The sequence below is a fragment of the Ammospiza nelsoni genome, chromosome 3, assembly GCF_027579445.1.
Source record: "Ammospiza nelsoni isolate bAmmNel1 chromosome 3, bAmmNel1.pri, whole genome shotgun sequence".
NCBI classification, from domain to species: Eukaryota; Metazoa; Chordata; class Aves; order Passeriformes; family Passerellidae; genus Ammospiza; species Ammospiza nelsoni.
Genome location: NC_080635.1, coordinates 52,534,061 through 52,661,204, shown reverse-complemented (window position 1 = coordinate 52,661,204; position 127,144 = coordinate 52,534,061). Strand labels below are relative to the sequence as shown.

Genomic DNA, 127,144 nt, shown 5'->3' with positions numbered 1-127,144 from the left:
GAAATAAAGAATGTCTACTTCCCTAACTCAAAGTTAGGGCTTGACAAGTCACAGGAAAATTATACAAACAGAAAAGAACATATTTTCCATTTAAACCTGTGTGAAATGTTGGTGCTTTATTCTTACAACTATAATTTTTTTCGAGCCCTCTTTCCCCCTTCTTTCTTTTCCACCCTGCTTCCCCTCTTCCCTGCTCCTTCTCCCTGCACCTTTCCTCTACAAATAGTTGGTCTTCAATTAGAGATTCCAAAATAAATGTTATTCAACTTCACCATATATTAAGACCTATTTAAATGAAAAAATATGACATAGCTTTTAAATTATCAAAAATCTGTATTTTGCATGTGTTTTGAAAAATAGTAAGATTAATATGAGTTTGAGAGAAAAAAACCCTGAAAACACAAACTCTAAGCTTGTATTACCTAGGTATATTCAGTCATTTCCCTGAATTGTACTGAAACTTTCCAAACATCAGAGAAAGAACAAACTGTATTCCAGAACAGTCAGTCAAAGCCTCGATGTGAAAAAAAAAAAAAAAAAAAAAACGAAAGAAAAGAAAAGAAAAATAAAAGAAAACAACTTAACTCTAACTTTTTCTTATTTTTTAAGTGTTGTTTGGGAAATATGAACCAGTCCTAGCCTCAGCAGAGGTGTCTCCTGTACTCTTTTCCTGGAACCTGAGAACTGTTTACTTCCCTAACCATTGGCAGTATTAGGGATTATATGGACATACAAAAGAACCCTGCAGGCTGCAGCCCTGACTGCCAGGAGGAGTTTCAGGTGCAGCTGGCAGTGTGACCCTCCCCACACCACAGCCCTCTCCCAGCACTGAGGTTAGGAAGGCCCAGGACAGCCCTCACCAGTGAAACAAATGCAGACAGAGATGGAGGCTTTCCCAGAGCAAACTCCAGCCTGTGGAAGAAATCACCTGTTACTTACTGAAGCGAGGAGCCAGCTTTGCCCACAGACCAGGACACCAGAGGAGAGGACAAATCCCACAGCACAGGAACTGGGGATGTGTCAGCATTCCTGTGACTGCTTCGTATTTCAGATGTAACGTCTAGCTAATCATGAGAGCTGCTATTTCTTACATGCTCCGCATCTTATATTATACCACTCATTAGAGTTATTGGACTTAAAAGGTAAAAAAGAAATGAGCAAAATGTCTCTTAATAATATTAATTACTGATTACTTATATACATTTGTAATCTCTGAAATCTATTACAAGGAACAGTTTGACAGAGAGAAACCATTACATATAATGTAAATATAGGTACAAGTATAAATATTCAAGATTCACAAAGATAAAGGTGTTTGAACATCATTCCCATTTAACTTTCTTATTTTGCTATTTTAAATTATTTTCATTAGAAGTAATCAATCATGAGAATGCAGAGGGTTAAAGAACAAATTCAAAAGACATGCCTTGTATGAAACTATCTGTACTTACTTTAATAATCTTTTTTGGATAAGTCACAAAGATTAATTAAAAAACATACAGTAATTCTTTTGAAGTTCACCATTTTCATTATGATGTTGAAATGTCTTCCTGCAGCTAACCTTTGTCTAATGTATCCTGAAGGTACTTATTTATTTTTTCAAATGGAAAAGGAAATTCAGGCAGTTGGATGTTAGTGCTGCTTATTAATTTCACAATACTAGTATAGACAGTAATTTATTAATCTAGAGGTATTTGGTGAACCAGTTTGAGTTAATGACTCAGCAGCTCAAATATGTCCCTAAAGCAATGACCTCATATACAGGTTCTTTTATGTCCTCAGTTGCTGGAGTCCAGCTCTCAATGACTTGGTTTTACCATCATCACGTCATAGCTTGAAACATCTGCCTTGGGATCTCTAATGTCCCAGTGGAGAGGTGCATGGGACTGCAGTAAGTGCCAGCCTTTTTCCTATGGGAAGCGTACACCACTCACCTCAGGGACAAGAGACGTTAGCCCTATGACTGGGAAAGCACCAGTGTCTGCCCCAAACTCCTTCTATGACAAGGTCTGCAGCGCTGGAATCCCACTTTCAAATAACTCCCTTAGGATTTAAAGTAGTGTGCTAGAAATATCAATGCATTAGAAGAGTTATTCTGTGTATCACTACATGATCCTACCATAAAAGACTGCATTCAGATATTGAGAGTGGGTGTTCCTCTGGGTGCTGCCCTTCCTCTCTTCTTGTGAAACGTGCTTCCTCCCTGCCCCCTCTCTGCCCTTCCCCACGCCTTTTCAGAGGATGAAAAAGGAAGTTGCACTACATCCACAGACCACACAGAGGCTTCCCAATCATCCTTCTACCCCCTAAGCATGCAGCACTCCACCTCCACCTTCTGCTTGCTCAGCAATAGGCAACTGGTTCCACCCTGCGCTGGAATTTCCCACAGCATCTTAGCAATTAAGGCACATGTAAACAGAGGAGTGCAAACCCCTAACCACTACTGAGGAAAAAGGGTGAGTGTATGAGGTGGCACAAGAAAAACATCTGAGGGTGACAAGACACAGAAAATCTCAGGAGGTAGGAATTTCAGAGACAAGGTGCAGGGAAAATGGTAGAAGCGCTGCAAGTGAATTGGTGGAAGAAGACTGGATGGATAAAACAAATAGGTACAGAAGAAGCACAGGCAGGGCCACGTAATGGAGAGACGATATGTGGAAATACAGCTACAGGGTAATAAAAGGCAAGGGACATGGCACTGAGAAGAGGATGGAAGATGATTGAAGGAGGCACAGAAGGAAAATGATAAATTAAACTGGAAAACCATCAAAACTTGAAAAATATGAAAAAAGCATTACGTTTACTAAAATTAAAATTATGAGATCAAAATAAAATGGGTGCAAAAAAGATATGCAAAAACTTGGTCTTGAAGTTCATACACTACATGCAAGTATTTTTGGAAATATTTTAACAATATAACTGTAAATGCACTTTTCAGACCACTGTTCTTCAGTATGACACATGTTATGTGAGAATGTGTGTGTAGAGATAATGTCCAGTATAGTAACTATTGTAAAGATGAACTATCCAAATCATTAAAAGCCATGAATTTACAATCATTACATCCTTCCTTAATTTCTCATTCCTTTCTTTTTTTATGAACTTGAATACAGACATCCATTAAGCTTATGAGAAAAATGAAGCTGAATTTGCAGCAGTCTGCCTGGACTGGCTCCCAACACCTCCCAACACCACTCAGTTCAATAGTCAGCAAGACCTTAAATGGGGCTTTTTGTGGAGTTTCCATAGATAGCCAGCTCAGATTCAGAAAGGTCTGAACACCCCAAATTCATATGAAGTCAGTAAGAAGAGCATCTATTTTAGTTGCTCTCCATATTTTCCCTCTTTATCTTGTATCTGAAGAACTCCCTCTGTCATTAAAAACAATCTCCAGACAAAAAACTGAGGTTGGGATTTTTTTCCTGAGTTGTAATAACTAAATAACTTTGTATTATTGACATAGACATTTCAAAAGACAAGAAGAATCATTATGATGTCTCCAGTGATGGTTATTGATGACAGGCTCTTGAAGCTGTAACATTGTTCTTAATTTCTTTACTCTCATAAAGTAATTTATCTATTGGGGATTTTTTTTCTGGCAGCTGTTACTACTTAAGCTTCTGAAAGCACAGCTAAAAGAGCATAATAGAACCATAAGATGTCATCAGCTTAGCTGTAACGTTGGATCTCAGGACAGGTTAGTGATCTCAAACAGTACTTATATTGCAATCAGCAATGGAAATAATTTGAAACTGCTCTGCCTACACAAGCAGAATGATTCCCCCTGAGGTTAAGGGAAAGGTTCCCACTGACTTCAACAGGCTTTGGATTAAGCTGTGAATAAGGATCTGAGCAGGGTAAATACTGGTGACAGAATCTGGGGCTCTGCCAGATAAACACAGAAAGAGATGGGGAATTTCAGAATGCTTTGTTCCTGGAAGAGAGGAGACTTTCTACCCTTTGGTTTTTAGCTCTAATTATCCCCCATCCAAAAAAAGGTCAGGAGAAAAGAAACAGAAGGAAAGAATGATTTTTTTTTTTTGCTCTCAAATGTTCAACAGAATGTGAGTACACTTGTGAGAAATGTTTTGTTTTAAACACTCTTCACTAAGAGTGACAACAATCAAAATATAGGAAGGTATGATCTAGTCAGTGGTGTTAGAACCCATGGACAATTCTGATAAATAAGGTTTGGGTTAAATGTCAGAGTGTACACAGGAGAATTCCATTCCCCATCAGCATCTAGTTTGTACTTGTTTGGAAATATTCTGACAATAAGTACTGGGACAACCTCTTCAATACAATATGCAATGTTACCCCTCCCTTTTATTCAGCTTGGGAATATTAAGGGCCAAGGAATATCCCTTTACTGAATGTTCCATTTAAATGAGATTATAGTAAGACACCCTTCTAAAAGCTGATATTGTGTGGGGACACAGAAAAAAAATTTCCAATTTATATTGACTAGTGTTTCTCTTAATTTTCCACTGGTTCCATATTTTTGAATAATCTAAGTGTTAATGTTTTCTGAATCATACTAGACTTAAAAATTGTTACAAAGAGGGGGCCAGCGCCTTGAAAGGAATTTCTATACCAGACCAGAATGAAACACACTGATTTATTTTCAAAAACATGGAGATGTGGCACTTAGGGACATGGTCTAGTCATGGGCATGGCAGTGCTGGTTTAACAGCCAGACTTGATCTTAGAGATCTTTTCCAACCAAAATGATTTTTATGATTCTATAGGCTGGCTATGTATTGAAACCATCATATTAGGCACTCCAAGCTCTTAAATGTTGTATTCTTTAGACCATCACTGAATTTTTGTCTTCAACCATTTTCTGCTCAAGCCAATTTGCAGTAAAAACCAGCAAATGTGGGCACTGTGTTAAATTTAAATTTATTATATAAATGTGACATACTGGTGTTTTTAAGAAATAAAAAATAGATAATTTTTGCCAGAAAAACAGGTTTCAACAAAAATTGGTACAGGGAAGCAAGTTCTTACAGACTGTGAATTTTTGGTGCAGAGGAAGGCATTTGTCCTTTTCTGAGCCAGAAAGCACATCCATCTTTCCCAGTGTCAGCAAATACGTGCAATTTACACATTACTGTCTAAGCTTCTGAAAAAAATGTGGCCCTTGAGGCTTTCTTCTTCAGAAAATACAGTAAAGCTTCCCACTAACCTTTTCTTTTTCTTTTTTTTTTTTTTTTTTTTAATTTGGTGGGAATAACTTAAAAGCAGATAGCAAGTACAATTAGAAAATCCCTTGACTGTAATCCATTTGCCACATCCCAAGCCCAGACTTAGCAGGAAAATAACTTGGTAATACAGTAGGGTTGCCTTATAATGGCATGCCTAAAAACAGTCTCTACAATTAGATTATTAAAGAATGGGGCCAAATTCAGTTCAATTTTAGTTAATAATGCAAAAGTTGTTGCAGGTAAGTTGGATGCAAGTTTTTGTATTCTACTTGATGAAATGAGCCCTGATGACACTGAAGGTTCTCTGATTTGGGTTTCTTTTAGCACGGATTAGGTTTTTACTTTAAATGCATAGTAGATTTGAATGCCTGAGCTTTTGGGTTTATTTTCTCTTGAGGCAATAACTCCTTGGCAACTCACCAAGCCTTTTCTACTTGCTTTGCATAAGAAACAGCAAGACCGTATGAGTATTGTATGTGTGTGTGTATAGGATATATGTGAATATATTTTGGTCATAAAACACATTTTCTCTGAAGAGAAACTCCTTTGTACTAACTACTCACACAAATATATATGTATGTGTGTATTGATTAATAACTAATAATAACTACTTAATCCTTTGTCTGCATAGGGACTGAAAGAAACTGAGAATTCAGATGCACATTCTAAAAGTAGTGCTCTATTCTGATAATAATGAGGAAAAACAATCATCTTGTTAATGTGTGTTGCTCAAGTAAAATATTACCTTAATAAAGGAGTTAAGAATCCACTTGTGTCTGTAAAGATATAAATGCATTCTAGTTTATTATTTTAGTTCTAGCTTATGATGGAATTACTAATTTAAATTACAGATGTAATAAAAACGAGTCTTGCGCAGCCCAGTCAATAATATCACCAAGACAACTGTTAAGGTACAGAATCCGAGTGAGAGCAATACTGTCTAACCAATAATATATGTTCCCTCAGTTAATGCTTTATCTATGTATCTTTCCTTGTATTTCAAGATGCCTGAACCATGGAAAATGTAGCCTTTTAATCATTCTTCTCACAGCCATGAAGCACTAAAATTTCAAAACTGTCTTCTGGTTGATGGATGCAGGACTTGCTCCCCACCATGTTGATACCCAACAATGAAAGAAATGGTCTGGAAAAATTTTGATACCCACAGTATGGTCTTATCTCCAACCCTCCTCTTGACAAAACCTCTTCCGCCCGTGACCCTCACTGCGCTGTGGAGACTCCAGTCCTGCAGCCTCCTTACGCCCCAATTTACAGCACTCTTCCCTGCAGTGCCTAGGGCAACGAAACCTTATATCCTCTTTTTTTTCCCCATTCTGCTCTCCTCTTTGTGGGAGCAAATGATTTCCCATACTGTTGTTTCTTTTTTTTTCCCCCAGACCCCAGCATCTCTTTTCCTTCACACACTTTCTGTCCCAGCCTGCCTCCCTGCCTCCTCAGACTCCACAGGTAGATCTGTTAAATGCAGAAGGCAAGCTGGCAGAAAGAAAGGTAGCTGGCAGAACTTAACATATCTGTGGGCTGTTCTTAGAGAGAGCTATATTAATCTGGTTTATTAAACCCACATTGACAACCCTTCATTCTGGCTCTGAAATCTGTGGGGTAACTTATTTCACAGCAATGCAAGGGAGCACTCAGCATCCATACTCAGACATTTAAGAGCAGTAGTTGCTAGAGGAAGAAGGAACAGAGGAAAAAATAGAAGGGGATGTTACCTGGGACACGGCTGGAGATGCACTCTTGGGAGGAGGGGCTCCAACAATGAAGGAGTTATGGCTTTGAAGGATTTTAGCTATGGAAAACCCATGTCAGAGCAGGGACATCCCAGAGGGACTCACAGTGGGGCAGAGGACAGCAAGTGGAGTAGAGAAAAAAGAGTAAACAAGGAGTGTCAGAAAGTAATCATTATTCACCAATGCCAGTTTCATGCAGTACCTCCTTGTGGAGTCTGGGACAGTATCAGGTGGTGAAAATAAGGAAAATTGAAACAGGAAGAGTAGAGAAATGGTATTTGACCAAAGGTGAACATAGGAAAGGGGAAGAAAAATCAATTGTTAAATCAATTATTAGACACTTATTTTAACAAGCAATAAAAAAAATAAAATTGAATGACTGAATGGTTTGAGTCAGAAGAGACCTTAAAGAGTGTGTAGTTCCAACCCCATTGCCATGGGTAGGAACACCTTTCACTAGATCAAGTTGCTCAGAACCCCATCCAGCTTGGCCTTGAATGCTTATAGGGATGGGACATCCATATCTTCTCTGGGCAACCTGGCCCAGTGCCTCACCACTCTTACGGTAAAAAATTTCTTCCAAATATCTAACTTAAATCTACCTGCTTTCACTTTAAAGCCATCACCCCTTATCCTATGCTCTTGTAAAACTCTCCAGCTGTCTTGTAGCTCCCTTTAAGTATTTGAAGGTTTCTGTAAGGTCTCCATAGAGCCTTCTCCAGTAAATCAGCAATCAACAATCAACTGTCTCAACTCTCTCAGAGTGTCTTCATAGGAGAGGTGCTCCATCTCCTTGACTATCTTCATTATCCTCCTTGGACTTGTGTCAACAGGTCCACGTCCTGCTTGTGCTGAGGGCCCCAGAGCTGACGCAGCCCTGCAGGTGGGGTCTCACCAGAGCAGAGCAGAGGAGCAGAATCCCCTCCCTCACCCTGCTGCCCACCCTGCTTTGGATGCAGCCCAGGAGACAATTGGTTTTCTGGACTGCAAGTGCACATTGCCAGGTCACATTGAGCTTCCCATCCACCAACAAAGACCCTCTCAGAGCAGCTTTCAATCTGGCACTGTTTTGTCTGAGACAGATTTGGAGTCCCCTTGTTTTATTTATACGCCACTGTAAGCATTTTCTTCCATCTTACCCTTCTACTTATCATATGCAAGAATGCTCCTCCCTATTTCAAAATAAGCCCAAGAATTTTAAAAAAAGTTTCAGGTACAACTGTGACCTTAACTAAATCTACTAAATAGAAATTCCAGCAGTGACTAAATCACTGCTGATTTTGTTAATTGTGTGCATGCCACTGATAAATGTTGAATTTCAAAACACAGACAAAATCTTATTCCATGCAAGCTGAGGCTTATTTTCATGAAAAGCCAGTTACATTTATATGTACATACAAATAAAAGCATCTAAACCCAAATTCCTATTATGCAACTGGAATGATCATGTTTATTGGCCATTTTTCAAAATAATGAGAAGCATTTTTATCCAGTATGGCACTTTAATATAGGATGGTGAAATGTGAAGTGAATAATTAAATTCAGTACTAAAGAATTTGACACATAACTCTTGTCATACCCTGTTATGAGCTTTAAGATAGGAAAATGCAATTTCCTGGTGCAAACACTTATTTTAAGCTTAATCTAATCAGAATGATCGTAAACCAGTGATTCACAAGTTCTGTGTGTACACCCTTATTATGATATTGTTCTTAGTCACAGAGTTTATTTTTCTTAGAGTCACATAGTTCCTTTTATTTCAGGAGAAACTATTATAAAGTGGTTGATAGTCCATGGTTTGCCAGTATTTTTTCAGAAGATCCTTTCAGTAGCTAAGGGCAGTTTATGTTGTCTGCACAGAAATAAGTGACTAGATTTCCCTCAAATGGCCAGCAAATGATTGAAGGAAAACCTACTTGTAATGGTTGTCATGACCATTTATAATATTTTTTTCAGTTTCTCATCCACTTCTACTCTTTCCTTTAAAGAATTACCAAAAAAGAGACTAGACCACAACTTAATTCAACCACAGCAAGCAAAGGATGGAAACAGACCCCACACAATAGCTGTAGTTCCTTTCTCTCTTAAGAATGATACTGGCATCTACACAAAGAAAATTTGATGAGGAGAAGGAATCTGGCATTCATTTTTGGAAAGTATAATAGTACGTCTACGGAGAAAATAACATATCCATCTCCACAATGGCTTTGGCAGTCATCCTTTGGTCTCAATTTCCTATTACACAGTTTCAAAATTCAAGGTACAAATGCTCTGTCTCCCTCTTTCAATGTCCCTTCCCCTCTCCCCATCTAAACAGTGAATGAAGTCTCAGCTTCAAGAACTCTATTCCCTAAAAGAAGTTATGCATTGTTCAGACTGAGCACTTCTGGCTTCTTTCCCCTCACTGCTCCTAGGAATCTGAATGGTTTTCTGAGCTGCTTTGTCATGACCAAACCCACTTGTTTTCATGTTAGCACAGCACCAGCTCACTTTGATGCCAGGTGTGTTTTCATCCTATCCTTCATGGAATTATATCCACCTTTCTGACTAGAGTCTGCTGCTGCAATGACATGAGGCAGGGGTTGCAACTGGGCTTAACTCTTCATCTTATCTCTCTTTCTGATACTGAATCTCAAATCCTTCAGTTGGAATGCATATTGCTTAATCTTTCTCTCTACCAAATACCTTTGAAACCTGTTGGTTGTAGGTTCTTCACTGCATGCAGCAGTCCTACCACATTTACTGAAAGCTGCATGGGACATAGCTGTTGGATTCCATGATGGGATCTCAGGACAGTCCAAACTTTCATGGTGGATCTGGGAATGAGTGTATTGAATGTCCCAATAATACCTTCTACCCATAGTGGCATTTGCAAACACAATCTACAACCTGATTACTCTGAAGACAGGTTGTTGGATCTTGTAGATAAATTAGAAAAAGAATAAAGCATTTGAAAATCCTTTGCCCTTGCTAAGGTTGCTTGCTTTGAGCAATGGTGCAGTCTTCAATTTCTTCCTCCAGGTTTTCAGGCCTGAGATAGCCTGGACAAGACAAGAAGCTAAGATGCTCCCTTTTCTGCCTTCCAGCCACAGCCCCCTCAAGAAACCCCACGGCACAAAGCACTCTTGGGAAATCAGAGCATCTTTCTTTTATATATGCATCTCTATGATCAGAAATTCAGATTTTTTTATCTTTTATTTTTTTTATTTTCAGTATTTGAAAGCATTAATGGGACACTGTCTTTACTCTCCACAGGTCTTTCCAGGGGAATGGGATGGCAGGCATGTGCACACAATCTTCCACTCTGTGGTTTAAGAAATTAGAGCTATTTCTTTTCAATGAAAGTCTGTATTGCCCTTCCTTCTAGGCTAAACTATTGGTATTGTCTTTCTCTTGAGATTAATTTTCTTGACTGTTGCTCCAGTCTAGGTGACTTGCAGAAGAGCTTCTAGAACTTTTGGGCTTCCTTTCAAAATTTTTTACTTTGTCAGATGACAAATTAGCACATGGGAACAGAAAATGTACTTGACTTTATCCTGTCAGTGTAAGAAATTATGTTTGTGTTTTCTCTGTTGTGTGCCAAGATTCTGCCTTCTATCTGGATGTATATGTCAGCAGGACCCAAAGTTTACAACACAACCCTCTTCTTAGTATGAGCAACAGAATGCATTTGTACGTGGAATGGATGTGCATTTCCATCTCATCTTTTACCAGCCACATCAGCAAGAACTCTCCCTCCAACTTTAACTGGAAATAAATCAATTTATATATATTATTTATATATTTAAATCAATTTATATATGGATATAGCAGAGAAATATCTCAGGTTTCCATCATGCAAAATAAGAGCCTGTTAATAATCAGGTTTCCTGCTGAAGGATGGTGGAACCAACATGCAAACACTTAGAGACCACATTTTCCTGCTGAGCAGACATACCTCTAATAAAATGTGTGAAATACAGCAAGGATGAGATGACAAGGTTTGTCTTTGAGGCCTCTTTGAGGACTATAAACTCATAACACAAATTGTTTTCTCAGGAATAAATGTAAATACCACTGAAAGACAAGGTGAGAATATGCCAGAATAAACCTAATTGTTTTTGATAGATACTTCCAGACTGTTTCCTCTCTGCTGTGTTGTATTTCCAGCAGATTTCTGGTAAGTTGAAGTCTTCAACTACCCCTCTGTACATAAAATGCAATCAAAGATTGCCAATACATCACTGTTCAGAATTAGAATTTAAGATTTTAATTCTCCCCTAAAATGCCCAAAATGTGATGGGCCATTTTTTATTTACTGACATTACAGAGTCATGTGGAATAATTAATAAACTGCACTTCATTAGTTAAGCATCAAGCTCCTAAGGGTGACAGTATCTAACGTTGCAATAGATTCAAATATATTTGTCAAATACAACTTTTTCAAGTAAGTAGCTATCATTTTCTGTCCATGTTTGGACCCTTCCCTGACTTACTTTCTCCCTATTGCTCCAAGTCAATCCTTCTGGATTTGATGTTCTTTTCTCTATTGCACATGAGAATTTTTCCACTGTTTGGAATGCCTGGTGCAGTCTATTTCATAGATGCATGTACTGCTTGGCTTCCATTAGAAATATAATTTATGGAGGAGAGAGCAATATTTAATTATGTTATTGATTTCATTGCACTCCACAGGACACATAGGATCCATGTGCACATCTTGGTTTCCATTTAGTTCTTTGTTTCATTGTAAAAGACATTTATTTTGGCTAGATGCAACTATCAATCTATACCAGTTCATTTATTTGGTAGCTGCAAATTTAAAATACTACACAGTATTATTCATTAAGATTTGATGGAAAAAAAAAAAAAAGAGGGAAATTAAATATAAGGATGATTCCAGAGATAAAGAATACTCAAAGGAAGAAAAGAAAAAGAAAAAAAGGTTGTTCCATGTTGTCAACTGAGACAACAGGTGTATCATACACCTGCAAATGCTGAAATAGTGTACGTCCACCTGGAGGGAAGGCTCCCTCCAGATGCTAGTAAAAAAGCCTATTGATGCTCCTAAAAGGTTATTGGTGTAACTGCTTCCATAGTTTTGCCAAAACCAGTAATCATATGGATAGAACACTAAGGTGTCACTGAATGTTATTATCTAATACTCTCTCAACTACACACATCAGCTACTGGATTACTGGATTTGATGTAGCAATTAGTCAATAAAACCCAGAGCCAGGACAATAGATACAGTTTAATATTGGGAGGAACAGTGTATGTAAAGCGAGGATACTTGAAAAGAAGGCTGTGCTATTGTCTCTGGTTAACAAGGCTATGATTGTTAGAGCCCTCAGCACCAAGATTTAATTAAATGAATACAAACAGGCACTCCCACAATAGGAAGAGGCTTAAGGAGCAGCATAGAGGCAGTTTTAAGGAAGGACTTATTTTTCTTGCCTAATTTACTATTTCCAGTTATTGTTTACAAATCTTTCATGTCAGAGCACGGCCATTAATGAAAGTATTTGTGTTTACTGCTTTTTACAGTTTCCTCTGAAACTAACGTTATTAATCTTCTCTAGAACTAATAACTATAGCACTAATGCCCTGGTTTTAAAGAGATGGCTGCACTCTAGACAAAGCCAGTTTAAACTCAATTTTAGTTCCAAGGACAGCAAATAAAGGCTAACAGTGCAACTGAGAAAATCAGGTTATACTGAAAAGTAAAGCATGTCTTAACAAGTATTGCTGAGAAGTGTTACACCTAGCAGAAATATGGGCAGGCTGATTTGTTTGGTTGGTTTGTTCTGTTGGGGTTTTTATTTTGGTAAAATCTTCTATCTTCCCCATTTCTTCAGGCAACAGTCAAATTATTATTCAAATTATTATTAATTAAAATCCACCTTTTCTCACTTAAAAAAAAGAAAATAAAAATCTTTCGCACTAGAATTAATTACGTTCTATGCCTAACAGGTATTTCAGGCACCTCTTTCACACTGGATACCGCTTCAGCAAAATTTCCAGATTCAAACTTCATTCCAGGCATATTACCTGGAACTGAAGAATAGAAATGTACTTTCAGAAGTTTCACCTTTCTCAGATAAAGCTAGCTGTGACAGATATATGTTTCTACCTCTATATAGAGATGCAAATGAGACGGCAGTGAGGAAAATACAGTGCAGCTTGAGATGGGAATACATTGTGTGAAATTTGCTACATTGGCTCACTTGGCTTCAGTGATTCTGTGTGGAATTTTGACTGCACTGTGTTTGAAAATTGTGTTTGCATTTAGCTATAGTGTATCTATATGATAAAGAAATTACATTTAGTATAATTATTGGTTTAGCACAATACACAGTATTGAAACACAAAAGCTCATAAATTCTCTTCTTCCTTCAAGATACAGCTCTTTTAAAAGTACCTTATCTGAAGTGCAGGAAAATTCACAGGAAAATTTTACTTTTAAAATGCCTAATATAAAAACCCCCACTTGTTACATTTCTGCTAGAGAGATCTACCACAGAAGAATATCTGATACAGACTACTTCTCTACATATGATTTGTTAAAAATGTTTTTGCACACACTCTTTGAAAAACAGGAAACATTTGGGCAGCTAAATTGGATTTGGTATGGTTCCAAAGGTGCTTCAGTGCACATTAGTTTCAAAATTGAACAATTATTGTATAGCAGTAAAAATGCCATTTTGATCTGAGGGGAAAAAACAGAGCATGATCAGTGACTAAATTCCTTTGCTAGTAGAAAATGCAGATTTAGTGTAACTGAAATAATATTCCTAAAATAAGCTTTTCTTCAGTAAAGAGCATCACCAAAATGCTTAAAGGAGTAATTGAGGACACTGTTCCTTCACAGTTCAGAGAAACCTGTTCAATTTAATGATTTAAGCTAATCTGACTACTTAAAGAGAAACACACAGACACCAGTATTTTCATAAACCCTGGTCGAGGAAGCCCCACAAATGACTTGCTGTGACCACTTGCAGTACTGCTGGCAGCGCGGCACCCCCACACTGGCTGCTGCTGCACTACTAACACACATAACCCCAGGCCAGGAGGGATAACCAGCCATGCTGGAACCCAAGCTGCCAAAGCTGTATGTTAGAAGGATTCAAGTAACTCAGACCATGGCTACTTTTGCTGCAATAACGCCCCTTACTTGAAGCTAAACAGCCTTCAAAACACGCCCTTGCTTTGCGCATGGAAACAAGGAGCTCTCTTCTGGCTTTATCAGTTGGTCTAAATATTTGGGATTTCAACAGCATGGGGAGTGGGAAAATGATATTTACACTACCCACCTTTAAGCACTTAATGTACTTCCTTCCCCCTCCTTGTCTCCAGTGTCTGGCAGGTTTACATTTGCCGCAGCTATAGCACCTCTGTCTCCTCTGGGAACAGAACACCAGAAACGGCGTATCGCCTCTAGCTTTGTGATAAGTGGCAAGGAAACAGGATGTAAATTCACATGACAAGTACTCACTTAATAATTTTTCATAAATGATAGTCCTATTATATTTGATACTAAACAGGGAAAATATGTGTACAAACAGAGCCATTAATCTACTTCAAGTCATCTGTAGAGAAATACTGTAAGGATCAGGTTCTCATTTACTTAATTGATTTTTATTGTCTACATGCTTGTGCAAGATTATGGTGTAAGATGACATCAACACTTCTGGTGAAACAACCAAAGAGGGATATCAGAGAATATCACTATGCAAGGAATTTATCTACAAAAAGCTACCAGTGTCACCAAAACTATCACTGAGATAAGGAAGGTTAATATCAAACCTGGAGGGTACTTTTGGAATGGACAATGTTTGATCAGTAACTATAAAGATGCCAGAGTTTAGAAATACATTTCTTTCCCTAAATTCTACACACTTTTAATTCCAGTTCTCATAGACCACCATAGATGAGGCTTCCTCATGTTTTCCTAAGAACTGCAGGGGTACATGAGATTTGGTCCACAGAACAACCTGGGCAGACAGGTAATTTAAACTGAACTGGAATCTGCCTGGTATTTTGCAAACAGAGAAGCCTAAATAGTACATACCACGGAAACCCAAATGTTTTGCTTCTCTGTGGACATTTTTTAATGGATTGTGACGATTCTAAAGTTTTATTCTATATTGTATGACACTTTCATATATGCAAAAATTAACTCTTACTACTTGGATATAGGAAGAGGTGGAGATATGAACACTGACAAAAATGAGTCTTTAATTCTTGGTGAAAACGTGCCATAAATTCCATACTGTGTTCCATCACATTATGGCCTTACAATTTATCCTTTTCTTACACATGTAGTAAGTTTAATACAGTCTGACCTTATAACATGTCACTAAAGCTAATTCTCTCCAGTGCAATTAGTCATTAAATTCTCTAGTCATGGAAGAGAGAAATGCAGGACAATTAAAACTCCCACTTCTTTGGTGTGCTTTAAAGTAACTACTAAACTACCTGTTGTCATTCTCAGATTATGTTTTGTTGTATCTGTCCAGATACACCAAAATGTTCCTATTACACTCATTTACTTGTTTACATACTCTTTATTTTTCACTGTGATAATTTCCACTGTGTATGGTAGCACACAGCCTTATTTTGTATCATTGTGTTCAGCCAGGCCCAAAGCACATCTAAAATTCAAAACACAAGCATAGCCACAGTATGAAATTAGAAGAACAAACGCTAATGAAGAGTTGGTTTAGGCTTTGAGAAATAACCATATTCATGTCATTCCAGGCATTGATTGCTTTGTCTCTAATGCAGTTGTGTCAGGTTTAATAAAAAAAAAAAAAAGAGAGATATATAAAGCAACCTTTTAACTGGACACAAATCTCACGCTATGGTTGTTGCTCTAATGGTAAGGACATAGTTTAGTGATGGACAGTGCTGGGTTAATGATTCTATGGTCTATTATTCTCTTCCTCAAAGAGAATCAAATGCCATGTGGAACAATCTATGTGTGTTCTGTATAGTCCCTGAGAAATTATGAGGTTTTAGATATGTTTCTGTAAGGTTTAGTACCCATGACAGGTTATGGAAAGCAGAATTTACCCAGATATCCTGCCCTCAAATAACTTGGAGTGAATATATTGTTCCCAGTTTATTTCCCTTCTTCACCACTGACATAATTTGTGCCTAAATTACTGCTTTAGTATACTGCAGAATCAAAGGTCCTGCATTTATATAAAACATATTAGAACATAATATTTGTTCATGCTTGGTGATTCCTCTTTTTTGGAGACACATTAACATAATCTTTTGTACACCAAAGCCATGTTCCTATGGCAATACAGTAAAATATACTAGAACTTCACCATTAATAAATTTTATGATTAATCAATTGTATCAGGTGAACCAAGAAGCACTTGATTGTTGAACCTTTTATGAATTTGGTTCCCCTCAACAAAAACTTTTCTTGAAACTTACCAGTTTCATTAAGCTTGTGCTGCAGAAAATAGAAAACATGCTTAATAGATGAAGGGTCAGAAAATGAATGAGAATTTGCCAGCAAAATAAAATAAACATTTTAAGTATTATAATATGGATCTATCACAGAAACAAAATAAAGGGTAGATTTTTTCTTTTCTCCCCTTTGGCGCTAGTTCCATGTTAGTGACCATTTGTAAAGTAATCACATAAAAACGCACAGCTCTCCCTTTAGAAGTTCAGATCCTTTATGAAGGCAGGAAAGTCACAGCTCTGTCTGATCCTCTTCTCTGCATGCCTCCTAGTTTTGCCAAGGAAGCAGTACAGAATAACTGTTGACTCAAAATCGGCAAGGGTAGGAAGTCTAATTAGTCTGCAAAGGGATGGCCATTCCTTTGTAGTTTGACACTGGATACATTTCAACACATTTGTACACTCCCATTTTTAAAAAAGGGAGCTTTGTAAAATTCTGGCATGCTTACATCCTGTTTCTTTTGCAATGCATCATACTGTGGCCAGAAGTGCTGCTATTGTATATCCATCAGAGCAACTTCCAAGATTAAACTAATACGTACTCAAATCTTATTTTCTTTTCAAACAGCACTCTAGTTTGAAAGAAATTAGTCCAAACTAAAGACAAAAAAAGACCAACAAAAACCAAACCAAAAATCCCAAAACATAAAAGCAGCACATCTGTTGGATAGATAAATCCTCTAGAAAGCAGGCTGCAGTTATGTAGGGTAATAACAGCCAGAGCTATGCAAAGCTCAGTGATGCTGCTTGACACAATCGCCTGCTTTCAACTTCCTCCTTGGTTAATGGGGGTTTGTAACCTCAGGTTTTGCTGTCCAAGAATCTTCTAAAAGAAAGAAGAACCCAACCAAAATGGCATCTGCACTGCAAAATAGTGCACTGCAAAACACCAATTCTTGCCCTTTCCCCCTAAACTAGTCTTGGTTCACTGGAGTGTCATTTTGGCAAATCTAGTCAAGTTTCACATCCCAAACTGTAATTAGAGAAAATAAACAATGACATGTCCTGTTAAGAAATAATATTCTCAAAATTGTAGTGGAAGGAACAACTGAAAAAAAAGTATTGGCCAACATGGAATAAGGTTATATTAAAAAAATCATATGCAGTGCCACAATTTTCTCTTTGCAGTTTATAAATTGCCTGTTTTGTATAAGATGCCCAAGAAAAATACAGTAAAAGGAAAAAAAGAAAAATCACCTTTGGTTAGTCTGCTGACTTTTAAGCACTCCAGCAAGAGCTAGGCTGCTTTGAGTAAGAATGCCAACCGGAAACAAAAAGTGAGAAGTTATGGAAACCTGTATCCGATGAGAATAAAAATGGCAATTCTGGAGCATGCTAATGTCATGGCACAAGCAGAACACTGCACTCTCCACAAGTGCCCAAATAAGTTTATGTCAGCCCCTATCAATTGCAACTTCCAAGCAAACCTCAGAAATGGCAAATATGGGTACAGGTACAAACATGACAGAGAAAAACCTTTTTAATATATACAGTTATTTTGATACCATGTGCTACATAGATACCAAATCCTGATATTGTAAAGGAAATGGATAAAATCATGACAATCATTGACATTTGGTCTTTCTAGACTTTGAACCTGTCTTAAAAGATTTGGAAGCACAGTTTTATATCTATAGTCTTCCCAACAAATTGTCTTGAAACTCTGAACTGATATTTAAGAGTATGTTTTTATCATCTTTGCTTCCACTTAAGCCAATCCAGACAGAAGTCCTCCAGCATCCCTAAATTATATCTTCCCTGCCCCATCCCCATCCTTTTCCTCTCTTCTCTTTTACATGCTCTGCAATCATGTCACAAAAGAACATCTCTCCTCCATGAACCCACCATTCCTGTAGCAGTTACAGGGGTTCAAAGAAATCACGCTTGCAGCAACTCATAAACCAGCACACATTTGACTGTGCTCCACCTAGAGAGAACAAAGCCAGTTATTCACCAGCCAACTCACACAATTGCTACAACTCACTGTTATTAAAAATCCCCTACTGACAACTCTAAAGTACCTGCCATTCCTGTTGCACATTGTAGGGGTAGGATTTGGTTGCTTTCGAATTGTTTATGACTTGTTCATGACACATAGCAACAAACACCCTGGCTACATGCATGGAACAGTAATTGAAAGCAGTCAGATAGTGGTAAATAGAATAGGAAGAATAAATTTTATTGCACATAAATACTCATATTGCATAATCTTCTCTGCAGAGAAGTCCCCATAATTATGGAAAGTCCTAATTTTGTCCCTATGGAAGTGCTAATTTCATAATTTAAGTCAAAGATCCCTATGGCTCTAGCTTTCTCCTCCCATATGCAGAAAATTTGACACCCAGACCCTAAATTAGATATGATAGAATCAGATATTACTAAAAGAGGGACCAATGTTCATACACTGAACTTTATTAGTTTTCTTTTTTTTTAGTAGATTGGACTAAATAATTTTCTTCTCTCCCTGCCTATTTTGATGACACTAATCAAAATCTGTGGTGCCGGGGAAGGGAATCTCTGAAGAAATACTTATTTGCCTTTAACAGCTGAATGCTTGCAACAAATTCCCGTGCGATCATTGACTTGTTTGTGAATGCCATAACACAGGTTATGAACCTGCATTTGATGGCAAGTGTAGCATTTAACGAAAAGCCAGATAGAAATGGATGTACTATGTTTGAATGTTTATGAAGCAAGTAACAAATTTGCATGAACACTTTCTAAATTTTTTACTTTGCCCCTATCTAAAAATACAATTTTAAGTACAACAGTAATTAGTTGAGCACATTAACTTAGTAAAAACTGAATAAAAAGGTATGTGCAAATCTCTCATTGTGGACAATCAAATAAATCAATGGTGTAATCCACTATGAAAATTATTTGAAGAATGAGTGAATTGTGTTGATATAGTTTCCCCTCCCACTTCCAGCCCCTCTTTTAGTCTACTACTGTGAGGCTTCAAATACATAAAATTTAAGTTTCAGTTACCCCTTGACAGAGAGAAATATTAATTACATTGAAAATTCTAATTTCTTTTACACTTACAAGAATGAAGCATATATTCCCACACAGAATAAAACCAGAAGCTCACAGTATTGAAATAAACATACATGTCTCCGCAAACACTTACAGCAATAAAGATGTAGGCAGGTACTTTTTCTACATTTGTTTTATTTTAGAACGCAAGCTAATTTTTCCTTTCTTCCGTCCACTTCTGTGTGGAAATTCTTGTGTGAGATGTGCTTTCCATATAAAGCCCTTTTACTGGAAACAGCCACAGCATAGCTGGAAAAAAGGATGACTATGAGTAGTCCCCCTAAATTTTCTATCATTTCATATTTTGCATGTACTTTAAGTTTGCAATTTACATTGCATCTTCATGAACATGAAGATGTGAAAAACTGCTGTGGTTGTTTTAGTAATGACATATGATGAGCCTGTGCTTCTGTTAGCAAGTCTAACAGGGGAATGGGAGTCTCGTGGGAGGAGTTCTAGCAGACAAAGAAAAAACTGTTTCATATTTTCAAACATATCTGAGGTTACCAGGTGTCAAACACTGGAGATAAATGGCATCCAAAATGATGTTACGTTAAAGTCACAACACACAGAAAATAAACAATTTGAATTACACTCAACAAAACCATCAGATTTAGTATTTTTTAGAGTGAAGTCCTCTAGTGACAAGAAGTGTCAAGCAGCTCTCCTTATCAAAATGACCACTTCACTATACAAATGCTAAAGATTCCTCATGGCATGATAAATTTTCTTCAGGAATCAGGATGCACACAGAGTAGACATTAATGCATGTGCTCTGGTAATCTCCTGGGAAGCCAAGGAATCACATGAAATTTGCTTTATGCCAAATCCCAGAAGAAATTACTTAGTGAGTTTTCAAATGTTACCAAGTGGTTGACAGGTCCTACTATAAACAAAGCCCCTCAGTTCAGCAGTAGACATGGTATACACTGTGTTTGGTCACATGAACAAAATAAGCCTCTTCTGCACTCTTCTGTACTTTTTGTCAAAGTTCCTGGTTTTCTGAGTATTTTGAACCTAGCCACCCAGTGAGACCCGGTCAGCAGGACCTTTGCTTTGGAGTGATGATGAAGGAACCTACCAAGACACAGGCTGATAAAGCATACTACCCTTGCAAAGCACTTTTGCCACTTGATGCCAAATTTTTGAGCAACTACTTTAAATTTAAGTCTTAATAGAGAGTTTTAGAAAAATGGCTGAAAAAAAAAGTCAGTATAAAAATTATGAGATTAGAACCTCCACTCTGGAGAGCTATCAGCATACCACACTTGGATCCATTAATGCCATTGCTATTGTTCTTGTATTTTACTCAACAGCAAGCAAAGCTTTCGGAACACAGCAAACACTTATAAACATGAGCACTCTTACTGCCTCACTAAGACCATTCAAATGGATGGAGTTACTCAGGCAAGTAAGTGTAGGATGAAGGACAGTTGTGTGTGGTTTCTGTTACCAAAAGCTGTTGAGCTGAAGTGCAGCAGTTATGAGTACCTGCATGCCTGTTCTACAAACACAGATTTAGTATTGACACTGAATAAAGTATTTTTCCCAAGACTGTGCAGATACACTTGATTAACTTCAGCACAAAAGAAATACTACTGTTTTTTACAACAGAGATTTCAGCATGGGCTCATTCCTGCAAAGCTGAATTCACACCAAGAAATATGGATTCTATCTTGAGCAGTGCAATTTCTTGACAATATGCTATACATATCAATCTTTGAAAAGCTTTAAATGCCTTTCATACTGAAATTGAAAGGGTGTTTGCATTGAGAAGGATACTAACTGTGGGTATTCTTTCACAGTCACAAGCAAACGCACATGAGGTATTGAATTAATACAATCACTAAATATCTCTTCATTCTACCCCACACTGTTATTCACAAAAACGCTTATAATGTATTGTAGCAAACATTAGGCCTAATACAGACAAAATTATGTGGAAAACATTTTCCCACTGGAAAACATTGGGAGAAATCAGGTCATCATGATGTCTCAAGTTCTGCAATATCTTTTTCAAAAGTAACACCTCCAGGTATTTTGGAAGATGGAGCATTACTCAGGGTTTAGCTAAAGCCAGAAAAACCTTCCCAGAAGCCCTTGACAAATCAAAATTTTAACTCTAGAATCATTTCAGTCTTGCAATCCAATTCACAAATTTATCAAGATGTCTTAAATGTTTCATCATTAATACCTTAAGAAAGCCATTCTGTACCCATGGTTAGTATTTTTCCAATAAATAAGATTTGCATCATCTCAGTAGCCCTTCTTTGCATCTCGTACTGGTTAATGATCAGAATCAAACTAGGAAGTGACAATGTACTTTTTGTACTGATACAACCTCATCCAATGCATACTAAATGCACATTATGAACAACATTGTTTCTGTTTCCAGTATCTCAATTTTTATTAAAAAACACCATCTTGTTAGAATCTAAGTGAATTGTGTTCGCAGTTTCAGTGAATGTTGTGTTTTCAGTTTCACTCCATTCTAATCCCTCAGTTAAAATCACAGGATTTTCCCAGTTCTCTGCAGGTCTTGTAACCCTTCCCAACTTCATCTCATCCACAAATTACATCTGACTTAGATGGTGAGCTCAACCTAAGTCACTGATACAGGGTGAAACAGGATGTGTCCCTGGGCTGATGTCTCTCCATTTCCATTCTGAAAATAATATAGAATTTATCAAATCTCTTTTTCCACCAGCTTTAATCTGGTTTTCAATTCTCATCTTAATCTATTTCTATTCAAGTATTTTTAGAGTCTTATGTCAAGCATTATTTCATTTTAAGTAAATTAAATTAATTGCATTCATTTTCTAAAAACTCCAAGTCCCAAACGACTTGGGATGAAGGGAAGAATGAAAGGGCAAGGAGGAAATATGCTATATGCTACCATACCCATATTTGTACTTCCAAGGCTTTTGTTCACCATTTGAAGTAATATCTTGCTTAGTCTTGTGGTTAGAATAGCAGGTCTAAAGTGGATCACAGTTTTTTTTTATTTTTTAATACAATTACCTAATTCTATTCAAGATTCTTATTGCTGCATTTATACTTATTTCAGTATTGTAGAAGGAGGTTAATTTGGACCTCTGATAAATTCAGTATTTAAAGATTTGCATTAGATGCTACTACTTTATTTATTCCTGTCATTTACAACTACAATGTTTCTATATCTCAAATCTTCTAATTTCTGCCCATTGTTCCCTAAATTATCCTAACAAGTATTTTTCTGTTTCTTCATGTAGTGGGTTGACCTTGGCAGCACATCAGGTGCCCACCAAGCTACTCTATCACTCCCCTTCCCAGTGGGACAGGGGAGAGAAAACAAGATGGAAAACAACTAGTGGGTCAAGATAAGGCAAAAAAACCCAAAAAACCCAACCCAGAACAAAACAACAGCAACAAACCCCCCCCCCCCCCAAAAAACAAAACAAAACAAAAAACCCCCAAAAAACAAAAAACCAACCAAAAAACCACCTTCTCTGCCTCACCTACAAATTCTATTTATTTGGGGAACTTACAATGATCAGCCCTTGTCTTCTCATTACTTGTCAGAATTACAAAAATCCTGACTATATTAATAAGTGTTAAATCTAAATAATCCCATTTTATAGATAGGCTAATTGAGGCAAACGAAAGTTTACAATTGCATCAACTACTTAGCTAGAGATCTCCAAACTTCTACAGATTACTTTGTTGGGCTTTGACTTGTGAAATAGCTCTGAGTAGTTAATTTCCATATATCTTTCTTTAGATATTGTAGTCATACTGCTGCCAAAGAGACTCTGAAGCTCTTCAAAGAATGGAAGTACAATGACTACCTCTTTCTTTACAGCACATACCAGCTAAAACCCAGACCAGATAATCTTTGCAAATTACTCAAGAATGCCTAAACATGCAGGCTATCACTCAGACTTAGCATTGTATTAAACTACAGCAAACTCAGCATTGTATTAAACTACAGCAACCTCCTCCCAGCTATGGGAACACCACAGATTGAACACAGACACTGAAAATGGGGAGGGCAAATCAAAACAGGAAGGAAAGCACAAAATCAGTAGATAGCATTTTAAGGCAAACAGACCTCTGTAGTTTTTTGCAGATACTAGGCAATAACTTACGCAATCTCCCAAGTTCTCCAAAAGGGCAAAAAAAGTCAATTTTAATTACTTAATAGATATGCCATATGTAATAAGCATAGATTGTTAGGATGAGAGGATCTACTCTCCATTTTCAGAATGCTATCAACTTGCATTTTTGTGGCTTCCCTTTTATAGCTTAACATTCTGCTATTTTGTCAACTAGGTTAACTTCCTCCTGTGCTGTAACTCACATTTGCTCCAGACTGAATTAAAAAAAAGTTATGGTTTTTTTCCCCTGTCATTCTAGTGCTCCTTTCCACCTCTTCTATCCCCCTGTAATCTTCTGCCTTGAGAGCCAACATTTTTTCTCATCACTTTCAAGGTTCTAAAGAAATTAGACAACTTCATTTCAGTCATTGTCCTGTTCCCATTCCATATGGGATTTTAAGTATCTCTTCTGCAATCACTTCTGTGCCTGCTCTCATTCTGCAGAATGCAATTCCTTTTTCTCCACTGGCATATGCCTTCCCTCTTTCAAGTTTGTTTTCAATGCTCTTATAAATAAGTTTCCTATTCTGAGATCATTTAGGGCATTACAATAGTGTCTATAATCAGACTGTTCCAATACTCTTGTAAGCCATGGAGAGCTCTGCTGGCAGCACTAAATACTCTTTTCTTGATTGATAGTGAAATATCTAATGGAAATTAATGTTTTGTCCAGTTCTCTTGTTACTAGAGCTGTGCACTGAAAGGTGATGATGCAGTAAGAAAAAAGTATTGCTCCTTTTCCCAACAAACTTGGTTAAAATTCTAATGTTTAAAAATAGATACTGAGGTGTTTGTGAAAAACGGTTGCTGTCAGTACCAGGATGCTCTGGTGGTTTAGAAACTTGGCATAAAAATCTAGGTTTTCCTAGCCCAGATATCCTGGCTCAGGCTCTAATTCCATAAACCGCACGACAAAGGATACTGTAAAAGTATGCAAGAATTACACTTTATATAAGCATGGGCACTTTCCAATCTCAACCAAAACATTAGCACAAAGACTTTACAATAACAGAAACGACATTTGATCTTTTGTAAATTTAACTTCCTCTGAATTTGTGTTCTCATTCTTTTTGTATTGGGCTCGTATTTTACAGCTGACACGAAAAAGAAGAAAACCAAAGATCATTCATTGGGAATACCACATAATTAAATGCTAACTTTTGGCCCTATGCTAGTATACATCTAAAACCTCACATTAAGAACAAAATTTGTCAGCAGTATCTACATATTTGTATCTGACATTTTCCCAATACTTGTAAACAAGGTAATGATTGTTTTTGTGAAAGGCATTCCTATAGCTCACCATTGAATTTACATGCATTATATTGTACATGCACTGATATGTCTGCACACAAACCACCTCCAACCCCCAATTCTGCTTCAGGCAAGAAGTTTCTCTGCTGTTAGTTTCTCATAGGTCAGTATTATACAGTCTCAAATATTACTGTTACAATCACACTCTGGAATGTGATCATACTTAAGCTTATGCTTCCTAAACTTCACTTACAAAGGACACTCTTAAATATTCCACCTGAAATTACTTCAAAAATTTGAGAGCACTGCTTCCAGTATTAGTAAATCTGACTAATTTGAAAAAATTTTCACTGTTTCATAAAGGATGACCTCCTCTGCAATGCACTTTTTAAATACTTCTGTAGGAATCCTGAAGTATAATATGGAACTTTCCCTGGAGAGAAATGAAAATACAAAGAACTGCAAAAACATAAAGCCTTTTAAGTAACAAACACTGAATAGAGGTTGACTAAAATTCTAGCTTACATAAGTAGCAAAACTGAACGTGGTATACCTGATAAAAATCTGACAGAGGTCTCCTCCTCCCTTCTTAAGCAAGACTTAGAAGACTGAGAACTCACAATCCAAAGAATGGCCAACAAGTATGTAGGTGGCAGTCAGACTGAAAAGGAGAGTTGTTAACTGCAGCATGGAACAAAATCAGTACTCTATTCAATACTGAACTGGTGTGGGGAAGCAGTTGAGAGAAGCTGTGTTGATACTTTATCACTCAGAATGCCTGTAAAATGAATCGGTCAACACTTAAAAACTCACACTACATTTAACAATGGGGCCATAAATTTCAGTGTCTGTCACAAATTCCAATTTGGAATAGTTATGGCCTATGTACTTACATTCTCCTGACATTTTCAAATATGTACACTGTTTGAACTGTTCTGCAACAGTGGTTTGTATTTTTGGGCTATCTCCTGTATTTAAAGCGGTCCCAGAGGCTATACTTAATGGAATGGAAATGCTTTATATTTTATATGCGTTTATATTTTAAATGCGTTATAATTTACTTTATATTTTAAATGCGTTATAATTTACTTTAGGCATCAGTTTAGATGATAAATATTCAGTCTGTTACACCAAAAATTAGCAGCTTAAAGATGGGGTTTAAAACATGGTTTTATGAGCTGTTACAAAACTTCTCAGTTAAGAATAAATTATTACAGCAAAATCATTTTATGGAAAATAAATTCAATAGGTTATGTCAGGTACTGTGGTCTGAAGGTTGGTATTAGGATATGTTCCATTTTACATGAAATTTTATATAGTAAATCTTTTAACACTAATTTATTTTCAGAAAGAATGTCTTGCTAGCTTCTCTAAGAAATTCTTAAACTTTGTACTACCATTTTCATCTCCATTCCCCTCAAAAACATTTACTTTAATTTCTTTCTAGGTGGAAGAAAGATAGCAAATGTGCAAAGGATTATTCAAACAAATTGCTCGATTCAAACTAATTGTTTGATTATTCAAACAAATTGCTTTTACATTGCTTATCACTTTTTTACTGATGATTCCCTGGTTTCATAGAGGAACCAAAATGTACAATATAATCATGGCCAACAGAAAATATTTTATACACTTTAGGAAATACTTAAATTTTTCATTTTCAAGCATAGTTATGTATTCCATTTCAATTACAAAAAAACTCCAATAACTTTAATTCAAAAGCCTCAAAGTTCTTTTTATTATTTTATAAATAGAAATAGGAAAACGGATTTTTTTCCTACAACTTCTGGGGACTGAAGCCAGTTTTAAAAAACAGTAGTATGATCCTGAAATGAAAGAAACTTCTGACTATTTTATAGCAATGCTACATATACTTTATAGCAATGCTACAGTGTAAACCAATAACTATATATGCAGAAGACTTGGCAGTAATTCAGTTTGACACTGAAGTGAGAGATCTATCTTGCATGAAACACTGTACAAAATAGTCTTACTGCTCAGATCTGTACAGCATTATTGTCAAAAAAGTTTCAGATAGTTTTATTCTAAATTTCCCCAAATGATTAAAATCTAACCCAAGTCACTGTCCAGATTAGCATGCTATACCATATCAGAAAGCAACACAAAATACACCACACTTTATCTTTTAAGTCTCAATCAACTAAAGTGCTTAAGCATACATTTTTAAATTTCATATTACCCATGTGAAATCTGCTGTCAAAGACACTACACACTTTAAGGGATTCCACCAGCTAAACTTTAATGCATGCTTATGTTTAATTTTCTTTTCCTTTCTTTTTGCTTTGAATATAAGACTCATTTTAGTCACTCCAAAGCAGTGCAGCTATAAATAACATGGATTTGATCCAGCAGCTTGGAAACACAGAGAGATCAGATAAAATGTCATTAAAATTATTACATATATCAGACATGCTTTACGGTGTACTCAATTATTATGTCACGCCAGTTAAAATACAGTGTATTCTTTCCTTTAAACAGCATGGGGGATTTTTAACAATCAAGAGCTCTAAAATTGCAGTGGCAGACCTCATAAAGACTCAAAATTCAGTTTCCAAGATATTTTAATTAAATCCCAAGTCCAAAAGTCTTCACAACAAAGCAGACAGGAAAAATATTAGTTGGAAATACAAAGCTCTATGACACTAATACCAGAGACAAACCTATGAGCTTATTCCCAGCCTCTTAAAAAAATGGAACAGTTTTGTTCTTTCAGTAAGTCTTCCTGAAAGTTCAAATTATTTAGAATCTCTGCCTCCAGTTCTGGGATCATTGTTGATAAACATTAGTATTTTTTCTTAATTACCCATACAGATATATAAAATTTTAAGTGTTCACACCGAAGGAGCAAGAACCAATAATCAAGAATACATGTAGTAGTCCATACACCTGTGGGGGATTAAATTGGAACACCATCAAAATTACTCCCTCTGAAGTATCAAGAGATGTTTTTTCCAGAACATTTTCAAATGAAATACAAATGTCCTCAAAACTCCCTCAACCTAGACTTAAGTCTCAGATAATACAAATAGTGAAATAATTTACGTATCAAAAAGTCCTTCCCAGTGTGGACCTGTCAGCCTTCTCACATTCAGCCTCGCATTTCAGGAGGAAAGCACTAATCTTAGTTATCATTTTAAAGCTATTATACCTATTAAATAATTGTTTGCAATAATAAAACAGGTGTAAGAATTTTAACAAAACATCCTAATTCTCAAGTTTTTTACAGTGAGCATTTTCCAATTCTGATAATCCGAATATTGCAAAATGAATTCTAACTCGAGTGCTGTTCACAGTACTTTCGTTAATATTTTGCATACATCAAGCCACTGCATTCATGTTTCAAGCTCTACTGTCTTTAAAATGAAAACAGAGATTCCTACTGTACCATTAATTGCTAATCTGACACTGAAACAGTGGTTTCATAGTCATGAGTGATGGGATTGAGAATTTCTGTGTAACTCCACTTCCCTAATAGGTACAGCAATAAACTGTTAGTTCTTTAGGCGAAAGACATGAATCTGTTGGATTAAAGCTTCATTCTCTGCCTGTAATGAGTAACTTGAGGGCCTTCTGTAGATTTTGCACAGCAGTGCTCACATCTTCATACTGCAACGCACTGCCGGCATATTTGCAATATTTTTGAGCTCTGGCAAAGTCCTCTGGAGTCAAGCGGACTTCTCCTGCAAAAACATAAGTATTACAAAGTTACTACAAAGGAAATGTGACTTAAGCTTCCTTTCTTATATTTTTTATGTTTTACTGGTGTTTGTGGTAATATTATGAAAACCAGGCTAATATTTGTGGTAGTATTATAAAGACCAAGCTACAGCATTTCTTCTGTTCTGTTCTCTTTTCTTTCCATTCATATAAAGCTTAACTTCTTTGCTATTGAAAAATGTGAGGACCTTTCTAAACACTGGTATTTGCATGACCCAGTGCCTTTCAAAAGTAAGCCAATACCTTTGAGAAAGATCTGCTCTTCATTTAAGACAGCAAAGGAGAGCTTTTATATGACATTAAGTTAGCTGTAATCATGTTACAACCTGCAAGAAACAAGGACAGTGCTTTTTGTGTTTACAGCATAATTACTCTGCTTTCTTCAGAAATAATACATAGTTAGAAACTGTTCCTTCTCAACTGGAATAACTTCTCAGAATGTAGAAGAATTTCTCACTGGCATGTTTTCACATATGCTATGTTTCAGTTTTTCCAAATAATTTTTGTTTCCAATTTTATGTAAGATGACTGAAAACAAGATTGATGCCATGAAATGTGCCCATTTTTGCAACACTGGAGAACACTAGCAAAAAATATTCCCATAATATAGTATAAAACCATAGTAAGTTACTTCTTAATCAGAGTTCTCTTGAAGTAAGTTAAGACTTTAGGAATTCTGTTGTGCTCACATGCATTCAGTCTTGGAGAAGACATAGTAGGGACTTAAGCCCTAAATGGCAGAAGATTTTATATGTGAATAGATCACTGATGAGGCTGTAAAACAAAGCATAACTGTGTTACTGTACCTCCTTCCACCCACAAATTCACTGTGAGTTTTAAGGCTAATCCCATGCCACTCCAATAATGGACAAAAGTATATATATCCAAATACGGACAAATTATAAAATCTTTACTCAGGTTCTTTCAAAACAACTTGTAAATGATAGATTTTTATCTATCTATGATTTTATGGGTACAGATAAATAATTATATAAACCACTAAATATTACGCATATATTTAAAACCTTTCCACACAGTATGGTATAGATTTCACAGATTAAGAGAGAATGTGCTTTTAAATGCATCATACATTTTACATAAAGTTTAGTTAAACAAAGATTTAGCTCTCCAAGTACATTTTACTCTTAAGCAACTACATGAACATACTTAAAGCCATTTTTATGGCACAATTTCCATTAGCTGAATCCTTTCCTTCAAAATAGAAGTGTTGTTAGCAATACTGTGAGAATGTTTACTAAAGAATCTCTATTCTTATCAAAAAATGTCTATTATATTTGCTTTTCCTTGCCCCAGTCTTACTATTTAAGTACAGCTTTTGAACAAATAAAACAGAAAACCTGGGAACATTAAAAATTAGACTGGTCTGCTGATTTTTTAACAACCCTACCCAAATAAAATCTGAAAGGTAAGCACACTGAAGATTAATTTTATCAATTTTTAAAATATACTCTAGAACTCCACTTATTTCTCTTTCAATAAATAAATATAACCATTAAGGGACATAAAGACTTGGTGGGCTCATTATGATTGCAATGTATATTAATTTCATGCTTAGTAAGGGAAGTCACATTAAATCTCTTAAAATACATACACATGGGAGTAAATCTTTGCGAGGGAATACATAAACACAGGCACACATTTAAGGTATTCTGTAACCTCAGGAAAGTCACAGACTAAAAAGCAGCTGGGGTCAATCCGCAACCATATTTCTGAAGATCTTTAAGAAATTAAAAAGACCAAGTTTCCCTCAAAGTAGCTTTATGCTATGATGCCAAAAGAAACTACAAAATCATTCTTTAAAAACTGGCCAGGGCATCAGTCCAGTATTCAAATAATTTATTGGAAGCAAGCCTAAATTCACCCGTCTAATCTTATTTTTACAGTATGAGCTCTATTAATGTTTTGCTGGCATAAAGCCTTATTTATTATGAAATCTACCTCAGATGCTATTATGACACAACTTGAGGGAAAAAAATTAAAAGTTTTAAATTTATAAACCAAAGTTTATAGAGTAAGAGGGTTGGTCTTTTGATGTGCTTCCTACTGAAGTCGACACCTCACAATGGAAAAGCAAAATAGAAACAAACCAGCTCTGTGTTCTGAAGTTTTACAAATAATGTAAAACTTAACTGCAATGACTGTACTTACATCAAAGGTATAACCACAAAAGTTAGTAACCTACTTCAATTTACATATTCAAGCAGTTTTGGAGGAAATGCCCTGGGGGTCCTGGTGGACACAGATCTGCCCATGAGCCAATGATCCACCCTTGTGCTGGACAGTGACAATGGCATCCTGTCCTGCATTAGGAAGAGCACTGTAAGCAGGTGAATGGAAGTGATCCTGCCCCCTTCCGCCACATCCTGAGCGCCATGTCCAGTTCTGGGTTCCTCAGCACTAGAGAGATAGACTGATATCCTGGAAACAGTCCAGCAAAGGGCAACAAAGATGACTAAGGGAATGGAGCATGAGAACCGCCCAAGAAAGCTGGGATTGTTCAGCCTAGAGAAGAGAGGGCTCAGGGGGATCTTATATCAAGTACATAAACACCTGAAGGGAGAGTATTAAAAGCACAGGGACAGGCTTTTTTAGTGATGCCTAGTGACAAGACCAGAGGCTAAAACACAGGAGGGTCCTATCTGAACATCAGGAAACAGCTTTTACTCTGAGGGTGACCAAGGTCTGGGACAGGCTGCCCAGCGAGGTTGTGCTGTCTGTCTCTGGGGAGATTCAAAACCTATTTTTAGAACTAGCAGTGACATTTTTTCTCAAACTTCTTCAGTGCAGGAAATTAAACCAGAGGGAGGGTGCATGAGCAGGGGGAGACAAAAAGGATATGGTCCTGAGTGACTGGTTTTACATGACCTGTGGAAACCTAGGGCACCGGGAATATTTCCCTGTCTGCTCTGGGGTGCCCTGACCCCAGGAGAACACTGACTTTGACCCTCATTCATGGAGAAAGTTCCTAACTCCAGAATAGACTAGAATCCACTAGAGTGTGAAGTAGATTGTAGAGAGCAGTGTAGATGTATCATTTCGGTGGGAAATTCAAGCTTTGGGATTTTTAGTATGTAGTGGATGGAAGCAAGATGGAGCATCATCCTGAGCTTCTTCTTCATGCTTCTTCCTCCTTCTTCATGGGTTTGGGTGGCATTTTATAATTGGGTGGAAAAGTTTGCATTGCGGGCTTTTGGGGATCAGTTATTGGGTTAAAAGAGAAATAATCTAGGTGTCAGTTCTTAATTGGATAGTTTAGTTTTAAAAGACCTTGTAATGATAGATTGTAGCCATTTTTGCAGTGCTTGTCCAGTGCACTGAGCCTTGTGTGGACAGTGTGCAAAACTCTAGATAAGATAACAATAAACAAGAACCTGAACACCGAAAAGATCCAGTGCATCTCTCTTTCCTGACACAAGATCACTCCAAGAGTGTCTCCCCCGACAGGAGAACCCCCTGGGAGGGCCCAGCCAGAGTCCCAGAAGTTGGGGAATCAGCAACAGGTACCCCGACAATGACCCTTCCTTGAGCAGAAGGATTGGACTGACCAGACCACCTCCTGAAGTCCTTTCCAACTTCACGTATCCAGTGATTTTTGGCTCTAAAAAAGCCCAACAACACCGAGATACAAAAGGTATACTGTATTTATTCTGAAACAAACTTGCTTCCTGTGTTAATCTGAAATTATTAGGACTGTAGTTATATTACTGAAACATGACAGGAATATGGAATCTGTAACAACAAGCATGGTTCTCTTAGTTTAAGAGAAACACAAAGTGAAACTGATTTGACTAGAGCTGCTGAAATCATTTTGAGGAAAAAAAAAGTTTTAGAAAGAAAGTAATGTGCATTTTACATAAATACATCTGTTTCTCCCTGGTATCCTTTTCTATCCTTCAGATGTTTTTCCTTTTTACGATGCCCATATATAAGGCAGATGATTTAAGAACATTTCAATCATACAAATTGGTACATAAAAACAGTGATGGAAAAGGTAACAAGTGGTTTTTGAAACAAGATACTCTTTTTTCCCATTAAATCACTTGGAATATTTGAAATATAAGTACTCAAGGATTTCTTTTTAAGATCATGAAAACACACTCAATGTCAAATTATTATTTCTACTTTGTGTGTAGAATATCAAACATTATACACACAACTACAATGGACAAATGCCTTCTTTATACTATGTCACCTGTGGAAGGGACCATATGGCAACATAAGATCTTACAAAATCTGTGTAGCACAACTATGAATGCCTTTAGTGTTAGTAAAATCTAGGGGTAATAAATTTTTCAAGACAACTACACCAAAGAAGTGCACACACACATACACGAAGCTGCTGGATAATTCTACATTCTGTTGTCAGACACATTAGCCCACGCTTAAATGAAAAAGCTTTGACACTTTCAAAAGCCAGTGTTAAACTCTGAAACCTCTTCCCACAGGACAGGACAACAACTGAAAGATTTATGCTAACTAAAAATCAAAGAACACTATGCCTTTAACTTAATCTTTCTTTGATAAAATATTCTACTCCTCTCCACCAAAAGTTTTTCTCCTGTAACAGCTTTAATCAAATGACTTCTCCCATGTTACAGAAAGCAAAGAAAATATATAATTTATCTTTAAAATATACATTTGATCTTACTACAAGAAAGAGTCATGCAGGAATATGTGGAATATCCTGTTTGGCTATGCCTATACTACCACATTCAACACTGCCAAGGAAGGCGTCTCAGCACTCAAACTCGACTGTCTGCAGCATCAAACTGCTGGAACAGATTCCAGTATGGTTTTGGCCCATGAAAACTAGCACTTTCCCAAACAATTCCTGGGCATGACTTGTGGTCAGAGCAAGCTACAGATCATTCAATATGAGCAGTCTTAACAAGCTACCTTGTTTAGGTTTAGAAGTTTAATAATATGCATGTGAGAGGTTCTGTGCCAGCTGCTCTCCATGCCAAATATCTGCAAGCCTGTGTAATTTGTTAGCATGGACACAGACATCGTGTCTAAGTCATGGAACAAATGTACCTTGCACTGTGCTAGCTCTGTGGGTCTGTTGGATGGAGGGCAACACTGATCCCTCCTTCTCATGCAAAAGAAGCCTCAGTTCCACAGGAATGGTACACACCTCAATATGCAGCAAGGATCTAGCCCAGATATGTATATTGCACCTCAGGAACTGGAGAGAGCTCGTGGGTCCCACAGTTTTGTACATCCATTAACACATACAGGCATTTCTCAATCTACTGATGGGTTAGAGAACAAGGCCACTGTTGGCATAGAAAGGACTCCTCAGCAGCATGAGAAGAATGCACAAGACCATGACAGGCAAGGACAAACACTTTCCATTCCTCTCAAGCTTCTTAACTCCACGCATGCAAAGAAAACTATCAGTGTACCCCTGCTGACACATCCCCTATGCTCTCTGAGACTCCTGCATAACTGACAGTGTGTTTTCTAAGCTTTCAAACCAAGAACCTGTATGACCTTTATAATTTCTTTCATTTCTTGCCTGCACTTTTGTAGCACTCCCTCAAAAGAATGTGAGACTTTGAGCTGTTACAAGACCCAAACTTGTAGTGGCACCACAGAGATGTGCAGAGGAGGAACACAGGCATGCAAATACACAGGTTAGATCAAGTTAAGAGATTTATCATGGTGCTTAGCAGGGGTCTTAATCTTTGAATTACACAACATTACTTATTACGCATTCTCATAAACACACTTAATTCCTTCTTATTTATGTACTTATTAAACCAGGTTATCTCAGGTAGGTGGTAAAAGGGAGCAATGCAATCATACTATTCAGATATGAATAATGGAATGTCTTCAACTTAATTAAAAAATTATGTTTCAATCAAAATTATGACATTTTTGACAACCAGAAACAAACATTCAAACCAAGAAACAATGATGACTAAAATTTTTAGAGTAGTTACCAAAAAACCTGGTACAATGACTGTCTAGAAGATCATGATAAGTTAGTTAAACATGAAAGCTTTGCTTCTAAACATCACAAAATTTTCCTTCCAGCTAGCAGTCACTATAGCAAGCCTTAAGTAAAGCTTTGAACCATTTCAGTTGAGGAGCTACCAAAATCCCCACAGCAGTCCCCAAAACTCAAAAACTATCACCAAGTTTAAATGTTACCGCTACAGGTCTGAGGTGTTGTTTTCAATGAAATGAGTTACTGCCACATGAGACATCAGTGCCAGCTCAGCTGGCCAGAGCATGCTGCTAATAATGCCAAGGTTGTGGGTTTGAGCCTTGTATAGGCCATTCACTTCAGAGTTGGACTCAATCCTTCTGGGCCCCTTCCAGCTCAGACTAACCTGTGATTCTGTGATTACAGTAATATGTCAGAAAAACTGTAGCACCTACAGTACCTTTTGCTCTTCAGGAGAATACTGAAGATCAGTATGTCTCTATCAAATTTTGCTATTTTTATTTCTTCTGTAAAAATGGCTTTCTAATATATTAGAATGGAAATATCCTTAAATACTCTTTATGCCAGCAGATTAAAAACAAGTTGAACAATGAATTCCTACTATAGCATTTGATTGAAGCAAAAATGCTTTTTCTGAACAGCTATTTTAACACAGTCTTCAATAGCATAATAAAGTAACTAAATATCTCTAAGTTATAAAATACAAGAATATACTTATCTAAACTTTGTAGTCATAACAGGCAATGTTTTACTGTGGTTAGTACTAGAACTTAACATAGCAATTACATATAATATTGTATACTAATGAGAGTATATTCTGATGAGGATAAACTGTAGGCCTCCTAGACCTCCTCCTCATTCAACATCCACATTATATTGCCAAAAAAAATCTGATTATTACAAACAGATGCAATTTATGGAGGTTTTTTACACTCTTTTCTCTTTTCCATGGACAGAAAAATTCTTAGAAAAGAATTTAACACAGTTAACTCTGTGTCCATATGTACTCATGTACCATATGTACATGAGTGTTCAACTGAAAATCTAGGATGATTCCAGCTTTACTGTCAGTTACTACTCTTCCACAAGCCATGATTTCCCCAGGTTAGCCCTTATGTGTACACTTCAAAGCATGGGATATGCAAGCAGATATAAAATACATATGATATAGGTTATCAGTGATTTCAACATCAAAGACAAATGACATCCTGGAAGATAAAAGCCTTGATTAAATGGTACATCAAAATAACATCCTTAGCAGTACCTTACAAATTGATTGTTTCATTTAGCACAAGTGCTACTTCCAGTCAGGAAGCACACACTATTTTTCTGCACAAAACTGCAACTTGAATGTTTTATTAATTATTTTCTGAAATTAATAAGTAACTTACATGCTGTAGACCCTGTAGAATAAATTTTAAGTAAAGGGAATGTATATTACAAAAAATACAATTTGGCAAGGCTATTGGAAATATAGGCTTTGTAAAGCATATTAGAACCTCACCTGAGAAGCAACATAAATAATAAAAATCCTTATGCAATGCTAGCTCCTTTATTCAAAGCAGTCAGACAGACAACACTATATTGTAACAGCTTTCAGAAACTACTAAAATCTTAGCACACAATGCTTAGACTTTGTCCACTCTCTTTAAAATTCTGGAATAGCGTTCAGATAATAGTGACAATATTTCTCAAACTTCTTTCTTCAGTGCAGGGGAGACAGAGAGGACACATACAACAATACAAATGCCACAAGCTTACCTGCAGACTGAGCACTGTAAAGGGAAGGATCAACCAGAGGAATATTCTGTGGAGCAGGCTGAATGGTGTTACTTGTCACTCCTGCAAATCAATGCAAAAAAAGGACTTTGATTATTTTTACTTATTGACTTTAAAACTAAGCAAAAAATCAGAACAGATATACCTTACGATTTTCAAATTAAGCAGCTGATAGCATACGAATTCTGAAACTGTAAGAAATAATTTAAATGCTTTCACTTTGAATATTATTGTTTTACAAAATAAAACAGAAAAATGTACAGACTGTAATCCATTTCGCCAGTACAGGATTTCAAAGAAATTTAATTTCAGGCATTAAAAAAGTAAGAAAATACTAGTCCAAGAGACAGTGGTTACCTTGAAGTATTGAGGAAAACCTGCTAAATAAAAGTGTGAGTAAACTTTTATATTTGAAACTTAAATTTTACATTCTAATACCAGAGGCAGTCTATATTATTATACTTTTAAAGACCTGTGCCAGTCACCTCACATTTGCCAGTATCTCCTTCCTAATTCCTTTGAAAACAATTAATGAGGATAAAAAAAGCTAGCTACATTTAAAAGGGAAATAATGGTGCTAGAAGAAGAAACAGTACTTTATGCTGTGAAGCGTTCTTGTACCTGCGTTCCCATTTTAGGTACACTCATTTCTTTTGATCGAAAACTGTATTTTTGCAATATGTCCAGAACATACCAGACTAGCATCAAGTTATTTCTGCAACATCTGCTGTCTAGGAACATATATGTATTCTGTAAAAGTGCTCCAAACTATGATTTACATATTTCAAGAAAATATTAAAAAATATTTCCAGTAGTATTTTTACGATTTTAGCCTGGGAAGATGCTTTTGCCCCATAATAATTTATTATTGTACTTTCTATGTGATGGACTAGAATTTGGGGAAAAATTCATCTCCCACTGAAGGCATGGATTTCTCAGGTGTGATTTGGAGATACCTGTGTTATGAGGTACTTCAGCTGGAGTGTTGGCAGGTGCATGGGCACCTGGTGGTATATGTATGCCAGTGTAATTACTAGTTGGTATGTTGTTAGCTTCATATGTAGATGACGATGATGATGGAGCTGTTCCACTATGGACAGAAGATGACCCCGCTTCTTCCCTCTCAGCATCTGCTAAAACGATACAAAATAGGAATTACTGCAACTACTATGTATAAATACTTTAAATCTTTGGCTTTCCTTAACACCTCCTTTCAAATTTTTATTGCTAAAAAAATTGCCACCACAGAGTGGGACATAAAACATCAACCCAAACCACACAGGGTTGATTTGAAGAGGTAAAATGCAACATGCCATACAACAAAGATCTAGACACTCACATACTTTCAAAGATCTCTTCTCCTCAACTTGAAGAATCGTTTCCTTACTTGTCTGAATATAAGCTATCTGTCTCATTAGAACAATTTGTTATATCTTTGTATTCTGCATCCATAGAAGTGGAACAAGTTATTACAAATAGGCAGTAATCTACATTTTAACATATACATGAACCAGAATATGGAAAAACGTATTTGCCTTACAAACTCTTCATAAAAGACTAGACAGTGCCAATTCTTTTACCCAAATCAAACCACAAATAAATAAGAACCAAAAGGAACTTTGGGAAAGTAATACCAAACAAGAAACTAAATGCAGCTTAGCCAAGTCATAATTGCATCTAGAACAGTTAGAGTACATAATGATCTGCAAGAATAAGGCTCAATATATCCCACAGCATGTACAAAGACATACATATTTTTCAATCTAGTTATGTTCTTAAGGTTCTGATCTACTTTATTTAATACTGATTTAAAGGGTAAGGATCCAGTCAATTCAGAATAAATGGTTGATTCCTGCTCCTTCATTTGAATTAAGTTCAATTAAAAAAACCATGATTTTCATTTTACTGTGTATGCATTCACCTGTATCAATTATGTCAGATGGAACAAGCAGTTTTGGGAATTGCTTATTTAACAGCCAGTGCTTGAAAGGGAACAAAGAAATAAGGGAGGGAAAAACTTGTATGTCTGTAGAGCTAGCAAAAGAGATCCACATTGATCTTCAGCTACACAAGACTATGAGTTATGCAAACACTTCTGCTGCTTAATAATTAAATGGTCTGCTATTAAAAATATTACTATTATAAATATCTGAATTGTTTCCTATGTAAGTCCTTCTACCTCCCAGAAAAAAATTCACATGCTATCTTTAGGAAAAATGTTTAAATACCTTCTAATTTACAATACAATTTACTAATAAAAAGGTTATAGAGCGGAGTAAAATAAAGTATTGTTATTAGAGCATTTTTAGTGGACTTTAATAAATACACTCTGGTTTATGGCACAATTTTTAACACATGCAAATGAACACCTGACAATTTTCTGGAAGACAAAAAATATCTTAAGGTGTCAGATTTTTTTTTGCTATATTTTTTGTTAGTAACTCATACTGCAATATTGTGTGCCTAACGTGTGGAAATAAAATTAAATGTCTGAAACTGGCGAAAAGAAGATGAGATTCAAGAGTAAAGGTTGCATATGCTATCTTTTAAATAACAATGTAATGATAGGAAACTATTGTTTGAATGCTGTATTTTTCACTGGTTTTGGTGTCAACTAAAGAAATACAAAACATTTCAGAAAAAATAATGAACAAAACCAGAGGCTTACTTTACATAAAATGAATGAAATAGTTACACACAACACTCACCAGGCCTTCTGAAGGTGAGGCTGCCAAACATTACTTGCAACAGTGTTACCAATTATGGCTACAATTTGCCCAAGCTGTAAATAAAGTTGGAGTTTCCAAGCTGAGTGTCTGCTGGAAGCTAGGATTTTGGGAAAGCTGCAGTAAAAACTACTAAGCAACTGCTGAGCAAGAGGCAGTGAGAGAAAACATGTTTTCACTGTGCTTACTATCTCAGCTATGAGAAATTACCTGTAAATTCATGCCCTTATTTAAACTGTAAATGCATTTATTCCTTTATTCTGCCCCTTGCAGCTTCCTGTTGCCCTAATCTGGTTCTTGAGGCACATTCTGATTTCCTTCTCTGTACTAGGATTACATATCCCATATCTGCAGCCCGTGGCCACATACTTGTGTCCCTTTTGCAGTGCCCCAGTTTTCTCTCCAAGCCATTCCCAGTTTCAGCTTCCAACTTCCTCACTGCACAGTTCAGGGTCTCTACTCGCTCCTGAAACAGTGCAATGCTGTGGCCAACACTGGCCACAGAGGACATGAACTCAAAGGGTTAAAGTCCAGCAATGTTAAAAACAACCAGAAAAAGTGTTAGAAGTACTAACCACTAGTAATAACAGTGCCTTCAAGAGGCAAATTCACAAATGAGCAATCCACTTTTTCATCAGGTTTATGTATCAAAAGATTAAGCTCAACTGTTTGATTTACTCATTATGCAACTAGATACTGTTAAAACTGTATTAAACATAAAAGTAGTTTTGTTTAAGTTAACTCTCCTAAGTCTTTAAAGTGCCCAAATATCATAAAAGCATTGTAACTATTCTTTCAGCAAAGTAAATATTTAAAATATTCTTCATCAAAACTAAAGTATTAGAAACATTTTAAGATACCCACTCTCCGTATTTGTGAATAGTTTTTAACAGTAGTGCCAGATAGAAGTATTTCAGGTTGCTATAAAAGAACATTTAAGTCAACAGAGGTTTTAAATTCTATGGTTAGAATGTCCAAAACATAACTGAAAAAAAGTATCTTTTCCAGGGAATGAAAAAGAATGCTACAAAATTAGAAAATTATTTCCTCATGCAGCAGTAATAACCTAGAATTCAAAGTTCCTTACAATTAAAAAAATTCCTTAAAAATGCTGAAACTAGGCTGTGAAACAGTGACACAATTGTTTTACATTTCATTTCAGCTCCAGGTGAGTTTTTTGTCTTGGAACCTCATCAGCTTTTGTGCTTGAATCCCAGCATAAAGAATTCATGAGCTCTTTAAATTTTCTGCAGAGCTACAGTATACCCAGACCACCTGTCTGTGTTTTTAAAAATTATTTATTTACTGAAGGCAAGATTTTGTGAAATCATCAGTGCAGCCCCACAACAGCCGTCCAAAGATACTTTTACATAAACAGAGGATTCTCAAGGTTTAATGGCATTCCCTTTTCTAGTGTAAGCAAGCATCAAGCATGACTTAATTTCAGCAGCTCAGTGCACTAAAATATAAAATTAGCAAATTTTTTTTAAGGAGTCTAAATTCCTCCAGTTCTCTGGACTCCTGTTTTTCATGAGTTCAGAGAATTATAATAAATATAAAATTTTTTCTTTGTCTCATTTTGCTGAGTTGTTTCTCTTTTGCTTGAGATGTTGCCAAAAGATTCACAATGTAAGGTTCTATTTGAACTGCTTTTAAAAAACAAACCAATCATGTATTTTTTTCCACAACATTGAGAAAAGAACTCAAAAATCCATCAACTTTTCCCACACTGCTCTTATTACAGTTTTCTGAAATTCTGAAATGGAAATGTAGCCTACATATTATATTGCAATAAAGGTGCTAAATTGAATGTATTTACTATGGCTATAGTATGGCTATTTAGGAACTTTTTTCTATTTCCATTTTTTTTTCTATTAGTGTAAAACCTTGCTGGATGACCTAGGGGTAATGCTAAGTAACCTTTATGTGTATTCTAGGACTTGTATTCCAACTGCATTAATAAATTAAGCATGTCTTTTAAGGTTTCCATGGTGGCATCCTGACAAAAGCATCCATAAATCCAACAGCAGAACTGCATAAAGCATGCCTATGTACTGTAAAAACATCTCCAAGAGTTACAGTATGGTTTTCAAGAATCACAAAAAAAACCCCCACTTTGGAAAAAAATGGTAATTTGTCAAGCTACAGAGACCTAGTTTCACTCTGTTTAAACAGACTTTTTCCACATGCGAGGGGAGGAAGAAAATGAGCAAGCAGAAAGGAATGGGGAAGGTCCAGTCATACACTCAAACAATACTGCTTTTCTTCTTATGATGCAAAAAGAGGAACTGAAACTCTTTTGTACTGATTCTTCTCATAAAAATTAATTTGCATAAAATTTTTGTCTTATGTGAGACATTATGGACACCTACATCATGGAGCTAAATATAAAAAAGAAACACTAATATGTATTTTTCATATAATTTCTTAGAAAATTAGGAATGGGAGAAATAATCTCTCTACATGAAATACAATTCACCAACAAAATAAACGAACAAAAACCGTATTGTCAAGTTACAGATCTTGCAGGCTCCCTGTCAAAAAGGGTGTTAAAATTTTGATTTGCTCAACATTTGTGTCCCTTTTAACATGCATGTAGACACAACCTAGTAATGAAAGCAAAAGTCTTCACCAATTCCCATTACCACCTGTAATGAACTGCAACATATACCAAGGATTTGAGGAAAGCCTAAATTCTGCTTTCCTTCCTACAACAGTTTCTTTTGTAGCCTTGAGCAAGTCAGTTACTTCTGTGCATTAATAAAAATTAATAAAGAGCCTATTTGTTACTCTATTGAGAAATAATTAGCTTCTACAAGTTGCACACATGGATTTTTAGCAAAAGTTTTGTAATGTTTACTTAGAAATTCTATTTTTGCACTTATTTAAAATTCATAGTTCACTTCACATACCACACTATGAGCCAGACCACTAAAAGAGCACTTATTTAAAGGTGAAAATATTTAACTGAACTATTCATTACATTTAATATAACAAGAGATTTTTCTCTCACATGTTGCATTCTCCAGTAAATCATTACTCTGCTGTAATTTGACAAAGATGAAGTGATGTTTGCAGTTGGAGTTGCATCGTAAGTATCTCTGGCTACAGATGCATGGACAGCTAAGGAAACTGCCTTGGAAAATATTGTATGTTGAAGAAGAAATGAGTTTGCTAATGCTTCACTTCAAATACAGCTGTGCCTACATTGGAGCACATTTCAGTGGGTAAGATACCCATGCCAGTGTTTAAGTCTGTAGGGTGCCTTTAGGTTAGGAAAACATAGTAACAAGAACAAACAAGTAGCTTGGATATAAAACTATCATACTCGGTATTTGTTCACAAATATTTGAATTTACTTATGTTGCAGTGTTCCTGGAGCACTAATATATAAATAGTATTTTATCCAGGAAATTGCAAATAAATTATATTTGGCACCCAGGCTCTTAGACACTATAAAGATAATAACAAACTGAAATAGATGTTTGGTACACATTCTCCTTAAAAAAAATCATGATCATATCCTTTTTTTTTTCTTTAATGTAACACTGTCTGGGACATATAAATGACAATGTGGAGATGCATCAAAATGTGAGATTATATGATGAAAAGATTGAGAACCAGAGAAGAAACTAGTTTTAATGTTTTGACATGTTTAAAACAAAGTACTAAGTAGAAAATTACAAGCTTACTCATAACTTATTAAAAGCAATATTTATATTACTTTATATTAATTTATATTTCATATGTGTGCACAAGTATTAGTACACTGGTCATCTATATTTATATACACAATCAGAAAACTTTATGTAGCCACCCCTATAAGGTGGCTCTACAGGTCAGATAGATACTCTACAAGGTAGATCTTTCCCTTTTGCACTGTAGATTTGTTTATTGACTCATTTAATTTGGAAAAATTTGTATTACTAAATCTAAGCTTAAGAGATAAATAAGCATCAATTTAATTGACAAGCCATAAAGTCTCAAGTGCCAGCTCAGAAGAAAATTACAAACTATTTGATGGTCTCAGTTGCTCCATTAGGTATGTGAAGAATGATATACAGAGGTTGTCATTGTGCAGAATTAGTCTGTTTTAATTTGCATAGTGAAAATATCCATTCCAATTCATCTTATCTCATAAAAGATCACCCTTTGAGATTTGTATTCAATCTGCATTGAGGAGAAAAGTAAAGAAACTGGTCACTACCAAAACCAATGAAACTGATCACTATCTAAAGCAAAACAACTTGTTCTGACACACATTCAGTTTGGTTAAGTGGATGTCCTTGGAAATCATCTCCTTAACTGTTAGATAAAGTGGGAACCTCAAGGAATCCTGTACAGGGAGCTCAGGTAGCCAGGAAGCAAGGAAAGGAGGATGAATGAGAAACAGGCAGAAATCCAACTCAGTAAGAGTAGACCATAAACCTGTTTTGAAACTGACATTTTTACACAGGGAGGAAGGAGTTGTCTCACAACTCCCATCTCACAACAGGTCTTTGCTTTGAAGTTGAATTCACTTGCCATCAGTCCACTTATAACTTCTACTTAACTTCTGAGAGGGGATAAACTGGCAAAGGGATCACAACTTTACAGAACAGATTTAAAAGAGGAACTGTGGTTAATGTTAAAGAAATGTATGGTTCTGGCCCAAAGCTGACAATACCTTCTTAGAGAGTAGCTGTATTCAAAATAATAATCTCCACAACAAGGAAAAGAATATTTTATTAAATAAGTCAATCACACAGTAAGGTCCAATAAAAATAACAGCAGGAGAAGCTGAAAAGAAGGCAGCTCATTGTGAATGGAACATCAAGCTGGGAAGCTGTGCTTCCTGAGGGGTGCTCCCTGAAGAACTGTGCATACCACCAGTTCACCTTAGCACAGCCTTCCTCTCTCTTAAAAAGAAAAGGGAAACACGTACCAAAACTCTCTCCCTCCATTCCAATGGGGCCAGGCTGAGGAGTCTCTCCATTCTTTAAGCAGTTGTGAATGTAGGCTGCTTTCCACCTGGCGTACTTCCTGTGCTGGGCGTTCTGGGGGAGGGAAAAGGCCAGCCATTTTAACCACTCACTTCTGCAAATCAATGCATTCAAAACAGAAATACAAACATCTTTTCCACTTTCTCTGCTGTCATTTGATACCCTTTTAAAGATAAACATGTAAAAATTATTAGGTGAATTACAAAAAATAATAAAAATAACAGCTTTAACAAGATCTCAGCATGAAAGGAAAATGTGGAGATCTTCAATTAGCGCAGCATATCAGGAAAAGGAAATAAATGATACCAAGAAAAACTAGTATGAAAGACATAGTACTGGGTAGTAATTACTAACATGAAATAATGAAGAAAGCTTCCTATCTCCATAAACTTTGATGATTATTTACTTTAGATTTAAATACTTGAAACTTTAAATGCTACCACTGAGTATCAGAAATATGGAATTTCTTCTAATTATATTATTTAAAAATTTAAAATTTAATGTAAAAGCATTAACACAAAAAGGCTGATGTAACTGCAGATTAATGTGATTTGTTTGCAATATTATCTGACATTAAGATTTTCCATTTTGTTTTTTAAAATATACTTCACTGTTCCTAAGTACAACTTTAAGCATGTCAAAACATGAAAGGAAGATTGGCCACTTTGTATCTCCTGGGCAGTTACAATAGTGTTTAATCCAGGAAGAGCTGTCAATTGATGCAAGAAATATTAAACTGATTATGCAAATCAACTGTTTTGCCAACAGTTGCATAGGAAACAACCAGTTCTGACAGTTATGAGGTAACATAAATCAAGGATCAAGGTGAATATAAACATTAGAAATGTGGAAGGATGAGTGGAATAATTTGCCCAAATGAACAATGCAGGCTGGGAAACCACAGTTCACACCAACCCCAAAAATTTAAAAATTAAATTTTTATTTTAAAAAATTAAAAATTAATTTGAAAATTAAATCCAAAGTTTCTAAGAAATCAATAAACTGAAATGCAATACTGTACTTCACAAAGCCTATTGCACTGTCATCTAGAACAGGGTAGAGAGACACAATACAAAAGGTATCTCCAGCAAGCTCCCTTGCTCATATTTAATACATTGTATCACCCAGGATGCTTACACAACCCAAGAGAAAGATCTGGTCTTCATTTTTGAAAACAAGATGTTCTCCAGAAAAAAGCCTATTCTGATGACGTATTTATTAAAATGCATTCACGCTACCTCCAAAAGGTAAATTGCAATTGGAAAACATGGCTTTCTGTTAAACTTTGTTTTAATAATCATTTCTGGTCAGTCAGTGTTACAGAATAATTCCTTCATTTTTAACAAACACTCTAGAAGCCACAAAATACAGAAAACACATACCCAGAGTATGCTACTTTTAGAAAAGATTATTATGCAATATTTAAGAGCCTGTACATCTCTCCCCTATTCTAATATGGTGATTATTTATTGACAAAGTGTGAAGATGCAGCTGTATCAGGTGTCCATCCCAGGTGCTGGCAACTCAGCACGGCAGGCGGGGTGTCTGTGAGGACAGGCCAGGGCTGCCCCACGCTGGACAAAACAGCCCCAGTGCCCCCACCTCGGGACACAGCCGAGGCCCTCGGCCATCTGGTGGTGCCCTTGGGAGAGCATATTGAAGGACAGCCCAAGCACCCCCAACCCTGGCACCAAGATGATGGATGGAGAGAGGAGAATGGAACCAAGTGTTTGATGTCTGTCCTGCATCCCGACTGCAAAGCTTATCGTTCCAGAACTGAGAAGTGAAATGCTGTTGGTTTGGTCTGTTTTTAACACGCACTGCTGTCCCCTTTCAGAAAGATGCCCTAGTGAATGAACGCTACTCCTGAGGTAAATGAAAAGAACGCTGCTATTGCAGAGCTTCCTACTGCTCTGATCTAAGCTGTGTCTTGTAAAACCAAATCTTCCAGAAAATCCTTCTGCCTAGTTCTAACATGGAGATACAGAACAACCACTCTTCATCTGTGACAGAATCCATTCCTATTACCCAATAATCAATCACTTCCCATTTAAAAACATACATATTATGCTCAACACCCATTTTCTGATTCTAGGTGTTGAATATCTGCTTTCTGTGCCTTATGCTATTGCTTTAAAAGCCTTTTAATAGTTGATAGTCCACATATGAAGGTGATTTCAACTATCCATTGAAAAGACAGGCCGGTGGTCTGAATACAGATGTCATGTTCTATAAGCAGGTGTCAGGCTGAATTTAACTCAGGCTGAAAAAAACTTCTGCAGAAGTCTAAGACAGTCAAGTCATACTTCTCCCATCATCCCTTTACATGAGAATGGATAAATAAACTGTTGAAATGTAATGATACTATACAGAGGAGCAAATATTTTCTATATTTCTTGTACACTCTCTTTTACCATCGGTATTCACCAATTAAACAAAATGAGAGAATTCTGCTTCTTTCCAATTACAAAGCATTTCTGTCCTTTCAGCATCAACAACAAAAAAACCCCAAGACACAACAGAAAATGTACCACTGCTAGCATTCTACACTGACATTTGTAACAATTTCTTCCATCTTCAAAGCAGGATTGCGTCAGGTACTCTGAGGAGTCAACTGATCAGTGCACTGTCCTGTGCACTGGATTCCTACAGACTAGGATGGGTTTTTTTCAGTCCAATTCAATGTGCAAATATGCATTCACTCTCTGGCTCTAGGAAATGTTATTACTGGATCTAGTAAAGGATGTCAGGGCACAGGGCAGACAGTTTTAAGAGAACACATCCAAAAGGAAACTTATGTGTGCCTCTCAATAAGATGAGTATTTTGATAGTCTCAGGCTACGGAAGATGGAGAATCTCACAAGAACTCTTCACCAAGCATTTCTCTTGGGTAAGACCTATCTTTAGTATCTACACCTACATCCTATAGTATTCCAGAAGTGCATCCCTATTAAGACTATGCCTTACCGTCTTTCCAATATTTACAAATGAAAGTAGCCACAACAACTGCATTTTAAACTGAGCAAGTACAACTACACTTTAGGCACACTTACCAGATTGGGGATTTACGTACAGGATGCAAAGCCTGTGAATTTCAAACAGGACATGGAAAAAAGTAAAGGTGGACAAAGCTAGGAGCCTTGCATCATTTTTCCCCCATAAGCATTGTCACTTGCTCAATGTAAAAAGCAGACTTTGAGTTTCTAATTGATACTTGTCATGAAGCATCTTCTAACAGATGTCTAGTATTTCTATGTAAATCTACAATTTATTTGAAATACTTTGCATGATTCATTATGGCTTTCTAACAAGTATTTGGCTGCATTGTTATTTGAAATTCATATTCACGACATATAAAAGCAATGTCTGTGCTTGGAAAAGCAATCAGATAATACACTCATACGCCTGACACTTACCTCTTCAGAGAGCTCCCCAAATACTGTTAGAACATCTATCAGGAGACTTGCAGTATAAAAGGACTTTATCATGTTTCTGCAAAAAAGAAAGCATTTTGCTAACTTGGCAATGTCACTCTCTCAGAATCACATTTTACACATTGTAATCTTAGATCATACTGGCTTATTTCAAGCCAAACATTGGTTTTTTTCTCTTTTAATCTGATGTTACAGAAGCTGCTTCACAGCATTTAAATCTACCAATACTGATTAGTCTCCTAACTACTATGCAGAAAATATTCAGCATTTTTAAAAACTGGTTACGTGTTCTGAACTTAGTTTCTTGCTTGGAATTTGTAGGACACCAGAAATCCTGTATTAGCTTAGAAAAATACATGAACATGCCGTAGTAATTGCTGTAAACCAAAACACATAATGGATCATCACAACTATTCTACTATCACTGGTCAATAGAAACTATAACATGCTTGATAAAATAAAGCACAATATTAGCCTGTGGTTTTAGAAGGCATGCCAGTGGGTAAGCAACTCTTTAAGGAGCATAAGGAGGAGGATACCAGTTAATGTGTGACGCTAGAGAGCTATAAATAGTAACAAAGTGAGTTTTCCAGAAGAGAAAAGAATGTACTAAATCTCAATTCTTGCTTCCACTCAAATTAAAGAGTCTGGATATTCACATTCCCTGACCAGTATCTTCAGATAAGAAAAAAAAGATTTTCACCTACTTATGAAATTGCCCAGCTCTGTCTTCATTGTCTGCATACAAAAACATTTTCAAGGCATAATTCTCCACATGAGCAGAGCCAACAATTTCCTGAGTAATTGCTTCATTATCACCAAATTGCTTTTTCATCTGAAAAATGTTGGAAAAATACATTAATTACTTTATTAGACTGTAGCAATTCTGCAAACACAAAAAGAACCTGCCGATTTACACAAGGTCAAGTATAATTTAAAAAGAAACAACTTACACTTTGTTTTACAAATCTGCAGCTTCTAACATAACAAATGCTAAAAGCAGCATGTGAAAGAGAACGCACACTCTTGGGGAGAGAGAAATATTATGAATAAGTAGCTCTGAATCTTCAGTCACAAAATGCTTAGAAAAACCATCAACACCCCAACATCTTCTCCACCAAGGTTAAAAATAAACACAGCTACAATGCTGTGAAGGAACAGCAACAGATATTTTTCCCCTCAGCATCTTAAAAACCCAGCACTGAAGCTTGTGTCAAGATTCAACACAGTTCAACTGGTAAAGTAATGCATGCTTTAAAAAGGTGCTGTAGATCAGAGTCGTCACGTATCTCTCCTCTTGTGAGGTTATTTCACTGCAGTTCATTACATCTTTCAAAGTGTCTGAGCCCTACCTTGACCTGCCTGGTGACCTATGGATTTACTGGAATTTTCAGTGTAAGCACCGTATTTCAATTGAAAGAACTCTTTTCAAAGATGTTAGAGTACCAGAATCCTCAGGTTTCCTAATAAAAATCAGTAAAGCAAACAACCCTCTAACAGTTACAACAGGTGGATTTACAGCTTCTGAATAGGCTTACTGTTTGCACATAAGGAAATCTCAGGTTATCCTTAGAGAACAAAAACAGGAACACTGCATGATACTAACCTGCAGCCTTTATTTTGCCAAAAGATTTAAAAACAATCTCTGAATGGAAGTTATTTTTCACTGTGCGTGCGAAGAAAATTTTAATCATGCAGGCAGTATTTCCATATTTTTTAGATTGCTGCCAACTTTTCTAAGACATAGAATGTTGCCAGAAATGTTACTTCATTTCAGTAGTTAAATATAAGCTTTCCAAATAGAATTTTAAATTTAAATGCTTTACTCAAACTACTCTATGTACTTTTCAAACAGTATTTGTTTTACAAAGTGTAATTTTCTTGTAAAAGTACCAAAATTCATGTGTTCAAATGAAACATTCAAGACACTGAAGCTAACTCAGGAAAAACCTGTTTGTATACACATATATTTCCCTAACCTATCTGTATACCTCACCCTCAGAAAAGAACTGATTACTATACTTGATCTGATGCTCAATTACTTCAAACACACAACTGACACTTACATACACTTCTAAAAGTACTAAAGTTAACCAAGCTGTTTACTTCTGAAATTATGCTTCACACAATATAGCAGTACTGGTGTTTTAAACATCGATACAAAATTTCAACCTAAAACTCAATGCATTTAGGCTTAATCTTAAAAAAAATTAAACCGCACCCCTCTGCGCCCCCTGGTGGTTATGGGCAGACTCAAAACAGCAGTTCCTAAATTACAGCAGGAGCTTTCCCACAAGCCCCAATTTCCTACCCCCAAAACTACTCTATTAGACTTGACCAGGAGTGCTCTCTCCATCCTTCACCCACCTGGATACACAGAAGAATATTCAATACCTTTGCATAAGTTGTCACCCAGACAATCTTACCAGTAACCAAAAGCTGAAACTATAGATTTTTTGATGCTTTTTCACTCTTTTCAATTTTGAAACAGAAGGGGTAACTGAATGCTGCAGATAAACTGCTGCAGTACCACAAGTAACCCAGGAAATCCCAACATTTCTTAGGAAATGAACAGCAAAATCCTTTTGAGTGTTAATCTCACTTCTGCTATCTCTTTCTCCCTTTGATCACAAACCCCAGTCCTATCAAAGATGCCAAAATCTGATTAAATAACACACCAAGAAATCACTGTACACTGAATTTTCCATTGCAAAAAATCAGTGATAAAAAAGCAAAAAGTACAAGTTATGAAAAAAAAGACAAATGGCTCATGTTTCAATTTTTTTCTGAAAAATCACAGAATGGTTTGAATTGGAAAGGACCTGAAGGGTCATCTAGTTCCAACTCCCCTGCTGTGAGCAGGGATGCCATTCAATAGAAGAGGTTCCTCAGGACTTATCCAACCTGGCCTTGAATACTTCAGTGGGCAAGCGATCTTTCATAAGTGAAGGCTGTTCCTTCAATCTAGTTCCACACAATCTCTTCAGGCACTGCTGGACTTTGGATGGAATCACCAGTACTGAACAAAAAAAGAACTGCTGCTTCATTTTTCAACACCACTTTTTGCTTCCAAATGAGCACTTAGAATCAACAAACTTCTTCCTTTGAGAACACTGAAAACTACAGGGTATGAACATAAACAACTCCGGGAACTTAAACTGACCATTTGTACCACAACTTTACCTTTCTTAAACTCTCTTCTACTTAAGGCTTTCAATTAGTATCAGGTCCACTTAGAAGAGCATGGCATAGCTATCCCTTACTCACACAGAATAGACTTGTGTTTACAAGATTTTAAAAAATAAAATCTCCTATCTCTAACATAGGATACAATCAGAAGTATCGTTATCTTTTAAACAGTATTTTTAAAAACTCCCTGGATACAACAGTTCAGGTTAGAGATTTCAAAAGCATCCCAGGACTAGGCTATAAACTCCTACAGCAGTGAAAATAACTGTACAGACTTCAAGGAATCAAAGGTAAATGAATTTTAAAAAGTCTTCTAGAACACCTGCATTGACTTCCTAATGAATTAAGATTTGTCATGAGAACATGTATAAATAAATCATTTTAATTTATGCTGTCTACACAAAATCTTATGGCAAAATTCCAATTACGTTAGTGCATGCATACGCACATAGAGCTTTATCTCCTTCCAATCCTTCTGCAATTTATTACACACAACTGAAGTTCATGCAGTATGCTTGCATGCAGAATAGCTGCAGAGACAGTATTTCCAGAAATTTGAATAAAAATTAATTAATATTATGATAATTTTTGAGGAAAGCAATAAATTCTACTTACAGCTTCCAACTGATCCATAAGTTTGGATAAAAATTTACGGCATTCTGGCGTTTTACTGTCAATCTTCATCCCGGTCTGCATTGCATACAAACGACCTTGAAATGATACAAAAACACACAAAAAACACTGCAAGTCATTATCTGAAGCAGAACTCTTAAGCCAACAATGCAATGCCCCCCAATATACATGAAGGTCAAACTCATCATTTAACCATATACAGACTCCAGAAGGAGTGAGCAGTGACAGCAAAATGTAAGGTTAGGCCTTGCAGAGATACTAGGAGATAGTTTGGGGAGATTTACACTTTATTTTCCCCCAATGAATATTCCTACTCATTTTAAACTGATGTTTGTACCACTGTTATGCAATATCAAGTGCTTTTACAAACTACCACAACCTCACTTGCAACTCACCCAAACAGGAACTTTAAAGTGATTTGAGAGAGTGTACGGATATAAATGGAACTTCATGTAGCAGGAGCCAATTATCCTTAAAAGCCTTGAGCAAATGGTACTAAGTACCTACTAACTCCATGTATATGCATACATAGCATCAAACACTGATCTTTACACAAACCTGATCCTTACATCAGGCAGGACAGACTTTATCAATCTTCCCCTCCAAATAGAGTTGCCAGGTTTTAGTAAGATCTTGAAGATGAATGATTAATATCTTCTGATTAATAATTATCTTTTTACTACCAAAAACCTGTAAGTTTTAGATTTGCACATGGCAGAACTTTATAGGCTTCATAAAACTGTGAGCTAACACGAGTAAGCATTATTTGCTACGATTAACACACATGGAGAAGGGAAAATAGCCAGAAACATTCAGTAATCAAATGCAGAACATTTCCCGCAAAAAAAAAATATTCCTCTCTCACTTCTGACTCTCAAGGGAGTCCTACAAAACACTTTCAAATGCAGAGTTTAAGAATCAAAAGCTGTAACTCCACCAAATATTGTCATGAGGTAGTTATTATGGAATACCCCATGTCCCTCTTGCAAGCAATCCTAACTTGTCTCACAGCTTTAGCATCTTGCTCCTCCCAAGCACCTCTTCATACACTAGAGAGAATCTTTTCCCTTCAAATTACCTCAGTAAACATGAATATAACAAAATTGCTATCACATTGCACTTATCCTGATGTTTGCCGCAGAAGAAAACATTTTATACTCACAAGCTTGTCTGCCTTTTCCACCTATTAGCAATTTGTCTGATAAAATTCAATATCTTTCTACAAAACTTAGATTCTGCTAGTGAGTGCCATAATTTAACTAAGTTTTCTTGGATTTTTAAAGTAGTATTTCCTATTTTATATACAACTGAGTGTTCAAACCAGACTAAGCATACATTCCTAATTTGGGACTGCAAAGCTCACTTATTTTTCAATGATAAAGCTGTTGGGTTGCCTATTCATTTAAAGACACTACCCCTGAATAATAAAATACTTGTGCTCTCCAGTGCCTCTCTGTTTTTACTATTACAATGTATAGAACGATCTAGCATCTTCGTATTCAAGTTTTCAGTAAAGAACAACCAAGTGAAAGTCTTGAACAAAACTAAAGAAATTACTAAAAACTTAAGAACAACTACAATACTTAAATATAACAAATGGAAGAATTTCTATGTGGGTTTCATCAAGTGGCAACATTACTATTAAGCTAATTACTGATAAGGGTACTCTTAAATCCGCCTTATTTATCTTCAGGATGCTGACATGTTAATGTTAAACATTACAAAAATAGCACATGTAAGGCTGAAATTAGATTTCAAAGACAGTCAAACACAGAGAGAGACAGAATTGCATCTAAGGCACTAAAATTAATATTAAAAGCAGTCATCAATTAAAATACCACCATCACATGACAAGGAGTTAATTTGCAGTCTTCAATTAAATTGATTTTTAAGTACATACTTGATTGTAAGCTCCCCTGAACCCATTTCATGGTATAATTTAACAATATAAAACTTAAGAATTAACGTAAGGTTGCTAAACCTATGAAGCATCTAGATCAGCTATTTCTTTTTGATGAATGCCAAGATTAGATATTTTCAGAGGCAAATAAATTAATTTTAGACTGATATGCATTAGAGTGACAAATTCAAAATATATTTGTACATTACAGGATATAGATTTACCCTACTTGCTGAAGTATGCATCTTCAGATCTCGTCCATAATTCATTTATATAACATAAATAGAACATAAAAAGAACTTTGTTTCCATATAAATGGATCTTAAAAACGTCTTTAGCCTTGATCAGTTTAAAAATTAAAAGATCATCTACATTGTAACTGTTACTCTTGTGTTACCTGTATGTAGGTTTTTCCACTCTCATTCCAAATACACCCATTTAAATTGCGAAAGCCAGATAATTTTTCCTTCACTATATTCACTAATATCCCAAGGGTTGTATTTACTTGACTGAGACATCTGTATGCTCTGTATAAAGTCCTGAAAAAACAGCCTTCTCCCCTCTTAGGATTTCAACAGCTGAGAAAGACTTTAAGACTCCTTCAGGCACTCCAATGAACAAATGCAGAACAACTCTTGAACACACAAAAATAACATGCCAGAGAACAATAGTTACAGAAACAAGAAAAACGTTTTTCTTGTCCATACATAAATTTACACTGTGGGTGACACCAAGTAATCTTGCCCACTAACACCTTCCTCCTAACAAGATTCTAGGACCAAGGTACCCAAGGCTCCTAGGTTGTTAAAAATCCAAGTACTATTATCCAAAGCACAGACTGTCAAGAAAGAGTGAAGGTGCTCTTGCAGAAGCATCTCTAAGATGACAGGAACAGAGACATCCTAGAGACAGACTATTGATGTCACCTGAGGTAAGATTAAATGTGTTCACCTGTCACAGCAATTACACTTCTGTGCCACACAACTGACCACAGTAGAAAGTTACCACATGCAGCCATCAAGTCCCAATTTGTACCACTGCCTATAGAAATTAAGATTTCCTGAAAGATCTCATGAACTAGCAAAAGGTGAAAGCACACTTAAGTTACCCTAACACGAGAATTTACTGTGATCTTTTTGAAGTCTGGAATTTTTGCATAGTCACTTCTTCACATAGATTTATACGTTTGAAAGAAGGACTAACCTGTCCACAGACAGGCCTCTGATGAGGCCATCATTGAGATAAAGGCAAAAGCTACTCCTTTTTTGTCAGGCAAGTGGTGATCAAGAAAGAGCAGGATATCTGTGAAAACAACTATTGGCAGAGCATCACTACCTAGTAGCATGCAGAGCCAAGAGGTAGTCTTGGCTTGATGCTATTGATAAAACACTGATAAAACCTGATTGCAATGAAAGATGACACAACCTTCACATCAGGAAATGCAAAACAGACACAACCAGTCAAAATCTCCACAAACATCAGTTTCAGTTGATGAACTGAAGAAACAGAAGAAAAGTACACTCTACCAGTTTGAATCTCATCAGTGACACACAGAATGTTGATAAGTGTGTTTAGGTACACTTACTGCTTTACTCAGTGCTGCTCTAGTCAAAAGTAAAACTTTGGGATTGAAAACCTCTACCATTAAACTTACCGAACAAACAGAAGGTGAAATAGTTGAAAAACTGAATGAACTAGAGATTTCTAGGAAAAAAAAAAACAAAATAGGTAGAGGAAGAAATAAATTTGTATTTATCTTGAAAGACAATACTGAAATAAATATAATAACCTTTCAATGTTTTAAAATTTTAGTTTTGAAATTATCTGTATGAAAAGCAATATGGGAGTGAATCTGAAAGCAGTAAGCAATCCTTTGCCTTACTGCTGACAACAGGAAAAAGCATCTACTAGTTATACTTTTTCCATTTTTGAGTATTACTATATCATATTCATAAGGAAAAGAAATTAATTTATTTCCAAATGCAAGTTTTTTCACATTTGTGTCTTCTGTTGTCCTCTCTGCTCCGATTTTGAAATGTCCCATGTATTTTACAAGAAGGCTACCTGTAAGACTGTGCTGGTTTTGACACTACTACCTTTGCCAGTTAAGGTGTTCTCTTGCGTATCTTTTGTGTGTGCTTGATCACACAAGTATTACTTATTGTAAAAACACATGTTTTTACAACTGAAAAATATGTTTTCACCTAGTGAAGTAAATCTATTGTCCTTCTCCTGCCTAACTTGCAGCAAACAGACAAATGCACCTCAATACTAAATTTTCGGCAGCAAGAGCAAAACATACCTTTCCTTTGTTAATATAATCAGACAAATTTTAAACTAGCAATTAATGGTCAAAGAACTCTCCTCCACATTTACACTGACAAGTAATCTCAGTAGCAATAACTCATGAGTGAGAGGTCAAAAGTTTACCACCTCCAGGATCTCCACTAAGAAAGTCAACAGTGACATGAGTTCAGTTGCCCCTTTTCCCACATCCAAAAGAAAACAAATTATTTACATTCCATTAAATACAGCTGTTCTGATTTCTGTAATATTGCAAAAGCTATGGACAGTATTATTACTATGTTTGCTAAGTCACAAAACTTTTGCTTCAATGGAAGTGGTTCAATTTCTAATAGGTGGAAAGTAATCTCCAGAACAGTATAGATGCCACAAAAGAAATCCTCACAGTGCTATGTATTACAAATGCATTGTTTTACCTTATAGAATACGACACTTGAAAGGCCATTTTACATCAAAATCATTTTGGTTTTCTCTTCAGAACTTCTCTAAAAATTGAACAAAATGTTTAAAGTTCATGTCCCTAATGACCAGTGACACACTCTTAAAGCTAAAGAACTTGACTTAGAGGAGGCATTTGTTTAAGAACTTCTAATAAAAGAAAATCCTCTGTGAACAGCCAAGCTTCTAAAAATGTTGATGTAAATGAAAACTAAAACCATACAATGTAGCTGCAAAAATTTTAAAGTTTCAAAGCCTAAATGTATGTGAAGAATGTAGACAATCTTGGAATTAAGTGACCTGTATGTTTTATCTCTCTTCACTATTTATGATTAAGATCTGGAATATCTGGGATCAAACACATGAATGAACTTATTCCTCCTTTTTGTTTTATGCACTCAGTTTTATAATAGATACAACTGTTTTCTGCTCCTCTCTATTCAAACTAAGTAGCAAAAAAGACTTTTATGTGGCCAACAAAGTAGTACTGTATGTGCAGAAATTAAAGTACTAAGGAGGTAAAGGAGGCTAGAGAGAACTAATGTTTAAATATTAAATAACATCAGAAGTAGAGCTAAAGTCACTTGTAATTTCACATACAAAGACACAACTGTTTTGCCAATTATTAACTAAGAGAGTTTGCTCAGAGTTTGCAGACAGGACATTTATCTTCAAATTCATAAAGACTTGGCAAGTAATCATTCTCACAAAAATGTTTTGCCAAGACAACTACAAAATATACATCTTGATTTGCTGCCCTTAATCTTTGTTCAGTAAATACTAAGTGTGGGTGTGCTGGCAGGAATTATACAGTGAGCTTTACAGAAACTTCTCTGCCTTTATTTATGTCATGTAATACCATGTTATTTTTCCTTTACTAATACACAGCACAATTTCAGAGCAAGTATTTTGTCTCTAGTATGTGCCAGACATTCATTCCTCATACACAGTAAGTTACTCCAGATTTATGTTTGGATAACAACTGAAACTCCCCTCACTCCCATTTTAAACTAAATTTGTGCCAAGTGAAAAATACTGGAGAACAAAAGTTCCAGCCAGCAAGCAAGCACAATAGGTTTATTCTCTATCTTCTGAATTCTGTCCTACAACCCATCTTTCTTTATCCTGGCCTAACAGGATCAAAAGATTATACTTCTTTTTTCCTGTGTGTATTTAATTCTCTAGCATAGAAAATAAATTATTAGCAACTGAAGTGATTTTGACATTTGATAGTAAGAAACGGACATAAAATAGTAACAAATAACATTGCAATAAATTTTAGTGATATTTTGATTCTGATTAAGGGATGAAAGCTTTACCAGGCCATAATTTATCACTCATTCATATTCTACATCCCTTTGTCAAACCACTGACAGAAAAACGTTTGTTAAATGCTTGGTACAGGAATCCAACAGCTGGAATACAAATGTGGGAAGCAAAGGGCACAAAGACATTAAATCGGATTCTACTCAAATCCAAAACTACTGGAAACATTTTCACATAAAAATGCTCTTGTTCTCATAAACATTAGTGTGTCGTATTTCAATCATGTAATTTCTGCATGCAGATAATAAATATATTTTTACATGGCTAAGTCCAAGCTGCCTGAATTCAAGGACTTTTACAAATAGATTTAACATACTGACAAACAAACTTGGAAGGTCTTACACTGTCTCTTCATTATATGATGCCAAAGGAAACTTGCAAAAGACAAGACATTAGACGAGCAGCATCAACTGAAAATCTAAAACATTCCAGAGAAACCAAATTACTTTCAAATACTTATTTTCAAGTAAAATTAACTTAGGGAAACCTGTAAAAAAATATATATATAATGCAAAAGTGTAGGAAATGAAGATTAAAAAAAATATAAGAAACTCAAGAGAAGATGGCATCATGACCCTCTTGCCTCCCAGATTCTTTCACAGTATTCTAAATCTTACTGAAGAAAATGAGTGGGTAACAGTATAGTATGTTACATGCCAGACAAATTTTATTAAGCCAAAATGATCTCAAATGCCTCTTAAAACTCCTGAAAGTAAGGACTCAAGCAAGTCCCCTTACAATTCATTTTAATAATAGAATATTACAGACAAGCTAAATAGGCAAGACAAAATTTCCAAAGACAAACGTGACTGGTAACTATTAAGGTTAGATGACAAAACAAATAACAAATACCTACTAGGAATCTCAGGAAATAATTGTATTTCACATTACCACACTTCTGTCTGGTTTAAGGACTTATTTTGGTCTTGTAAAATTTGAGTAAGAGTTATATGTACAATTCATAAACTTCTTAGCTTTCCTACAATATTTAAACTACGCATATTTTTAAAAGCTGGTCTCTACAGTTAAATAAAGAAAATAAAGCAATTCCAAATAAAACAGAAAAGCTACATTAAACATAGGATTTATAGCAATTGAGATCTCTAGAATGCAAAAAGAGTAGAAGGCAGCTACTCTGGATTAGTTGCGGTCAAGTCACGAGGATAAAACAGCTTTTAGTGATTAGAGCACAAATGTGAAACACCATTTTGTTTAGTTTAAACTGGAAGAAGCATATGCCATGTGTTTGAACTACTCTGTGAGGTGAACCAAAGCACCCTAGATGACCAGGAGATAAGCTTCCAAAGCGCACTCCTGACCTTATTGGCTACCAGCACCCACAGCTGAATTAGGAGAAGCGTTGCCAGCAGCCGAGGCGAGTGATCTTTCCACTCTACTCAGCACTGGTGCGCCACACCTGCAGCCCTGGGCTCCCAGTACCAGACATGGGAAGGGCCACAAGGCTGACGAAAGGCTAGGGATGTGTCACACCAGGAGAGGCAGAGCTCACATTGTTTAACTCTCGAAAAGCAAAGAGGGTCTTAGCACTGTGGCTAAATATCTGACAAGAGGAGGGGATCAGTGGGGAGTGAAGACAAAGCCAGACCCTTCTCAGTGGTGTCCAGTAGACAGGATGAGAGGCAATGGGCTCAAAATGAAATACAAGAAAGCCCATTTAAACATAAGAAAAATCTTCTACTGTCTGGGTAATCACACACTGGAACAGGTTGCTCCCAACAGTAGAGTCACCATCCCTGGGGATGTTCAAAAACTGCCTGCAGAGAGTCCCGACCAACCTGCCCCAGTGATTATGCTCTGAGAAAGGCATTGCACAAGGTGATGTACAAAGGCCTTCAACCTCAACAGTCTTGTGATTCTGCAAATCAGAATGTTGATGTTGATGCACCCCTCCTTCAAAGGCAGCAGCATATCTCAGGCAGAAAAAGACAGTTGTTAATTCTGCTTCCAGAGAAGCAGAGTAAAAAAAGATATACAGAAAAAAAATTGAATTATATGACGGAAAAATGCAGCTTAGTATATTTACACTATACAAGTGAAGTTTAGGAGTTTAACACAAATACATGTAACTCAGAAAAGGTTTCAATCTCTGAAGCACACTTGTTCTATACGTTCTCATTCTCTGTTAGAACAGATTGTTTTAACATATTACCTACATAATCAAAGCAAAGCCCAAAATACTACACAACAGTTAATCTCATCCTAATTTTTGCCACTACCCACAGTTTGCTTTAAGGATTGTGGAGTTTATACAATTATCTTTGTTATTTCCACCACTTTTTTAGTTTTTCTGTCTCCGCAGACAAAGCAGTTTTAAAAGCACAGTCTTCCCCAGTTACAAATCTTTGAAATAATCAGAGCAAACAAACAGACTGAAAACAGAAAAAAAAAATAGAAAGCAAGGGGAAAAGTTTAAATTGAGAAAAAGTTTTAGCTTCTACTCCTAGCAGAATCAAGACTCACAGTACACTATGAAACTGGTATTTACTTAAATATCTGACTTACACATACTAGCTTAACCTGAGTAAAGAACAGATTAAATCTATTTTTCTGTATGCCAGCTCTAATAAAAGACTTTAAAACATTTGTTGTATTAGTAGCCCACAAAACAGATCTCTGCCACCAGCAATATGAGAATATGGAAAATGTACTTTTACAAATGGACTAAATCTGAATATTTAAACTGGAAAGCTCAGGGATTTGATCATATTAGATACAGAATTCTACAAGCACATTTTTTTATGCATTTGAATTCCACAATGTCCCAGTAGAAATGAGGTTACTAATACTAAGCATGTGCTGAATCTCTCCAAATACAGCAAATACCACTTACTTTTAATTTTATTAAGACTTCCTAATTACATGCATCTTCTAAATTAATCATTCAGAATGCACCAAGATACAATAATAAGTTGAATAATTTAAAAGCTCAATTAAAATATTTGACCATTATTAGTAATTCCTATTAAGAAGGACTAATTGGATAGGTAAAGGATAAGAATTGGTAAAAAATAATGGTATTTCAGTTGCAAAATTGCACAGTAACTATATTTCCCAAATTCTTAGTCTGGCCATGAACTTCACAGTCCTTTTTTTGTAACAGTAATACTAAAAATCTCTTATAATTTGTATGCAAAGAGAAGCTTGTTTCACAGGTGTCTGACTACACTTGAAAGTGACAAGTCAGTCACATTTAACAGATGGACATTTCTGTTAAAAGCTGAATGACTTTTGGTTCAAGAGGTTGGCAACTAGTGGAATAAAAGTTGTCTCTTGCTTTTCTCTCTTGCTTGATCTCACAAAATCACAATTATTAATACAAGAGTCTGGAAGCATTTCTCTGATGCTTTTCCATCTCAAGAATTAAAAACTGAAGATTTTTTTCATGCCTCTTTTATATAGATCATATCTACTGACCTTACATTATTTTTTTCTGATGTTTAGTAGACTGTAAAGCAAAAATCACCACACTTTGCTTTTTGAAAGTTACTAGAAACATAATTTCTCACATGAATTAATTGATTATCCAAACACTGTTCATGAAACATCAGTCCTTTTCTGGCAACTCACTAGCATTCTCTCAAGACTTTAGAATTAGAACATGAATGTTCAGTAAATACAGACTACCATATATTTCTGCAAAGAGATTAACAATGCAACTGGAAGGCTGAAACAACAGCCATTAATGAAAATCTTGCTTTTAACTCCAAACTTTAAGTTTTTGGAAGATACAGTTACCTCTAAAACCTTGCAATTTGTAAAAAAACCTGACAAAACAACTCATCAGTCCAACTGCTTATGCCACAGTTGGAGACAAGATTTTTTCAGTTATTACAGGCCAGAGATTTTTTTTTATCAGAGCCTGCCTCCTTGTGTCTGCAAAATAACATCTCAAAGTAGTCAAACAGTTAGACTCAAATAAGTTTTTTTAACATAAAATTTATTTTATTGACTACCCATTACATATGTGCCCTTTGCTAGGCAACCAATGTAGCATACTTTTCAGGTATTCCACTATACCTGCTAAATAAACTGACCTTTACTGAACCTGGGATAGCTACATAGTTAATGACAATGATTAACAAATAACACAAAAATGAAAAAAGTATCATATGTGGAGGAAACCATTTTAAAATAAAGTGGTAGATTACCAGAGTGCTGGACACTTACGTTAACCATTAAGTGTCTAATCTCTTTAAAAGGAGAATTATTTTGTGAGATCATGTCCTACTAAAAATTTCTAAAAAATAAACCTGATTTCTTTATTTCTCTACAGCCTGTGTTCTAGGTAGAAGAAATGTTACAACCATGTGAATTTATGGTTGCACACTGGCAGGAAAAAATATTTTAATTACTTCAATCAATTACATCCATCTACTAATAATAGATAGGGCTAAAAGGTAACAGTATACACACAGCATATAAAGCTACGGATCATAATCTGCTTTGAATCTGAATACCTAAAAAAAGAAAATTAAGAATGAAGGTTTTGTAAGGATTACACGGGATTACCAGCAACAAACCAGTTTTTAAATTTTTGCAATGTGGAAGCACCACAACAAGAAGTGTTGTGTTAGAGTGTACAAGAACATCCATGTTCAACATTTTACTTTTCATGTGGAAAATTATGTGGCAGTTGAAAAAGACAAATAATCCCTGCTGTAGCTATTTATATTGTGTAAAACAGATTAATGTTAATTAAATTACAGTTTCTGTAAATCAACATATGTCAGCAATACCAAAAAAGCAGGAGTCCTGCCTTTGCCCCCAGCCAGTGTGTCTTGTTCTTTTTCTTTGTCTGTGTGGGAACACAGCTGTTTAGGCAGCAGTGAATTGGCCTGGCTGAAAAATAGCTTATTATTGTCTTTCATCATACAATTACACCAACATTTGCTTCTAAAGCAGTCCAGGGTTGGGAAGGAGAAGCTAGAGAAAGACTACAGCATTTTCTTTAGGTGGCATTCTGATTTATGCTAGCTTACTGCTCAAAATGAATTACAACACAAGAGAAAAAAAAAAAGTCAAATAAATTATGTAATTGTCACATAAATTTCCAGCTTTAAGAGTGCACCTACAGCACCTATGATGAGAGACAAAAACATTAACAAGAGCAGTAAGGAGTTTCTCGGAAACTTTTACTGCTAAGCTATAGAAAGCAGTATTTTATGTTGCAAACACATCTTGCTAGAGTCCACTTGCATCCGATCCTCAAATTAATTTGCATTATTGTTGTTAATAACAGATTACACAGCTCTTATTATTAGACATATAAAAATGCAATTTAACTAAAATTAATATAAATTAAAACCTAGCATACATATGCCCATACTACAAACTACTGTGCCATGGCAAGATTAATAATATTGTGACTGAAGCTTTTTTCTGGGTATGACCCACTTATGGCAACATTCCAAAGCTACAAACACATCACTGTTCAGACTGATGGTTACATCCACTAGCTAACCAATGATCCTGCTCACAGAGTGGCTGCGTAAGCAGCTCTGTGATGGAACGCGGCCTTTCAACAGCACAGGGTGCGCTCTGCTGTGCCTCACCAGCCCCTGCTCTGGGACACACAGGGTGCCAGGCACAGCCCACAGCAGCTCCCGGGACACACAGGGTGCCAGGCACAGCCCACAGCAGCTCCCGGGACACACAGGGTGCCAGGCACAGCCCACAGCAGCTCCCGGGACACACAGGGTGCCAGGCACAGCCCACAGCAGCTCCCGGGACACGCAGGGTGCCAGGCACAGCCCACAGCAGCTCCCGGGACACGCAGGGTGCCAGGCACAGCCCACAGCAGCTCCAGGGACACACAGGGTGCCAGGCACAGCCCACAGCAGCTCCCGGGACACACAGGGTGCCAGGCACAGCCCACAGCAGCTCCCGGGACACGCAGGGTGCCAGGCACAGCCCACAGCAGCTCCCGGGACACACAGGGTGCCAGGCACAGCCCACAGCAGCTCCAGGGACACGCAGGGTGCCAGGCACAGCCCACAGCAGCTCCCGGGACACACAGGGTGCCAGGCACAGCCCACAGCAGCTCCAGGGACACGCAGGGTGCCAGGCACAGCCCACAGCAGCTCCAGGGACACGCAGGGTGCCAGGCACAGCCCACAGCAGCTCCCGGGACACACAGGGTGCCAGGCACAGCCCACAGCAGCTCCCGGGACACACAGGGTGCCAGGCACAGCCCACAGCAGCTCCCGGGACACACAGGGTGCCAGGCACAGCCCACAGCAGCTCCCGGGACACACAGGGTGCCAGGCACAGCCCACAGCAGCTCCAGGGACACACAGGGTGCCAGGCACAGCCCACAGCAGCTCCCGGGACACACAGGGTGCCAGGCACAGCCCACAGCAGCTCCCGGGACACACAGGGTGCCAGGCACAGCCCACAGCAGCTCCAGGGACACACAGGGTGCCAGGCACAGCCCACAGCAGCTCCCGGGACACACAGGGTGCCAGGCATGCGCCTGCAGATGAGGCTGGTGGGGAGAGAACACCACATACATCTAGCACACACAGAGTTTTCCTCACTCTATTCCTTGCACACAATACATTACATAAAATGTATAGAGCTCCTCTGAAACTCATTTCACAGGCTCCACAGAGATGCTCACTTTTTTCAGTGAAGCATCTAATGAGAAGCATTACCTTAACCCTACATAAATCCACATGCCTTTCAAAACATTATCTGAAAGGAATCCTGAAATCTTTCTGTATCCCCTGCTCTATACTTCTAAAAATCTATCTTTTTAGCAAGGCTTTTACTATTCATAGCATGCTAGGAGTATATACAATACATGTTTTTGACAGTAGCAATATTAATAATTAAAACTTTGGGATTCCATGTAATTATGCCAAACCCCTGATGTTAAAAATTAATGTTTCATAAATCTTACTTTTGCTTCAAAGCCAGAACTAAATGAAGAAAAAAACCCAACCATGGGGCACGAGTACTGCCTTTTCTGCAATCCAGACAAACTCATCTACCATGGGAGGAAGTGTCATCAGTGGAACACTGGTGAAAACACATTCTTCTCCTTCGTGTATTTAAAAAAACAAAGGATCTGAGCAAGACCTAACTTGAAAAAGAGGTCTCAGTGCTTTTTACTTTACGTAATACTGCAATGAAACAGATACCTCTAGAATACAGTCTTTGCTATATTCAGTAATGAACCAGATGTGTTGAAGTACTCAGATGAAAAAAATAAAATTTTCAGACTACTTAGGACAGACAAGGCAAATGATTTACAGAAAATAGTAATTATGCAACACAGGCTTTTTTTTTCCTTCTACACTAAGATGTAAGTTTCAGAATGCAAAACACAAAGAAAAGTAGAGATTCTACACTAAAGTATTTCTGGTTTAAAATAGACTTGTATTTTATCACCTACACTAATGCACGTCTTTTTCTTGTACAGCCAGACAGTGTGCTACATCTGGCAGAAAAATCCAAAGAAATAAAGAAAAACAAACAAAAAATCCCCCAGTGCAACCTGACCTAGCTGCTGCTTCCTACCACACAGTGTCACTTGTTCTCTGTTTTTCCAGCAAATAAAGAGTGAGTACTAGTGAGAACATCCAGTATTCTAGTAGGTGGCTGCCTCACTTTCCTGGCTGCACTTTTCCATGTTATCACACTATTCCTGTGTAACACATAAAAGGCAAAATTATTCTTCTGTCACTCAGATGAGCTATCTGAAACCTGAATTTCACTAACTCTTCTTCTAAATTAAGATCACCTTACAAAGAAAAACTACCAGTTCTACATCTATTTTTTATTTCATTTTTCTCGAAGACAAGCCAAGTAAATCCCTGGAATGACCTCCTATCTCAATAAAAATACCAACACTGTGATGACCCATCTTCCTTCCCTTTAAGGGTGGGCTGTCAACAACATAAACATTCATTTCTGGTGATCTGCTAGTGTTAGGCCCTTTACCAGTGTGGCTTAACTGTAACAGGAATTTAAGACTAACAGCACGCTTGTATTTCCTAATTCACTATACAAAGTCTTTTAGGAAGGCTCACAGTCCATGCTGACAACCATTAGCTTAGAAGCCATATCAACTTGAAAAATCTACATATTAATTTGCAAATTTTACAGTAAGGTTTTGCTGCGCTCATTTCAGTGAAAGAAGCAGAAAAAGAGCAAATCTCCCTTTGAGAACTCCGAGAAAGCGACAAAGCCTCACAGAAGAGAAAATGAAAACTTCTATCAGCACTAAAGATTCTCAAACTCAAAATACTTATTCAGAGTTACACAGGACCGAAGGGAGGTCTTTTCAGGAGAACGAAAACTCTGAAAACTTCTTGAATTGTATTTTTTGCCGTGCTTAACAGGACTGTCCCATCAGGACCGCTTGACACGGTGTCGCACAAGCCGGCGGCGGGGCTGCCGGGACGCGCTCCGGCCGCCGAGGGGCTGGAGCTCCGCAAGCACGGAGCGGGGGAGAGGCGGGCGCGGCTGCCGCGACCACCCCGCACCGCCCAGAGGTGGGGCTTCCCCCGGCCCGCGTCTCCGCGCATCCCGCGGGCCGCCCGCCCGCCCGGGCAGGGGAGGAGCGCTCCGCCCGGTGCAGCGGCGGCCGGGCCGGGCCGGGCCCGGCGGGACGGCGCCGCGGCCGCCTCCTCACTCACAGTAGTACGCCACCACGGGCTCGCGCTTGTCCAGCTCCTGCGCGGTCCGCAGATGGTGCTGGATGCTCTTGAGCTGCGGCGGCAGCGGGGGCAGCGCCGGGGCCGCCATGGCGCGGGGGGCGGCGGAGGCGGCGGCCGCGCTCGGCTCTCGCTCCCGGGGCTGGCGCGCGCCGCTTCCGCTTCCGGCTCGGGCGCCGTGGGCGGGCGGGCGGGCGGGCGGCGGCGCGCGGGGAGCGCCCCCTGCGGGCCAGGAGGGGGCGGGCGGGGCTGTCCGTCCGTCTGTCCGTCCATCCATCCGTCCGTCCGTCCGTCCACCACTCCACCACTCCACCCATTCATCCACCACTCCACCCATTCATTCGTCCGTCCTTCCGCCTGTGGGGCCCTACAGCGTAAAACGCCCCCTGCGTGGCCCCTTGGTGCTTGAAACGCGTCCCACAGCAGCCGTGAGGAAGGGCTGGGGACTTGGGGGCGGTCGGGGCTGCTCCCCGGCGCAGCCGGCCTGGCTCCGGCTGCCCAGGGCTGAGCAGTGACGCCCTCCCCGTCCCTTCTGCCTCCCTCCCTTTGGCAGGTCAGCCCAGAGAGCTGTGAACACCTGGCCTGTGCAGGTGCACCTGCAAGTAAAATCCCTTCTCAGACTGAAACTTCTCCTCCTTGGGCTGCCCCAAGGCTTGCTAAGGTCCGTGAGGCCCTTGGGGGCTGAGGTGTGCCTGTTCTTCCGGGCCTCCCCCCTTCATCCCCAAAAACTGTTGTCTGCAAAAATCGCATTAGTTACCCGGTATGCAACAAGTCAATAAATACACATTCGAGAGAGATATTGATTATTCATTTCAGAGTTGTACGAGCCTGGGTGTTTGGGGCTATTCCATAAATCAAGCGCCCCAACTATCAGCACTTTGCTATTTATACATTTCAGCACTTTGCTATTTATACATTTTAGCAAACAAGGGCTGCTTTGTTTTTTAATAAGAGAACAATAGTTCTCTTATTTAGTTTTCTGTATTCTGTTAGTTAATGATTCTCTTGCTTCTTCTGCTAATTGATGACCATGTTTATTCTTTCTTGTTTGAGTCACTGGGTTTCTTGGGTCACTTGTCCATGAGCTGGTGGTGAGGATTTCCCCCTGCCAGAATTGCGTTTTACCCAGTTGTAGCTGATTGCAGCACAGTAGCTGAGTGGCCTTATTAGTTTTTCTTTATTTTGTGAGTTCTGCCAAATGGCCCTGTGGCTTGTAAATTCTGCATTCCTTGTGTCAACTACCAGTGGGCATCCTTCTTCCCGAGCTTTGTTAACCTCCCCCACGGTCTGAGATGGATGAAGGATGTCAAGCTCTAAACCTAACAAACAAAGTAAACCTGGTAAACAAGACATTTCTACTACCAAGTAATTTGTTTTTCTAACACTTGGACATCAGTTGAGCTTGCTTGTTAGCTGCTGTCTGTTTTCACAGATTAAATCTCCCTTGTTGATTAAGCTTGAAAGTATTCGAAGATTAAACATCAAAGAAAATTCCTCCTTAAGAAAATTTAACATATTCTCCATTTTGTAATACTACCATGGCCTGACTAATAGGACTGGGCTGCTTCTTGGTGGCTATCAGAAAGTCTGTCAGCTCTGGAGCATGCATCTCAGAGGATCGCCACTTCCCAGATAACTTTTTCTCAGAAGAACTGCCAGGGATTTCTAGTTTTGCAGAGAGGGGATAAGAACAGCATGAGAAATGTGAACTGTTGAAGCAAAATTGTTTTAAATTAATCTCTCAAGTTATTGCAATATAAATTTAGTGTCTCTATACTTCATTCTGATGGCATAGTTAAAACTATTTTTGCACTTCTATTAGGTAGCCCTTTTGCCAAACCTTGATCTCAAAGTGTGTGTTTGCAAAGGAAGGGAATGTCAGCGCTCCAGGGCATGAAGAAGGGTGCATGCTGGAGGGGCACAGGGTAGGAGAGGTGGTTGCATTGTCTCATTGCTGGCATGGGAGTGTGCCAGAAAGGGAACAGAAGGGAAATGATGTCTGAACAGAAGAGAGGAATCCATGAAAGCAGAGAACAAGGAGTGGTTACAGGACTGGGATGCCGTGGTGTTGTACTAGAGCCTGGCTGGCCCAGAGTAGCTATACCTTTGATGTAAATGCAATCACGTCACAATTACGGCTCTTTGTTAAGTGAGAACTGAAATGGTCATGATGTCTGACTAGAGACAAAACTGACTGCAAACACATGAGCTGGGGATTGCTTTGAATGCTATCTGTGAAAATTAGGTGGCTAGAGTATGGTGGAAAACAATGAAAAAGTCAAAGAAGCACTTACAGTGTGAACCTGATGTAAGCAACAAAAATGCTTCCTCAGTGTTCTGGGAGACAGGACTTCATGTTCACTATGTAAAGAAATGGAATTAAATCAAAGAATCCCCAGCTGTATTATAAATTCCTTTCTTAATGGCAAAAACAGAAAAAAAGGCTTCATGATCGTCTCAAATACTTGCTAAGCCTTTGAGCAAAAATCAGCTCAACACTGAGAAATGCATGAAGGCATATCAATCTCAGAGGGAGTAAGGGTGGAAGGAAGCTGATAGAAAACATTGTAAATGAGAATCAAAGTGGTGGGAGTTTGGAAGACTAAGCAAAAGAAAAGTTTATAGACACTTGAGAATACAATGAGTGCCAGGAAAACAAATGGCAAATATAGGAAAGAGAAGTGTTGACATCCATGGGGAAATGATTTCTTTACATGGATATAATATCTCCATCAGTGTGTTCCAGAAACTAATGGCAGAATGAAGCACAGAAAAACATTTGCACTAAAAGGCAATAATGCACTTTTTTTTTTTTAATTAAGGACTGAGGAATTTGACAATTTTAATTCCACAGGAAATACAGAAAAAAACCCGGTGTATCTGATTTGGAAGAAGGGAAATTTTTAATATGTTCCAGAATGTGACCAGAAAGAAAAAGGCCATGGTGGTCAGTAACCCAGCTCCTAAATCACTCTAGGCATCCTCAGACAGTCCCATGCTAGTACTTGTTCTTCAAGGCTCTTGATGCTAACAAGGACTTAAAAAACTCCTGAGGGCTTGGGGGTTTTGGCACTCTTCTGACCCTTCTGAAGTGTTTGGAAATTTACAGAAAAACAACAAGCAATGACATATTGAACACCAGGGAAAATACTGACAAGGTTGTGATTAAGTTATTTTATTATTATACAAATAACTGATGAAGTGGGATTCCAAGTGTACCGTTGGTAACAACTGTTCCTAGCACATGAAAGTACATTCTTTTTCTTAATAGTTCTATATACTGTATGTTTTTCTAAATATTTTTTTTTTACCTGAGATTACAATTTTCAATTGGAAAGAATAATTCCAGATGGATATTGACATATACAGTGAAAAATTAGACATGTATCAACCAAAGAACATGGCATATTATGTAAACAAGAAGTTAGCACAGTGATTTTTATTTCACTTGCAATGCTTGCAAATATCAAATAACTAATTTAATATTGCATAAATCTGATAGCTTTGACTGGACATTTCTTAAAGACAACATAAAACTTATTTCCATAGGGAAAAATAATATTAATGCTTTAATATAGCACATGTATTGAAATATGTAGTTTTGTTCTTGATCAGCATATTTAAAAAACCACACATCTAGCTGTAGCCCACTTTGTTTCAGACAACTCAGATTCAATCAAATCCAAGACACCTAAAACTTGCTATTCCATTTATTTAGCAGGTTTACTTTTGTGGGTGAGAATTACAAGGCTATGATAATTCAGCTGTGCTGAATCATATTTGGACTAATTAACTAACAATTGGTGGTAAAGCAGTTGGTAAGATTTTTTCCAGAATTTTCTAAATATTTCTGAAATTACCCAGATTCTGTTATCAGGATCTCAGTTTTTTATGTTTGAAAAACAGATGGAAAATTGTTGATTGTTGTTATAGCTATTTGTAGATATTTTATACAGGAAACTACCTCCTCCTTTCTTTCTGATTCTGAAATCTGTTTTCTTTCCTTTATCTCACTTCAGCACAAGGAAATCACTTCTAAATTTAATATGTTTATTGAACCTTAAGAAGAAGCTGTTGCACACAAAACCATCTGATGCCTATAAAAAGTTTAAGACCTAACCTAACCCAATACACTTACTGCATAGAATAATTTTAATATGCAGAGTTCTTTTTCACTGTTATTCTAGCAGCTTTAGTCAGAGCAAGAAAAAGTTAGATCTGACACAAACATCAGAAAATTCTATGGGCCCAATTCTGCAGTCACACACAAGCAAAACACATTGAAATCAAATAATGATTGGGCCTAGGAAAGGCTTTTCTCTAAGATTCTGTTTTGACACTTTGAAGCTGCTTATGCAAAATTGTTAAAAAGCCCTTTTCCTCCTTCAAAATGTGATCATACTATATTGGTAAAAACCTTCTACACGGTAAGCCAAAACATAATGAGGCATTGCAGTCAGCACAAAGAATACCATGCTACTCTTTCACTTTTAAAAGGAGATTCTGAGCCAGCAGGTGACAGTAGCTGAGCCTCTGCAAAGTAAGCTGGTATCCATGGATATGTTGTCACCACAGCCTAACCAGGAGCCTCTGCCCCTGGGGGCTGAGTTGCAGGTTGCATCTCAGTGGCACTTCTTGGGAAGATGCTTGAATACTTTCTGGTACCCAGAGAGTATCCATTATTATTGTTCAATTCTCAAGCCATAAGAACATGTAAAAAATTTGCAATAATTTTTCCTAGAAGGGCAATGACCTTATTAACTCAGATAGCATGTGTTCAGAAAAGCTGTGAATAGAAGAATAAATAACCATCTCCTCACACACAGGCACTCCTCTGGAGGCCGAACTACCATAGGTGGCAGGTCATGAAAATATATTGCTCTTGGAGATCTTAGTGCCTTTGACCTTGACTTGGAAACAAATATCATTCTCATAGTGTGCAAGTTTTTAGATGAGGAGTTTATGTCAAGTGGCTATTCTGCCTCGGTAATCATGAGAGTGGTTCTCTTCTGCAGCACTGCATAGAGGACAGGAGATGATTTTCTGCTGTGGTTTGAAACCATTGTTACAAAACTGCAGGTGGACAGAGCAGTAAATGAGTGCAAGCTGACATCACTGAGTTTTTAAGATACCTAGCCTTCTACATGAGATTTCAAAAATTTCAGCAACACACAAGATCACTGTAATCACAGTAAATGTGTACATTGCAATAAGAAAGATTGTCTTTTCAAAGTGCTCTGGCACCATGCACCGGGTAATGTTAAACTTTTTATCAAGTGCTCCCACATCACACATGTAGATTGCGTTCACTTTGAAACCAAAGAGCTGAATCTGAAGCCAAAAAGCCACAACTTCAAGGACAATCCTTAAGAAAACAGAGAAGATATAAAAACCAGTGTATGATGACTTTTGGAGAATATCTTCCTGTTTGATGCTCTTACAAGCAGCATAAAGGTGAAAAAAGGCTCCAGGTACCAGTACAATCACCAGCTGTAATGCCCAGAATACCTAAAATGCAGCAGAAATGTACCTGTCAGATCATTTACAACTGCTTTGGAACAGCTAAAACACATGCATCTTGGAACATTTTGCAAGTCTGTATTTAATATATATGGAATGTAGAAAAGCTTAGATGACAATAAAGGTAAAAAGCAGTTAGGTTTTGGTTTGAAAAGTTTAGTTGGGTTCTGAAACAGTATTATTTTGAAGGACAGGAAACACAGCTCCATATTTAGTTACAGCTAAAGGGATAGTAAGAGGAAATTATTAATGAAAAAAGCTAGTGATAATTAGCCTAGTGAGTTAGTACTTATATGGAAAAATCATGCTTTAATTTTTGCAGTTAATTTGCTTTACATTGGATTTTTACCTTAAAAAAAAAAAAAAAAAAAACCAGAAAATGATAATTACCTGAGGAGTTATAGGTCTGAACTGGTTGTAACAGAAAAGATTAACCTCTCTCTTGTCTGGGTCACAGCTGAAATGCAAGGCCTCATTTCCATAAACAGCAAAGCCCAAAACACCAAGGAAAAACATTCGAATTGAGCCAAAAAAAAGAGTGTGGAATTGTCCAATTACTGTTGGCGGCCTGAGCTGCAAATCAGAGGGTTCATTGAACATAAAAAACAAAAATGAACAGTGTTATTGTTGGAGGTCTAGTTGCTCTTTTTCATTAAACAGAATATTTATTTTATTCTACTTGTTTTAAAGGAGACAGTTTGCCTATGAAGGGTGCAGTAGCTCTCTAACAAAATAATGTTCTTACAGCACTTTATTGTTCCTTCTAACTTTATATAAACGTTAATTTGTCTAGCACTTGCCAGTTCATTTGTTTCACTGCCTTTATCAGTATTCCGCTGCTGCAGAAGGCGCCAGACGGAGCTAAGCGCTTCGACCCAAAGGCTATTCGTTTTGCTGTTGTACTGATTCATTCACATGATGTCAGGTGATGGCAAAGCACGGACCGCCGTGCCACCATCAAACCTAACCATGCTTAGAACCATCCTTATTCCCGCAAATTAAAGTCCACTTTCCCCAAAGGGGCGACTGTCAGCCCGTTCCGGCCGCCTGCCCCGCCGAGCCCGGGCCGGGAGCGCAGGCGGGCGGGCGGCCCCTCGGGCCCGTGCGCGCTTTGGGGCCGGATCCCCGGCTCCGGTGGCGCCAGGGGCGCGCCCCGCGTACTCACACATCCCTCCGAGAAGCTCCGGATGTAGTTGGGGGACATGGCTGGGGAAGGTGCCCTGTGTGGGCGGCGGCGGCCGGAGCCGGAGCCCTCCCTGCCCCTGGCCCCGACCCCGGCCCCGGCTCGCTCCGCCCTTTGTCCCCGGGCGGGCCCCCGCGCTCGGGCCGGCAGCGGGCGCAGCAAAAGCGGGGCCGGCCGGCGCCCGCCGATAATCCCCGGGCAGCACCGTCAGCAGCGCCAGCCGCCACCGCCGCCCGCCGCGCACCTGCCCCTGTCCCTGCCCCTGTCCCTGCCCCTGTCCCTGCCCGTGCCCCTGCTCCTGCCCCTGTCTCTGCTCCTGCCCCTGCCCCTGTCCCTGTCCCTGTCCCTGTCCCTGCCGCTGCTCCTGCCCCTGTCGCTGCCGCTGCCCCTATCCCTGTCTCTGCTCCTGCCCCTGCCGCTGCTCCTGCCCCTATCCCTGCCCCTGCTCCTGCCCCGCCGGTTTTTCACCGCCGCGCCGGGGTACCCGCTGTAGCTAGTACGGCCCCGGAGCCGCTCCCTGCCCCGGCCTCCATCCTCGTCCCGGCTGCCGCCGGCGGGAAGAGCCGGGACCCTGCTAGCCGGAGCATCTAGAGCTTATCAACTTTATGACTAAATCCAATAGAAAAGGATGCTGCAGGACTTGGAAGCTGCCGATCCACGATTCTGAATTCAAAGAACCAGAAATTGAATGAAAACAAATAGTATTACCCACTTCAAAGTGGCTACAAATAACTTAATGGCAATAATTGCTACTAATAGTTTGCCAGCGTACTCAGTATGTGGAGTTGGAGCAGCTCCAGAAGAGCTGTGCATGCGAGTCCGTGCATGAGCCAGGCACTCCTGCTGGTAATCTGCTACTAGGAAGTACTTCAACTCAGTAGTTTGAACCCAGTGGGAGTTCTGTGGGAAGATGGAGAGTGGAAGGATGGAGATGGGAAACCAGTAAAGGGGAAATGCTAATTTGTCATTCACTCAGTGGTATGCAGTAGTTTATTTGGCGTGCGTGGGAAGGTGAAATCAGGTCACCAAATCCAGTGAGGGGCAGTTACTCTTTTGCCTCTAAACTCAAAAGAGAGCTTCCCTTGTAACTGGCTGCAGCATAACTTCAAGCTGATGTATCAAAAAGCTTTGTTCCCTCTGTCATGTATGCTCATAGGCATGGAAACATAGGCAGAAGAGGGGAAGTGATGGAAATTGGTGTTTATTTTATTTATGGATTGAGCTCTTGCATCTCTAAGAGGTATCTCAATGACCCTATTAATGATATGGTTGAAATAACTGTTGCAAGACATCAGAACACATTTTGTAAAGGGAACCTGCCCTGCATCTACTGAAAGAAGGTGAAAAGTGCTCCAATAAGTGCATGTTATTTACTGCAGCTGCTAGTTCAGGCAGTTAATTAAATGTCTGTCTCACGGAGTACTGTAGAGGTGCTGTATCGGTAGCACCCAGACTGGGTTTCCAAACGTTTTTAATGCAATCTGCTGCTCTGCTGCATAGAGAGAACGCTGAGGTTTGTGTATATCAAATGAACTAAAAGCAATAATGTCTCTCAGTGGTGTGTGATCTGCAGTAAAGTACTGTGGTTCTCAGCGTGGTGACTGACCTTGACCAAAATGCAGTGATTTTGGTTACAGTGAATAGTTTTTCAATACATATGGAACTTAATTATCGTCCAAATGCAATTCTAGTGCTCCCACAATACTATGAAATGACTAAATTAGTTCAGCATGTTTAATGTCAATAATATTTCAGTAATTTAATTATTTTAAAATGTGAAATGCCTATTGAAAATCTGCTGTTGAATGTACCTCAAAAAGTAGTTATGTATGTATTTAGTAGGATCTCTTAAAATAGAAATGTTTAAAAACACCATCGAAAAACTCAACAACTAGTTTCTAAATGGAGATAGATCTTTCAAAGCTTTTTGTCATGCTTGGTAGAGTAGAGATTATTTGCACATTAATTGATGAATGTGAACCCATAAAGTTTGGTCAGCATTTGATTCCTGTATAAATAGAAACAATATTTCAGAACACCTTTTAGGTAAAAATCTGCATGATACAAATGTTACTTTGTATCTTTTTTATTTTTAGGTGAGAATCATATGATTACTTACCTGACTGGATTGTCTAATACAAGACAATCAACAATCTACCTCAGTAACAATATAGAAACTTGAATCTCTGTCATGTGGTAAAGATGCTGAAAGAAGACTTAGCTGGCAATGCTCTGATTTTTTTATAGGAACACATAAGGAATACAGCTGCACTGAAATATAAAAAACAAATGAATTCTGGAGAGGTTGTCAGATAAACCCAATTCAAACCCCATGGGTGTCTGCAGTAAGACCCCACTGAGTGTGATGAATGGGCCCACTATAAAATTGTCACTTTCTTTGAAGTGGCTCCAGTGTCATGTGAGCTCAAGCACAGGAATCCCATTATCTTCGCACTAGGAGGAACTAATAGCAATGTTTTTCTTTTGTCATGTGTGTTCAATAATGTGCTTCTGAACACCACATTAGGAAGATAACTTAGGATGGAAGTAGAGTAAGCTGGCATTGTGCAGTCCTTTTGAGTGCAGAGGGAACTCAAGCCATTCCTTGATACTTCCTTGACAGAAAATCATTATTTGTTTTGAATGTGTAGGAGCAGCTGTCTGTTAGTTCTCTATCATGGACAATGGGATGGAAGATGTTGATATCACATTTGTTTCTGAGTGAGTATGAAGCCTGGATCTTGACTCCAGTTGGGAGCTCAGTGGTGTGCTCTTTAACCTTTTAATGAGTTGAAGTCCTACTGAATGAATACAGTAAAGTAAATGGAATGTAAATGCATGCATAAAGCTACAGTTGTGCTCAGAGGGATGACCTGTATGTTTAACATTAAGCACCCAATTAATTAATTTATTAATGTGGTTAAAAGTAATGGCACCTGTTACCCTCATGCCATAAATAAAACCAGCACCATGAAAATGGTACAAAAAATTGAATTGATATCAATAAGATAAGGTTTTGTTTCCCAAAATAGAACTTGCATGAATATTGGAGAAAGCCACTCCTGCTTGCTTTCCAGCTTTGTCTAGTACTGGAAGAACATGAACTTCCATTTTGGTTTGCAGAGTTCCCTCCATCAAAATAAGAAATCTTCTTTTGAAATAACAAGAAAAAAACCTGTGAGTTAATTTAGGTTATTGTACTTTTGACTGCCTGGAAGAAGTCACTCTCTGCTACAATGCATGCCCACTTTCCAGCTGGATCTACTGGTGTAATGAGTGATATTACAAAATTTATGGAAGGTTTGGTTCCTAATGCTAGGTGTTTAAATTCAGGTAGTATTTGTTCCTTGGTTGTTGCTTTGTTCTTTTTAAAACTTGACTGACAATCAGGCCTTCAAACATGATCACTTCTAGGGCTCCATTTGAATCTGGTTTTTATTTAATGTGCAAGTACACATACTTATTTAAAGGCTACTTACTGCAGGTAGTTTTGGTGGCAGATATGCTTGGCTCTTCACGGGACTACACATGTTGTGATGTGCAAACCCAGAACTAGCCCTAGAATTATCAAGTGCCTTGAGCTGCCTAAACGTGTGAAAAGAGTGTTTTTTCCTGTCAGACCCACTTCTCGGTAGAGGGCGTTTGTGAGGTGTGTGGAGCTCCTCATTCCTACACGAACTGATTATGAATTCCTACACTTGGGAATTACTGATGAAGTTTTCCCTCTCACATTTCCAAGTTGTTGTGGTTTCTCCCCCGTGGTGTTGCACTCCATCTGTGGTGATGCGATTCTGATTGTGCCTGTGCAGTTTCTTTCCCACTGGGGAGATTCACCTGTGGCACTGTCTCCCTCACTCTTGTGCCAAGTACTGTGTCAGAGCTCCAAAATTAAATTGTCTCTTGGCTGTAATCTGAAACGACATCTAGGCATGGGTGGACTCTTGTTTGAAATGAGAATGATGAACAGTTTGTATGTGGAGATCTGAATTCTGACTGGTTTATGTCATGGTCTGTGGATCTTCCCCACACACGCCTTTTTAGTTCTGCAGGTAATTATATTCATACTGGTTGAATATGATAGCTGGTTGAATTATATTCATACTGCAGTAGAAGCATTATCTGACTGTCTGTCTTCCCTGAGCTGGAGCCACTCACTTTCTTCAAAGCTTATTTCCTTGCTGTTAGAGTTCTAAAAAACATGGAGTAGATAGAATCAAGTACTGATAAAAATCAGGAATATGTTTCCACTGAAAATGTTTCTGATTCTTCAACCTTAGGAATTCTATCCTGTGGACTAAAGGACAGATAAAATTAACTAGGATAGAAGAAATTCTCCTGGAAGGCAGCAGTAGGAGTGGTAGTGTTGTGAAACAAAAAGCAAGGGGTCTCACCTCTCTCCATGCAAACTGCACCAAGTTTATAACAATAGAAGTTTCTAAAGGCTTCTTTTGTTGATATTCATGCAAAAAGACTCAACTTCCTCTTGTCCCAAGAAAATCAGTGTTAAAGAAAAGTTGAATTTAAACTATTCTCCCAATGGGAATCATATTGTCTGTTGATATATAAACCCATTTTCAAACAAATTAGCAAAAGGACCATACTCCCAGTGTTAAACTCACAGAGTTAAAGACTTATGTTGGATCCAGCCAATGGGAACCAAAAAGAGGGATTTGGAGTGTTAACAGAAACATGACTATAGTTGATCTTAGAAAATTTCGCATGTGTTCAACAAAATAGAGGGTCACAGTGATTTTTATGTATATGTAAGCCATCAGTAAGGCTGCCTCAGAGGGAGCATAGCTGAATTTAAAACTGTGTGGAAAGAACTTGATCAGTTACAAGAATCACCTCCAGAGGAGCTCCGTGATGTTTCTGATGAGCTGCTTGGTGGTAAAGGTGAAGCATCTAGCCTGATCCTTTCTGAGGCCTAGCACTGGTTGGGTTCAAACAAATTACTCATTTATATGAATCAGTAATTTACGCAACTTTAACACATTTATATATTCAGGGACATGAGAAGAGTCACAATGATCAATGAATAGATACATAGAAGTGTAACTTTAAAGAAACATTCCTTAATTCTTTAATTCTTTTTTTTATATAATCTTAGTAAAACTTTATTTAAGAAGAAATCACTGATTTAATTCCTATACTAGACAGCATGCCATGGACAGGCCATGCACATCTGACATGCTTTGCTTCTGATATATCAGTGCTCAGATTCTCCATAAACCTGTCATAAACTCATAGAGCTTCAAGAGAACTACTGTAGTAATATGAACAAGCTAGTTCTCTACAAGCTCATGAATCTTCTCTTTTGAGAAAAAGAAATAAAGAAATTGGTCTGCAGAGCATGTTACTGGACAATGCTCGTATTCTTCTACCTAAAAATTTTATCTTGGAAAATTCAGTCCAATGGGTCTGCCTGTCTTCCAGCATATTTACTTGACTACCTACATTCATGGCTTCTGCTGGAAACAGATGGAGCTGTTTGGAACGCCTGTACATATGCAGACACTCGGAAGTAAAAGACATTACCTCACTGAGAATCAAGAAGCATTAGAGACAAATTCTGCTCTTCAAAGAGGCAAACAAAATTCACTCTCCATTTGCAGAGTAAGTAATAGATAAAATACTTCACCTATCCCCCTTTCCATAGTCAAGACCACTGTGAAATGCAGCTTCACAAATCAAACCTTAAAACTTTAAACACAGCTGATGCCTTTCAGTAAGATCTATGCACACCCCACAGCTGGACGTCAGGAATAAAATCTCTTCTTTCTCACGCCCCTTGCTCCCTGCCACCCTGCGCTTCAAAGCACCGTGGTTTCACCTGAGTAAGACGCTGGAAGACGAGTTTCCGGAGGCGATCCTGCGTTCATGTCCGACGTGTCGGGCAGCTCTCCGGTTTGCCGGGCAGAGCCTGGCGAGGGCTGCTTCGCGGTGGGCAGCGGCGGGGAGAGCGGCTTCCCTCTCCGCTCACCACGTCGTGCCCATCGCGCTCAGCCGCTGGGGCCCGCGGGACGGCGGCGGCTCCGGGATCCGCCTCTGCCTCCCCCGCAAGATCCCCCTCGGCGGCGCGGGGCTGGGGCGAGGGCGGGGCGGGGCGGCCCCTCGCCCTACCAGGTATAAGCCGGGGCTGCCGAGTGAGTGGGGAGAGGGTTCGATCTGCGCCTCGGCCCCGGCAGCACCGGCGGCGCCGGACAGCGCTGGCGGCTCGGCGGGGGCGGCGCGGCGGCCGGAGCTCGCATTGGCAGCGGCGGCGCACCGAGGGCGCGGGCAGGGGGCGGCTGTCCCGACGGCGTCCTCTGCCCCCAGGCTCAGGATCTCCTGCCCACCGGGAGAGGCTCGTCCGAAGAGCCGAGGGACAGCGTACGGGAGTTTTTATTTCCCTCCCCGGCCACTGCTCCGGCGGACATTCCTCTGCATTTCTTAAGGGAGAAAACTCGCCAGAGAAGGGGTAGGAGGAAAGGCAGTAGAGGAGGGGGAGAAAGTTGATTGACTCGCAGAGAGGTGAAGTTTGCTGTGGCTCCCGCTGCACTTTGCACTGGAGACCTTCAGTCCGCGCAAAGCTGTAGGATGGAGCCAGAGCCCCCGCCCGAGCTCACAGCAATGCCTTTCGCGGAGAATGGGAGCGTGCGCCTGGTGCCCGACACAGCCCTGCTGTCCCCGGGGAGAGGCACGGCCGTGTTCATCATCCGCTGCGTGATCCCTTCGCTTTACCTGCTCATCATCACTGTCGGCTTGCTGGGCAACATCACCCTCATGAAGATCTTCATTTCCAACAGCGCCATGCGAAGTGTGCCCAACATCTTCATCTCCAGCCTCGCTGCTGGTGATCTGCTCCTGCTAGTGACCTGTGTGCCCGTGGATGCCTCCCGGTATTTCTCTGAAGAGTGGCTCTTTGGAGAAGTGGGCTGCAAGCTCATCCCTGTCATCCAGCTGACCTCTGTTGGTGTCTCTGTCTTCACCCTCACTGCCCTCAGTGCTGACAGGTAGGAAAGCTGGGCTGCCTCTTCAGCTCTCTGCAACTTGGGCTAAGGCTGATGAAAGGTAAAGAACCTGTCTAGATAAGGCATCCCTGGTTTGCAATCCCCTCATTCCAACCTGTGAGGTGCTTCTTCTTCTCTAGGTAGTACTAATTGAAGTTAAAGAATATCTGGAAATGGCTGTGCCTGGCCCCCAGCTTCCAGGGTGTCAGGTGCAAGAATTGAGTTTAGCCCTGTCTTCTGCATCTCTAGGATGGTCCTGTAGCAGTCCATATATTGCAATTTTATTCATTAGAGTAAAGTTTTAGATGCCAGATATTACCCTTGCCAAGTCAGTGTTGTGTCTATGGGCAGTGAGTGATTTAAACCAAGTTAGGCACAAATGTATTTTTAATCAATTTGTTTCTTTCTGCTGAGAAGCTATACTCATGTGTGCCTGTATGTGTGTCTGTGCCTTAGTAGAAGAGCAGGTTACCAGAGGTGACTGCCAGAGGTAGCTTAGCTTCTTGGAATTCAGGGACCCCAAATTGCTCTGTTTTAAATGTCAATCTTAAACCTTTGTTGAAACTATTCTTATTGTCTTCTGAACTTTTAGAAAAGAAGGAAAATAAATTAAAAAGGAAATACCCCCTAACAAATTAGAAAGTGACACTTTTATCTCCAGTACTTGTCAAATTAGGAAAAAACAAACAGCTGGATCCCCAGTTTTTCCTCCCAATTACTGTGAATGGGTACTTAAGGAATTTATAGCAACTGAGTGACTGTAGAACTATGCTTCAGGCTCTGAAAGACAAAATCTTGCAGTGTAATTGCAAACTTAAATGATATGAAATGATCTTTATTTTTTATCTGAGCAATTTTTTTGGGCCAGAAATGAAAATGTTTAATTCCTTCTCCATAAATATTCATCAATTTTCTTTTGTGGGGTTTTCAACTGAGCCACTGCATTATATTGGTGCATGATGTGAAGAGCTGAGTTTAGAAATACATCTTCACAATTAATGTTTAGGATGTTAATGTTTAAAACTTTTAATCCTTTATTTTCTGTTGATTTTTTTTTTTAGCTAATTTAATCCATTGTTTGATTTCACTTGAGGATAGTTTTCAGTGAACATTCATTTCAGCTATGTTTGAATCAGGTCCTAACATATTTGTCTATAAAAACTGTAACTTGTGAAAATGGGTTATGGTTTTGAAGAAGAGATTGCAAAACATATCTTAAAGTGAACACCTGTAGGTCTGTGATTATCTCAGTTAAATAGTATTTCAAAAATCTCTCCTAACACATCCAAGGAAACCCTGCAGTTCTCTTTCTGCTCTATTTCCACTCCTTAATATCTTGTGGTGTATATCTTGTTTGAAAAGGGAAGAAGTTAGTGGAGATCATTTCTCTAGAGAAATGTAACATGAGGGAATGCTGGTGATTTAATGTTTAAGGATTCATTAATTTGCTTTTTATATAGCTTTGGAACATTCACTGTTTGATTTTTTCCAGATAATTTTATATCCCTTTTTATATCAGGAAAGAGTCAAGAATTTATAATACTGACTCTGTTTATGCTTAATGCATCTAGAATTGCACATACAAAAAACAGTCACCGTTTGAGTGCTGAGACCAAATAAGCTCATAATAAATACATTTCTCCAGCATTTTGGACCCCACAGTATATGTCAATGTCAGAAATGGTTATACTAGGAATTTACAACATTTCTTTAACTTTTGGAGTTTTATTTTAGGTCACTGAGAACAAAAAACTTTTATTTTCCAGTCAGAAGATCTTCCACTGACTTCAGAGACCAGTGTCCTAGGGCCCAGGAAACTGCTGAGTGAAGCTGGCTGAGCTTTCAGCTGTGTCTGGGTTGGAGTCAAATCTACACTTTGTACAACACTTGGTACAACACTTGTGTTGGACTAGAGGGGAGGCACTGGTGGGGAGGGGTTTCTGTGACACCAATCTATAGCCAGATTCTAATGTGTGTAGTCACTAGATCAGTTGTGGGTGATTATGCTGGCAGATCAGAAGTGTTGGCAGCATCCTGCGCACAAGAGGTGCTGAGGAGGTGAGGCCTGGCTGTGGGCAGTGTTTTCTCCAGATATGTGAATCTAGGGTAGGATGTTAGCAGTTTGTAAGCAGTGATGCCACCAAGAAGGCTCCATTACAATCCAGTATTTGGTCTGGTGCACAGTGTCTTCTTAGTGGCCTCTTCTTTCACAGATAATGTTCAAAATACATTTTAATTAAAGCCCTTTGTGCTTTTTGCTCCTTGTAACCATGAGACTGTATAGAATGCCAGAGACTGACTATACTACAGAACAGATTTAGGAATGCTTAGGATTCTTTGGAGCATGCTTGTGTAAATTAGGATGAGGGAGGTTGTTTTGGTTTCCACAGTCAAATTAATACTTATTGTTTATGTGGAAATTTGGCATAATGATTTCCTTGTGTGTGATACATTTAACAGAAATAGCTACAGAAGCTACAAACTCTGAATGATTGTTGCCAACAAACCGAAGGAAGAAAAATTACATATGACTACTGTTAGTTTAGTAAAAGTAGTAGTATATAGTTGCATATGTATATATTTTGTAAAGCTGCTTGATTTCATACAAATTGTTTTTGTTATGGAAGTCCTTCTCAGCAGCAGTAATGCTTTCAGTGTGACAAACACACACCTTTTATTTGGAAGCTTCATTATCTTGTATTGAGGTTATTTGAGTTTTAATTTGGGGTTTTTTATGTGTGTGTACAAATGTAGTATGTGATTTTTAACACTTTCCAGACTTCCATGCAAGATGGGATTTAGCAGCATATCTGCCTGAGGTTGCCCATCCCCATCACAGGAATAGCAGCTGGTTCTTCCCAGCCCTGAGCTCCTGGAGGTGTGGCTGCCAGCTGTGGGGAGAGGTGCCCTGCTGCAGCCCCACACTGTTGGGGCAGAGAGGGATGCAGGTCAGTGGTGCAGGTGGGGATGGTGGCAGCAGAGATGATGCAGTGGTGGCACTGGTGGTACAGGGTTTTGGTGTCAGAGCAGGATGCAGTCTCCCTCTCCTACGGGATGGAGAAGGCAGCACAGATGTGCTGCTGAGCCAGCTGTCCCTTCTCACTGCCATGCAGGATATGTAGGGACAGCAATGCTGTCCTCATGGCCTCTGAGTTTCCTCTATTGTGCAGAAACCAGACCACCTCTACAGACCTTTATATTTCTCTTGTTTATAAAACCAAAGGAAAAAGAGAGGGTGGGCAACAGAAAGAGAAAACTTAATAGACTGGATGACAAATGAGGAGGAGGAAGAGGGCTGAAAGACAAAAATGTACCAAAAAAAAGAAGGGGGCTAAGGGGAGTGTAGGATAGAACACTCCCAATAGCATTCAGCACACCCTAAAAGTGCTCAGAGCTGGTGCACAGTAACCAGGGATGCACTTCCTAAAGATGTGGCGGGACAAGAATTGACAAATGGGGCCTTGATGAGCTTGTTTCTCCAGGGCCCATGGACTGCAGTTTTGGCAAGGGCTAATGGGTGTTGATGAGAACGTCTCAGGACTTGGTGTGGTCTTTGATAAGGAGGATAAAAGTAAAGAAGTGAGAAAAGTTTGCCAGAGGGACTGCAGCGTGGCACACATAAAGAAAATATGTGCCAGCATCTCCTCACTGCCAAAAGGACAGAAGCCAGGGATGAGCCTGACTTGAACCATCCAATGACTTCCTTACTGCTGCACAAAATGTTTTTCAAATTTGTGTTCATGATGGACCATACATTTAGCTCAGAAGGCAAACCAGGCCCCTAGGGATCCTTATCTTATTCTCAGGGAGAGGGCTCTTGCTGTTTTGTGCATGGGAAGGAATCTAGGTAGGGTAAGAACTTAAGCAGGGCAGTTTGGAAAGGTGTTTCCAGGATGCTTTTCCGAGTTAGAGGTCTGGATGACATTTTAACCTTGGTGTGGACAGCTCTGGGTGCAGTGAATTAAGACTGGGTGCTACAATGTGCACCTCTGGCGTTACTGCTTTATTGTGTGGTACCCACAAAATGCCAAGGCATCTGCAGTGAATAGCCTTTGGAAGAATAAACAGCAGCCCCTGCAACCAGCTTTAATTTGTCCCACACAGTCTTTTCTTTTCTCTTTAGCTGTCATTTATGCCTCATTTTTAAGTGATCTGTAAAAATAGGATTAAATTTAATTCTGTTTCTTTTCCTACACGGAATTTTATTTCTAATGAAAAATTTAAATATATTAGATCTAATGCAGTTCTGCTGCACTCTAATGGAGACAGCAAAGCTGAACTCACCCTACTACACTTGGAATAGCATTGTATTTTCTTTCTTCTTAAGTAATGCAACATAGACACCTTTGATGAGACAAATAAGTGATTAACATGTAGCAGTTTGAAAATTTAAATTCATACTTAAGTAGCTGAATATAGTGCCTGAGATACTTAAAATGTATTGTATAGATTTTCATAGCTAAACTATTTGTTCCGTTCCATCTATTTTTTTCTTTATATTTGTTTTGTTTTAGATTTGGGAGACTGCACTCTGTATCTAAAAAAAATAAAAAAATATTTTTTGCAAATTTGCACTCTGTGCTGACTTCTGATGACATCTGATAGCAAAATCTGGTTTGGTTCAGTTTGCTAGTCTATAATCTCATTTTCTTTGGGAACTTTGGAAATATTCTGAAGTGTGGAAAGCTGCCCTACTACCTTCTGCCACACACCTTCTTTGGTTTTTTCATTAGTAATATCACTTTAATGAAAACTTCTTTTTACTTTTCTCACACTTTATTTTTAGTTTCTTCTTTTATTATGGCAGATGCTGATTCAGGCTGAAATACAGTGATTGAAAAATATAAACCCCTCATTTCTTATTACATGTAGTGAAGCAGGTGAAGCAGGACAGTGGACGTGATTTCCTTTTGAGGTCTAATAGCTGATAGTCAGGAACTAAGGACTCCTTATGAATAAAATAATATTGAATGACATATTGAAAATTACTTCTAATTAATCAAATAAAAAAAATAATCAAAGGTAAAATGAAAGATTATAAATGGAAAAACTATGCCTTAGCACTATACAGTAGATGGGAAAACAAAAATATATGGACCAAGTAGAACTATGATATTCTATAAATATTTATTTAGATACCGTAATACTTGAGGTAAATGTATTGAATGAATGAATGAGCGAAGTACATTAAAATAAATGATGGTCCAGATGTTTCTCTCACTGTAGGCTATAGCAGTATGGTTATAATTATGCAATAACAGGCAATGCAAAAGAAATTTAAGACAGGTTTGGCAAGCTTTGTCTGTCACCTTTTTTAAACTTTCCTTTTAGTTCATGTATGCAAATTGACTCTCAAAATAAAGCTTCCCAGAAAACCTTTGTCAAATGAGACAATGAGGCCTGTCCCCACCCAATAATTTTCCAATTAATTTATATCTATCTTATGCAGATAAAAGGACCACAATATAAAATATTCAAGAAAAAAAGAGAGATAGCAGAACCTCCACCTCCCCAACATGTTTAGATCTAACATGTTTAGATCTAGAGATTGCAGAAAGAATTTTATGTCTGGAGTAGATTAAGGAGTTAACTATTATAGTGTAATATTGTCCAAACCAGGCAATTCAAATCAGCTGTTGGAGAAGTTCCTCTTGTGACTGTCTATGCTCAGCTAAAAATGATTTCTCAGCAAATAACATTTTCCTGCCAAGTTAGGCACTACTGTTTCTCAAACTTCATATGGACACATGCATCTGTTAAACTCCTGCCTTTGTGCATGTCCTGTGTGTACTCTCCAGCCCATAGAGAAACAGCTCAGGTTGAGGATGGTGAAGTGAGAAATGGCTGTGGTGTTTATCCCGATCAGTGATCAATGCAGTGCCTGTGTTGAGCTGGCAGAAGCCACTTTGTTTTAACTATTGCAAATGCTGGTGTTTGGATTGCCTTTTGTAGGCTGCAACCTAAACAGGGGGAAACAGCTCCAAAACCATCCCTCCTGTTTCCTGCTTCTTTGAGCCATTCAGTAAAAGCCTGTGTCTGTGACACACAAAATAGCTGCTAAACAGCAGATCCAGCCCAATTCCTAACAAGCATGTATATCACCATCCATTTCTGTTATTTGTTTGCTCTTCAGCATAATGTGGTACACTATTCCCTTATCTATTACGCTGCAATGGGTTAATACGAATTGGAATGCTGTAATTCTCAAGTCAGTATTTAGCAGATCCTCAGAAATGATGTCAAAGATCAAGTATGCTCTACCAAAGCTTTGTCTAGGGAAAAGATTTCACATGATAAGTTTGTTAGAGAATAAATAATACATCTCTGCAGTGTGATGGAACTCTTCAGTATCTTAAATTATCAAGAAATAATTTAATTGAATCTTCATTTTAAGTTGTTTAATTACAGAAAAACTTGTGCATTTATGATATGAATTCTGCTGCAGAACCAGACTATATATTTCCGGTGCTAAATTATTTTATGGGTTTTTATCTGTATTAATGAAACAGGGTATATGTAGTCACAATCCTAGGTCTAAACATGCAACTTCTAAACCATGCTGAGACTCAGTGTAATTTGACAGTGTAATTACAAATAGCAAGTAAGTTCTTCGTTAAATTTGTAGAAATAAGAGGAAACCTACTTTGGTGTCCATTGAAGAGAAGTGTATTTTGGACCTAAGTTGACACAACTTTTCAGGTGTCAGAGAAGATAACCACAAGATAAACAGCCCACAAAATCTTTTCATGTAGATTTGTGTATTTCCAAGTTTGCATGAGCATATATCAAAATGAAATTGTGGTGTGTGTATGAACATGAGAGAAGGGGTTATTCTGATATGATGTAATTATATCTCATATAACTTTATCTTTTCCTTCACACAATTATTCCAAATGTTGTTTCATTTTTTCCAGCTGCTTTTCATAGTGTTTTTTAAGAATAGTTTCATACTTGTGTTTTGGCTCCAAGTTTGTTTGATTAAATGTATTTTAAGGATTGCTACATTAACTTTTCCCTCTATAATGTTTTTATATTCCTTTCCTTTTTACCATGTTGTGTACTTCTGTATTTTCCATCTACACTGATTACAGGGCAGCCCAAGATCAGAAGTTGCAAATAAACTTGCACTGGAAATGTGTTTAAAAGGGAGAGAGTAGAGCTTTTAGATTATACTACTGGAGCAAGTAGATGAATTTGCTAACTTTTGAATTTAGAAATTAGATATTTAGGGTCTATATTCTCAAATGGGAAAATCTAAGTCTGTTCTAGGTATATTAATAAAGATTTGGTTATTTAATTCTTCCTGGCTTGTAACATTTCTAAAAATCATCTGACCATGTTATGTTCTCCACAACAGTGTGTTATCTGCTGTGGCCTAGATTATAACCGAATTAATCACTGAAATGGGAGAAATTGTTTTGTAACAACAAAAAATTTATAAAGGTAAAATGGCACTAAGCATATTTTACACGTGGCATTTCTTCTTGCAGACACTCTAGTTTCTGTAGTTGATATTTTTCTTGACCTTCTGATCCAGCAATGATGATTTTATGAGATCTTATTCAAGTATGTATAGATATTTTTGCTGAGAGACATGCAGGAAGCATGTAGTAAATATGCAGACAAGCATGCAACTCTCTCTTATCAGTCTAAAGGTTGGGGTATCGATAGCATTTGGATCAAACTCATTTGGAGAAATGGATTCTTCTTTTCTCCAAGTTCTTTGACCCTTCAGGATTGAGACTAAACACTGGAAGAATTAAGCAAGGTTAGTTGTGGTTTTCTAAGCTTTTTTAACAGGAGAAAAGAGAACTAGGGGACAAAGCCAAAAAGTACATAAGCTTGTCCAGGCTGCGCATTGCAAGGCCTAATATCTAGCCTGGATACTGACTTTCCCCTCATCCCATCCACCCCTCCTGAGCAGAATCCAAATCCAGAATTCCAAATTAGTGTTGGAATGAGATAAAGAGTCAAGAAAGATGATAGAAGCCAAGAAACTATACATGCTGAACTTCCTTATACTTCCCCCTGGGAAATAGTATGTAGAGTTGTTTGTGTGATGCAGCAGGCTAAGAATAAAGTTCTCTTCTCACAGGTGAAATGTTAATTTTGAGTCTAGCAGCCTGGGCAATGGCTCCCAGACACCCTGCTTGCATGAATGGCCCCATTTTGTTCCCGGAGAGGCACGTGCCAGAGCTGCCTTTGCAGTGGCAGTTTTGTGAAGGGTGATGACTTTGGTGTGCCCCAGCCATTATTTAAACATAACTTTGAGATCAGGCCCCTCAACTTGGCTGTGCTTAGTTTCAGGATTGTAAATGAAGCTTAGGTGCAAACAGAGTAGGTGCAATCCAGGGAGCTCCTGGAATGAACAGCAGGGGAAATACAACTGCTTGCTTATTTTAAAAGTCAAGAATGGGCACAGTGGGTTGGGATGGGCCAGCCATTGTGTAAGGCTGCTGGATGATGTTTTCAGGCATCTGAAAGTGTGTGTTTTTTTTTTTTTTTTAATGCATATACTTATGTCTGTGTATATCTATCTATATATGCACAAACCCATATTAAACAGTGCCAGGGCATGGGACTGAGGACTGGTAGTCAGACACTTGTCAAACTGGTTTTCTAGAGGTCCATGATGTGGTTTTGACCTGGGTCAATCAGTATTCTCTAAACAATTTCTAGGCATGATTCAGGATTGAACACAAGCCCAGTGGCCATTACCAACAGAAGTGTAAACTTCCTAATTTGTTTGGATGTGGTGGTCTTGTACTGGGCAATTAGAGAGATTAATTAAATAGTCATGGATGTTTGGCCTCCAGGCCTAAAAATAGACTGTGGCACTGTTTAGTTTGCTCATATAGATGTAGCATCTTTATTAGATTTGGTTCTCCTCTGTCCTCTCCTCCTTTTCACAGTAGAAACTTAGAGAAACTGCAACTCTAATGGAGACCTATTAGTCTGTCTTAAGATATGTTAAAATGTGTTCATCAGTGACTTGAAATTATCAAACTTAAATATAAATTTACTGGAAATGCTGACATATATGAACTTTTCTGAATAATAGCTGGTGAAACAACTTACTAATATTATTTTTAGGAGCAGAATTGAACAAATTAATTATGGTACTTTTAACTCGTGATTTTAACTAGTGCAGGTATCAATGACTGGCTTTAGAGAAGTAGAAGTAAAGTCCAGAATGCTGGCATTGCAAGATTTGCACAAGATTGTAGGAAGCATAGTTAGCTAATATGAGGCAAATCGCAAGTAGCAGAAGTAGAAAGAGAAGAAAAAATGAAATGGAAAGAGAACACTTATCCTCTGAAACACTGGGTGGACAGGGCAGGTAATACACGTCATGCAGAAAAGAACCCTTCCACCATCCTGGGAAACTTCTGGTTTGATTCTTTTCAGGGTGGAGAAACCATCAACAAGAGTTGAACCATTATTGATAGTTTTTGGCTCAACGGAGCGTATTTTTACAGAGTGGAAAATTTTTTCCACTTAGGAAAATCTTAAGATTTTTCCCCTGAGAAACACAGAACACATGTCATTGACATTGATTTTAAGTGTGTTTGCACATGGTCTTCTAGTCTGCATTTCAAATACTGTTTATTGTATTCACTATCAGACCTCAGAGATGCTCATTCCTGAGTAAATGAAATTCTTTGCTCTCAAGAGATAAGCACAGAAAAATATTGATATTACCTGGAAAAAAAAAAAAAAGGGAAATGTACTTTACATTGCAAGAATTTACAAGAATAAAATAGAGCAATGCACATCTCAATTCCCGTGATAAAATGATACCACAATGTTTTCAGCTAGATAAATTGTTGTGCTCTTAATGATTCAGCTGGAGTTGGGCCAATAGAACTGCCCATACAAGGAAAAGGGCTTTGGAACATCCAAAATTTCATTTTACTGTAGAGTGGACTGCAACTGGACATGATATGAGTATTTTTAACAAATACTGATTGCACAACCAGGTTTCCTTTTTGGATATATTTATAAGCTGTTATGTTGTTAAAATTTTTGTGTTTGAAAGCACCATGCAGGGACACAATAAAAGACTAACATATGAATGGTTTTGATAAATTACTCTAGTTTGCAGGAAATGCAGTACAATGACACAACAACATCACTTTAAAAAGCTTATTTATAATGAGGCAAATAGTACCCACCCCTCCAGCTCCAGGATTAAAATGAAAATTGAAGTAATGTAAAACTTCCCTGCCTGGCCTCTGACACTTCATTATATTTATTTTCATTGTGATGTCATGTAGGAAATTAGGTGATAATTTAGGGTCCTATTTGTGGTAGGTACTATATAAACAGCAAGAAGAAGAAAGTCCTTGACCTGAGGGGCTTTTTTAAAAGTACAAGAGACCATGCAGAATCAAAAGGGCAAGGAGATATTGAGGCTAATCAAGTTAGAATGGTAGGCTATTTTCCAGTGGCTGCCTAGGTATTGACTAGTTATTGTGGGGTTTTCTTTTTAGGTTTTTTTAAGGTCATCACAAAAAAGTACTCTAGAAGAAGAGGTAGGAAAGCAAAGGAAGGACAGAATAGGTCTATTAAAGGAGCACCTTCTGTTAAACCAGCTGTGTGGGAGGGAAACAGCATTGTGGATGCAGCAGAAACAGGAGTAGAGCTTTCCATTCCAATTTGGAGCTGAGAAATACCTTTTAGAAAGTCTTTGAAAACAAAGGTCAGGAGAAATAGATAAAATAGATTGGAGTTTAGAAGGCAGCAAAATGTTATATCTCTGGAGAAAGAGGATATTAGTTCATTAATTTATTTTGGGATTGTGTAGAAGGGAGGAGATTGGGTTTTTTGTATAGGTTTTTTTTGCCATTTTAAAGCAATCTGCTGAAGGAGAGTGGGCAAGTTTGTGCTTGTATCTGTTGGCAGAAACCACAGCTCCAAAGGCAGGAAGAGTTTCCTGAGTTGGGGTCCCTTTGTCAGCAGTGATAATGATAGAGGATATAGGGAGACAGAATTTACTTGATGGCTTTTAATTAAAACCAAATGCATATTTATAATTATTTCCTGGACTTCATGGCAGCCTATAATTTGCTCTTTTTCATCAGTGAAATAAAAGAAAAGATGAATTTACTTACTAATTTGACTAATTTGCACTGTTAGTCTAATTTGCTGACATTGTTTTTATTGATGGAAAAGATGCTCTTTGCAATTTGAATGGTTGCTGGTATGTTCTTGCTTTACACTGGTTTTATACAAAGGAAGAGGTTGGGTTTTCATTTTGGGAACACTTCTCATTCCACTCAGTTTACATTTCATTTTATCTGTGACCTGTTTCTTTTCACTCTATAGCTTTTTAGAGATATAAACAAGATGACAAGATGTTTTTGTAAAACACAGTGCATTTTTCTTAACGCTGAGTACTGTGAAGGGCTGAGACCTAGGAAGAGTGCCACCTTGTAGCCACTAAAGTAGCAAGTTGAATGAAAGGAGGGATTTGTTTTGCACTAAACTCATCTGTTTTGTGAAAAAGGGCGCTCTGCTTCAATGCCTTTCCTCTCGAAGTAAGTTATGGCTCAGGAAAAAGCATACTATTTGCTGAAACAGCAATATATGCCAAGGTACAAATATATGTCACATCTTCTGCTAATGTAAAGACTTCTGAAAAATTCTTCCATTTAGAGATTAACTAGGCCCATTTGCTGCTAAAAGAATTATTTGTGATGTGGTCATTTACTTGGGTCATAGGACTGTGGTCAAAATATTTTGAAGCAGTGAAATAGAAAAGGAGAGGAAAAAAAATCTGTACAACAAAACATTTTTTTTATCCAATGTCCTCCCCCTACCCCAAAATCCCCAACTGGCTCTTCCCTAAGAACACGAACTTTTTAAAAAATGAGCAGATGTAAGGACTTGACATCATCTCAGAAACAGAGGGTCTGTCTTTATGTAATGAAATAAAGGCAGACAGCAATAGGAAGCAATTATTGAATAATAAGGTCACAGTTTGTGCTGAGGAATATTCATGCTTTGTGCAGAAGCTTCTGTCCTTCCTATGGCAATATAAAGGCTTTCTTTACACCTTGGTGTCCAGGGAGTTTCTCACTGCGTGTTAGCAGAAATGGTAACTATAAATTAATGGAGACAGTTTGCTGAATTTTGTTTTCTACTCCATGATAGGGGTGAAAATACAGTAAAAATTCTCTCTGAATTTAGAGAGGATATGAACATTAGTAGCCATTATTTTTAATTATTTAATGATCATATGATTTATCACAAACCTGAGAAGGAGAACCCCAAGGCACATTTTGACTGACATATTCTGTGAAGGAAAGGTTTCCTTGGGTACTGTTGCAGTGCTTTACTCTAGATGTTTTCAGGGCACAGCCAGTTGCAAACAGCAGCTTAAGGTGTTGAAGAGCTATGAACTACCTGTCAGGACCTGCAAATTGGCCCTGAGGGGTGTTTGGGATCACAGCTCCATTTTTCAGCATTCCCTTCAGCAACCAAGTCATATTTGGGTATAAACTAATCCTTGGTAAGTATTTAGTCACTTGCTCATCCCCATATGTATTTATACATCTATAGGCATGTGCATCTATCTACATACATGGATATGGAATTTTATCACAAAGTAGAGGCGTCTAACTTACTGTTCTCCTTAATCTAAGCTCATTGTGTAGCTAGCAGAGAAAAAACCCAAGCACCCTAGAGGGTGATTCAATATACCTAAAATCTGAAACACTCTTTAAAAGTGATTCATACTTCTTCACAGACTACAAACACTCGAGGATGAGCAAAGTTATGTACCTGGAGTATGAACCTCTACTGACTCTCCTTATCCTGTTAAACTTTTCCTTGAATATTAAAGAAGAATAATTTTTTCCATTTCTCAAAACTTTTGCTCTTTCAGAAGGAATCACAGCCATCCCAAATCAAATTGAAAGAAAAAACAGGAAACTTAATGCAGTTAAGAAAAATCCCCTGAACTTCCATATTGCCACAGCTTAGACAAAATGAAATGTTTTGTTTAACCTTTGTTTAAGATTTAGGTTTTAATAAAAATATTGAAGCATAATTTACTTACATTTAAAAAAATTAAATAAATTTAAAATTTAAGTAGAGCTTTAAGGTATCCTTGAAATATTTTTCTCAAATTCTATTTGTCCTTATAACAATTTCATTTTCTTGTGGAAAGTTTGACTTCGTATCACCTCCTGGAATGATTTTTTAAAATAAAAGAATTCCTGACCAAAGTCTACTTCTACTAATTTATTTTATTTTGCTCTAGAGTGATATTTCCATTCTCTGCAATTATTCCTTTTTCCATTGCAGACGCTATGAAATTATCAGTTCCACAAAGGTTTATATGCAATCATACGTTATGAGACAGTTTTCCAAAATGCAGTGTAGAGCAGCAGCTTCCAGCTATTGATGTGGAAATGTTTACTTTATGTAGGAGTTTATACTTTCTGCACAGGCCATTGGGAGTCATAAATGCCTGACTTTATGAAGATGCATATATTCCTCTGAGGGGGGCTGGGAGTATCCTAGAGTGGGAAAGTTGTGGTGGCTGCCAGAGAGCCCTGGGCTTCAGGAGCCAGGGAAAGAAGGAAGGAAACACAAAGTGTGCATGTGCTGGTACATGTGGAATATCGAAGTAGGATGACTTGTGGATATTTGAATATTTGAAGAAGGAAAGGGTAGAGCCATGGCTGATTCTTCACTTCCACCACACTGGCACAGAATGGGCACCTACAGACACAGATTGTATCCAGGTCTCCTTCTGCCTCCTCTGATGAGTGTATACAAAAACAAAGGTGGAGATTTAGAGAATGTGAGTCAAAGAAAGATTATAAGCCCCTTGACATTTCAAATTAGGAAAAAATATGACATTGTTTTAATCAAAGATATGAAGCAAGCTTGTAGATTGCATGTTGAATTTGAATACCTTTTAATTTGTATCTGCATTTTGGTCAATTTCAGGTACAAAGCAATTGTAAATCCCATGGACATCCAGACCTCCAGTGCAGTGCTGTGGACTTGTCTCAAAGCCACTGCCATCTGGGTAATCTCCATGCTCCTGGCAGTTCCTGAAGCAGTGTTCTCCGAACTGGCTCACATCAATGACACCGATAATGCCACCTTCACAGCATGCATACCATACCCCATGACAGACGACATGCACCCAAAGATCCATTCTGTGCTGCTTTTCCTTGTGTATTTCCTTGTCCCTCTTGTAATTATCAGTATCTACTACTATCATATTGCAAAGAGTTTAATAAAAAGTGCTCACAACATCCCTGGGGAACACAGTGAGCATTCCAAAAGACAGGTAAGCAATTTGCTTTTTATGTCCTGGTAAAAGATTTGTGTGCTGTATACACTTATGAATGAAAGTGAAGGAATTATAACATCCAAGCTGTTGGATTTTGCAGAGCATTAGTTCAGTTTCCACATGAAATAAGGCAAGGATTTTCTCAAGATTTTCCTTGTTTTCACGACTACTCAATATTAAGCCCAGTATGTAAATGAATATGAACAAGGAAAATTATAAATTCAGTGCCATGAATGCTCATTCCTAACAGCAAATGAGATTGGTATATATGTTTGTATGTGCTGTTACTGTAACCATTACTTGTATTTTTACTGAGGAATGATGTTTTTGTAGTTAATGATGGTGGCTTCACCCGCCTCCATAGGCAGTCATTTTAGGAAAGTAATCTTACATTAATGTTTTGAGAATTGTCCCTTTTTGTGCTTGGAAATGAGAAAACTGACATAGGCAGGGAAACCTTTACTTAGGGGATCTAAGATTCTTTTCAGATTAAGGAGTGTTGGAAACATGAACAGAGAGCATTAACTGATTTTTTTTTTACTTGGATACAATACTGAACTCGCACTTTTCTAATATCTTTTCTGTTAGAGATGCTATAAAACTCCTAGTATAGATTCTGTATATCTTTGAGACAAACCATTTTAAAATGCTAGGCAAAGCCAATCTTCCCCGTGAGGCACAGGGAGCAACAAGACAGTAACATTAGCAGGAATACACATATGTACAAACAGCAGCTTTTGCAGTGAAAGTGCCTCAGCTGCTTTGCAAAAGCATTAGTACTGATAGAGAAAAATAATTATGCCAATTTAAACAGTTTTGAATTGTTTTCTCTGCCAGTAATTTAGAAAACTACTTTCATACTCTCAGAAATTTCTTTGCATGCACACATTCTTTTCAAAAGACTACATTCCTTTACGTCCTTTTTGAGCAACATTTCATTTCTACTCTAGTCTGTTTCTTGTCAAAAGTGCATATATATTAGCACTTCATGTATTATTTTATTTTCCTGTGAAATATAGAGAGCCTTTTGGCTGAACCCTCTGGATGGAACCAATATTTAATTTATACCACATTTCTGAATTCACATGTATTTTCAAAGTAAGAACACATTTTTTCATTCTACTTAGTTTTTTTTTTTTTCTCTTTGTTAATCTATGAGGCTCTGAAGAATAGAAAATTCTGGTGGACTTACATATCTCCCAGAAAGAGAAAATAAATTCAGGCCATTGCTATCAGTTCATGTTTCTTTAAACCAAGTGTGATATTCACACTACACTTCTTCACCTTTTAGTCTGCTCTAGCAATCTGTCTGAGTGCAAATGCTACCAAATTTGAATGTTAGAGTTTTCCCAGCTATTTTGATTTACCCAGTTTTTTGTTTTGATAGACCCAAGAAAACAATTTAAAGATTAATTTCACAGGTTTTGAAAAAATGTTAGAATAAATTCACTTGTTTTTTTCCTTTTTTTTTTTTTTCCCAGAAAATTGAGCAGAGTAGAAAACTTTCCTTCCTCTGCAAAACTTTCATACCTGATATACACAACAAATCTTTTAGGAGGAATATGGGGAAACTTCCTGCTTCTCTCTGGAGCCTTCTACCTGGCCAGTTTATCTCCCTCTCTCAGTTTGGAACTTCTGTGTAGGCTCTTATTGTGCCATCTTTTCAGCCATTCTCAGTATCTAGAATGTAATCTGTTATGCCTTAGCACTGCAATTAAGGTACATTTTGTGATTTTATTGCAATTAATGGAACCTTTCACCTTACCCTGGAATTAAGATGCTTTAGATGGCGTAATACAATTTTGGTGGTTTCCCCAGGAGAGAGGTGCAAGCTGAGACCCTCAGTGAAAACCAAAGGGATATAAGGATCACTGTGTAGCTAACACCCTAGTCATGTCGATCTAAGGATACCTCTAGATTTTGAAGCCAGAACCTATTTCTAAATAGCTTCCTAACTAAAACTTAAGTTTCAAGCCAAGCTCTGAGATCTCATAAGAAAAGGTTACGTTTCGCAACACCCTGTGGTGCATGCTTACAGACTAAAAGCCAGTGCTTCCTGGGGTCATGAATCATCCTTGCTGTGTGTATCATATAGAAAGAGCAACCTTCTCTAACTGCAAACAGCTGAGTTGACTGAGAGTTAACTGAAAGAGGAAAAGGAAATGAGATAGCAAAAGTAATTCAGCCCCTGAAGGAAGAATTTTTGCAGGCCTTACTCATGACAATTGCTGAAGCTAATATAGCAAAATGCTACATATTTTAATGAAACCTGTTATGTGGGATAGCTCTGTGTGTTGTTGTTCATTTGGGTTCTCTTCATCTTTTTAGATGGAAACTCGGAAGCGTCTGGCAAAAATTGTTTTAGTTTTTGTTGGCTTCTTTGCTATCTGCTGGTTTCCCAACCACGTGCTATACATGTACAGATCCTTTAATTACAATAAGATTGATCCATCGATGGGACATATGGTTGTTACCTTAGTGGCCCGAGTGCTAAGCTTCTGCAACTCTTGTGTCAACCCATTTGCACTGTATTTCCTCAGTGAGAGTTTTAGAAGACATTTCAACAACCAGCTCTGCTGCAGGAAGAAAGCTCAGAAAGAGAGATCTGCCAGCTACTTGTGCAACTCTTCTGCCATTCAAATGACTTCCCTGAAAAGCAATACCAGGAACACAGTGACTACCATGACACAACTGAATGGGCACAACTTGAAACAAGAAATGTCATTATGATCTAATGAGTGTGATTTTTGACTGTAAAACAAATCTGAATTTTTCCTTTGCAGCTTGTAAGTAACTTTTGGCTCTTGTTCTCAGACAGTCCTCAGAAGAGAGGCTCTGTTAAATTCTGGCCAATATGAGGTTATTTCACACCATCTGACTCTTAGAAGTGAAGAGTATGTTTTATTGAGAAAACAAAACTGACTGACATAATATTGTACTTTAAAAGAGATGCTGATATATGTTTTACATAAAAGAAAGCAGTGTATCTGATCAAACATTGCTTTAAAAAGTATAGATTTTCTGATATCAAAATATGTATTTTTATCTGAATATTGATCCAGGCTCATGTATTGCTTTAATAGAGTTTGCATGACTTTAGCTCTGTTGTGTGTGTGCTAGCTTTGCTGATTACGACTGTTAGGCATTTTGGATTCCATTAAACTTTTATTTTTAATTTATTTTTTCTTTAATCAGCTCACATTGCGACACAGGTAGTCAAATTGACACAATGACTGAAGCTTATTGCCACTACTTGTACAAGGCTGTTCATATAAAAGTTTGAAGAAGGGTCAAAGCTGAATCCCGCCTTATACAGTGGGATAGAAACTGACATATAATCATTCCCAAGCCAGGCGAGAGGTTAGCATTCATGTCTGAGCTCCAGAGAGAAGGTGCTCACAGTGCCTTTCTTAGAAGGGGCAGTAATTTGCAGACAAAGGCACCTTGTGGAAGTAATTTTTTTATGGTCAGTTCGTGAGCCAAATGTAATTTTAAGTGTGTTTTTCTTTACAGTTGGGTGGAACTGCTCCAGCAGCACAGATCTGTCGCTGTCACAACACTGTATCCTGTTCTTCTGCAGTGACTTCTCTAAGGTGAATTCTAGAGAGCACACTAGAAATTTAGACTGGACTTTGGAATTAGTTACTAGTCTTATAATTTCAAAAGCTGAAGTGCTAATGCAGTGTATCCATTCATTTTTCCCTTTGTCCTTAATAATACATTTGCACTTATTTAGTTCTGTTTGTGACTCTGTGAACCATCTGAAGTTCAAAATTTCTTTTGCAATTCTCTTTTTTCAAGACTAGCTATATCCCTACCCAAATTTTTAAAGCAATGAGAACTTATACTGATGTAAACTGTAAGTGTTCTAGCTAATTATCTAGGAAAAAAATTTCCCCAGCTGTAACCACTCAACAGGGAAAGTAACAGATTGAAGTTCTTAATGTCAACCAGCAAGGTCTAGCTGGTGAGACCTATAGGAGGATGTAATGCACTTAAAGTTGTGTGCTGCATTCAAATGAGAAAACTTACTAAGTTCAGTTTAGACTGGCTCCCTATGGCCTACCCGAGCTGGTTGCAGTTGCCCTGTGGCTTCAGTGGCTCCTTAGAAGTCTTTATACAAAGAAGATTACTAACATGAATTCTAAATCTATGTGGAATGGTTTAGAAAGTTGTTGTTTTGTCATAGTTTAGGAATGGAATTCCCCAATTTAGTGTTCCCACTGAAACACTCCAAACCATGTGCTGCTGTCTCACTCCACAATTTCCTCTGCCCTGCAGTGGGGCCTAGAGGAGAAATTGGAGGCACAAAAGGTACATATCAAGGGTTAAGATGATAACAATTTACTAGAAACAGCAATGAAATAAGCAACAAACAGTAGCAACAATAATATTAGTAACAGAGTGTTATTAAAATTAATAACAAGAAGTGAAGGATTCATATGCAATCACTTACCACAGGGAACCTGGCTCTTCCTGGACCACTCACTTCACCATTGGCCTGATTGGAAGGAGCCCATCCCTCCCCTGCTCCCTGCTTTGGCATGAGGTGGTATAGCGTAACCCCGAGGTCCTGGTCGTGTCCCTCCTGGCAACTGCAGAAATGAACCCTTTTCTGGCTGGAACCAGGACACATCCATAACCGCCTAACACTGCCTCATCCTTCTTTTTCTACATTTTACCTCTTCTCTTTCTTCTTGCCTTCTGAGAACATGCCCACCTGTTCTCAGAAGTACTTTTTAATTTTATATCACTAGTTCTTCCTGGATGCCAGACAAAGTTTTGGATCCTGCTCTTCTGATCAGTCTCAAGTCCTTTTCACTCACAAATATTTTACACCTGCAAAGCACTAATGCTTAAAGTCTTCCTTTGTCAATTCTTGGTGTTTATCATTGACTGTGATCAACTTTTCTGTTTATTTCTGCTGGGGATTTTGTGGTTCCTTGCTCCTCATTTTGTTTGATAATCTTTCTACACTGCATAGCCTTTTACAGAACTTGTAAATCCATTGTTGTTTTTATTTCCAAAGTGAATTTTTCTGATGTGAACATTACCAGATGATACAGGTGCTCTACTGGAAAAGTAGTAATTAATTTGTAGTAGATTTGATGTTTCTGTTTGATTCATGCTCTCCCCCCCCAATGTCTTAAATTGCTGAGTGTGGTATGGACAGCATGAACCAGCTTTTTGGCACAATGGAAAGCTACAGTCTGTTCCTTTTTGTTGAGAGGGGAAGGTGTTCAGAGGTAGACTATAACTCCTTGTTGTCAGGAAATCAGCACGGTTTTGCTTCATTATATCCCAGACCTAATATGCAAATTCTGTTTCAAGTAAGTAAACTAAATTTTATATAGCTCCTTTCAAACTCTTGTAGCATGGCATGGGGGAATGAGTTAATCTGTCTGGAGATTTACTAGGAGTGTTGCTAACCCACTGTGCACATTTTGGAAGTGTCTGTTATTGGTTTTTTGTACATGTTGTATATAAGCTGCATGTATAAAGCTATTTTCAGACAACTCTGCTTGCTAACAATTAAAATGATAGTAGAATGCATTTTATGAAGTATTTTCTTCTAACTGTAGTCAAAGGAACAAAGAAAATCTGCAAATAAGATCATGTCAGCTTTTCATATACCGCATTGAGATCTATGCCAAAATAGTTGTTAAAATGCCATCTGATTTATTTTTCCTGTTATAAAAATATTCTTATTTCAGGAACATCAGTTCTTTTCTATCTTCCTCTCCTGAGTCTTGAGATGGCTTCTTTCAAAAATATTTTTGCAACGATTGAGAAAACTACCATTCTTTCTTAGTCTTTGAAAAATGAGAGAATAGAGGTAATTACTGTTTCATTGGTGTAAGACATTTATTTTTTGTAGACTAGAGCTAGTACAATGTAAGTCTGATAGCATCTTCTCACTTCACCCTGTCAATACTAGAAGTATAACATACACTGCTGAATCCTGAAATGTCAGTATGGTTAAATTCTCAACCAGCCTGAGAGATCTCATTTAGCATTACACTGTGATGTGATAATTATCTTCAACAAAGGCGCTTCACTTTGAGTACAGGGACAGATTTTTGCAACATACTTGCCCCATAGATATTTTTCTTAACTCAGTCAAGACAGACTCACAGAAACTATGGCCCAGGAATTAGCAGGGCTGATTGAGAGGTATTAAACCATGCTCAGAGGTGGAAAAAGATAAGACCAGGCTACTAGAGATCAGTCTGGGGGTAGTAGGCTTGTGACGAGGGCAAAACCATTACCCCAGCTGAGGTGCATCTCCACCAATGCACGCAGTATGAGCAGCAAGCACAATAAGCTGGGAGCCATCGTACAACAGGAAAGTATTTGCTGTCATGGAAATATAGTGGGATTACTCTCATGACTGGAGCGCTGCGATGGATAACTATAAGCCCTTTAGAAGGGAAAGCAGGAGAGGTGGTGGGATGTGCCTGTGGACAAGGATCAGGAGGAAGGAAGCAGGGTGGACAACAGGGTGGTGGGAGTCTGGTTTATTCCACCCATCCAGGATGAACAGACAGAGGAGGCATTCTACAAGCAGCTGGCTGAAGTCTCATGATTGCTGACCCTTGTATTCATGGGTGACTTCAACTTGCCAGATGTCTTCTGGAAACACAACACAGCAAGGAGAAAACAATCTAGGAAGTTCCTGGAGTGTATGGAAGACAATTTCCTAACGCAACTGGTAAATAAACCTACCAGAGAAGGTGTCCTGCTAGACCTGTTTTTTGTGAACACAGAAGGACTGGTGGGCGATTTTGTAGTCAGTGGTTATCTTGGACACAGTGGCCAGGAAATCGTAGAGTTTCAGTAATGGGTCAAATAAGGAGAGGTACCAGCAGGACTTCCACCTTGGAAGAAAGGTTGGAAGAGCAGACTTTGGCCTGCTTAGAACACTGATTGACAGAGTCCCTTTAGTGGTCAGTTCAGTAGTCAGTTCAGAAGAGTAAAGGAGTTTAGAAAGGCTGGATGTGATTTAGAAAGGAATTGTTAAATATTTAGGACTAGGCTGCCCCCAACTGTAGAAAGACAAGTCATCAGGGAAAAATACCAGCCTGATTAAACAGAGAACTTGGGCTGGAATTTTGGGGAAAAAAAGAGAATCTATCATCTCTCAAAGAAGGGTCAGGCAATTTGTGGAGACTATAAGGATATTACAAGGTTGTATAGGGAGAAGATTAGAAAAGCCAGAATAGAATTTGTATTTTATGAGATGTGAAAGTCTGGAGGTACACTCAAAGCAAAGGGTAGATGATCTCAATATAATCAACATGATCTAAAACCACTGCCAATTCTGAAATTATGAAGTACTTTTACTTTTGAGCATCCCAATGTCTGCAACTAAATGGTGCTGAGGCCCCATCAGCTTTACCTGTCTGAGAGCAGATTTAATTAACCTCTGTAATGGTGCACACATTTCAGAAAAGCACAGCATAGCTTTGGGTGGGCTTGTGAGTCTACAGCAGCTTTTTCAATCTGATTCTGTGGCTGTGAAGAATGGAACTGTAAGCAGCAGAGGAGGTAACTACCTGTAGAAGAGAATGCCAGCAATGGCAAATATTATAGCTTTCACTGTGCACCAGCCTCTGTTAAATAATTTTCCTGTCTACACGCAGTTTGATTGCTTTTCCTCTGATGGCAAAAGCTGATGTGTTCCACAAATTTCATTATTGCCACTTTCGTACAGATATAGGTCAAATAAAACACATGGACTATAGTAGATTTCCATACAGTGAAGGAATGATTGTGTTCTGACAGTGTTCTAAACCGTCTTTGTTCCCCCAGGAGTGATATGAGCATCATTATAACCTCTTGATCCAGGTATAGTCCTACCAGAGGGGATGTTACTGAATCTGCTGGTAACCAATGCCAGTGAGATAGCTCGGGATATCGAGATTGGAGGTAGTTTGGGCCACAGTGGTGGAGTTTGCTCTCTTTAGGAACATGGGTGAAATAAGGAGTAAGGTTAGACTCCTGAACTTTACGAAAGAAAAATTTCAGCTTTTCAAGGCGATAGTCAGCAGGATGCCTGGAATACTGCCCTCAGGGACAATGGGCTAGGTGGAACAGAGCTGGTATATTTTTAAGGATGACTACAGAGTGCAATTAGTTAGCAATCCCCAGGAGTAAGAAATAGGGCAAGGGAGGCAAGGGATAAGCATGGCTGAGTTGGGAAGTGCTTGTCAAACTACAGGGAAAGAAGCACATACATAGATGGTATAAATAACAACAGGTAACCTTTGAAGAGTGTAGAGATGAAGTTTTCTTGTGTAGGGAGGGGATGAGAAAGGCCAAGGTGAAGCTGTAACTGAACTTGACAAGGAACACAAAAATGACAGGAAGATCTGCTACAGGTATATTAACCAGAAAAAAGAAGTCAAAGAAGGTGTACTGCCCCTGATAAACTGGTAGCAACAGATGAGGAGGCTGAGGTACCCAACAACTTCTTTGCCTGAGTCTTCAATGGCGCCTCTCTTCCTGCACATCTCAAGAGAGCAAGATGAGGACTGGGGGAGTGAAGCAAAGATCACTGTAGGTAAAGATCAGTTCATGACCACCTGAGGAGCTTGAATGTAAGTCAATGGGATCTGAAGAGACACATCCCAGAGTCCTGAGGGAATTGACTGATGTAGTCACTTTCCTACGTTTGTTTGAAAAGATGTTTCCTTTTCAAAGGTCTTGTTTCCTAAGATGTTTGAAAAATTATGGCGGTTATGTAAAGTCCCAGGACTAAAAGGGAAAAAGCCTGCAAGAAATATGGAGAGACACTATTTACCAGGTCATATGGTGACAAAAGAGAATGGGATCAAACTGAAAGAAAGCTGTGAGACACCAGAAAAGGTTTCCCAGAGAGGTTGTGGATATCCTATCCCTGGAATTGTTCAAGAACAGGTTGGATAGAGCTCTGAACAACCTGGTTTAGTGAAAGGTGTCCCTGTCCATGGCAGGATGATTGAACTAGATGATCTTTAAGGTCCCTTCCATGATTTTATGATATTTGGTTGCTCTAGTAGTCTGGCTCAGCTGCAGATCAGAGCACAGACAAAGAAGAAAAGGCTAAAATCAGTGGTGTGTCTATTTTGAGTGAGACATTATTGATATCATTACTTCTAGGACCACAAACTCTTCCACTCCACGGGACTTCTCTTTATGCACTGCACAGTGAAGGACATAAACATAGTAAGGATCACTGAAAATCCAGTATTTACTTATTTTGGAGATCTTTGCTTTGCCACTTGAAAATTGACCTTTTACTGTGGTTTTTTTGAATGCTTTGTGTGCTGTTTACAGAGAAGAGCAGTTTTATGGGTTTAGCCTTTATTGAAAAAAAGCATCTGCATCACCCTGGCAGTTCATATCATAAAAAGTCAGGCTGCATTTTCCAGTGTACTGACCAGTACTAGCAACAGGCTCAAAAATACATTTCAATTAAACATCAAAGCTTCAAATCAGCTTATACCTGGAAAGGATTTAGCGGCAGCTGACCAGAAAATCAGCTAATTAAGATGTATTTTGGAATAATATTATTAAAACCTGAGCAGATGCAAACTCCCAGTTTGAGTCTTTTGCCCGCAAGTGCAATAGAGTACAGAGACTACGTGCAGAGAGGAGGAAATGATCCTTTTACACAGTATGCATGAGAAAACCAGCATGATGATGATCACACCCTGTGAGACTCCCAAATAGGCAAGCACGTGCTAGAAATTTAACCAATTTATGAACTGGTCTTCAAAGATGTTTTATGATTATTTTATAATGAGAGTAGCAGCCTAAATTGGGCTAAAAAAAAAATGGACCGCAGTTTTTGGTAGTTTTTAATAGTACATAATCAAGCACTGAATTGAAGACATTTAGATAATGGAACGAGGTCCAGAGAAGAGCAACAGAGCTGGTGAAGGGCCTGGAGCACAAATCTTATGAGAAGATTTGTGCTCCAGGCCCAAATCTGGAGCTGAAGGAACTGAAGGTCCTTTAGCCTGGAGAAAAGGACTCTCAAGGAGGACCTTATCATTCTCCACAGGTATCTGAAAGGAGGCTGCAGCCAGGTGAGTGTTGGTCTCTTCTCCCTGGTAATGTGTGACAGGATGAGAAGAAATGGCATCAAGTTAGGTGTACCAGGGAGGGTTTACATTGGAAATTAGGAAAAAAAATTACAGAAGGGTTTGTAAAGGGTTTGAAACAGACTTCTCAGAGAACTGTGGAGTCACCAGACCTGGAAATGTTCTGAAAACACGTGGCTACAGTAGTTCAGGACATGGTTTAGGGGTGAACATGGTGGCACTGCTGGGTTGACGGATGGACTTGGTGATCTTAGAGGTGTTTTCTAACCTTAACAATTCTATGGGTGTATGAATGCTGCAGATCAATTATTGTTTACATGGTGGGTTGTAGAGTCTTTCCTTCTCTTTAGGAACACTCATCAGCTTTCTGTGGCAGTGCTTGGATTGTAGATGCAAGTCTGATCTGAGAAGTTATGTGGTGATGTACAGTATCAGCATTCAGTGACATTCAGCTGCCAACAAGCAGAGCTGTTGGCAATTCCCATAACATATTAGATCTGCAATCAGATGTGTAACTGGAGAAAATAGATCCAATAAATATGTTTTTAAGTTTCTTATATCTAAGAGAATGACAGGAACTCAGAGGAGCTTTCCATTATGGAGAAGAAGGCAAGACTTTGAGCTCATAACACAACACTTAGTACTTGTTACCTTACTGCCATTTAGCTAACCTGCCAAACCGTGTCATCATATTGATCATCCAGAGAATTGTTCTTAAAATATAAATACCTATCCTACAGAACCAATTTGGAAACAAAAATTTTTTTTGAGAAAAAGGCATGAGCTTAACAAACTAACCTAAGACAACATCAAATTATTTTATAGGAAACGCTAATCAGGTAGGTAAATAATTACCATTTAACTCTTAACATTTCCTGATTGTTCACACCTTGGGAAACATATGGACAATTTAATATGCTATAGTTTATGCTCTAGCAGTTAAGAGAACTATTCTAGTCATGTAATTAATTAAAAATCTCAGCTAAAATCCCTTAAAGGCATCAGAAATTCCCTCAAAGAAAAATGGTGGAGGTAAGAAAATAGTCTGGATCTCTGTATTATTTTGTTATTGTTGGGGATTTTAAAATAAATTTTATTTTAATGGAATCACATATAGCTTAGAGATATTTGTTAAAACCTCATTTTAAGTCTCGAATAACTGGAAATCATGAGTTTAGAAACATTATTTTGGGCTCACATTGGTGTGAGTACAAAATAGGAAACCTTGTTTTGTATTTTCTGGGAAGGTTTTTTGTACAAAGGAATGAAGGTGATACTGGTCTTCCTGGAAGATTTGCTTACTTTCCTCTTTATCTTTTCAACAGAAACTCTCAGGCCCTGAAATATAACATCAATTTATGCATGTTTATTCTTAGCAGTGTAAAGCCATAGTAAATATATAGTAAAATAAACAAATAGTAAAAGTAAAATATTCTTATATAACTTTAATTTTTTTCTCAAATACATGCAAAACAGCCATGCAATTCTAATGTATGTTAATAGGAAATGCATATAAATATAGAGAAAACAATAAGGTAGTTCTTCAAAGTTCTTTTGGATTATAAATCAGACCATATGGGACTGAGTATCCATTGCAATACCTCAGCAGTTACCTCAATTTCAGTATAATTCGGTTCTAATTAAATTTTACTTTTGGAGAAAGGCAGCTAAAAATTAAATCTTAAGAGCTTTATGTTTCAAGCTGAGAACATGTGGGCAAGTGTTCATTATAATAAGCCTGTTAAAAATGCATTTATTCATCTCATTTAGCTTCTATAATTCTCAGAGAAGCACAAAACCAACAAAGAACAACTAGAAACCAAACTGTCCTGTGTGATGCTTTCCACTAGGATTGTCTTAGAAATGGAAATTGCTCCCAAGAAAAGAAATTATGCAAAAGATATTGACAATTTTTCCTTGAAAATATCACATTTTATGTGAAAAAACAAATTATAAACCTTCTAAGAAAAATTACAGTATTTCTTATATCTAAGCAGAAAAGCAGAGAAAAATCAGATATTTTACTTAATGGCAGAGATTTTCTGGTTTTGAGGAGAAGAACATTTCCATTTGGCTCAGTTGGTCAGAGCATGGTGCTAACTATATGATGGTTGTGGGTTTGATCCCCATATGGGCCATTCACCTCAGAGCTGGACTTATGATCTTTGTGAGTCCAACTTAGACTATTCTGTGATTCTCTAAACCCAAACTGCCCAGTTCAAGCTCCCTGGCATAAATCTTAAATCTAGGGAACTCTTTGGCAGTCCCCATGCAGAAGTGATATGTGTAAAAGTGATATATGTTAAAGTGTGTATATCCAAAAGTGATATGTGTCAAGTCATGTATACTGCGAATTTTTACTAGAGAATTGCCTTTATATTTAGCAACATTATGTATGGCTTTTATTTAATGTGAAAGATATTGATACGAACAAGAACAGCACAGTAATTTGACTAAAAGGCAGAAACCAAAAGTGCTTATTCCATCAGTCTGTCAGGTGAAAATAAAGATATTTTCTGACACAGTCTAATATCAGACACTGAACAAGTGAAGCCATGGCACATCAGAACACTTCAGTGTTTTCCCACAGTTTGCATGGTGGCAGAACTAAGAGAATGTTTCAATGCAAAAGCAGTTTCTCTTCTTACTGAAGCAAGAGTATACACAGCAGGTATAGTCCTTGGGTACACACTTCAGGCATGTCAGATAGATTAAAACTTTCCTTTTTTGTAGCTGTCTTTCATGTAATCCTGCTGGATCAATGGCTGCATGCAGTACTCATAAAGAATAAGAGAAAATGTCAAGTCTGTGACTTCTACTTTCTCTTGTGTTTTTGAAAATGCAGCAAACAATGTCTGCTAAGTGAGCAGGAAATACCTCGGGGGGTGTAATCAATGGGAAAAAACTCATTTTGCAATGCATGTGTTTTGCACTTTTTTTGCTAAGTGACAAATAGGTTTGAAATGATACAAAATTGTCACAATCCATAATTCCAGGGAACTAGAATAAATCTCATACCTGATACTGCTGAGTAGACACTCCCATAGGCCTGCTGTGGACTTCTGTACCCTTCAGAGAGTGTTGCCTTATGGCATAGGTCAGAAGCAGGAATGGATAATAGTACTAGACTCACCGTGAAAATGCACTTAACAAAACCCCACAAAATCAGATCACTATCAGTCTTCTGGTGAGTCAATTAAGATCTTAAATGCTAAACATATTAATTTAATGTAACAAAGTTAATGTAAAAATTAAGAATGTGCTTCATCTGACTGTAATTATTCATCCAAAAGCAGTCTAGACATGTCTTCCAGGATTGGTGTTCATTTTACTTGCTACCCACTCCACCTGGCATAGATGTGTAATTCACCTTCTATGGAGTGTGTTGCTCTGATATACAGAGTCTGTGCCCTCATCCAGAGTTATGCACAGCCTGAATGCCTGGATATTTATAAAGTCCTTTAAAAGAAATGTGTTTGCTGGGCAGTCATAAATGAGACCACTTTGTTTTCCATACACAGTCCTTTCTCAGTATAATCAGAAGTTTTGCTGAAAAGAAGGTGTAAAATCCTTATTGCTTTTGAAGGCTCATTAATAGAAGAATCCCATAATCTGCAAATCATGGTGCTCTGCCAGGACAGAAAGGCATAACCTCTGTAAGACCAGTGCTGAAAGCAGAAGTGGTTGAGTATCTCAGAAAACACTGTATCACTACCATAGTGCATGCTTCACTGATAACCCCAAAAAAGCTCCCTTCCATGCCTGTGTAAGGCTTTGATCAGTCAGTCCTGCAGCCTTTCCTGTGCAATTCAAGAGCTGCTCAGCGTGCCCAACAAGCTGAGCATTACATGTGCTCTTATGAGGGTGCTACAGTGGCATGCTCACCCAGAAGGAGGAATTCCTCTGTATGGGATGAGGAAATAATGAAAGATGATAACAGGTAGGTACCAGAGAAGAAGCCCCTAAGGTTCCTCAAAATAGGAGACATTGCTCAGAAAATCTGACTTGGTTTCATTCTGGACTTAGAATCCAAGTGGAAGCATACTTCAAGGATCTCATTGTATTTTCTTAGGTTATGGGGAACTAAAACAAGATGATGCTATACATCCATAAGAAGCTGATTGAGTTAAGGGTGTCATGAAGAAACAGGAAGAATAGCGATACATCATTGGGGATTTTGGACAGAGATGGAGCTTCTTCTGCTTCCCTTCAGCAGGCATTTATAACTGTGTATTGCAATGTAATGCACGCACAGACCTTCCATTCTGTCAGGCATTCTGATTGTTCACACCATGAGAAACATCTGGACAATTTAATATGCTGCAGTTTGTGCTGTAGCAGTTAAGAGAATATTTTTTATCTTCCTATTTAAATTCAGTAAGTTTTTGAAGTCCACAAGAGAAAGAAAAAACCCCAAGCTAGAAGTTAATCTTTTATACCGTAATATTATGATTGAAATGCTTTAAAAGAAAAAAAGAAGGAATATGATAGTCTCAGTCTGCTTTTACACCCCCAGGCTATGGCGATAAATAATATTTGGCTTTTCCTTTCCTTCCCTTCCCCATTCCATTGGCAAAGTTAGTGTTGTTCTTCCTGGAAAAATTCCATGGTGGAAATAGGAGGACAAACTTACTGTCACCATGGTGGGAATTGAAGACAGAACATAAATTTGAAAAATCAGTGGTCCTCATAAGATTATAACTTTATGGATGGAGGAAGGAGGCATCTAAGTCTTTAAGTCTTAAGAGGTAATATATGAAACTTCACAGGCTATGTAGAACTAACTATACCTCCAAGATGTTTATGGTGTTTGGGAAGGAAAATTTCTGAAGCTGTCTACAGCCTTCTGTCTGTGACATGCTGGAGGATCTAGCAAGTACCAGAGTCTTGTGCTGATATGAAGCTGAGATATAAGTAGGACTTTCACTCAGATCTGAAAGTTGGAAAATGCCTAAAAATACAAGACATTCTTACTGCACCGGTATGCCTTCCAGGAAGAAAAAACATACAAAAATGTTAAGGCTGGTCTCAAAAACTTACCACACAGAAGGAGTTTTAGTAAAAAGGGAACTTCTCCTTTTAGCCATTTTTATTTAAAAAAAAAAAAAGAAGGGTAGGTCTTTGTGGTAGGACCCTTACTGTGATCTAGATGAGTGCTTTATTAGAAGTATGACAGAGAGAGAGAGGAAAGTACTGAGAAGGCAGGCAAAAGGACCTTAAAACACTATTATGTACTTTTAAAAGTAAATCCCAGCACCCTCTATTGACTGAAGAGGTCCTATATTTGTTTTAAAAGCCTTACTGAAATAGGACACTGTTCCTTTACTGAGACCAGATACAGGAAATTTCAAGGGCAGATCATGCTTGGAAAAATTCTCAAACTATTGTAGCCCCAAAGAAGATTGAGAAGCATCAGACTCCCAGTGCATGAATGTGCCTTTTGTGCTGACTGAGCCAGCCTGACCCTGCTGCAAAAAACAGCCTGAGGAGAACTGGCAACCACAGTACATGTCCCGTTGTGGACACCAGCTGAGCAGCCTGACGTAAGGATAGCTTGTACTCAGGGCTCTCAGACATGCAAGATATGAGGGCAGCAATGTGCTGGTGCTCTGGTCTCTCCTGGGGCTGTGTGGTTAGGCTGAGCAGACGTTACACTCCCTAAACTTCTTCTATAACTTGTCTTATGCCCAGACTGGAAACTGCTGATGGATACACTACACCTCCACTAAATCCTTTATATGTACACCTGACAGTCCCAGCCTCTGTCTCTGGGCACAGCTCAGCAGAGCAGAATCATAGCCCATGACAAGTCTAAACACTCCTTTAACACACACACACACACACACACAAACACACAAACACACACACACACACACACAAACACACAAACACACACACACACACACACACACACACACACACACACACACACACAAAGTACTGGTAACAATTAATGCTAAATGGATTACCATTGTAAAAATGATCATCAGCAGTAAATCTAACCAGAACTGTTAATTTAAAATATCTATGTGTTGGCTCTGAGTGCTTTTATACCTTCACTCTCCTAGTGAACTCATCTAGTCTTGGGTAGTTTTAGATGTGTGACAGTGCAGGTCACTGCTGAGAAGTTCCACTAGTGCAGTGTGAGGAACACAGATACAATAATTACACAGAATTGTAGAATGGGTTGGAAGAAACCTTAAAGGCCATCGAGTTCTAAGCCCTGCTAAGGGCAGGGAACCTCTCAGTAGACCAGGCTGCTCAAAACTCTGTCCAACCTGGTCTTGAACACCTCCGGATAGGGGGAGTATGCAACCTCTCTGAGCAACATTTCCCAGCGCCTCATCACCTTCACAGGAAAGAATTTCTCCTGAATAGCTAATCTAAGCATATCTCCTTCCATTTAAGGCTATTCCCCCCTTGTCCTGTCACTACATGCCCTTGTGAAAAGTCCCTTTCCAGCTGTCTTGTAGAACCCCTTCAATACTGGAAAACTGCTATAATTTTTCTACAGAGTTTTATCTTCTCCAGATTGAATAACTCCAACTCTCTCAATTTTTCTTTGTAGGAGAGCTGCTTCAGCCTGCTGGTCAACTTTGTGGCTCTCCTCTAGACTCAGCACAGGAGGTTTAAATTATTCTTAAGTTGGGCCTCCAGAGCTGGACACAGTACTACTCGTGGTGGGATCCCACAAGAGCAGAGTAGAGGGCAAGATCCTCTCCCTCGACTTGCTGGCCTTGCTGCTTTTGATGCAGCCCAGGATCTGGGTGACCTCCTGGTCTGCAAGTGCACACAGCTCATGTCCAGGATCTTGTCCACCAGCAGCCTCACATCCTTCTCAGCAGGGCTGCTCTGGACCAGTCCATCCCCAACTCTGTACTGATGTCAGGGTTGCTGTGACTCAGGTGCAGGACCTCACACTTGCCCTTGTTTAACTTCAGGAGGTTTACACAGGTCCATCTCACAAGCCTCTCAAGGTCCCTCTGGATTGCATCCTTTCCCTCCAACCTCCTACTATCATGTAGCTTGGTGTTGCTGAACTTGCTAGGGTTGCACTCAATCCCACTGTCCATGTTCCTTACAAACATGTTAAACAGCGCTGGAAGGGTGCAGCCTTTTCCTGGCATGATGTGTTTTAAGATAAGTGTCATCCATTTTATTTCCTTTTCTTTCACCAGCTTCTCTATTTTTCCTGTAAATATGTGTACATGCAGGACCTTTGAAGGCTCTCACTCTTTCTTGGTGTTTTAAGCATTAGCAGAATGAAAGTAGTGCTAATAGAAATAATGTCAGGTTATCTATTTCTTAAGACAGAGTGTAATGTTAGAAAAATATTTTCATTACATCCTACTCAAAATACTTGCTAAATAACTCATATTAATTTCTATAAATGCTGGTAAATAAATTGGTTACTTTTTGTGTGCTCTATGACTCTCAGTGATTTACCATTCAGGAAATAACACTGAGGTTTGAGAGCCTGAATTTTACCCTTCTTGTGGTTTATTTCTATATGAACATTTCATAAACTTAGACTTACTGTCTCCTGCACTGAGCAAACAAGTAGATGTACCATTAAACCATAAAAACATTAATTTATGAAATATTTTTCTTCCCCAACTCCCTTTCTTGGCATGATAAATGAAATCTTAGAACAAAAAAATGTTGCTATTAACAATGCCTCAGCTTTCACTTGAAAAATATCTTTGATAAATTGACAAAAAATGTGTTACTTGATTTGTCATTCCCTATCTATAAAACAATTCTATTCAGCTGTTAAAAAGGGAAAGAATAATATGCAGAAAGGTGGTTATTATGTAAAAAAGAAGGGGGAAAATCAGAAGCCTAGTCCCTAGTTTGCATATATTAACCTTAGTCCTCTCCAAGTACAATATTCATTACCTAGAACATATAACATTTTTTTTTTTTTTCCTCAGATGAACCTTGCATTTCCAAAAACTGCCAAGCAATTTCCTTGTTTCCAGACTTTATGCTCATTCAGCTGTTGCCATATCTGTAATGACTCTCAGAAAGAGGGTTGATTAGTACATACTGTGGTAGCTTTTCAAGTTAAGGCTTTTCCCCCCAGAGTGAGAATTTCACATTTTGGTAGGAATCCACAAAGGATTAAACTTTTAGTTGACACAGCTGAATAGGATTTGAAGTTAATCCCTAAAAACTGGCCTCTCGATCTTTTTGCCAGTTCACTTCCCCAGAATAGTATTTCTTAATCAACCTCAAACTCAATGTTTTTGTTTTCAGAATTTTGGATGTAGTACTTTTAAGCAGAATTGTTGCTTTTTACCAGTTCTTGGCAGACATTCTGGCTCTGCAGAAAAATATTCTATTTTGATGCAGGATTTACAAAGTATTCACATACTCAAAACTGACCAAAAAGATGTCCAAACATATGTTTCTCTCAAGTAATTAATCCTCTAGCAAGTAATTAGTCCTCTAGCTGTTTGCCTAAAGCCAACTCTTTGTTATGCTGATGGTTTTTCATCCATATAAGCAATGAGAAGATTTTTCTTGGGAGGAAGAAATGAAGAGTCAACCCTGTAAAAAGAGTAATATTCTCTGTAGGGTAAGGGGGTGTTCTTTTGGTGTGTCAACAACAATGTGATGGATCAAAAAGTAGCTGTGGTTTAGTCCATCACTCATGACTGAAGTGAATGCAATTGTCTAAGGTACACACAAATACAATGGTCACCTTTGAGAGGAAGTATTCCCCGAATGCCCTTTTAGGGATTTTAAAAATCAGAAAAGCATAACAATGGGCACTAAGATAGTAAGTAGACTATATAGTAAGTAACCTACACAGTGAGATTCAACACTGAATGTTTTTCAGTAGTGTACTGTTCCAACCTACCAGCTCCTCTGGGGATTCACAATGAAGTTAAGACTGATAATTCTTCAATTAGTTTTCTGATTAACATGCATATGGTATGCTCTCATCTTCCACCCTTTGCTTTAGCATGTGTTCCACTAAGCCTGTCAGGGAAGCCAATAATCCTAGCAGAGTATGGACCATGAGCAGTTTCCACACATTGTACTGAATCGTAGATCCTAAATCTGAAGCAAGGGTTGCCAGCTCGGAAAAAGGCAGCAATCTGCTTGTGACCATCTTAGCTTGAGTAAATGACAAAAGTAAGCGGGAGAGGAAGGAAAGAATGATTAAGTGTCTTAAGTTTCCAGCATTACTTAGAGTGAAGTAGGTGTTAAAAATAGACCAGCTGTGAAGAATAGGGAGATGCCAAGAGGCCGTCACACACTCACGGGGAGCTGAGAAGACACATAGGAAAGGCTGGGATGGACAGATGAAACCGATCAGTGACTCGGGATGGGTCAGCCTGAAGGTACGGAACAGGCAGCGGTGATATCTTGGAGACAGGAACCTGGGTTAGGGGAAGCTGGAGCTACCTGGTGAGTGTGTCAGCAGGCTGCTGTCCCATAAGCCTTTTGGCCACGAAGAAGCTCTCACAGCTTCAAGGAGGACAGTTGCCCTAAGAGATATTGACTCCGTGATAGAACTGTGCAGCACCTGTGTTACTTCTGGCAGCTGCTGTATCAGCTTGATTTGTTTTCAATTTACTGTATACTGTTTTCTGGGAAAAAGATCTAGCTGGGAAGCAAGGAGGAAGGTTGCTTATTTCTGGGTCATGCTGACACATGCAGCACTCTCTGGAGTCTCCATCCCCTGGAAGAAACTAGGAAGGGAGTTTCTGATATCTTAATTTTCTAAAAGTGATTAAATATGTTGATTCTAGCAGTGGATACTGTCATCTCTCAGTACATGGTCAATGAAAACCAGTCAGCACAAATCCTCCAGGATCTATCCTCCAGGGAACATCCAGGCATTTTCGGCAACAGCTTCCATGACATAGGCAGAGAAAGTACTCCTGAGACTATCTTTTGAAGAGTCAGGCTTAAACAGTGAATAGGACAGAAGCCTTGTGTGCCTTTGCTGAAAGCTCCAGATGCTGGTTCATTGGCAGCTGCTCACTGTCACTCTAAGTTTTTTATTATTTGCAGAACAAATCAGTTGTCCCTCAACATATGTCTGCCTAAAGAACACCTGCCAGACAATTAGCAAATTGGTAGCCAATAATTTTTGGGCAGTGTGTTGCAGGGTCTCTAACATTTCAACTCATTTTTTGTGGCAGTACAAAGAAAGAGATGACTGCTTCAGATGAAAAACTACTTTAAAGCTGTTCTAGGTAATGTCCCTGTCACTGCCAGTTGCAGTGCAGGAAAGGATCTGGCACAGAAGGGCAGTGTAGACTTACCCTAGAGCTGTATTAATGATTTTGCCAGGAGAACTTTCTGCCTTCATGGGTGATGGACTTCATCTCTTGGTGATGGCCACTGAATAGAATGGACCAGTAGAGACGAAATGTTCTTACCAGGTAGGGTACATGCTTGGTTTCCTACCATTCTTTACCACAGCCTGCTAACTCATATGAGAGCTACAAGAATGCTCTTCCATCACTGGGATTAGTTGTGCTATTTCAGCTGCCACACCATGGAAATGCCTTTTTCAAGGTCCAAGAACCTGAAATTGAAAAGACAGTTAAGGCATTCTTTTCTCGCTGAATTGCTTGCTGATGACGACAGAAACATGAGCAAACTCATCTTCAGTAATGTGATAAGAAAGAGCTAAACTAAGGGATGTGCAGTTGTAGAAAAGAAGGGATGCTTATAAATGAAGTATCTTTCATTTAGATCTGAATATGTAGATCCACTTTGATGAGTTAACAAAATCTATTGCCTTTTCAACATAGTATTAGTTCTTAATAATATTAAAGGCATTTGATTTCTTTGACTGGGAAGAAAGCCAAACTGAATCACAGGCACTGTAAATGCTGGTCTAATCCCTTTCTTTGATTTATTTTCCAGATATTAATGCAACAATATTTTTTTCTATGTATTTCTATTTCTTTCTATGCATTGCCAACCCATGACAGAACAGTCCTCCAGTAGGTAGATTATTTTATGTTCGACGAAAGGTTGCTGCAACTACTCTCCTAATCTCCTGATTCATTACAGGGACACCATGTGGGTTTTGAGAGCATGAGTTACTATTATTACAATTATTGTAGCCAAGAGTGAACAGAAAAAAAAAAGGAAGCAGGGGGAATAATAGTAGAAAGAGAGCAGAGAAAAAAAAAAAAAAAAAAAAAACAGAATCATTATAGTGAAAGGAAAATAAAATAAATTTAGAACATCTGTTTTGTCTAGTCTTCATAGCTCCTTCACAGATAATAGACTTGTATAATTTTATGGGAATTCAAGCACAAGATTAAATCACAAGGAAGAATGTCTTGCTTAAATGCATTTCAATCACTTTGTTAACTTCCAAAATTGTTATATTGTTAATAAGTGACCTTATTAACAGCTCTGGGAGATAATTTAGAAAAGTTAAAGGAAAAGCAAAAAGAAGGAGAATTGAGCTCAGCTATTTGTTCAGGTCACCAGCATACAAAGTAGAAATCACAGCCCTAATATAGGTATCTTGTGCAAATACATTTTTAAATGCAACACATGCTAAACAAAAAAAGAGAGAGTAGATCCCATCTGTCTCACCCATCCTTCTTGCTCTCAGTATTCCCTTCTAGTGTCACAGTTTCATTTTAAAGCAACCTATTTCCAAATATTTTATGCTTTCCTGGGAATTTGTTACACGTTTTCTTGTTTTGTATGGTATATCAACTGTTAATATTTATCATCTACTAATGCAAAAACATGTTCTAATGCTGTGTAACACAAATCCTTGACACCATCTACAAAATACTGATTTATTCCTCTATATTAACATTTTTTAAACATAAATCTTCATAGCTCTTCTTTTAAATAATCTTTTTACTTAATTTAATGTTATGGGTGTTAGAATTCTGCACTAGCATTTGTTACAACTTTGCCCTGGCAAGCCAACAAAACATGAAAAATAAAGTTTTTAATATAGTTTTTAAGAACTATATTGAAAACACCTATATGCTTATGTACATATATAGTTAGCACGATGTCTATAGAATACATTTATTAAAAAAAAAAACAGTGCCTGTTTAAGTGATAACTCAACTGGTGGTATAAGCATAACTTCTTTCACTAATTTCAGTTTTGCAGGTGAAATTTGTTCACAGCTCAACAGAGTAACCATTGGGAGTGGTTTTTTAGGTGACTTCTGTAATTGGGAATGCCAGGTGAAAATAAAAATATCAGAATAATTTCTGACATATATTAAGTATGGCACAGGGTTGAAAGACTGTTACAGGCGATAGGGTGAAGGGTGTATTGTATGAGGTAAATTTAATAACTGTCCCAAATGGCTTCAGAATTCTGCAGTAATTATGATAACTGGGATAAAATAAACCAAAAGACAAAAGCCTCATGTACCTGCTCATGTTTCAGCAGTGCAATATATAAGTACAGTGGGTTATGGCTAATGGTGGTACCAGCCTTTGCTATGGCAGGTGATGTTCCCCCAATGGCCAAGCTGCCACACAGCACTGATTCAACAGGTTCTGCAGATGGGATGGGCTTCTCTTCCACTGACACCTTCTTTCCTAAGAGACAGATAGTAGTAGCTAGATATTTTCTTGGTTATAAATATATGCTTGTGTATCACAGTTATGTGAGTAAACACAGTATTGCCATTTCAGTATGTGTTGAATGTATTTAAAAAATCATAATTTATTTTAGAAAATATTATTTTTTTCAGTTGTTTTATACTGTCTGGGAGTACAAACGTTTGATTTCTTCTAATAATGGATGTGAATGGATATTTCAGTTGGAATTTCCAAGGAGAACACAGTATTTTTAATATTACACATCTGTGGTCTTATTACATGTTCATAGGAACTTATTTCCCTTTCAGACACAGTTTGATCCAAAATGCTTAAACCCAAGCACTTCCCACTATCAGATTTACTGTCCACAGTGCTTACATGAACACTCAGAGGGTGCATCTACTGAAGCTGCAATAAGTGATCTGATTCCCAAAAATCACTGTATTTGGGGACTGTTTTATACTGGCTCCAAACAGTCAAGCACTGAGCCTAAAAATAGTACTACAGTCAAGTCACAACTTTAGGATTTTACAATCATTAGGACACCTTTTATTGCAGATGTTGGTAGCATGTTGTACCACGACTTATCAGCATTCATGCTTAAGGACATCTGTCATGATCAGTTACTTTTGTCTTAGATAATTTAAACCTACTTTTCTGTACAGAAGAGGAATAAATGATGTTAAAAAAATTCACTTTAGGAAGATATAATTCACAAATTTCACAGACTTGCCTGCATTAACAATATTAGCTTTACATGCAGTGAATATCTATGAAGTTACCTGTAATTCAAGAATGAAGTGACCAGAGTTTAACTTGGGGAAATCAGAAATAATTACTCTACAAAAGCTGAGGTTCAAAGACCTAACTTGAATATTTCAGGCCGGGGAAGAGACGAGTCATCAATTTTGCATTGCCAAATGGTGCTAAATGAATATGTTTGACTTCATTATCATCCACAGCAACGTATCAGCTTAGTGTAAAAGATGTGCCTTCACCTATAATTTCATCTGTACTGCATTTTTCTGTAAGAGTGTCACACAAAGAGAAACACAAGGATCTGAAAATTAACAAAAAAAGATAAAACCAAACTGAATTTATAAGGTTAGTATGGGGTGTAAGGAAAGCCTACGTGATCACTAAGACAGAAAAAAAATTATACAAATATATTCTGTCAGATGCCACTCATAAAATATTGTCTAATTAATGGAAAATAAAGTTTTCATAGTTGCTGCCACTGTCTAAGTTTTCATGACACTTTTTTTTTTCAAGTTACAATACTCAATTGTTGAGTGACAGGGATTTATTTCTCATATTAAAAATAGAAAACCAAATGTTTCTTGGGATGTGAGAAGAACAGTACCACTCCCTGATATTGTCCTAGTAAAATAAATAAAACAGGAAGAAACAGGTCATACTTTCTTATATTTTTAACTCTACAGTACATTTCCACTTCTAATGTTGGATGACCAACTCCATCAAGAAGTGATTTTTTCGCAACTAATTTGCATATTTACTGGAGCTTTTGAACATTTATACAAGTAGTCAGCCTTAAATGAACGAGAAGGAACATTAAAAGTCAATTTCCGGACAAAGAGGTTATTATTCCATGAAATATGCTTCAATCAAATCCACCACTGAACAAATCCATTATGGGTCTCTTCCAACTCAGCATGTTCTATGATTTATATGTTCCAGCAAGCATTGAGCCCTGTGAGAAAGTTGGAAACCAAGCCTTCTGGTAAGCAGAATTCTCTTTCTTCTTTCGCCATGGTCTGCAATGGGCCTGATCAAGTATCATAATCCAATATATTTGGGTCTCTGTTCATAGTTAATAAACACCAAGGTTGGTTTAGAAAAAGGATTAAGCTGCTACCTGAGGTTTACTATATATGTCCTTCCTAGTTCCATTATTTCATCTGGAATAATGTCATCAAACCATGATTTACCAAATGGGAAAACTAGGAAACACTAAGAGCTACAAAGAAGAGGAACATGCCAACCAGTAAGGAAAGGTGTTACCAGTGCTATTCCCTTCCACTATTGATGGCAAAACACTTGGAGATGGGAAACAGTATAAGACGGAATGAAGTATTTCAATTCCACAGTCACTCTCTCATCAAAGAACATACTAGAAATATTTTTTTTAACAAGCAGCTTACTATTTAATATTGGCAATTCCCATATTGACACTAATCGAGGTTTCATAGGACTACTGTCAACAATATTTTGTTGAGTGGGAATAGATAAAATTGGTCTGATTCTCGGCCCTTCCAGTGAGGCCCATTTCACGTGTTAAAATCAGATTACGGAGACATGCTCCTGCCTGAATTAAGGTGCAAAGGCAACCATATTATGACAAGATAAAGATTTTATTTAAGGTAGATTTTATTTAACAAGAAATGTGAGGGAGAGAGATAGAAATAGGATAATAATAATAATAATAATAATAATAATAATAATAATAATAAATATTTTATTTACTACTAATTCTTCTTCATCTTAGTATTCTTATTATTTTTATTCTTTTACTTCTTCCAATTATTTCCTGCTATTACTACTCTTTTTCTTATCTTATTCTTCCTATTTATGTTTTTTTTATTATACTTATTCACATTTTTGTTCTTATCCTTTTTCTTATTTTCTCCTTATTTGCTACTACCTTTTTTTTTACATCAAGTGATTCTGATTCAGATTCTGATTATTTTTCTTTTTTTTCTTTTTTCTTCTTATTATTCTCATTTCTATTCTTTGTCTTTTTCTGTGGTTTTTTTTGGGGGGGGGTTGTTTTATTTGTTTGGGCGTCTTTTCTTTTTTTTTCTTTTTTTACTACTACTATTTCTTAAAACCAGCTTCTATTTGGTTTGGATGAATTGTGTGTGTTGCAGTCCTGCAGTGTGCAGTGGGGTCCTGGCAGCAGTACCTCCTGTCTGTACCCATTCCTCATGGATAAAATCCCAAAGGATCACAAATAATCCTTTCAGGATGGGAGGAAATGGCTTTAGATTCCACTGGGAGAGGTTCTGATTAAATATCAGAAACAATTTACCCCTGTCAGTGGTCAGATGTTGGAAGAAGTCACTTAGGGAGGTGGTGGAGTCGCTGTCTCTGGAAGTGTTCAAGATGTGGATGTGGCAGTTGGGGACATGGCTTAGGGGTGATGCTTGTGGTGCTGGGGTCATGTTGGGACTGAATGACTTTCAGGGTCTCTTCCTTCCCCGGTGACCCTCTGTGATTCGTTGCTGAGCCACCTGGCACCAACCCATGGGGGCTGGTTTGGGGCTGGATAACACTTGGTCTGGGGGAGGCCCGCTTGGGGTGATCCAAAGAGCAGGGGATTGCTCAGCCTGCAGGGACATGTCCAGGCAGAGGCAGCCTGTGTGGCTCCCTCGGGATGCTGGGCAGGCTGCATGCCAGCCACCATCTGTGGGGCCCAGCCTGGCTCTGGCACTGGGCACTGATTTTCTGGTTGTGCCGCCAGGCAGGGGCAGCAGAGGAGGCTGTGTGCTGCCTGCAGCGCTAGCCAGAGGTGGGAGGGACATTTCTGAGGGGAAGCTGGCTGCTGGCTGAGGGCCCGGTCCCCCAGGTGGGGAGCCCAGGGGCTGGGGCAGCTGTGCGGGCTTTGCCTTTGGATACCTCCAGGTAGATACCAGCATCTCCAGGGGCCAGCTCTGGCACACTGCAGACTTCCCTGTGGAACACTTTCTCGTAGCTTCCAGACCAGCATTTCCCTGGGACGGCTCTGGCTCACTGCAGGCCTCCAGTTGGGAATCTTCCCAGTATATACCAGCATCTCCTGGGGTTAGCTCTGGCTCACTGTAGATTTCCCCTTGGGACACTTGGTGGTAGCTACAAGACTCTCCTGGGGACAACACTCGCTCACTGCAGGCTTCCCCTTGGGATTCTTCCTGGTAGCTACTGGCATCTCCAGGATCCTGCTTTGCCTCACTGCATGCTTTCCCTTTACAGCACTTCCTGATGGACACTGTCATCCCCAGGGACCAACTCTGGCTCACTGCAGGCTTCCCCTTGTGTGAGAGTCTGTCTGAATTTTCCCTCATCTGCCTCACGATCATCATTTGGGGACCATTGAAGAGAAGACCCCACTGTCTAGAATCTCTGGCTCTGCAGGAGAAGGTCACAGGCCAACAAGGCCCTGAGATCTGAGAGCATTGCTAAGTTATTGTTTTCACAGGTGTTGTTTGCTGTATGCTAAGAAGGGGCACTGTGCCCTTTTTGCAACAATAGCCTTAGAAGCTGTCCCACCTCTCGGCCTGACTGGAGTTCTCCTGAGTTTTGGGTGATCTCCCACAGAAGACCCTCACCTGTTTTACAACCACCGTGACAGACAGACTGAGATGTAAGAGGCCTCTCCATCAAGGACTGAGACATGAAACCCCCATGTGAAAAGGCCCCTGTCCTCCTTCCAAGGACTGGGACTAAAACCCCCAGCCCGGGGGAGGTGTGTGGGGAAGGCAAGCTGACCAAAGAGAGATGTTTGCCTGCAGGATGTGACCACTGAACCATGAAAACAATGGCTCTCATTTACTGCTGAGAACATGGACTACCTGTTACATCTATTCCTTATTGTATCTGTCCCCCCCCCAAATTTTCAATAGAGTTATCATAATAAAAACCTCTGAGTTAGCTAGAGATTTTGAGATCTCCACAACGTAACAGGCCTATCCTCGACTGGACTGGACCAAAGGACTTCGCCTCTACGTTTGGTAGCTATATCCCCCCCCGCTTCTCTCTCTCTCTTTTCTCTCTCTTTCTCTATCTTTTGCTCTCCCTTAATCCCTCTATCGCATTTTGCTGTGGTTATTCATTAAAGGTGCATTTGTTTTGATTATTACTGCATATCCCCTGTGCCGTGTCTGTTTTTTGCACCCTGAGATCAAATCCACGAACCATCACAAAACCCGTTCATAAGGACGGATCGTGACACCTTGGTATACTTACAGGCAGCTACCAGCATCTCCTTCAAGTCAGCTGTGGTTCACTGCAGGCTTTCCTCTGGGATATGTTCTAGTAACTACCAGAATCTTCTGGGGACAGCACTCGCTCACTGCAGGCTTCCCATTAGGAAACCTCCCAGCAGATACCAGGATTTCCCTGAGACAGCTCTGGCTCACTACAGGCTTCCCATTGGGACACTACTGCTATCTACCATCATCTCCCCGGGGAGCTCTGGCTCATTACAGCCTTCCCCTTACAACACATCCAGCTATCTACCGCCATTCCCTGGGGACAGCTCTGGCTGACTGCAGGCTTTTACATAGGATACATTCTGGTATCTAAGAGATTCCCCTGGGGTCAGCTCCCATTGAATGCAGACTTCCCCCTGGGAAGCTTCCTAATAGCTACCAGCAGGTCCCTGGGACCGCTCTGGCTCACTGCAGGCTTCTCCTTGGGACGTTTCCTGGTAGTGACCAGCATTTCCCTGGGACATTTCTGGCTCATTGCAAGATTCCCCTTTGGATTCTTCCAGGTAGCTAGCAGCATCTCTCTGGGGAGTGCTCTTGCACACTGAAGACTTCCCCTTGGAAAACTTCTGAATAGACACTGTACTCCCTTGGGGACAGCTCTGTCTCACAGCAAGTTTCCCCTTGGGATACATTCTGGTACTTCATGTATACACAAGTGTATGTGCTCAACATTTCCTTGGGGTCAGCTTCTGCTCCATGCAGGCTCCCCATTGGAAATTTCCTTGTAACAGCCAGCATCTCCTGGGGTCAGCTCTGTCTCTGTGCAGGCCTTCCCTTGGGTAATTTCCTGGTATTTGTTCCTTTCTCCTTTAGATAGCTCTTGGTCTTCTGCCTCATCCAACTGGGAAAGCTCAAGCTCGCCAGCCAAGGCAGCTCCTTGCTGTCTTCTTCTGGCAGTACTGAGGGGTCCCGCTCCTGCCTCCTCCTGCTGCTCACTGAGGGTGTGGGCTCCCAGGGGGCTGGAGGGGCAGCAAGGTTGTGTGGGATGGAAATCTGGGTCTCTTCCTTTCATCCTTGCGCTGCTGTTTCTAGCTGTGCAGCCATGCTCTGCTCCAGGTCCCTGTGTTCTGCTGGCTGATGGCCAGATGCCTGAATCTCCAGCACAGCCTTGCTCATGCTAATGTTCCACGCTAAATCCAGCAGAGCCTGGCTGCAGCCTGGGGTGCTGTGTGGGGCAGGGACTGGCCCCCTGTCCCTGCTGATGGCACCTCCTCACTGAGGGCAGGAGAATTTCTAATATTTACTTCTACTATATCTTCTTCTGCATAATTTTCTTTTGCAAGAATAGTTCACTTGTTTCCTTTAAAGGGGAATGGAGAGGTAGAGACTGTTTTTTGAAGGGAATTAGATGTGTTCAAAGGAGAAACAAGGTCTTAGACACAAACTTGCCTTTTGGGAAGCCTGTTGGTGAGTGAAGAAACAGCTAAATGCAATCCTACTTACAACATGCCTAAGGGAACATCTGAAAGGGAAAGCATGCATAACCCACATGGGAGCACAGAGATACAAAATCACATGTTTATCTGATTGTTCTAAGAGTATTCATTTTGTTCTTGTTCTTTTCTCTTACATCCAAGCACTCTCTGTGCTGTTCTTTTCTCCTGAATCCTATTTCATGTTCTTGTATTAATTGTGCAAATAGCCAGCAGCACATTTGTAGAAGGGGCCACAATGTTTAAATATTTTTATTGCTAAGGAATCTCCAATGAAGACTTTTCCAAGGCTTAAATTATACTTTGTGTCTCTTGGGGTGAAAAAAGAGATGTAGCAGAGAAGCCTGAAATCACATTAATTGAGAACAGCTTTAAAAGCTGACTTTTAGTTTTTGAAGTCAGTTTTCTATAACAGAAAATTTAACCACTCATGTTTTGTCTCTGATAAAGAGATATAAATTCTCACTTTAAATAATGGATAATTACAGTCATTGTGGCTCCACAGTCTGCCTTACCAATGAATAGTATTGACCAGACGTTTATTACACTGGCATTACTGAGCCTTCCTTCTGCTGTTTAAAATTATGCTGGATTATATTTAATTACATTAATCAGTGTAGTTCTGCTAACATCTCCCTTAATGACAAAATCTTGACTTCTCTGCTTGAAAAATTACTGGCTGTGATCTGGCACCTGACAGCTTTTGAAGAAGAATGACCTTTAACATGAAGCCAAAGAGGATGTTTGCTCTTATTTATGCTTGGCTGAAGTTCAGCTCATGTGCTCTCAGATTTCTTTCTGAGAAGGAAATTTGTGTTAGACAGAAACACTCTAGCAATGTTTTCTGAAATTGTAGGGTTTGCAGGTGTTATGAGTCTAAGTCTAGCATTAGGAAATAATTCTGATACCGCACGTGGCTGTTTTAGTCATCAGCTTTTCTCATTTTGAGTTGAAGATGTCACCATCTTCTGATGGCTACACCTAGAATTCTAAGTAGCTTCAAGCTACTTAACACATACTAGAAAGAATAACTTAAAACATTTTGAATATTTTGGAATGTCTCAAATTATGTTTGGATTAGGTTCATTTCTCCCTATTGTTAAAATAGGGAGAAATAGTGTATTATTACTTATAAATACAGCCTTTCCTTTCCCAGAGATCCTTGGAGCATGCTGTCTACTTTCTTCTGCATGATGACCTGTAACAAATAACTTTTGTCTCCCCTTCTGACAAAAATTGCAGCTCCACATGCTAGCATTATCACCTGCTAACACCAGAAAGAGTGCTTTACCACTTTACCTTGTGAATACCCAGTTCTTGCTTCCCTAGCCCTAGGGGAGGAAGGATGAGGGAAAGGGAGTCTCATGAATGTGGGCTCCTGTCACTTCAAAGTCCATGTTTCATTAAGGCAGGGAATTTAGACTCTTCCTTTCTTCTTTGAAAAACAATTAATTTGTGGTAAATTACACTAGCGACAGCACTCCAGTGTTTGTGGCTATAAAAGCAGAAAACCTACTGTCCTGAGGGCTCCTGTTCCAGATTTTGTCAGCTGTTTTCCTGTTAAGAAGAGGAGCAAGCCATATGTCCTCAAGACATGCAGCTGCCTTTGCATGTTCACATAGTTCCTGGCAGTAAGCATCATTTAGACTTTTGGGGTGCGGCCTTTTCATTCTAGACTGATGCAGTAACAAAATCACACTCCTCCATTTTCAATAACCTGGCAAAGCACCACATCATTTTGCAGTTACGGTATCTTTTTTTTTTTTTTTTCAAAAATTAAATCAGCTCAGGAGATGTAGATATTTTGTGACTTTTATTCCCTAATCCAAGATTTCAGCACTTTAGTTAGATTATATCAGTATTAAGTATATCAGACAGTAGCACAAAATGTTGGCTTACAAAATGTATATGGAAGCAATAGCCTATTTCTATTTTTGCCTGAATTTTGGGGTTAAAACTTAAAATATTAGGAGGTTTTCCTTGATATATGACTGACTTTTTTTCTAGTAGTTCTATTCTCTAGAAAATAAAAACAATTTCAATTTTTTCTTTATATTCTTGCACCTTTTTCAACACCATAGTTATTTTCTTTCTGTTTCTAATTGTAACGAAAAAAAAAAAGAAGAAAACAAACTTTGAAGTGTCCTTTTTATTGAATTATAAGAAAATATTAAGTACAGTGTCCTCTTGTTTTATCTTGATGAAATAATCTTTGTTACATTTCAACACAGCATTTTGATAAAAAAATGGTATTTGCTTTAAAAATAACCACATATAATTTTTGTTATTATCACCTCATAAAAAGCCTAATTCTCTGCAATTTGAAGACAATGTTCTCAGCAAGAGTCTGAAATATCACAAAGAATGATCTCCTGGGGAGAAGAAGCAAAAAGACAGATTTCTCTCAGCAAAATGTAAATTAATTTCACAGGGTTTTGCTCAGCACAGTAAAGGGAACCATAGCAACATAGGCAAGCATATACATTCAAAAGCTGTTGTTGACTGATACAACTGAGACAAAAATTAAAGGGCAAAATCAATAGTGTTCAAAGTTTGCAAGCAAAGATGTGATCATCATTCAAATTTTGCATTTGGATTCAGAACTCACACAAAAGCAGGTGTAAAGGTCACAGATAAGTAAATTTGAAACCTGTGAGTTGCATTTCTACTGATATAACAAATTTTAGTAACTGGAAGGGTGCCTTGTACAATGCAAGTCTTTGTGCAGTGTGTAGGGTGTTTGGCAATAATTTCCCCAGTTCCTGGAGATTCAGTGAATTAGAAAGACAATGTACTGTGCTGGTTGCTACTGCATTTATTACACTGATTAAAAATCTTGATCTTTTTCTGTAGATGGCCTGTCATGACACCAGCACTAAATGCTGTTTTACTTCTCCTGCAGACCCGACATTGATTTGCTTGGAGAGTTGTGACAGTGGTCACAGGGGTCTTTGGATGAGGGAAGAGACGAGGATTTGACTCCATATTTCAGAAGGCTTGATTTATTATTTTATGATATATATATTGCATTATAACTATGCTAAAAAGAATAGAAGGAAAGGTTTCATCTCAGAAGGCTAGCTAAGCTGAGAATAGAATAGAAAAGAATGATAACAAAAGCAGCAGGCTCGGACGGAGAGAGAGCCAGCTCTGCCGTGACTGGTCGCTAAATCCAAACATCCACACGAGGCCAATCACGGATCCACCTGTTGCATTCCACAGCAGCAGATAACCATTGTTTACATTTTGTTCTTGGAGCCTCTCAGCTTCTCAGGAAGAAAAAATCCTAAGAAAAGATTTTCATAAAAAGATGTCTGCGACAGACAGTCACAGTCTTCTTGGGAATAATAGAAAAATTTAGACTGGATTCAATTCATAAAGAAGTGATGGGAGACAAGATTATTAATGGCAACCACTGTAGCTTCCTTTGAGGGAAAAGAGAAAAAACTCTCCAGAAGCTAAAAAATCACCGCCAGAGTATATCTGTTTTACAATATATAACATCAATTTGAATTGAGATAATGACTTTGGCTGATAAAGGCTCTGTAAAACACAAAGCCTTTGAGTAAGCAGTTTGATTTGTGCTTTATGACCTTCAGATTGAAATCTGGCATTTATGCTCAAGATAATTAGATGAGAGCTCACCTGAAGCTCTCAAACCTTGTCATTAATAAGAAATAAGGGATGAATGGAGTACCTAGTGCAGGAACTTCCATTGAAGATTTTGAAGGAGTAGTTTTTAGTGCAGTATGACTCAATATACTCATCAGTCACCAAGAACCAGATTAAAAAAAAAATACCACTGTACACATTAGACAAAGTGTCTAGTGTTATCCTTGTTTATAGAGGGAGGGAACTAGAAAATACATGGCTTTACCTCTGTAAATGACTTTTTTTTTTCCTGTGGAAGGAACACACTGAATCCCATGGCATTCCACATTTTTACAAGGATTGTGAAAATTTCCACATAGGGAGGATATAAGACTAGAAGTGATGAATGATCTGTAAAACAGGGCTTTCTTCCAAAGAATTGAGGGCTTCACTTTTTTTTAGTATGTTTAAGGGAAGTAAGAGAGGCAGTGTGATTCAGTTGTAAAAGTATCTTCAGGAAGA

At 38.3% G+C, this 127,144-nt stretch overlaps 3 protein-coding genes across 6 annotated transcripts; 1 reads left to right on the top strand and 2 right to left on the bottom strand.

Moving 5' to 3' along the window:
* Window positions 1–26,555: 26,555 nt before the first annotated feature.
* VTA1 (vesicle trafficking 1) lies at window positions 26,556–66,100 on the bottom strand. Of its 4 annotated transcripts, none has more exons than XM_059467910.1 (8): window positions 65,933–66,100; window positions 51,284–51,378; window positions 48,187–48,314; window positions 47,462–47,537; window positions 43,988–44,099; window positions 37,294–37,470; window positions 36,320–36,400; window positions 26,556–28,547 (listed from the first exon to the last, which is right to left on the bottom strand). In XM_059467910.1, exons 1-8 carry the CDS (start codon window positions 66,039–66,041, stop codon window positions 28,402–28,404), a joined length of 924 nt encoding a protein of 307 aa, XP_059323893.1. In that variant the 5' UTR covers window positions 66,042–66,100; the 3' UTR covers window positions 26,556–28,401. The 4 variants fall into 4 exon arrangements, with proteins under 4 accessions (XP_059323893.1, XP_059323894.1, XP_059323897.1 ...); XM_059467911.1 differs by having other exon boundaries at window positions 37,294–37,467; XM_059467914.1 differs by lacking the exon at window positions 65,933–66,100 and adding an exon at window positions 65,556–65,574.
* A 3,057-nt stretch (window positions 66,101–69,157) lies between these two features.
* GJE1 (gap junction protein epsilon 1) lies at window positions 69,158–72,743 on the bottom strand. Its single transcript, XM_059468888.1, has 3 exons — window positions 72,636–72,743; window positions 71,861–72,043; window positions 69,158–71,458 (listed from the first exon to the last, which is right to left on the bottom strand). The coding sequence occupies exons 1-3, from the start codon at window positions 72,672–72,674 to the stop codon at window positions 71,063–71,065; spliced, it is 618 nt and encodes a 205-aa protein (XP_059324871.1). The 5' UTR covers window positions 72,675–72,743; the 3' UTR covers window positions 69,158–71,062.
* A 6,489-nt stretch (window positions 72,744–79,232) lies between these two features.
* NMBR (neuromedin B receptor) lies at window positions 79,233–97,074 on the top strand. The gene is made up of 3 exons (XM_059468970.1): window positions 79,233–79,648; window positions 93,608–93,956; window positions 96,288–97,074. The coding sequence occupies exons 1-3, from the start codon at window positions 79,233–79,235 to the stop codon at window positions 96,687–96,689; spliced, it is 1,167 nt and encodes a 388-aa protein (XP_059324953.1). The 3' UTR covers window positions 96,690–97,074.
* The last annotated feature ends 30,070 nt before the right edge of the window (window positions 97,075–127,144 follow it).

Bases quoted from the DNA above. Each gene is read 5' to 3' on its own strand.
- VTA1 (XM_059467910.1), bottom strand. From the start codon at position 66,041: ATGGCGGCCCCGGCGCTGCCCCCGCTGCCGCCGCAGCTCAAGAGCATC. The intron at 48,315-51,283 runs GTAAGTAGAATT...AACATTTTTCAG, and splicing joins TTATGGATCAGTTGGAAGCT to ATGAAAAAGCAATTTGGTGA. The intron at 28,548-36,319 runs GTAAGCTTGTGG...ATGTTTTTGCAG, and splicing joins TTACAGTGCTCAGTCTGCAG to GAGAAGTCCGCTTGACTCCA.
- GJE1 (XM_059468888.1), bottom strand. From the start codon at position 72,674: ATGTCCCCCAACTACATCCGGAGCTTCTCGGAGGGATGT. The intron at 72,044-72,635 runs GTGAGTACGCGG...TCTGATTTGCAG, and splicing joins GGAGCTTCTCGGAGGGATGT to CTCAGGCCGCCAACAGTAAT. The intron at 71,459-71,860 runs GTAATTATCATT...GCTGCATTTTAG, and splicing joins TCAGACCTATAACTCCTCAG to GTATTCTGGGCATTACAGCT.
- NMBR (XM_059468970.1), top strand. From the start codon at position 79,233: ATGGAGCCAGAGCCCCCGCCCGAGCTCACAGCAATGCCTTTCGCGGAG. The intron at 79,649-93,607 runs GTAGGAAAGCTG...GGTCAATTTCAG, and splicing joins ACTGCCCTCAGTGCTGACAG to GTACAAAGCAATTGTAAATC. The intron at 93,957-96,287 runs GTAAGCAATTTG...TCATCTTTTTAG, and splicing joins GTGAGCATTCCAAAAGACAG to ATGGAAACTCGGAAGCGTCT.